The 124,981-nt window shown below is 40.8% G+C and overlaps 1 protein-coding gene and 2 long non-coding RNA genes across 8 annotated transcripts; 2 read left to right on the top strand and 1 right to left on the bottom strand.

Annotated features, from left to right (window-relative positions):
- Positions 1–8,915: 8,915 nt before the first annotated feature.
- LOC102164596 (uncharacterized) lies at positions 8,916–87,786 on the top strand. The gene is made up of 3 exons (XR_014815997.1): positions 8,916–9,388; positions 80,971–82,806; positions 86,427–87,786. It is a non-coding gene; the product is annotated as an uncharacterized LOC102164596 (long non-coding RNA).
- Positions 36,328–124,641, bottom strand: LOC100522455 (ATP-dependent translocase ABCB1). Of its 6 annotated transcripts, none has more exons than XR_014815968.1 (28): positions 124,333–124,572; positions 123,718–123,791; positions 119,086–119,134; positions 117,274–117,445; positions 112,190–112,241; positions 107,602–107,793; positions 107,026–107,197; positions 97,999–98,123; positions 84,363–84,534; positions 83,203–83,316; positions 82,959–83,069; positions 82,650–82,775; positions 82,349–82,552; positions 81,863–82,033; positions 79,391–79,552; positions 70,099–70,260; positions 69,064–69,210; positions 66,011–66,118; positions 62,451–62,528; positions 59,119–59,202; positions 54,122–54,325; positions 48,767–48,867; positions 47,054–47,194; positions 44,869–45,025; positions 43,970–44,167; positions 41,386–41,592; positions 37,745–38,233; positions 36,328–37,636 (listed from the first exon to the last, which is right to left on the bottom strand). XR_014815968.1 is itself a non-coding variant. In XM_013989592.3 (28 exons), the coding sequence occupies exons 2-28, from the start codon at positions 123,783–123,785 to the stop codon at positions 37,066–37,068; spliced, it is 3,846 nt and encodes a 1,281-aa protein (XP_013845046.2). In that variant the 5' UTR covers positions 123,786–123,791; positions 124,333–124,641; the 3' UTR covers positions 36,328–37,065. The 6 variants fall into 6 exon arrangements, 5 of the variants coding, with proteins under 5 accessions (XP_013845046.2, XP_084833362.1, XP_084833363.1 ...); XM_013989592.3 differs by having other exon boundaries at positions 36,328–37,287; positions 38,087–38,233; positions 124,333–124,641; XM_084977236.1 differs by having other exon boundaries at positions 36,328–37,287; positions 38,087–38,233; positions 123,718–123,902; positions 124,284–124,468.
- Positions 37,409–44,655, top strand: LOC146400042 (uncharacterized). Its single transcript, XR_014816004.1, has 2 exons — positions 37,409–40,666; positions 43,360–44,655. It is a non-coding gene; the product is annotated as an uncharacterized LOC146400042 (long non-coding RNA).
- Positions 124,642–124,981: the final 340 nt, after the last annotated feature.

Below are 124,981 nucleotides of genomic sequence, written 5' to 3'. Positions count from 1 at the left end.
AATTATCACAACATTGTAAATCAACTATACTTCAAAAAACTTTTTTAAAATGGCAAGATTGTTTTTTAAATGATCAAAATTTAAAGCAAACAAATAATATTGAGGAGAATTAAGAAAAGAATGTTCTGGAGTTCCCGTTGTGGCACAGTAGTTAATGAATCCGACTAGGAACCATGAGGTTGTGGGTGCGATCCCTGACCTTGTTCAGTGGGTTAAGGATCCGGCGTTGCCATGAGCTGTGGTGTAGGCTGCAGACATGGCTCAGATCCCACGTTGCTGTGGTTCTGGCTTAGGCACAGATCACAACACCCAGACCAGGGTTTGAACCTGGAATGCAGTAGTGAAAACACCAAGTCCTAACCACTAGACCACCAAGAACTCCTGAAACACATCTTTCTAGCCTACCTCAAGCAAAACTAATATGCAAAGGTCTAGCAAACAATCCAATCTCTTTTAAATTTTTTTTAGGAGTTCTCATTGTGGCTCATCAGAAACAAATCTGACTAGCATCCATGAGGATGCAGGTTTGATCCCTGGCCTTGCTCAGTGGGTTAAAGATCCAGCTTTGCTGTGAGCTGTGGTGCAGGTCGAGGAGGTGGCTCGGATCCTGTATTGCTGTGACTGTGACGAAGGCCAAGGCTACAGCTCCGATTAGACCCCTAGCCTGGCAACCTCCATATGCCTCGAATGCGGCCCTAAAAAGACAAAAATTTTGTTTTAATTTTATGTTGTTTAGAATATAGTTAATTTACAGTGTTGTGTCATTTTCAGCTGTACAGCATAGTGACCCAGTCATACATATATCTACATTCTTTTTCTCATATGATCTTCCATCATGGTCTATCCCAAGAGACTGAATACAGTTCCCTGTGTTTAACAGCAGGACCTCATTGCTCAACCATTCTAACGTAACAGTTTGCATCCACCAACCCCAAACTCCCCATCCATCCCACTTCCTCCCTCCTAATTTATATATGGCATGTGTATCTGTTCATCCCCACCCTCCCCTCCTCATCCTGTCCCTTCCTCTTCCATAACCATAAGTTTGTTTACTGTGTCTGTGAGTCTGTTTCTGTTTTGCAGATGGGTTCCCTTGTATCATATTTTAGATTCCATGTGTAAGTGATAGCCTATGATATTTGTCTTTCTCTGTCTGACTTCACATAGTATGATAATCTCTAAGACCGTCCATATTGCTGCACATGACATTATTTCATTCTAGTTTATGCCTAACAAGATATTTTTTAAAATATTACAAATACATAATGTTGATGACACTATTTCTACACCCTTGAGCTTCAAGTGAACATCTCTATCAAGGACAGAGGATAGAGGATAGTAATTTAAGGATCAGAATACCCAGAAAATATTAAATAAATCTATCTGTTTTTAATATAAGTAATATCTTTTAGTTTTATTGCCCTGCTAACATGAAAGTATAAATTTAATATACAATGGACCTAAAACAATGGCCAGTTCTAGCCACTCCCAAGGCAGTTCTTGACTTTAAAGACTTTGACTCCAGTCTCCTATTACTGCAGCACTGCTGGCCACTCCTGGTATTATCTAAAAGTGGAACTAGAATCTGCCTCTTTGAGCCGCCTTAACGTGCTTTGAAACCCCTTTGAAAGCAGCTGCTTTGCAAATCTTTACTCCCACACCTTTGTGGGAGCAGCTATCTTTCCCTTAATTTTTTAAGAGCCACAGGTGCAGCATACGGAATTTCCTGAGCTAGCAGTCGAATCGAAGCTGCAGCTGCCAGGCTACACCCCAGCCACAGCAATGCTCTATCCTTGAGCAAAGCCAGTGATCAAACCCAAATCCCCATGGGAGTTCATGCCATTGCGCAGCGGAAATGAATCCAATTAGGAACAATGAGGTTTCGGGTTCGATCCCTGGCCTCGCTCAGTGGGTTAAGGATCTGGCATTGCCATGAGCTGTCATGTAGATAGCAGATGCTGCTTGGATCTGGCGTGGCTGTGGCTGTGGCCCGCAGCTATAGCTCTGATTAGACCCCTAGCCTGGCAACCTCCATATGCTGTGAGTGCGTCTCTAAAAAAAAAAAGACGAAAAGACACGCCCCCAAAAAAAGGCCAAATCCTCATGGATACTAATTGGGTTCTTAAACCACAGAGCCATAATAGGAACTCTCTATCCTTACTTTTTGAAGTGTACTTCCCCCAAATTCTGTACCTTTCTCTTCCACCACTATGCAATCCTTTTTCCAACTTTTCTGTGCTCTCCCAACCCTCAAGATTTGCATCCCTGCCCCAGTCAATTCTGTACAAAGCCATGGAAATAATAATAATTAACACTGGCCATATACAGGAACTATTTCCAGTACTTGAAAGAGATGAATTTAATCCTCATGATTATCCTCTGAAGTGTGTACTATTATTGTTATGCCCATTTTAGAGTGGAAGAAACTGAAGTTGACATTTTTGCCCAAAGTCCCACAACTGGTAAGCAGCTGACCCAGGACTTGAAAGGCAGTCCAGCTTCCAGGTCTCATAACTACACTCTTAACCACCCGCCTGCACTGTGGTACATTGTAACAGTCCACTCTCCTCCACTGCCTTTCCAAGCCCTAGGAGATATTTTCACCTTATGACTCCACCTCAGAAAGCCTGCAGTGGCTCCCCTACCACCAACTCTAGCACACCTGAGAGTTTTCCACTGAGCTTTGAAGGAGTATAACATGCTGTCCCTCTCTGACCACCTTCATCCACCTCACTTCCTTCGCTCCCTCTCTGGCCCCAACACATACATGTGTGTTCAATCTATTTCCGCCCAACTCACCTCTCAGATAACGTGTTCTTTTTTTCACTCTGTGCCTTTCCATATGTAAACCTTTAATGTACAGCAGTTTCTTCTTTAGTACCTGACTCTACGAACAACTTGGACTTTGATTCAAGTACTATGTCTGCTGTTTTTGCTGTGTAAGTTTGAACAGGTTAGCTACCTTTTTTGGTCACTGAAAGGACTATTGCTCATTACAAGTTGCATTTTTGTTGTAACTAATAATTGAATTATTATAATACCTGAAATGATGTTAACACATAAAAAATGAGGTCATGTTGCTAATCCTAGTAGTGTAAAAAATTGCAAAACTTATCATTTATCCTATGACCTTTTGTTGAGACACTGATGAATACTGATTCTTACCTTTCAGTTGGTTTCCCTTGAGTTAGTCCTTCCCAGTGAGGAATTCTGTAGTCCTGCCAAATATTTGACTGTATCATCTCTGTTGCTTGCCATAGCTTTCCATGACCTTGTAGTTATTGTGTGCCTTCTATTTGCTGTCCTACTGCAGTGTTCTTTTCTTGGAACTGGAAATTTAGTTTGTGATTAATACTCTGCTACCACTTCTAGCTTTGTTCCTTTCATTTTATTGATTACTCTGTATTACAGCCAAAGCATGTTCATCCAAGCCAGGAATATTATCCTATTACCTTTTCATCTAATGGCAAAGCAAACCTTCTTGCTAGTCCAAAGTCAAGATTTCCTCGGTCTTCATCATCTTTGTTTCTGTTAAAAGCAATACATTTAAAGATCCCGCTGTGGGACTTGTCACCTGAGTGACACACTGAGCCCTGGACTTTTGATTCTGCCCCCAACTTGGCTTCACTCTCAGCATGCACCTCTGAGTACACAGCACCACTGCTTACTTTTTACCAGAAACCCAGGGTGGGGGGAGGGGAAGAGTCAGCCTTGGCACCCCTTCTCCCTTACTTTCTGTGTCAGATCTGAATCCATTCTCTTCTCAGCAGTGACAATAGCCTTGTCCAAACCATTATAACCACCATCCTCTCTTTCTTGGGCTACTCTCAGAGCTTCCTACCTAGTGTCTCCATATCCATTCTAGAACCCTTCTAATTCACTCTGCATGCACCAGCCAAAGGAATTTGTAAAAATGCACATATGACCATGTCACACCCCAGGTGAGACTTGAAGTGCTGTCAGGTTCAACTCATCTCTGTAGCTACAGGCTTCTTATCTTTTTGCTCCTCCATGATCCAGCTACACTGGCCTCTGTCAGCTCCTTGGAGGCTTGCTGTGCACCAGGCTCCTCCTGCCTACTCTCCTGGAGCTTTCTTTCTCTACCTTCTCCCACCATGAGACTGTGGTGTAGGCTGGCAGCTATAGCTCTGATTCAGCACCTAGCTTGAGAACCTCCATATGCCCCAGGTGTGGCCCTTAAATAGTAAAAATAAATAAATAAATAAATAAATAAATAAAAATACTGCAGCCTTGTGGCAGGGCCTTGGTTTCCCCTCAAGTGATACACATAACAATCCTTTGAGCTATTTTGTAGACCTAAGACCCTCAAAAAATGAAAGATTTAACTAATTGATGAGGCATTCTTCATTCCAGAAAGAAGGAGGACCACCAGAACCATCCCTAGGACCACTGAGTACCAGCTTAGAAGAATGCAAGCTTGTACCTACCCTGATCCTTATTTGCACCCCTATTTTTCATTCCCAAATGTAAGAACATCTCCTGTTCTCTCCCAATGGGGAACAGCATTAAAGGCATTAGCCTGCTGTGGCCTCCTTTGCCTGGTAAAGCAATAAAAGCTATTTTTTTCTGTTTCACCCAAAACTCTGTGACATTTCTATTTGGCATCTGGCCCCTTTTATAATATCTTTTTAATTGAGTTGTGTGATTCTCACTTCCCCTCTTCCCACTCTCTTTTGTGGCTTCCACTTTCACTATTCTGTGAAAACAGTGCTTACTAATCTTCAGGAGTACTGTGTATAAAAGGAAATTAGCTTTTTGCACATGATGTGAATTTCAAATATATTTTCTCAGTTTTTCATTTTGCCTTTGTGTTTATGGTGATACTTTCTTCATGGATTAAAAAAATGTCTCTTCAATTTTATCAATCTTTTCTGGATGACTACTGGGTTTGGGCATACATAGAAAGTCTTCTTTGAGAGTATAATAAATGATGGTTTAGTAATCTCTCTGGCCTGTAGCATTGTAGAGTTGAGGATATTTTGTAAGTTATGGTTGTAATTTTGTCTTTTTTGATGAGGAGAATAAGGAAGTTGGGAAAATGGTGAATGTGTATGATATGCCCATTCAGTTCTACAGAGTTCTTGTGGGTTAAGTTAGGCATGTAATGTTTTTGTTTTTGTCTTGCTTTTGCTTTTTTTTCGGGCCACACCTGAAGCATATGGAAGTTCCCAGGCCAGGGGTCAAAATGGAGGTACAGCTGCCACCCTACACCACAGCCACAGCAACATGGGTTCCTAGGCACATCTGAGACCTGCACAACAGTTCAGGGAAAAGTCCGATCCCTGACCCACTGAGCAAGGCCAGGGATCAAACCTGCATCCTCATGGATACAAGTCAGATTCATTTCCACTATGGCACAAAGGGAACTCCTGTTTTCATTATTTTTATTGTGTTTCTTACATCTCTGAATAATCTTTGTGCAAATGCTTGGATTAGATAAATAATTGAAATAGGTGCCAAAAGAATTTCAAAAAGTAGTGTGAAAATTTATTTGGCTCTACATTCTTGTAGTATTGTACTTTGTGTTAGAGCTTGGGGGAAAGAAAAACAGTTGACCAGAGCAGTGAGATCTCAAGCAAGATGTATTGACTAGCAGAGTGGCCGGGAGCAGTGAGCAAGAGGAACACAGAGCCTTGCCTTTTTAAGTTTTATAGGCAGGGGGTCATGTGCTGAGTTCTATAGGATGGCAATTGAGATCATGGTATGAAATTTAACTTTCTCCTTGGGGCTGTCTTTGTCCTTGGGAGGTCAGCGGCTTCCTGGGCTTTGTTGTTTCACTAGTGGAGGTCCGATAAAAGTAGAGACTGCAGGTCTGGGTCTGGGTGGGTCAATGAGTCATGCGGTCTTATTTTTTTTTTAGGCCTTCCTTTTAGTTTCCACCTAAGACTTTGTACTGGCTATAATTGATTCATTATCTGCGGATTAGTCACCTGAGGAAAGAATGAGACCCAGGACATACAGCTCAGGATAATTAAGAAAAAGCTTTACCAAATAATGCCCCCAGGTGGCAGTTTAATGACACTTTCTACATAGAGAAAATGGTTGAAGGAATAACCTTGCTCAGTAAGTACCAAAGTCAGCTGAATACCCAAAAGTAGCATTTGAAAAATAGCATTATTACCTAATTATCTATGATGGGTTATTAGTAATTTTTCTTTGATAAGTATAAATTTGTAGTACAAATACCATGATAATGTACTTGAATGGCTAGAAAGCCAGGTTTTTTGTTTGTTCGTTTTCGTCTTGTGTCTTTCCAGGGCCGCACCCACCGCATATGGAGGTTCCCAGGCTAGGGGTCAAATCCGAGCTGTAGCTGCTGGCCTACACCACAGCCACATCAACTCGGGATCTGAGCCATGTTTGTGAACTACACCACATCTCAGGGCAGTGCTGGATCCTTAACTCACTGAGTGGGGCCAGGGATCAAATCTGCATCCTCAAGGTTACTAGTTGGGTTTTTTAATGACCTGGCCACAATGGGAACTCCCCAATGCAGTTTCAAAAAAATTTTTAATTATAATTTTTTTCCAATGTTCTGTCAATTTCTACTGAAAAATATGAAATTTTTCATATTTTTCAAATTTCATGAATTTGCCTGTCATCCTTCTGCAGGGGCCACACTAATCTCTGTGTGTGTGTGTGTCTTTTTTAGGGCTACACCCAAGGCATACGGAAGTTCCCAGGCTAGGGGTTGAATTGGAGCTTCAGCTGCTGGCCTACCCCACAGCTACAGCATTGTGGGATCTGAGCCATGTCTGCAACCTACACCACAGCTCATGGCAACACTGGATCCTTAACCCACTGAGCAGGCCAGGGATCTAAAACTCATCCACACGGATACTAGTGGGGTTCATTTCTGCTGAACTACAACAGGAACTCCCCGAGCTAATCTCTGTACCACTCCAATTTTAGTATATGTACTGCCTAAGGGAGCACCCCCATGTAGTTTTACTATGGGTTTATATGACAATAACTTTGCTTTGAGTAGGGTAAACCTCCTTAAGAGCCTCTGTGCACCATAGAGCGGTTAAGAAATATTTGGCAATGAATGGCCTGTCCTGGAAAACCCTCCTGTTTTTATTTATAAGAAAGATAATGTTTAAAGTTTGTCTAAACTGTTTTCTTATAATTGCAATATGTGAATATTTATTGTAAATACAACAATTTTTTTTCTTACATATATTTTCATTCTATTGTGATAGACTAAGCAGATGAAGGGGCTTGGTCTTTGCCTGGATGATTTTATTTTTTTATTAAAAAAATTTTTTTTGCCTGACGACTTTATTTTATTATAATTATTTTCGGCTACACCAGAGGCATGTGGAAGTTCCCGGGCCAGGGATTGCTCTGAGGATTTTAAACAGATTTAAATTTTCTTGTACAACTTCAGAGATTAGTAATCTACTGCTTTATATACAAAACTGTTTTAAAAGCATAAAGTACCTCCTGTAGTACTTTTTTCGTTTTTGTCTTTTTAGGGCTGTACCTGCGGTGTATGGGTGTTCCCAGGCTAGGGGCCAAATCGGAGCTGCAGTTGCTGGCCTATACCACAGCCACAGCAATGCCAGATCTAAGCCCTCTGTGACCTAACACCGCACCTCAGGGCAACAGCAAATCCTTAACCCACTGAGCAGGGCCAGGGATCCAAACCTCTCCTCATGGATACTAGTTGGGTTCATTACCACCGAGCTGCAATGGGAATTCCCATACTATGTTTAATATACAAAGAGATTATCTACACTATATCCATATATCTGTTCTGTATCATTCTTTGATGGAAACCTCAAAACCAGAGGTGCAAGTTTAATGGATTTTGGAGCTACCAAAACTGTAAAATTCGAGTCAAATAATGCCAAATGTGACTTCAAGTTAAATTAAATGAACATTTATTGAGAACCTGTTCTATGCACAGCACCAAACTCCCTGCATAGGGATAGCTGTCAATAGGAATTCACTCTAAAATCTGGGCATATTGATGCACAAAGCGGTGAATGGTCGACCTAGATGAGCGCCAGAGAATGGGAGACTAAAGCCAGGACCTCCCTGCTGCTAAGGGTGGAGGAATGGAGAAGTTCTGTAGAGTGGGCACTATGTTCCAAACACGCACCACAGGGGCAGCACTCTTGGCCTCTGGCAGGGAGCAGCCCCGGCCCATCCAAGACCAAACTGTGCTTAAGAGTCATGGCATCCACCCCAATTCCGATTCAACTGTCTAGGAGGGGAGAAGGGCGCAAGGAGCAGAGTACACACTCCAATGGTGTTCACTCTTATGTGGGCGGCCAGTCCCAGCGAAAGCCGGTGCTGGGGGCGAGGACAGGAGAGACGTGGTGTGGAGGGTCAAAAACCCCACCACCAGAAGCCCCAAGAGGAATATTCTGCGGGCAGTTTCCCTCCTTGGGTTATTTGTAGGTGTCTGTTAGGCCCGGGTGGGGGGCGATAGGGTAAAGGGAACCCCATTCCTTCCCAGAGTCAGGCCCTGGGGCAGGCAGGGTGCCAGCGCTGCTGTTTCCTTGGCTTTGTAGCTTCGGATGCTCCTGGACTTGGGAGCCATTCTCTGGGAACATAATCAGCCATTAGAGCTAGAGAGCGCAGCCAATAGTCAGGCTCCGGGCAAGGGTCGCATCCTGCTTGGGCCACTCCTGAGCTCCGCATCCCACAATCCCCAGGCCAGCTGAGGCGCTGCTTCACCCCTTAGGGACTAACTGCAGCAAGTGGACCCTTAAGTCAGATAACGGGATAGCGGCCCACGCGCGGGGGCGGGGCTCTACCTCGGCTGGGAAGCTCCTTGCGTCAGGCCACGCCCCTCGCGCACTGCGATTGGTTTCAGCTGAGGGTATAGGCGATGGGCGGGCGGGGCTGCGCGCGCAAGACCCTGGGCCTCCGGGTCGAGGCTGGGACTGGGGCCCAAGGGGCTGCCAGGTGTGGCTGTTTGGGCTTGCGCGGCCGGGTTCTGGGTGCAGGCGCGTTCGAGGTCGCGCGGTCGTTGAGATCTCTGGGGAAGTAAGGGTGCTACCGCCACTATCTCGCTCGTGAGGGCGGGGGTGGTGCGTGTGTGTGTAGCTCTGGTGCGGGGCACCAGCTGCCAATTCCCTGCACAGTCTTCCTCATCCTCCCTCCAACCAAGCTCCTTCTGGACGTCCCTCCCACGCCCTAACGGTCGCCCGCGGAGGGAGAGCCCCGGGACGCAGGTTTGGGGGCGGGCGGGTCGCACCTGACAAGAAGAACACTGGGGTCAGCCCGCCATGGTCTCCCAGTACCTGGGGGGCCTGGGCGTGAGCCGCGGCGGAGGATTCAGTGGCACCGTCAAGAAGAGCTTGAGCGTCTGCAGCGCCGAGGTGGAGAGGGGGAACCTGATCACCGTGTGCAGGTACGACGCGGCCGCCGCTCGGGGAGAGGGGCGGGGGCGGCCGGCGCCCCGGGCTGAGGGCTGCGGGGAGCGCGAGTCGCTGTGGGTCCCGGAGACCACGGGTTGGAGCTCCAGCCGCTGCGGCGCCCGGCGGGTCCGCGGCCCAGAGCGTCCTGAGACCGGCCGGGCTGGGCGCCGCCAAGGCCCCGGACTTTCGGGGTGCTGGGGTGCTGCTGAGGGCAGGGCTGGGGCGGGGCTGGGGGAGGATGTGTTTTGAATGGGCTCTCGGGTGTGTGGGGAAGAGGAGGGCCGGGAAGAAGAGCTCTTTGATTCTGTGCGCCTGAAGCTGTCAGCCAGCTTTTAGTAAAGTGGTGGTTACTGTGATTGTTTACTGTGTTGCCTCAAAATCGGAGCGCCTTCTGTTTTGGCTTGCTTACATATGTGTGGTCATTTCGGGCCCCAAATGTCGAGTGCCAGCCAAGTGTGTATGTGTGCAGTGTCCTCTCCATTCTAAATTGCAGTGCTAGTGCTGTTTCTGCAGTTGCTGTCAAGAGTGGAAGTGTGGAGGAGACTTAGTGATTTATTTCAAAGTCTGCCTTTGCATAAATGTTTTCCGACTCTAATTGTAGTATTACTTTACAAGATACGGAAACATAAAAGGTATAATTACTTTCTGTCGTCCTAAATATTCAGAAATAACTGACTTTTAACGCGCTGACATTTTCTTTAAGTCTTATTTCTGGGTGTGAAAAAAATTTAAAGTCTTAAGCATCCCTTTCTTAGGAACTTCTTTGAACCATTAAGATGTAAAATTTGTTTCATGAGACTCCTTCATCAGCTACTCAAAATCCGCTGAGAGAATGATGAAACTTTTTTCTCATTTGCAATTGATATCTGTATTTTTTTCTTTTCCTTGTGTTAAAATGTGTCTAGCATTTTTTTTTTTGCTTTTTAGGGCCGCACCCTTGGCATTTGGGGGTTCTCAGGCTGGGGGCTGAGTTGGAGCTGCAGCCACAGACCTACACCACAGCCACAGCAATGCGAAATCTCAGCCTCTTATGTGACCTACACCACAGCTCAAGGGAACCCCAGATCCTTAATCCAATGAGTGAGGCCGGGGATCAAATGGCATCCTCATGGATTCTAGTCGGGTTCTCTAACTACTAAGCCAAGAAGGGAACTCCTATGTCTAGCATCTTAAGTGGAATATAGATATTTATAGCAGGACCCATATTTAATAACTTTGAGTGACTTTTTTTTTCAGCTCATACTATCAGAGATGTTTTCTCCTAGCAGGAATACCTGACTAGTTGACTATTATGGCACTTAGAGTTAGAGTAAAATATTAATACAGAAGCCCTTTAATTTGCCATTTGTGTTGTCTAGGATGCAGCCTTTTGAAGAAGGATAGATTTTTGGAAGTTTTTTTACATCCTGGCAAAGCTTTTTTTTACGATAGCTAAATAGAATAAGTAAGGCTGATTTTCTTCACTTTACATGTTTAAAAAGAGGATGTTCTCAAGTAGACTTCAACACATACAGTGCTTATCCAGGTCATGTATTTCATAAAACTCTGTTAAGTGTTAAATTTCTCAGGGCAATGATCTTGTCTGTTTTTTGCTCTTGTCTTTCTTTTTTAATTCTTATTTCCTACTATAACATCTGACATTCAGTAAATATTTATTACAGTTAATGGAGGGTACTGTACCTTTTTTTTTTTTTTTTTTTTTTTAAGGGCCACAACCCCAGGCATGTGGAAGTTTCTAGGGCAGGGATTGAATACAAGCTACAACTCTGAGCTATGCCACAGCTGCAGCAATGCCAGATCTTTTCTTTTTTTTTCTTTGTCTTTTCAGGGCCCACCCTCGGCATATGGACGTTTTCAGGCTAGGTGTTGAATCAGAGCTGCAGCTGCCAGCCTGTACCACAGCTCATGGCAAAGCGGGATCCTTAACCCACTGAGCAAGGCCAGGGATCCAACCTGCATCCTCATGGATGCTAGTTAGATTTGTTTCCACTGAGCCGGGAAGGGAACTCTGCTGGATCCTTTTAACCCATTGAGCCTGGCTGGGGATTGAACTGGAGCTTTGGATTCTTAACCCACTCTGCCACAAGGGAATTCCCTATTGCTTTTTCATCTCCACTTTGGCATCAGAGGCAGTTCAGTAGAAGAAAGGGACTTGTATCTCAATCTTATTTAAATTATATTTTAGGAGTTCCCGTCATGGCGCAGTGGTTAACGAATCCGACTAGGAACCATGAAATTGCAGGTTGGATCCCTGCCCTTGCTCAGTGGGTTGGGGATCCGGCGTGCCGTGGGCTGTGGTGTAGGTTGCAGACGCGGCTCAGATCCTGCATTGCTGTGGCTCTGGTTTAGGCCAGCGGCTACAGCTCCGATTCAACCCCTAGCCTGGGAACCTCCATATGCTGCGGGAGCGGCCCAAGAAAAGGCAAAAAGACAAAAAAATAAATAAATAAATAAATTATATTTTAAGGAGTTCTCATTGTGGCTCAGCAGTAATGAACCCAACTAGTATCCATGAGGACATGGGTTCAATCCCTGGCCTCGCTCAGTGGGTTAAAGGATCCGACATTGCTGTGGTGTAGGTCACAGATGCAGGCTCAGATCCTGTGTTGCTGTGGCTGTGGTGCACACCGGCAGCTGTTGCTCAGATTCGACCCCTAGCCTGTGATATAGCCAGCGGGCTTTGTTGAGCAAGCATGGAGGCAGGCATTCTGGCAGGAGGTTGTTCCAGCCTGGAGGTGCTGAAGCACCACCAGTGGTCTTGCAGGGCAGGGAAGGAGGCAGGGGGATCTCTCCAGGCAGGATCAATCAACTCAGGAAGGGAGCCCTTCTGATTCAAGGAAATTTCCCCTCAAACCAACACCACAGTGTAACAGCTCTGGCCTGGGCTCTGTTAATGAGCCATTCCGCGCTCCTGCTGGTTGCTTCCAGAGGTCACAATCAAGAGTCAGGTAGCAGTGTACAGCAAGCTTTATTCATGCCCGTAGAGTGCAGGCTGTCCTGGGTAGGGACTGGTGCTGGCTGCAGCTGGATCTCTCCTTATATTCCTATATCACAGACCTGTTTGGGGACCCCTATTCTCTTGCCCCATGCCCACTAATTTCCTGTCCCACCCCCACCACCACCTTGCTTGCTTAGGGGGTACATTTGGATCCTCTGGTTGGTTTCCATGAGGATGCCTTATTTGCACAGAAAAAAAGGTTATAGGTAGATGCTCTGAAAAGCATTCCTCTGGTATCTGTATGGGTCTTCATTGTTTGATTGCAGGTGTCCTGTTTTTGATAACAATAAATGGCCTGTTGGGAGTCACCTGGGTCAGAGTCCCTATCCTCTCCTACCTAACATTTGGATGTTTTTAATATCCCCACCTCACATTCAGCAAAACGAACAGATCAGTGGTTATGTATTTCTGTCCCTTTTCTCTTTTGCTGTTACTAAACCCTGGGTTTCTCACTCATGTTTCTTAATGAATTTATTTTTTAATTTTCATATGGCAGATCAAATGTGATTTGATATTTAAGTTGGGAAGAAACTGGCTTAGTGGAAATATAGTTGAGTTCTAAGTTTACTTTGTCATTAATTGAGTATCCTTTAAGAAGCCATCCAACCTTCCTGTTTTCCAGTTTGTAAAGTAATCTTGGACTAGATCATGGGTAACCTTCAATAGTAGTTCTAAAACTAGTTGTAGTCTTGAAGCAGATTGGGTTTGTATTTGGTTTTTAGTGTCTCCAAATATGAGTAGGGTAGTGGTAGATAGATGTTTAACGGTAGCTAGAGGAGGCATGTGCATTTTTCTCTGTGAACAAAACATTTTAAGCTGTGCCTTTCTGTAGTGTGATTCTCTACTGATACTCTGGAAAAAAAAATGGAACAATATAGAAAGCCAAACCAAATTAAACTCCTCACCCCCTAACTATTATTCTAATGTATCTGGGTTTTTAATTAAAAAATTCAGGTATAGTTGACTTACGCAATTGGATTATTTTAGGTGTACAGCAAAAGGAATCTGTTATACATGTAAATACATCCATTCTTTTTCAGATTCTTTTCCCATGTAAGTTCTTAAGGAGTATTTAGTAGATTTCCCTTTGGTATGTAGTAGGTCCTTGTTACTTATCTACTTTATATATGTAGTGTGATATGTTAATTGCAACTTCCTAATTTATCCCTCCCCCCTCATAGTTTCTCCTTTGATTTCAAATCTTGGAGGAGACTTTTTTTTTGGCCATGCCCTGAGCATGTGGAAGTTCCCAGACTAGGAACTGAACCAGAGCCACAGCAGTGAGAATGTTCTAGCCTTAACCTGCTGAGCCACCAGGGAACTCTTGGTTTGAAATATTTGAGTCTGTTTCTGTTTTATAAATCATATTTTATTAGATTCCACATATTAATGATCTCATATAATATTTGTGTTTGTCTTCACTTAGTATGATAATCTCTAGGTATATCCATGTAGCTGTAAATGACATAATCTTGTTCTTTTTAATGGCTGAGTGATATTCCATTGTATATATGTACATCTTCTTTATCCATTCCTCTGTTGATGGGCATTTGGGTTGCTTCCATGTCTTAGCTACTGTGCTAATATATCTATTAATACTTATACAGTAATATTTCTCAGTACCCCTTAAACAATTTAGCATACTTTCAGTGTAAGCTTAAAATCTTATTATATAACTACAGAATTCTTTAGGTTTAAAAACACCTTATACATGAGCAACATTGTTATAGTTGAACTTTGGAAGTGAGTTATTTGATTAGGTAGGGTAGTCAGGAATTGAATTTTGGTTCATTATTATTGTGTTTGCAATTTTTGTATCAGTTTAAGTGAATATTAGTATAATATAGAGTGAAAACACTTGGATGGTACTTATTTCAGCAAATGCAAACTGTTCTATCATATTTTTCACAAATCGTGACACAGAGAGTAGGTAATTTGAGGTCTCTAAATATTCCATACTCAACTCCAGGGTATTCATAGACTTTGATTTTTTTGTACAACTAGTATTCTCCCTTCATGTTCTCTACCATTTAGAAAAATTAAATAGTTAAAGTCCTTCAGGATTTTTTTTTTTTTTTTGTCTTTTTGTCTTCTTAGGCCACACCCGCAGGCTAGGGGTCTAATCAGAGCTGTTGCTGCCACGCTAAGCCAAAGCCACAGCAACGCCAGATCTGAGCCACATCTTCGACCTACGCTATAGCCCACGGCAACACCGGATCCCCAAACCAATGATTGAAGCCAGGGATGGAACCCACATCCTCATGGTTCCTAGTCAGATTTGTTTCTGCTGCACCATGAGGGAAACTCCCTTCAGGATTTTTCTAAACGTGCCTTTTCATACAAAATCAGGTCTTAGTAATTTTTGCTATCATTTCAGAGTTTTATAGCTTATTGAAAAGCTTACGTACTCCTTTGACTTTAGTTCTGTTGACAAGGAGAATTAAAATAGAAATCTTGTTTCCGTGGGTTAACATTAGTTTGTGAGAAAATAAATTAAAATGTAGTTTATATATATATATATATATATATGTATAAACATTTAAAGATAACATTTGTTAACCTTTTAAACTAATGCTTTAAGAGAAACTGGCCACACAAGGTCATAATTTTCCTGTCTTATGGATGGAGAGGACTAATGAAACCATATGCTGAGCTAACCACAGTGGAGACGAATGATGATTTTCAAAATTAAAGTACTTTTAATAGCGCTTACATATTTGTTCTTAGTTTTCTGTAGGTAAAGATTTTTTTTGTCATCTTTTTAGGGCCACAGTTGCGTCATATGAAAGTTCTCAGACTAGGGGTCAAATCTGAGCTGTAGCTGCTGGCCTACAACACAACCATAGCCACAACCATACCAAATCTGAGTGGCATCTGCGACCTACATTGCACCTTGTGACAACACCAGATCCTTAACAGACTGAGCAAGTCCAGAGATAGAATACCCATCCTCAAGGGTGCTAGTCAGATTCATTACCGTTAAGCCTCAACAGGAACTCCCAAGATAGTATTTTATAACTTGAATGTTATTTCAAATAACAATAGCACCTCAGTTTCTCAGTGTACTTGGGGAATGAAGTGCTCATATTTTTATGTAACTAATGTTTGAATCAAGCTTAAAATTCTACCAGCTGCAGTACTCTACTCAGCATTTATTGTGCAATGCAATCTTCTGTGTAACTGAAGCTAATAATGTAAGCATTCAAATTTAAACCATAATAGACAATGTTTTAAACATTTTGGATTAATTTTTTTAAAAGGACTATACATTTCCTATCTTATTTTAAAAGACTCTACATGGTATAATATAATCCTTATTGACGATTATACTCTTGATCTGTATCTATGACTGTGCTCTGGGTGGTGGCTGCCCTTGAGACTGTTTAGGTACCGAGAGCTGTTTGCTACAGGGCCCCAGATGATGGCAGTGTTTGGAGTTCTTGGTCTGCTTTTGCATTTGCTGTCTCTTCCTACCAAGGTAGCTGTTATTTCTTACAGCTCTGCCTATTTCTATCAGCTCTTTTCTTTGTACTTCCCATTGTGACTTGCTCATTTTAATGGGTGTGAACTAGGAAAGCAGATAAGTAAATTTATCATGTGTTAAAAAAAAAAAAAAAAGAAAACCAGGATGTCTTACTGTGGCACTGTGGGTTAAGGATCCAGCATTGCTGCAGGTATGGTGTAGGTTGCAGCTTTGGCTCGGATTCCATCCCTGGCCTAGGAATTTCCATATGCTGTGGCTGTGGCCAAAAAAAAAAAAAAAAAAGATGTCACTGAGAGGCCTGAGTTAAGTGAGTGAGCTGTAGCATTCTGAACTTTGAGACATTCTGGTTGCTGGATAATCAGGAAAAAAAAAATCTATTCCTATGCTTGAATGTACATAAAATGTTACTAAATATTATTGGTGATATAATCCTCTAATAAATTTAAATTCAGTAACTTGTTACTTTTTGCTTGAGAATGAATGCATTTTAAGACTGTTCCTATCTTGCCTATCATGATTATATTTTTGATCAAAGCTCTTTTAGTCATGCTGTATAGAGTAGAACTTTGGTTGGGACTTTGATCAACAATACTTACACTGTACTGCTTTGGAGAGGGTTCAGGATCATTTCTAAAGATTCTTAGAATTAATAATAGTAGATTTTCACAGTGGAGGTGGGATGATTATCTTTTCAGTTACTATTCAGAGGTAGGCTCCTCAGCACTCAAAAAAGATCATTAATCTCCAAAATTTATAAACAACTTCTGCAGCTCCATACCAAAAAAAACAAACAACCCCATCAAAAAATGGGCAGATCTAAACAGATAGTTCTCCAAAGAAGACATACAGATGGCCAAGAAACACATGACAAGATGTTCAACATCACTCATTATTAGAGAAATGCAAATCAAAACCACTCTGAGGTACCACCTTATACCAGTCAGAATGGCCATCATCTAAAAGTCTACAAACAATAAATGCTGGAGAGGGTGTGGAGAAAAAGGAACCATAGTACACTGTTGGTGGGATTGTAAATTGGTGCAACCACTGTGGAAAGCAGTATGGAGATTCCTCAGAAAACTAAACATAGAACTACCATTTGATCCAGCAATCCCACTCCTGGGCATCTACCCAGAGAAAACCATGATTCGCAAAGACATATGTACTCCGATGTTCATTGCAGCACTATTTACAATAGCCAAGACATGGAAACAACCTAAATGTCCATCGACAGGGGAGTGGATCCAGAAGATGTGGTACATATACACAATGGAATATTAGTCAGCCATTAAAAAGAATGAAATACCAGCATTTTTAGCAACATGGATGGACCTAGAAACTATCATGCTAAGTGCAGTCAGCCATACAATGAGACACCAGCATCAAATGCTTTCACTGACATGTGGAATCTGAAAAAAGGACAGACGGAACTTCTTTGCAGAACAGATGCTGACTCACAGATGTTGAAAAACTTATGGTCTCCGGAGGAGACAGTTTTGGGGGGTGGGGAGATGTGCTTGGGCTGTGGAATGGAAATCCTGTGAAATCAGATTGTTATGATCATTATACAACTATAGATGTGATAAATTCATCTGAGTAACAAAAATAAATAAATAAATAAATAAAAAGGAAAGAAATATCTAAGCTGGGTTCACTTCAGCTTACAACAGAGGATAGCTACTCCCTGAGCATTTACTAAAGGGTGTTACCTGAACTTCACTGCTGATTGATGAATATCAGAACTCAGTTGGGAAATAGGATATTCAAGGGGGAATATGTAAAGCTTATCTACTATTGTATTCAGTCTTACAGATTTATAAAATGTATCTCTGGATCAGTCCAGATCATCCCAGAGCAGCTGGATGTGTGACTGCGTTGCTTCACACTCTCCTATCCCCAGTTTTTTTTCCCCTGTTGTGCGTTGATAAGATCCCATCAGCCTACATTGAGGTGCAGCACAAGGAGCAGTCACAGAGGATCATCTTGGCTCTTGACGTTTTTGCCAGGAACATTGTTCATTATATCCAAGAGTGTCTTCTCTCTGGGAAGATTTTTTTTTTTTCTTTTTAGGGCTGTGCCTGAGGCATATGGAAGTTCCCAGGCTAGGAGGTGAATTGGAGCTGCAGCTGTTGGTATACTGTATTTAGTGAAAAAAAAAAAATCTGCGTATATGTGGACCTGTGCAGTTCAAATCTATGTTGCTCAGGGGTCAATTGTATAAGAATTCTAGTTGCTCCATATCCTCACCAACCAATGGAAATTTTTCTGTCTTCATTTTCTCTCTTCTAATGTGTTTGATGGGGTGTCACATGGTAGATCGAGTTAATTTGTATTTTCCAGATGTCTATTGATGGTAAGCACTTTTCCATACATTTGTTGGCCATTTTGAGGTGTTTTGTGAATTGCCAATTCAAGTCATTTGTCATCAGGGATGTCTGACTGTTTGATGAGTAGGTTTCTGTACATTGTATACAGAATATATGTAATGCAAATATCTTTTCCCATTTGGTGACTTGATTTTTCATTCTCTTTGTAGTATATTTTGATGATTAGAAGTTCATAATTGAAAACTAGTTGATAAATGTTCTTCATAGTTAGTGTTTATTATGACTTGCTTAGGAAATTGGCTTTCTCCAAAGTCATGAAAATATTCTTCTGTTTTCTTCTTCTCCTCTGCACCCACAGCATGTGGAAATACCCAGGCTAGAGGTTTAATAATAGCCACAGCAATGCCAGATCCAAGCTGCATCTGCAACCTACACTGCAGCTCATGGCAGTGTGATCCTTAACCCACTGAGGAGGGGGGGCCAGGAATTGCACCTGCATCCTCATAGAGACAGCTTCAGGTTCTTAATCCTTTGAGCCACAATAAGGATTCACCCAGAAAGCTTTTATAACCCTCAGGGCACTCCCAGGAGAAGTGATGGCACTTATTTTTCCAAGTTTCCCAAGAAGTCTTGCATCATGGCACCTACACACATTACTAAACTTATCTCCTGTCTTCTTAGACTATGAGCTCCTTGTCTTATCATTGTATTCCTAGTATCTAGTCTGTAGGCACTTAGGGAAATTGTTATGAGGAAAAAGAATACAAAATAGAACTTGCTTGTCATGTGAGAGAATTGGTGGGCCTTGAAAAGCCAGAAACATAGGAATTGAAGGCAAGCAACATTTTTTTTTTTTTTGCTATATTCTGTCAGTTGACTATTGTCCGTAATACCTTATTACAACATTTAGTGGTCAAGTAATCTAGTGAGGTGGCTACTGAAATCCCTTAACTTTGAACAAGGAGATAAGGGCTTAGAGAAAATAAGTAACTTGCCCAAAGACTCATTTGTATAACAGACAGGCAGCCAGAACAGAAACTTAGGTTTTCTGACAGGGGAATCTTGGGACTTCGTGCAACAAGTAACAGACAGTGAGAGGGAAAACTGTAGCTGCCTAGTGGAGAAAACAAGAATGTTCAGTTTCCAGTTCAAAGGTCACTTTTCCTTGTGACCAAAACTGACTCTTTTGAAAGAGTCCAAGTGAAAGTATTTCATCACGTACCTTTGCTTCTTGCACATATCTGTAAGCATGTTTTTGCTATTCTGATTTCCCCAACTCCAAAGGCAGAGGTCTTTTCACCTTGCTATTAGCAGTTCCACCTGGGACAAAAGACTACTGTTAAAGAAGGTGCTCCTGAAAATCTTTTGTTTTATCTTTCTTTAAGGGCAACAGATCTTTTGCTTTTTCATTTAACAAATATTTTGATTGATGACTTTCATGGTATTTTGTTTTGTTTTGTTTTGTTTTGTTTAGGGCCGCACGTGCAGCATATGTAAGTTCCCAGGCTGAGCTACAACTGCCAGCCTATACCACAGCAACAGCAATGCCAGACCCAAGCAGCATCTGTGACCTACACCACAACTCACAGCAATGCCGGATCCTTAACCCAGCAAGTGGGGTCAGGGATTGAACCCTCATCCTCATGGATACTAATTGGGTTCTTAACCCATTGAGCCACAATGGAAACTCCCTTTACTGAGGACTTTCAATCTGTAAAGTATGGATAGACATGTTGGACTACAAAGGAGAATGAGGAGCTCACCAGGATATTACAAGCCTGTGAGATACTAGTGAAGATCAAGAGTTATGGGAAGTGAAAGTCCTTTGTAGGCTCTGCAACTAGAATTACTACTCATTCAAGTTATCAGTTGTTTGAAAATAATGGTTTCTATGATGATCCCTTACAGTTCTATAGATTGACTGGGTTCAGTTGGGTGGTTCTTACTGCATGAGGGGCTGCAGTCATCTGAAGGTCTTACTGGGCTGGAAGTCTAAGATTCCCACACACTCACTGGTACTTGATACTGGCTGTGGGCAGGGGGGCTCTGCTGGGTCAAGTCATGTGGCCTCCCCATGTACCTTGAGCTACTGCTTATGGCATGGTGGCTGAGTTCTGAGAGGGAGGGGTAATCATAGTTGAGGATCTGGTTCTCAGCATAGAGCACCCCCAAGCTCCATTTTGTCAGGCAGGGCTCCCAGAGAAAGCGGGGGGGCACAGCCCCATGCCACTCTCTGCCTTGCTCAGCCAGCTCCAACCACAACATCCTTCTCTCTATGCTTCAACATGCTTTTGAACAGGGAGTTTCCTCTACCTGAAATGCTGTCCCTTCATCCCTACGGCAGGTCTTCCCCACTCACACTACTTCCTGGGTAATTCCTCATTTTTCAGACTCTAGCCCAAATAATTACCACTTCAAGGGCAGTAAATAATTTAAGTTTCACCATCAGATTCTCCTATTTCTTTTTTAGCTTTTTTTTTTGTTAAATTACAGACTCAACAGAAGTTGCAAAATATAGAGTCTTCTGTACCCTTTATCCACTTCCCTGAATGGCAGCAGGTAGCAACTGTAATATAAATTCAAACCCAAATGTTAACACTGATACAATACTACTACCAGACTACTCTAATTTATTTTTTCCCCAATTTTATACATTTCCATATTTATTTTTCTTTATTTTTTATTAAAGTATAGTTGATTTAGCAATAAAATTCTTAAAAACTTTCTTTTTTAACTTTTTATATAGTGATTTTTTAAAAATTATGCCTAGTTTATAGTGTTCTGTCAATTTTCTGCTGTATAGCATGGGGATCCAGTTACACATACAAGTATATATTCTTTTTTATCACATTATCATGCCCCAACATAAGAGACTAGATACAGTTCCCAGTGATACACAGCAGGATCTCATTGCTTATCCATTCCAAAGACAATAGTCTGCATCCATTAACCCCAAGTTCCCCATCCATCCCACTCCGTCATCCTCCCCCTTGGCAACCACAAGTCTATTCTCCAAGTCCTGATTTTCTTTTCTGTGGAAAGGTTCATTTGTGCCATATATTAGATTCCAGGTATAAGTGAGATCTCTTTATGACTTACTTCACTCAGTATGAGAGTCTCTAGTTGCATCCACATTGCTGCAAATGCCATTATTTCATTCTTTTTTATGGCTGAGTATTCCATGGTGTATATATACCACATCGTCCTAAGCCAGTTGTCTGTCGATGGACATTTGGGTTGTTTTCATGTCTCAGCTATTGTGAATAGAGCTATAATGAACATGAGGGTGCAGGTGTCTTTTTTAAGGAAAGTTTTGTCCAGATTTGTGCCCAAGAGTGGGACTGCTGGGTCATATGGTAGTTCTATGTATAGATTTCTAAGGTATCTCCATACTGATCTCCATAGTGGTTGTACCAGCTTACGTTCCCACCAATAGTGCAGTAGGGTTCCCTTTTCTCCATACCCCTCCAGCATTTGTTATTTGTGGACTTATTAATGATGGCCATTCTGACTGCTGTGAGGTGGTATCTCATGGTAGTTTTGATTTGCATTTCTCCACTAACCAGTTGAGCATTTTTTCATGTGCTTGTTGGCCATCTGTATATCTTCCTTGGAGAACAGTCTATTCAGGTCTTTTGCCCATTTTTCCATTGGGTGATTGGCTTTTTTGCTGTTGAATTGTGTAAATTGCTTGTATATCCTAGAGATTAAGCCCTTGTCCATTGCATCATTTGAAACTATTTTCCCCCATCCTGTAAGTTGTCTTTTTGTTTTCTTTTTGGTTTCCTTTGCTGTGCAAAAGCTTGTCATTTGATTCAGTCCCATTGGTTTATTTTTGCTTTTATTTCTGTGTCTTTGGGAGACTGACCTGAGAAAACATTTGTAAGGCTGTTGTCAGAGTGTTTTGCCTATGTTCTCTTCCAGGAGTTGATGGTGTCTTATCTTACGTTTAAGCATTTAAGCCATTTTGAGTTTATTTTCGTGCATGTTGTGAGGGTGTGTTCTAGTTTCATTGATTTGCATGCCGCTGTCCAGATTTATCAGCAATACTTGCTGAAAAGACTGCCTTTTTCCCATTTTATGTTCTTGCCTCCTTTGTTGAAGATTAATTGACTGTAGGTGGCTGGGTTTATTTCTGGGTTCTCTGTTCTGTTCCATTGGTCTGTATGTCTGTTTTGGTGCCAGTACCACACTGTCTTGTGATGACTGTGGCTTTGTAATATTGCCTAAAGTATGGGAGAGCTATGCCTACTACTTGGTTTTTGTTCCTCAGGATTGCTTTGGGAATTCTGGGTCTTTTGTGGTTCCATATAAATTTTTGGATTGTTTGTTCTAGTTCTGTGAAAAATGACATGGGTAAATTAATATGGATTGTATTGACTCTCTAGATTGCTTTGGGTAGTATGGCCATTTTTACAATATTAATTTTTCCAACAGGAGCATGAAGTATCTTTCCATTTCTTTACATCTTCTTTAATTTCCTTGATTAATGTTTTATAGTTCTTAGTATATAAGTCTTTCACCTCCTTGGTCAGGTTTATTCCCAGGTATTAGATTTTTGGGGGTGCAGTTTTAAAGGTATTGTATTTTTGTGTTCCTTTTCTAATATTTCATTATTAGTATCCAGAAATGTGACTAACTTATGAATGTTAATCTTATATCCTGCTACTTTGCTGAATTTGTTGATCAGTTCAAGTAGTTTTTGGGTTGAGTCCTTAGGGTTTTCTGTATATGATATCATGTCATCTGCATACAGTGACAGTTTTATCTCTTCTCTTCCAATTTGGATGCCTTTTATTTCTTTTGTCTCTCTGATTGCTATGGCTAGGACTTCCAATATGATATTGAATAACAGTGGTGAGAGTGGGCATCCTTGTCTTGTTCCAGATTTTAGTGGGAAGGCTTTCAGCTTTTCTCCATTGAGTATTATATTGGCTGTGGGTTTGTCATAAGTGGCTTTGATTATGTTAAGGTATGTTCCCTCTATACCCACTTTGGTAGGAGTTTTGATCATGAATGGATGTTGGACTTTGTCAAATGCTTTCTCTGCATCTATTGAGATGATCATGTGGTTTTTGACTTTCCTTTTGTTAATTTGGTGTATGACGTTGATTGATTTGCATATGTTGAACCATCCTTGTGAACCTGGGATGAATCCCACCTGGTCGTGGTGTATGATCTTTTTTATATGTTGTTGGATTTGGTTGGCTAAAATGTTGAGAATTTTTGTGTCTATATTCATCAAAGATAATGGCCTATAGTTTTCTTTTTTGGTGGTATCTTGTCTGGTTTTGGAATTAGGGTGATGGTGGCATCAGAGAATGTCTTTGGGAGTGTTCCTTCTTTAACCTTTTGAAAAAGTTTAAGGAGGATGAGTATAAGTTTCTCTTTGTATGTTTGGTAGAATTCACCTATGAAGCCATCTGGTCCTGTACTTTTATTTGTAGGGAGTGTCTTTATGACATATTCAATTTCATTTCTAGTGATTGGTCTGTTCAGTTGGTCTGTTTCTTCTTGATTCAGTTTTGGCAGGCTGTAAGTCTCTAGAAAGTTGTCCATTTCTTCTAGGTTGTCATATTTGTTGGCATATAGTCGTTCATAGTATTCTCTTGGGTTTTTTGTATTTCTGTAGTATCTGTTGTGATTTCTCCTTTTTCATTTCTGATTTTGTTTATTTGGGTTCTTTCTTCTTCTTCTTGGTGAGTCTAGCCAGAGGTTTGTCAATTTTGTTTACCTTTTCAAAGAACCAGTTCTTGGTTTTATTGATTTTTTTCTACTTTTTGAATCTCTATTTTATTGATTTCCTCTTTGATCTGCATAATTTCCTTCCTTCTGCTGACTTTAGGACTTTTTTGTTCTTGTTTCTAATTTGTTTAGGTGGAGGGTTAAGTTGTCAATTTGAGATCTTTCTTTTTTGAGGAAGGCCTGTATTGCTATGAGTTTCCCTCTGAGCACTGCTTTTGCAGCATCCCATAGATTTTGAGTGGTTCTGTCTTCCTTATCACTTGACTCAAGGTATTTTCTTAATTTCTTTCTTTATTTCCTCATTGACCCATTGGTTTTTTAGTAGCATGTTGTCTGGTCTCCATGAAGTCAGTTTTTTTCTCATTTCTTTTCCTATTGTTGATTTCTAGTTTCATGCTGTTGTGGTCAGAGAAGATACTTGAAATAATTTTTATACTCTTAAATTTGTTGAGGTTAACTTTGTGCCCCAGTATATGGTTGATCCTTGAGAATGTTCCATGTGCACTTGAGAAGAATATATATTCTGATTTTTTTCATGTAATATCCTGAGAAATGTCAATTAAGTCTAACTTTTCTGTTGTGTCCTTTAGGATCTCTGTTGCGTTATTGGTTTTCTGTCTAGATGATCTGTACATTGATGTGAGTGGGGTATTAAAGTCTCTTACTATGATTGTATTCCTGTCAATTTCTCCTTTTATGTCTATTAGGATTTGTTGTAGGTATCTTGGTGCACCTATATTAGGCGCATGTATATTGATGATTGTAATATCCTCTTTTTGAATGGATCCTTTTATCATTAAATATTGACCTTCTTTGTATTTCTTTATGGCCTTCATTTTAAAGTCTATTTTGTCTGATATGAGTATTGCAACTCCTGCTTTCCTGTCTTGGCCATTGGCATGAAATATCTTTTCCCATCCCCTCACTTTCAATCTATATGTGTCCTTTGCCCTAAGGCAAGTTTCTTGTAGACAGCAGATTGAAGGTTTTTGCTTTTTTATCTAATCTGCCACTCTTTGTCTTTTGATTGGAGCATGCAGTCCATTGGCATTTAAGGTGATTATTGATAGATGTGTGTTTATTACCATTTTAAACCTTGTTTTCCAGTTGATTCTGTGTTTCTCTTTTCTTCTGCTATTTCTTGGGCCGCTCCCGTGGCATATGGAGGTTCCCAGGCTAGGGGTCCAATCGGAGCTGTAGCCACCAGCCCACGCCAGAGCCACAGCAACGCGGGATCCGAGCCGCGCTGCAACCTACACCACAGCTCACGGCAACACCAGATCGTTAACCCACTGAGCAAGGGCAGGGACCGAACCCGCAACCTCACGGTTCCTAGTTGGATTTGTTAACCACTGCGCCACAACGGGAACTCCTTCTTTTCTTTTTTTTGATTGATATCCATTTATTTTATGCTTGAGTACTTTTGTTTTCAGTTTTTGTGAATGTAATGTTCAGCTTTGATTTGTGGTTGCCCTGTTTTTTAAGTATGTTAACCCATTCCTATATATGCTTGCTTTAGCCTGATAGTCATATAGGCTCAAACACATCATTAAAATAATAAAAGAATCTGTTTTTTATGACTTTCCTTCCCCACATTGTATGATTTTGATGTCTCTCTCTCTCTCTCTCTCTTTTTTTTTTTTTTTTTTTTTTTTTTACATCTTCACGTTTAGATCTGGTATGCTGGCTTATTTAAGTGACTGCTTTCCAAGTGTGGTTTCCTCCATCCTAATTCTTCTTTTTTTTAATTTACAGAAGCCCTTTCAGTATTTCTTTTAGAAAGGTTTAGTATTGCTGTACTCTTTTAGCTTTTGTTTATTGGAGAAATTCTTTATTTCTCTTTCTATTTTAAATGATATTCTTGCTGAATAGAGTATTCTGGGTTGCACATTTTTTCCTTTCAGCACTTTAAATATGTCTTGCCAATCTCTTCTGGCGTGTAGTGTTTCTGTAGAGAAATCAGCTGATAGCCTTATAGTGGTTCCCTTATAATTAATGCTTTGCTTTTCTCTTGCTGCCTTTAAAATCCTATCTTTAACTTTTTCCATTTTTATTATAATATGTCTTGGTGTGGGCCTCTTTGAGTTCAACTAGTTTGGGGCCCTCTGTGCTTCCTGTATCTTGATATCAGTATCCTTTAGATTTGGAAAGTTTTCAGTCATAATTTCTTCAAAGGTATTTTCAATCCCCTTTTTCTTCTCCTTCTGGAATTATTATGCATAGACTGGCCCACTTTATATTATACAAAGTCTCTTATATTGCTTTCATGTGTTTTCATTTGGTTTTGTGTCTGCTGTCCTGATTGGGCGATTTCCATTATTCTATCCTCCACATCACTAATTCATTCCTCTGCATTATTCATTCTGGTCTTTATTGCCTTTAGCTCAGTTTGTATCTGTGCAAATGAATTTTCTAGTTTTTCTTGGCTCCTCCTTATATTTTTTAGTTCCTTTCCTTTTTTTTTTTTTTTTTTTTTTTTTGACTTTGCCTTTTCTAGGGCTGCTTCTGCGGCATATGGAGGTTCCCAGTCTAGGGGTCGAATCAAAGCTGTAGCTGCCAGTCTACGCCAGAGTACAGCAATGTGGGAACTGAGCCGCATCTGCAACCTACACCACAGCTCACGGCAACGCCGGATTCTTAACCCACTGAGCAAGGCCAGGGATCGAACCCGCAACCTCATGGTTCCTAGTTGGATTCGTTAACCACTGTGCCACGATGGGAACTCCCTCTAGTTCCTTTCTAAAGTAATCTGCATTACTGTTTATATCCTCTCTTAATTCCTTCAGTATTTTCACTGTCTCCTTTTTGAACTCAAAGTCTGTTAGACTGCGGAGGTCTGTTTCATTGTTGACTACTTTAGGTGAAGTCTTCCATTGCTTTAACTGGGAATAGTTTCTGAGCTTCTTCATCTTGCTTGTGTTTTTCTTTTTCTGTGAGTTTGGGGAAGCCAAACTGTAGTCTTCTAAGGCTACTTCTATGCAAGAATACCCCTTTGTATTTTTTGGGGGGTTACTATTTATTTTTGATGTGGAAGTTTGAATATTTGCTGTCTCTTTCTTCCGTGTGAACAGGCTCCGTTATCCCCAGGATACTCAGTGTGTTTTCAGGGAGAAGGAGGCAATGGATAAGGCCAGCAGTCAGTGCCTGGTCATTGGGCTCTCAACAGCAGCAAGGACCTTCAGGAAGGCAGCACAGGCTACTCCTAGTTGCAGGGCCCTGGGAAGTGGTAATGAGCTCTAGGCAGATCTACAATGTGACCAGAGCATTTGCAAGTAGCAGCAGCAGGGTGCGTGAGTTCCCAGGGGAGTGAGAGCAACAACAGCTTATGTTTGATTACAGTGCCCTCCTCTGAGGTGGTTGGAACTGCAGGTGGTGCCTGTTCAGGGACCTCTAGTGAGAGTGGGCCATGGCTGTCTCTACAGTCAGTGATAACTGCAGTGGTTTGCCCCCATCAACTGTAGACCATGCATGAAGCAACCCATCTCACTTAGCCCACATAGGAGGTGGTGTACAGGCTACTCCTAGTTGCAGGTTCCTGGGAAGTGACAGAGATCAGGTGTGTGGGTATTGCCTGGAATGTTTGGCAGTGGTGGCAGCAGGATGGGTGTGTTCCCAGGGGTACAAGAGCACCAACAGGTGGTGTTCTGTCGCAATGCCCTCCTCTGTGGTTGCCCTTGAGATGAATGGGGCTGCAAGTGGTGTCTGTTCATGGACCCAAGTGGTGGCGAGCCGTTCCCACCTCTGGAGCCAGAGATAACTGCGATGGTTTGTTCCCACCTCCCATAGACCATGCCAGAAGCACCTCGTCTTGCTTAGCCCCTGCAGGAGATATTGCACAAGCTGCTCCTAGTTGCAGGTTCCTGGGAAGGGACAGTGATCTGGCGTCTGGGCACTGCCCAGAGTGTTTGGCAGTGGCAGCAGCAGAGTGGGTGTTATCCCAACAGGTGGTGTTCTGTCGCATTGTTCTTTTCTGTGGTGCCCTCTGAGGTGGTTGGGGCTGCAAGTGATTTTTGTTCAGGTAGCCCCAGTGGCGGTGGGCCATGCCCACCTCTGGAATCAGGGGTAACTGCGGCAGTTTGCCCCCACTGCCTGCAGACCACACAAGAAGCACCCTATCCGACTTAGCCCATGCAGGAGGTGCTGCACTAGCTGCTCCTAGTTGTAGGGGCTTGGGAAGAGACAGTGACCAAGTGTCTGTGTGCTGCCCAGAGTGTTTGGCAGTGGTAACTGCAGGGCAGGTGTGATCCCAGGGGAATGAGAGCAACAGTGTATGGTGCTTGGTTGCAGTGCCCTCTCTTTTTCTTTTTTGCCAACCCCTGAGGTGACTGGGGTTTCAGGTGGAGCCCACTCACAGGCCCCCAGTGGTGGCAAGCCACGCCTCCCTCTGGCCTCTGAGATGACTGCCACAGTCTATCCCTGCCACCTGTAGATCATGCAAGAGGCACCCTTAGCCCACACAATAGGTGCCTGGCCCCACCGGTAGCCTGCACAAAAAGCACCTAGTCTCCCCTAAATGAGCAAGAGGCTTCTTGCTGCCAGTAGCCTATGCCAGAGCCGCCCCACCCTCTGAGAGCCCACGGGCATGTGGAGCCTCTGGTGCAGAGAGTTTCCTATGGCAGTCCCTCCTCCTTCTCTTGTCCTCCCCAACAATGGCACCTTGCCTCTCCTGTGGGTCCAGACCTTCTCCCGGGTTCCCTCTGCCATGGTGTTCCTCCCCTCAGAAGGTGGTGTACTGCTCCCCTGCCCCTTAGCCCCTCAGGCTGTCCCCACACAGCCAGCCATTCCCAGTCCTCTCCCTGGTACTGACCTCTGGAGCCTAAGTCTCAGCACCCAGCCTCCACCTGAGCATCTCAGGCCATGGTATCCAGGCCAGTGGTTCAGATGATCTGTGTGGCTCTCACTCTGCTTTGCTGTTCTCAGTCCAGCTTTTCTTGGCAACTTTGAGGTCCCTCTGATTTGGCTGGTCTTTCCGTCAATTAGGTGGCTTCCCAGGATGTGAGTTCTTTTCTCCTTCACAGCTCCCTCTTGGGAATGCTAGTCCCATCCTGATTCCCTTTCTCTCTATTTTTTTTTCTTTTGTTCTACCCAGTTATGTGAAGAGTTTCTTGCCCTTTTTTGGAGGTTTAAGTTCTTCTGACAGCATTCAGTTGATGTTCTATGTGAGTCATTTTACATGTAAATGTGTTTTCTTGATGTGTTGGTGGGAGATGGAGAGCATGACCTCTTATTCCTCTGCCATCTTGCTCTGTCTCTCTAGGATGTTTTATATATGGATATGATTATGGCATCTGCAAAGACAGTTTTTCTTTCCTTCTGATTTAGATGCCTTTTTACTTCATTTTTTGCTTGATTGCTGTGGTGAGAATGCCCAGTATTATGTTGACTAGTGTAGGGAGTGGGGACTCTTAATCTTGTTCTTGATCTTAGAGGAAAAGCTTTCAACCTTTCAACAATGAGTGTGATGTTAGCTGTAGGCTTACAATATGTGGCCTTTATTGTGTTAAGATTTGTTCCCTCTTTAATTTGTTGAGAGTTTTTATCTTGAAAGGATGTTCTATACTGTCAAATTCTTGTCTGCATCTATTTAGATGATTTAATTTTTTCATTTTATTAATTTTATTTAACAAAATTTATTAATAGATTGATTGCATATGTTGAACTACCCTGGTATCCCAGGGATAAAACCCCCTTGATCATGCTGTATGATCCCTGTAATGTGCTATTTAATTCACACTGGTAGTATTTTGTTGAGAATTTTTGTATCTATATTTGCCACAGATATTGGTCTGTTGTTTTCTTGTAATGTTCTTATACAGTTTATTAATCAGGACAGTGTTGGCCTCATAAAATGAAAGTATTCCATCCTCTTCATTTTTTTTTGGAAGAGTCTGAGGATTGGTGTCACTTCTTTAAATGCTTGGTAGAATTCACAGTGAAGTCATTTGGTCCTGGGCTTTTCTTTGTTGGGAGATTCTAGATTACCGATTTAATCTTCTTACTCATTACTGGTTTATTCAGACTTTTTTTTGTTCATGATTCAGTCTTACTATAGTGTGTTTCTGGGAATTTGTCAGTTTATTGCAGATTATCCAATTTGTTGGTGTATAACTATTTATAGTGTAGTCTCTTATAAACCTTTCTATTTCTGTGACATCAGTTGTAATTTCTCCTCTTTGATTTCTTTCTTTTTTCTTTCTTTTTTTTTTTTTTTTTTTTTTTTTTGACTTTTTAGGGCTTTACCCTTAACATATGGATGTTCCCAGGCTAGGGGTCAGACTGGAGCTGTAGCTGCCAGCCTACGCCACAGCTGCTGCAGTGTAGGATCCAAGTCACGTCTGTGATCTGCACCACAGCTCACGGCAATGAACCTGTGTCTTCATGGATACTAGTCGGATTCATTTCTGCTCAGCCACAATGGGAACTCCACTTCAGTCTTTTTAAATTTACTAATACTTGTTTTGTGACTTGTAATATGATCTATCCTGGAGAATTTTACATGTGTACTGAAGAAGACTGTATATTCTGCTGTTACTGGATGGAATGTTCTCTACATGTCTGATAATCCATTTGGTCTAAAGTATAGTTCAAATCTAACATTTCTTTGTTGACTTACTGTCTGGCTGATTTATTGATTGTTGAAGGACCCTTACTGTTACAGTATTATTGTTTATTTCTCATTTTAGATCTCTTAGTATATGCTTAATATATTTAGGTGCTCCAGTGTTGGGTGCACATATATTCACAACTGTGATATCTTCTTGGTGAATTGATCCCCTTATCATTATATAATGACCTTCTTTGTCTCTTGTTATCACTTTTGGCTTAAAGTCTATTTTGTCTGATAGAAGTGTAGCTGATACCAAAATCTCTGATCTCTTTTGGTTTCTACTTGTATGAATATCTTTTTCTATCGCTTCCCATTGGGCCTATGTTTGTCCTTAAAGTGAGTGTCTTGTAGATAGCATATAGTTGGGTCTTGCTTTGTTAATTATCCACCTACTCAGCACCACTCTCCCCACCCCCTGCTTTTTTGTTTTTTTAGGGCTGCAACTGCAGCATATTAGAAGTTCTCAGGCTAAGGATGGAATCAGAGCTACAGCTGCCAGCCTATGCCACAGGCACAGCAATGAAGGATCTGAGCCGCATCTACAACCTACGCCACAGCTCAAGTGAAGCCAGGGATTGAACCCGCATCCTCATGGATGCTATTTGGATTCTTTTCTGCTGTGCCATGATGGGAACTCCATCAGTGCCTTTTAATTGGTGATTTTATCAAAATCTTATACTTATAGTAATTATGGATAGGTAAGGACTTAATACTGCTATCTTAGTCATTGTTTTCTAGCTGTTTTGTAATTCCTTGTTTCTTTCTTCCTTTCTTGCTGCTTTTCTTTATTGATTATTTTCCTTAGTGGTATGCTTTGATTCCTCTCTCTTTATCTTTTGTGAATCTACTGTAGGTTTTTGCATTGTGGTTACCATGATGCTTACATAAAACATCTTCCAGATCTAATATTTTATTTTATACTCATAACAGCTTTGCATACAAAAACTCTAACCTTTTACTCCCCCTTTTATGTTTTTGATGTCATAATTTTTATTTTGTATTGTCTATTAATACATTGTAGCTATAGTTATTAATACTCTTGTCCTTTAATCTTTATATTGCTTGATAACATTTAATTTATATTTATTTATCTATTTATTTTAGGGATGCACCTGTGGCATATGGAAGTTCCCAGGCTAGGGGTCTAATTGAAGCTGTAGTCCCAGTCTTCACCACAGCCACAGCAATGCCAGATCCAAGCTGAGTCTGCAGCTTACACCATAGGTAATGGCAACACCATATCCTTAACCCACTGAATGAAGCTAGGGATCAAACCCACATCTTCATGGGTACTAGTCAGGTTCCTTACTGCTGAGCTGCAATGGGACTCCCTGCCCTGTAACATTTAATACAGCACGATACTACGGTATCAGAGTATACTTATTTTGACTATACATTTAGCTTTAGCATTATGCTGTATATTTTCATATGTTGTCATGTTACTAATCAGCATCCTTTCATTTTAGCTTGAGGAACTCCTTTCAGCATTTCTTGTAAGACAAGTCTAGTGGTGATGAATTCTGTGAGCTTTTATTTGTCTGGGAAAGTCTTTCTCCCTCCTTCATTTCTGACAAAAAACTTTGCTGGACAGAGTAGTCTTAATTGGGAGTATTTTTTTTTTTCTTCCCACACTTCTGGCCTATAAGGTTTCTGCTGAGAAATCCATTTACCATTATGGGGGTTCTCTCAAAAGTTTTTCTCTTTTTTGATGCTTTTAAGGCTCTGTGTTTTAAAATTTGACAGTTTTATATAATGCATCTTAGAGAGAATCTAAGTTGATTTTTTTGGGTGACCTGCAAGCTTCATGAACTTGGAGATCTAATCTCTCCCCACATTTTGCAAATTCTCAGCCACTATTTCTTTAAATAAGCTTTCTGTCCTATCTTCTTCCAGAATGCCAATAATATACAAATTTGTTCTTTGGACAGTATTCCATAAATCACATGGGCTTTCTTCACTTTCCATTCTCTCTTCTTTGTTCCATTACCTTGACTGGGTAATTTCATTTAAAAAAAAATTTTTTTTTTAATTTAGCTTTTTAGGGCTGCACCCATGGCATACGGAGATTCTCAGGCTAGGGGTTGAATCAGAGCTATAGCTGCCAGCCTACGCCACCGCCACAGCAGATCCGAGCCGAGTCTGCAACCTACACCACAGCTCGTGGCAATGCCAGGTCCTTAACCTACTGAGCAAGGCCAGGGATTGAACCCACAACCTCATGGTTCCTAGTTGGATTTGTTTCTGCTGCGCCATGATGGGAACACTTTTTTATTTAAATTTTTTATTTTTTCCATCATCCATTCAAGTGTTTAGTCAATTTGACAGGGTAATTTCAAAGTTCTTGCCTTTGTCTTCTGATTGACCTGTTCTGTTACTGAGCTTCTTTATTATAGTTTTCACTTCATTCAGTGTATTCTTCAGCTTCAGAATTTGGTTCCTTTTAATATTTTCTATCCCTGTTAAATTTCTCATTTAGTTTTGCATAGTTTATCTGATTTTGTTGAATTGTATTTCTGTGTTTGCTTGTAATAACTCATTGAGTTTTTTAAAAAACAATATTTTTTATCTCTTTTTCAGGTAAATCACAGATCTTCATGTCTTGGGTTGGTTATTGGAAGATTGTGACCCTTTGGTGGTGTCATGTTATCTTGATTTTTTTCAGGTTCCTTGAAGTTTTGCATTGCTGTCTTCCCTTCTGAAGTCACCCCTTCCCATCTTTATTAAACTGGCTTCAGGACAGAAGTATCTGCCATCAGCTCTGCTAGTGATTCCAAGGCTTTCTCAGACCTTCTCTGGATACAGGTGATCCACACCTCCTGCTCCCTCTTGTGGTAGAATTCTTAAGCTTATATGCCTTCTCTTGATCCTGCAATGAACCAGGCCATGTATTGGCTGCCTTCCTTTTGTTTTGTCAAAGGTGGTGCTAAAAGTCAAGCTCATGTTCCCTCCCTGACCCACAGATTCAGACCAGCCTTCTGTATGTGCTCACTAGCCATCTTCTAGATCTTGCTCTTGCCACTGCTACTGGGAGTACACACAGAGGGCTGGCGACAGGGGCAGGGGATGTGTGGGAATGAGGCATACTGAGCATTGGGAATGCCCATAGGCCAGCTGGAGGGATCTGCAGGTGAGGCATTCCCAAAAGCTTAAGGGCAAGCTTCTTGAATGTCGTTAGAAGGATCTGTATCTCTTTAGAGAGCTCTTTGCCATTTGCTCTCTCTTCCTGCCTAGCAATCATGCAACGTGGATGAGGAGAGAGAAATTAGCTTCTTTGGCAGCCTCCCACACAGATAGGGAAGCTATGTGTCACTCACAAGCTCTCACTTCCCCAGGATGAGATCTCTCTTGGCCCTAAGCTGTGTCACCTTGGGGGAGGGGTGGTGTATCTCAGGTGAAGCTGTTCTTCTCACCCTCTCAATGTATCCAAACTTGTAGCTTTTTTCTCTAAAGATGTCCTAGAACTTTTCTTCTGGAAACCTGGACTTATACAAAGGCTTTCTTGTCTGTAGGCGATTTTTCTGAGATACTGTTTTCCAGGGGCTTCTGGACCAAGGCCAAGAGAGCAGGGGGCGGGTGGAGCCAATTCACAGTCTGCTACAGGGTCTACCTACAGACAGGTCCAAGTTCTGTATCCCTATTAGTGAGCCGAATCACAGGGAAGCAGGACTCTTCTCAGATCCCTTGGCATGTGGTGCTGGGTCCCCCAGCTCCCTAAAAGGTTCCTTTGTCTATGGTTGCAACCACACTATGGTTGTTGAGGCAAAACAAGGGATGTCTCATTATGCCATGAGAATGAGGGTTAAGGATCCTCAAGGGTTTGTTGCTTTTAATCTGCTTTTTTTTTTTTTTTTTTTTTTTTTTTGAGTGTGTGTTTTCCTCCTTATGTGTTTCTTCTTTGGGCATTACTGGACCATGTCCTTTGTCTCTTTTTCCTTAGAGATCATGATATTTTTTCTTTTTAGATTTATATATTAAGGATACCAACTGTTTATACTAAATATGACAAATACTATTCCCAGTTTGTAACTTTCAGTAATGTTTATAGTGCTTTTTGTAGTCACAAGAGTATTATTTTTTGGTGCTATTTTCCTTTTTCATCATGTTTTCCTGATGATGTATTTAAACTTATGGCACATTTTAAACATCTGCCACGAGAGGGACCAACTTTGTAAGACACCACATTCTGGGGAAAGTGATTCATTATCACAACAGAAAAATAATTACTGTATTTTTAAAAGTGCAAAAAAAATTAAAATCCTGTAAGAGCCCCTTGTAGGAGCAATGCAAAATAGTCAATATACATTAGAGTATATGCTTCATAAATGTCCATCCTCTGTCTCACCTCTGCTCCTATAATCTTGTATTGATCTGTATAGTTGGTTTGATAGCTAGCAAAATGTGAAATGGAAGAATGAGCAGGATCTAGTCCAAGAAGAATGAAACCAGATGGTTCTGTAGGACCCAATATGAAAAGACATGTATCATAGGGATTATTATACTGTTTAAGCACTCCCACAAAAATTAACAGGTGTTTAGAGTTCCCATTATGGCTCGGCCATAACGTACCTGACTGGTATCCATGAGGACACTGGTTCAATCCCTGGCCTGGCTCAGCAGGTTAAGGATCCAGCATTGCCGTAAGCTATGGTATAGATTGCAGACACAGCTGGGATCTGGAATTGCTGTGGCTTTGTATGTGTAGGCTGGCAGGTGCAGCTCCAATTTGACGCCTAGCCTGGAACTTTCATATGCTGGGGGTGCAGCTCTAAAAAGACAAAAATAAAATATTAGTGGTTTTTATTTTTTTATATAATTTTTTTCATTATAGCTGGTTTACAGTGTTCTGTCAATTTTCTGCTATAGAGCAGGGTGACCCAGTTACACATACAAGTATACATTCTTTTTTTTCACATTGTCATGCCCCATCATGGGTGACTAGACATAGTTCCCAGTACTACACAGGAGGATCTCATTGCTAATCCATTCCAAATGCAATAGTCTGCATCTGTTAACCCCAAGTTCCCAATCCATCCCACTCCCTCCCCCTCCCCCTTGGCAACCACGAGTCTATTCTCCAAGTCCATGATTTTCTTTTCTGTGCAAAGGTTCATTTGTGCTGTATATTAGATTCCAGATAAAAGTGATATCATATGGTATTTGTCTCTTTCTGACTTACATCACTTAGTATGAGAGTTTCTAGTTCCATCCATGTTGCTTCAAATGGCATTAGTTTGTTCTTTTTTATGGCTGAGTAGTATTCCATTGTGTATATATACTACATCTTCCTAATCCAATCATCTTTCGATGGACATTCAGGTTGTTTCCATGTTTTGGCTATTGTGAATAGTGCTGCAATGAACTTGTGGATACATGTGTCTTTCTCAAGGAAGGTTTTGTCCAGATACATGCCCAAGAATGGGATAATAGGGGTTTTTAAAGAAGGCTTTTTTTGTTTGTTTGTTTGTTTTTTTAGGGCCACACCCATGGCATATGGAAGTTCCCAGGCTAAGAGGTCAGACTGGAGCACTAGCTACCCGCCTATACCACAGCAACAGCCACATCTGCAACCTCCACTGCCCACAGCTCATGTCAATGCCAGATCCTTAACCCACTGAGCGAGGCCAGGGACTGAACTCATGTCCTCATAGATACTAGTCGGGTTCCTTACTGCTTAGCCACAATGGAAACTACTTAAGTCTTTTAATTGCAGAAATGATCTTGAGTAATCCAACTGGGAGAAGATAAATTATAGGCATTTTAGACAAGATGACTTGAGTTATATAAATCTTTAGTTTTATTATGGGCACTTCATGCAAACATTCAGTACTTTTTGCTATTTCTACAATCTTTTAGCAAGGTAATCAGTTACAGTCTGAAAAAAGAAAATATAAATAAAAATTTACACTTAACAAAATCAACTTTGAATTCTATAAATTTTATAGTGCAATTAAAGCCTTTATTCCATTTAATTTTTTTTGTTTGTTTCTTTAATTCAAACTGTCTCTTCAGAAAACTTGGTGGAATGATCTTCAGTGAATGAAATTCAGTTTAATTTGATCTTTAGTAAATGAAACTCAGTTTAATTTCAACTCTCTCTTCATTCTGAACTTGGTGGAATGATCTTCAGTGGTAGCAAGAAATGTTAAACAAGTTATTGTACATGGATTTTCCCGTAAGTGTTGACTTTTCAAATTTTGATTAAATGCCATATTTTTAAAGAATTTGATTATTATTTTTTTAGGGCCACACCTGTGGCATATGGAAGTTCCCAGGCTAGGGATCCAACCAGAACTGCAGCTGCAGGCCTACACCACAGCAATGCCAAGATGTGAAATGAGTCTGCAACCTACACGTCAGCTCACCACAACACTGGATCCTTAACCCACTGAGTGAGGCCAAGGATTGAACCCCCATCCTCATGGATACTAGTCTGGTTCGTTACTGCTGAGCCACAAAGGAAACTCCTAAATGCCATATTTTAACACAAATATTAAACAATATATAACAGCTCATATCATCACAGTTGATAAGTGCTTTGTTCCAGCCTGGACGCTGACCATGGAGAAATAGATGCCTTTCTGTGCCAGTAGCTGCTGGTGTGTGCCATGCTCCCGGACTTTGCCTTTCTGAATCACCACGATCGAGTCTGCGTTCTGGATGGTGGACAGGCGGTGAGCGATCACGATGCAGGTGCGGCCTTCTCTGGCTTTGTCCAGGGCTTCTTGGACAACCTGTTCAGTTATCACATAAATTGACTCCAATCATAATAATACTCTCCCTTTGATTCCTCCTCCATCACAATCCTCACAATTCATTTCTGCAACAGTAAGTGCTTCTTGAACAGTAGTGTCAGTGGATATGGATAGATTCTACAAAGCAAGGGTTCTGTCATTTCAGAATACCGAATTCTCGTTTGGATTAGTTCTCCAGCAGGAGTTATTTCTTCTCAAAGTTATGACAGTAAATACAGCCCATCCAGTCATTTAAAAGCTTCTAGCAGTATGCTGACCATGCAGCCTCCTTCAGGTCTATCCCTACAGTAAATCCAAGAGGCCTGAGCATAGGCCAAACACAGTTTCCCTGAATTTTGATATTTTGAAGATAAAAAAAAAAATTCAGAATGAGTTTGTCTTTCAGATACCTGAATACTCAACTTTTTCTCAAAAATTAGAGATTGCTAATATTTACCTTAAGGTAGAGTCAGCTTATAACACTGCACTGGCTTCTACTTCTTTATATAGTGACTCAGGAGATGCTACCAGTGGAAATGAGACTGTGCCTCCTGAATGCAGCTTCTTAGGTCACTACAAAGTGACCCAGGGCTGTCTTTTGGAGCCCAAGTGCCATTAGACTAATCTGCCTTGCTTCGTCACCATTCTCTTGAAGGATGGCCACAGAAAGTGTTGAGCTTCCCCCCAAAGCAACAGTCAACATATCTGGCTGAGTTCTCTTCTCTACTGTGGAAGACAGAAGCATACAGTTTTAAGGACAACTAATTCAATTGTGAATGTGTCCAGTTTAAATGCTTACCTTTTCACTTTGTGTATCCAGAGCCGATGTAGCTTCATCCAGAAGCAAAATGAGAGGCTGTCTGACAAGGGCACGAGCTATTGCAATGCGCTGTTTCTGGCCCCCAGAGAGCTGCGTTCCTTTGTCTCCCACTCTGGTGTTATATTTCTGTAAAGAGGGTTTGGTTAGGAAAAGTAGAACTGATGAAGTTCTAACCACTTCCATATACACAAAAAAGTATAGACTCAAAAGCTAAGAATGGGTCCATAGACAGTTAAACAATAACAACAAAGCTCTAAATGGCAGAATTGATCTCTCTTCTTGAACATAGACATTTGGGCATTAAAAGTTACATTTTAGTGTAAACAAGGCAACATTTTCTATGAGGAGGACACTGTTGCAATGCTAGTAGTCTCTTCCAACCTTCAGGTTTTGTTACATTTGGGAAAAGGATTGGTAGGATGAAGGAAATTTGATTTTAACATAGTAAAATAATGGAAGATCATTTTATTTATAATGTACAGGTAATGGTCTTTGCCTTATTTTAAAGTGAGGAAGGGAAGAAATTCTTGGGATGCTAACTTTTTGTTGTTTTTATAAAACTATTTCCAAATTTTGAACAACCTTAATGGATTCTAAGGAATTCTATTTTGATATCTAACTTGAAAAGCTAGCATGTCCAGATGTATTTTTTTAGAGTTCTCCCAATCTATTTTTACATAGTATTTCCCAGAGTGGATCGGGGTTACTAAGTAATCAACATACTGATGAAGACAGGAGTTAAAGGGGTATGTAGGAGAAAGCAGAAATGGGCTGTGTAACCTAGAAAATAATACTATCTATTTATGTTAAGGTCCTTGTCAGGCCGAAATTTTAAAAACTGTGGGCTCTGATTCTGACATCCAGAGTTTGACTTTATGATTTTTTTTTCTTTTGTCTTTTTAGGGCCACACCTGTGGTGTATGGAAGTTCCCAGGCTAGAGGATGAATCGGAGTTGTAGCTGCTATCTACACCACAGCCACAGGAGTGTCAGATCCAAGCCAAGTCTGTGATCTATGCTGCAGCTCATGGCAATGCCAGGTTCCTTAACCCAGGGGTCATGGATACTATGCTGGGTTTTTCACTCACTGCGTCACAATGGGAATTCCCAGAGTTTGACTTTAGAATTCATGTTCTATGTAGGGTTGTCTATTGTTGCTTGCTATTTCTTTTTTTTTTTTGCGGGGGGTGGGGGGAAACACACCCACGGCATATGGAGTTCCCAGGCCAGAGAACAGAACAGAGCCAAAGCTGTGACCTACACTGGAGGTGTGGCATTAGTTGATCCTTAGCCAGTGTGCAGGGCTGCAGCTTGATCCCAGACGTCTGTAGAGATAAGCCACTGAGCCACAGAAGGAACTCCAGTTTACCTGGTGCTTGTGGCAACCCTAGTTCTATAGAACTCAGCACAGAGGTCTCCACCTGCAGATGGAAGGAAGGAGCCCCAGGGGAGGTGCCGGCAGAAGCCTGGGATAGGCCTGCCCCAGCACTGCAGCTGCCAGGGAGCACCAAAGCATGTCCCATGCACGTGCAGGGGCTGCCAGGCTGCACTGCTACCATATGGATCCTCGTGAGGCAGGTAAAGGCAGGGCTGTAACCCTGAGAGGAGGCAACTAGACCAGCCCCTGCAGCGGGATGTAAATCCTAGTACAAACCACTCCAGGGAATAAATGGGCCCTGAGACAGAAAATAGGACTTCAAGGATTTTGCCTTCCCTTTCCATGCCTAGACACTGAGGAAATGAATCACGGTGTCTACAGTGGTGCTGTGTGACAGAGCCCAGAGAGTTGGGGTCCTGTGGTAGACTAACACAAGGTGTATATCTAAGCTAGATAACACTTACTCTCTATTTATCTGTGTTAACCCCTAGCCCAGTGGTTCTCAGACTTCACTTGCATCAGCATCAGCCAGGCTACTAAAACACAGATTGCTAAGAGTTCCCTGGTAGCTGAATGCATTAAGGATCCAACATGGTCACTGCTATGGCTTGGATCACTGCTGTGGCACAGGTTCAGTCCCTGGCCCAGGAAATTGTGCATGCCATGGGCACAGCCAAATAATAAATAAATAAAACACTGATTGCTAGACCCCTACCTTCAAGTTTCTGATCAGCAGGTGTGGGATAGGGCCTGGAAATCTGCATTCTCACAGGTTCCCAGGTGATGCCGGATGTGCTGATCAGCACCCAGACTTTGGGAACACTGACTTCGTCATTAGTAAAGGGGATTAAAGTTATACACTTTAAATGTCCCATCTTGGGAAGGGCCAGTTATTCACAGTCAGACTAGACAGTTAAAGGAGGGGAGGTGACAAAGCCTCTTCTTGGGGCCTGTGATGGGGTGACATCAGTTATCCAAACAAGAGCCTCTAGAAAAGCACATCTTGGGAGAAGGATGTGGCCATAAGGCACTGCCATCCTTCACTTCTCTGCTGGTTTGAGGCTACTGAGTTTTAGTTTTTAGAGGGCTCTTCCTTAGAGTAGAGAACATAACTAGTGATACTGGGGGCAGGGTGGATAAGTGAGGGCTACGTGCACTTCAGAAACGCAGTTTCTATGAGGAGTTTCCTGGGGGCCCAGCAGGTTAAGGATCTGGCGTGGTCTCTGCTGTGCTGCAGGTTTGATCCCTGGCCCAGGAACTTCCACATGCCATAGGCATGGGGGAAAAAAAATTGGACCTGTAGGACTCGTGAGAGTGGGAAAGTTCCCATTTATCTAATTTCCAAGGAGGAATTCAGAGGGCATCTGTGGGACCAAAGCCCAGGGAAGGTTTCACTGATCCACCCCAAAAGCAGAGCTTGGGGCCCACGAAATGCGCAAGAGGGCAAGAGATGACACAACACCACGGTCACTCCAATGGCTCAGCCGTACTCAGAGAGCCTTCCTTCTGGCATGGGTCCTATTCCCTGGCCTGATCCACAGAGGGAGGCTGAGGCTGGGGGGAGCTGCAAGGAGGCAGAGGGAAGGAAGGAAGGTTGGCAGAGCGATGGGGAGGGAGGGCCACGCCTGCTTCTGTGGGCCCCACACTCAGCCTGGGAGGGAAAGGCCTCCCACACGTATGGACTGACATGGGTCAGGCTGCTCCCAGGGAGAATCATTCGGTGAGCAGGTACATCGAGTGACATCGAGTGGGGGCAGGAAGTGTGGCCAGATGCCCATGTACAGCTGGGTGTGGGTTCTGGTTGCCCATTTCTCTTCACCATTGGGAACCAGCCCATGAGAGTCAGCCCAGTGGCGAGGCTGCCCCAGGCTCCTAAGCACCTCATTTGCAGAGAGACTTACATCAGGCAGTGTCTCGATGAAGGGGTGGATGTTGGCCTCCTTGGCCGCCTGCACGATCTCCTCCTGAGACACGACCCGGCTGTTGTCCCCATAGGCGATGTTCTCAGCAATGCTGCAGTCAAACAGGATGGGCTCCTGGGACACGATGCCCATGTGTGCTCGGAGCCACTGGACATTTAGTTCTTTAATCTCCTTGCCGTCAATTAGCTGAAATCAAGGTTCACAGAGCCACTTCAGGACCAGCACATTCAGAGTTCAGCAAAATTAATATTACTATTCCATACATTAAAATTGCCAAGTGAGGAGCTCCCTTTGTGGCTCAGTGGGTTAAGGACCCAAGGTGGTCTCTGAGGATGCGGGATTGATGCCTGGCCTCGCTTAGTGGGTTAAGGATCCAGAGTTGCCACATGCTGCAGGGTAGGTCATAGAGCTCGAATCAAGTGTTGCCGTGGCTGTGGCATAGGCCAGAAGCTGTAGCTCCAATTTGACCTATGGCCTGAGAACTTTCATGTGTTGCAGGTGTGGCAATAAAAAAAGAAAATTGCCAAGCAATTTTGAGACATTTCCTTGTTGTTTTTAGTTTGGATTGTCAAGGTTACTTGAATATGGTCATTATTATAGGCCTTTGGGAACCATCGTGTTTCTTCTGTTTTGGGGGTTTTTTGTGTTTTTTATTTGTTTGTTTGTTTGTTTTGGCTGTTCCTGCAACATGCAGAAGTTCTGGGTCAGGGATTGAACCTGCACCTCTTTAGTGAAAATGAGCCATATCAGTAACAATGTCAGATCCTAAACCTCAGGGAATTCCCATGTTTCTTCTGTTTTAACTCTGGTTTCTTTTTTTTTTTTTTTTTTTTTTAAACCTGGTTTCTGACACAGGCCTGTGGTAGGTGTAATAATGATCCACCTCACCTCAGATATCCATGTTCTAACCCATGAAACCTGTGAATGTTGTTTACGTAGCATGAGAGAATTAAGGTCTATGGTTACTCAGCAGCTCACTTCAAAATAAGGATCCAGGTGGACTCAATATAACCATAAGGGCCCTTAACTCCACAAGAGGGGGGCAGAAGTGTGTATATGGCAGTGGTACAATATGAAAAAGAGTCATGAACATTGCTGATGGAGGGAGGTGCCACATGCCATGAGAAGTGAGTTCAAATTCTCCCTTAGAGCCTCTGGAAGGAACATAGCCCTGCTGACACCTTTTTTTTTTTTTTTTGGTCTTTTTTAGTGCCACACCCTCGGCATATGAAAGTCCCCAGGCTAGGGTTTGAATTGGAGCTTGGCCACAGCCACAGCAACTATGGATCTGAGCTGAGTCTGTAACCTACACCACAGCTCACGGGAATGCCAGATCCTTAACCCACTGAGCGAGGCCAGGGATTGAACCCACATCCTCATGAATACTAGTCAGGTTTGTTAACCACTAAGGCACGATGGGAACTCCAAGTGTTTGAATATTTTGAATATCACCTCTGAGTAAACCCATAACTCAGTGCCAACATAATGAAAATATTTTGCTGTAAATTCTATTCCTTCCCAACTTGATTTTCTTCCTAGATTCCATTACAGTCCTTTAAAATTTTACTACCTCAAGACTCCTATCTCATTCCTAATAGATAAGCAAGCCCCTGAAAGGCATTCACTGAAGCTTTATTGAATGCTGCAAGAATAAATTTGACCCTCCACCTATTCTTTTAGTTCAGGAAACAAAAGAGAATAACTCTATGTTCTTTATCTGTTCTGAAATGTGTGGACGTCGCTTTTTTTTTTCCTTAGAAAGTGTTTCAGTGTCACCTTTCCATCAATGGTTTTATTGCATCCTCAGCCTTAAAAATGTATGCGATTCCCCATCTGTAACATTTTCCTTGGGCTCTGCCTTCTCATTCTTATTTTACTCTGATTTTTTTTTATTTATTTATTTATTTTTTTTTTTTTTTTTTTTTTTTTTGCCACAGTTGTGGCATGTGGAAGTTCCTGGGCCAGAAACCGAACCAGCTTGAGTCACTTCAGTGACAATGCTGGATCCTTAACCTGCTGCACCACCAGGGAACTCCTCCTTTGATTTTCTCATTTAGTCTCTATTTCCCCTGCTAACCACACCTCTGCCACTCTCAATGGTTTTCTACCACCACCACTTCACTGAGAAAACCTGAAGAGGTCAGAAAGCAGCCCATTAACTGCCAACTCCTTTTCAGCATCTCTCTCCATGGCACTTGCCATTGCTGACCATGTTTTTGCTGAAACCCTTCCCATCCCTGGCTGCCATCCTGTTTGTCTCTCTCCACACCTCTCCTCTATCTTTCTAGTGACTGATTTTTCCTGGATCTTCTCATGGCAACTGAGACCTAATCAAGGGAAGGGGGTTAGGTGGTAAAATGGCTGCTTGCAGAGCAGGGGAGAGGAGCAGGGTTGAGAAAAAGGCAGGAGAAATTGGCTGGGGCAGTGGACACAACACAGAGACCAAAGCTAGGATATCAACCATTGTTGAAAGGTTGGTAAAACCAGGGCTTATCCATGAGAATTAAATACATCCAGGCCTATAGACAAAAAACTTGAAAAGAGCTAAAAAAGGTGTTCTCACCACTTTTCCAGCCAGGGGGTCATAGAACCGCTCCAGGAGCTGGACCACCGTGCTCTTCCCACAGCCACTGCTGCCCACCAAGGCCAGGGTCTGGCCCTTCTTCACCTCCAGGCTCAGCCCCTGAAGCACTGGGATGTCTGGTCGAGTGGGGTAGTTGAACATGACTTCATTAAATGTCAGATTTCCTTCCATGGTATTCTAAAATCAGAATAGCAGTAATTTGGATTGTTCCAATCCTAAAAGCTCATTTTATAGCCAACCCTCTATACCACCAGATGTCAGAAACCAGTGATTTTGTATTAAAATCAGGTTTCGTTTGTAACTGCTAGAATGTATGTAATACATAAGCTCTAAAAGTGTAGGTGTTTCTTTTTATTAAAGTTTAGTTGATTTATAATGTGTTAATTTCTGCCCTACAGCAGAGTGATTGAGTTATACACATATAGTCTTTTTCACATTCTTTTCCATTGTGGTTTATTACAGGAGACTGGATGTAGTTCCCTGTGATATACAATAGGACCTTGCTGTTTATCCATTCTATGTATAGTTGCCTCTGCCAATCAAAGGGTTGGTGTTTTGATAGCATGTCTTGTTAACACAATACAAATGTGATCACTTAAATGTGTTCCCCCAAAATAGAGTAACTTACATATAATAAAACCTGACCGGGATTTGCGTATAAAGTGGGCAGTGTTTCCATATTTTTTGTGGCTTCATTTTACAAAACTACTAGATGTTACCATGTATTTTCAGCATTTATTAAAATGAACACATGATCTAGAAAGTTTCATTTTATTACCAGCAAATTAAAAAAAAAAAGCATAGATGGTATTAAACTTCCTCTTGAAATACTTTCATTCATCAGTTAGGAGCAAATCACATAACAACATCAGACTGACCGGCTTTAGGCCTGTGGTGCTGTAGCTGTCAACCAGAGGGGTCTTCTCAATGATCATGATGATGTGGGCTGCAGACACTTTGGCTTCAGCGTAGTCAGGAGCAAATGAACTTACGTGCCCCATGGCCATGGCACCATAGACAATAGCTGAGAAGACTCTGCATACAACAAAGTGAAAATGTGCCAAGAGTCATGGCTGCAGTGCTACAAAGTTGACACTTCTGCAGCCAGTGACATCAGTCAAAAAAAGACAACACAAAATAAAACTTTCCTTTTTTTAATCAGTGTGATAGATTGGAAAATGACTCAGTGTTTCATCTCTGTGTCCTCACCTTCTTGTAATGTGACTTTGTAGCTCCTCCATTTAAGTGGAAATTTTTTTATTACCCTTTGAATCTGTGGCCTTGGCACTTGCTATGGCCATTAGGATGTGGTGGAAGTGACTGTTGCCACTTCCAAGCCTATGACTCGGGGGACCTTACATGCTTCTCTCTCTCTTCTCTCTCCCTCTCGCCCACCCTCATCTCTGCCACTAACTAGCTTGCTCAAGGACAAGGCACAGACAGAATAGTGCTGTGTGGCCCCTGCCAACTAGCTTCTGGCTCCATGCATGCAGCCAAGCTGAGATTCACTGTGCTCAACCCAGAGCAGCAGAACTGCCTGGCTGCCCCACAGACTTAAAGGCATAAATAAATGTTTACTATCGTATGTCAGTGGGCATTAGTGGCTGGTGGTTGTGCAGCAGTATTTGCCAACCAATAATGTATATGGGTGGTTTTGCAGGAAATACATCCATTTATTAGAAAACCTGTGAGTTGTACAGCAAATGGAGCTCTTTAAAGAGCCCAATTCTGTGCTGCTCTAAAGATACATCAATTAAGATCTATGACACAGGAATCCTGGCATCCCTAAGTTGGGAAGGACCTCACAGGACATCAAATCTGTCTCTCACTGTTGGAGTCATGGCACTTCCCCTAAGTTGTCTTCCATGCTTTGTTTTAGGAAATATGACTGAGGAAGTCTGTTGTTAAAAAGTTCATTTCCAAATTGAAGGAAAATGTACATCCTTTTGGATCGATCCCCCCCGGGAACCTCCATATGCCTCAGGATGGCCAAAAATGAACATATGTAATAATACTGATTAATAATAAAATGGACTGCTCTTCAGACAGGTCTCCCCTATCATTCACTTGGAAGACTGATTTTTCTGAGTCTAAATGCTCAAGAGTCAGCCACATCCATCAACGGAATACTTAAGCTGAAAGTTGAGCGATAGATGAAATAATTATCTAATCAGATTACCAATGACCCCCGCTTCTCGTCTTTTGGTAACAATTGTAATAGCATCTGAATATCATTTGTCAGGAAGATGCTGAGAGGAAATTTTAAATCTTCTGTTGGGGTCATCCTGAAAAACTATAATGCATATGCAAGTCGATGTCTAAGCAGGATGGAAACATTATACTAACACATTATATTTCTAGGCTTAGATGACTCTGGTTTAAACATAAAACTGTACTACCACTAATTGTGGTACACCACCAAAGAGCAGCTCAGCCTTCACCAAGTCTGGACACAGAAAAATTCTACACGCTTTCACTACCGAACCACATATCTGATTATTTCAGAAGTATAAATAAGTCCAAGCCTGTCTTCTCCTGAGCAAGGTGCTGCATTCACAGTGATGCAGCAGATCTCCTGTTCAGCTTTCCTTTATCACATCTGAATTTCGCCAGCTCTTACCTTCTAAGTGCTTTAGAGTAAAGCAGTATCAAGGAAATCAAATTTATCCTGGAATCTTCCATGGCTTTCAGAACTCAGCCCTCCACACCTGTTATTTATTTAGCTGCCCTGTTCAGAGTCCTTTATGAGTAGCCAGGTACTTTGTTCCAGATTAGGCTTCTTCCCAAATGCCAAGACCTTCTAGAAACCCCTCATTGAATCACCATCCCACCTCACCATTGATTTGGGAAAGTCAAATGTGTGAGTCAGCACTGGGGAGAAGGGAAGACACCGATTCCCCAAATGAAATAAGGTGCTTCAGTGATAACACGTGGAGACTCAGGCGGAAAATACCATCTTCTGAATCACCAAAATCTTCATGAAGCTCCAAAGTGGAGTTTTTTTTTTATACTCACCTTGGTCTGAATCTAGAGCTGAAATATAAACATGAAGCCCATACTTACAAGAGAACATCCTGAAACTCCATGTAGCCATGTTGTACCAAGTAGGCGCCAAACCGGAAACAGATAGCATAAGAAAAATTCATCATTGCCTGGGTGATGGCAAAAGTGATTCCGAAGATGTGTGCCTTCCTCAAAGAGTTACTGAAAAGAAGACATTGTGAAGTTTACTTGATGTTGATCCTCAGTCCTTGAGACATCACCTTTGAGAGGTCAGCAAGTGGGTATGGAGGTATGACAGACAAAAATGAGTCGAGTTTCCAAAACACTAAGTTTGGTCTTCCTGTCACCACTTGTGAGAATTTAGGAAACTACCTCGTCTCTAAGCCTCAGTGTCTTCATCTTTAATGAAGAATTAACTACATCTTCAAGTGTGAGGTCAAGTCAAAATAAGCCCAGGACAGTAAGAAGAGTCTGTTAGGGATTAATAAATTCCATTCCTTCCCCTCTCCACTCTTGGGCATATAACATGCATGTACTGAATAGCGAATATTCATTCAACACACGTTGACCCAAGGCCCACGAGCTGTAGGGACCATACTGGCTGGAACATAGAACCAGGCATGTGCTTGCCCTTAGGGACCCAGAAGTGAACATGGATTATTTTTTATGCATGGAAGTACCTTCTGAATAACATGTTAGAGGGAGAAAGGAGGAAGCACTAACTCCCTGGAGGAGTTAGAAAGGGCTTCACAAAGGCTTCGTGTGTGGATTTTTTTTGCCACAGTGTACTGGGCGATGTGGAGATGAGAACAGACTGGTGAGTGGGCCTCCTGTTCCTGCTTCAACCATATCTATTTTCTTTTATCTGTTTCATATACTGGTATTTCAAATGAATTTTTTTTCCCATAAAAAGACTCTATTGGAGATCCTGTCATGGCTCAGCAGTAATGAACCCTACTAGTATACATGATGATGTGGGTACAATCCCTGGCCTCGATCAGCGGGTTGAGGATTGGGTGTTGTCATGAGCTCTGGTGTAGGTTGCAGATGTGGCTTGGATCTGGTGTGGCTGTGGTTGTGGTGTAGGCCAGCAGATGCAGCTCCGATTTGACCCCTAGCCATGGAACTTCATGTGACGCGGATGCGGCCTAAAAAGAAAAAAAAGAAAAGAAAAAAAGAAAAAAAAAAAAAAAGGCTTTATTGTCATTTAAAAAAAAAAAAAGCTTGAAAACCTATCAGTAAGGTTCAGGTTCAGCCCTCTCCCTTCACCATGGAAGAAACAAGATTCAGAGAGGGTGGCCTTGCCTATGTTGACATCACTTTTTAGAGCCCTCGCCTTGAGCTCATTAAAGGGAGAACAGAAGGTGTCCACTGGAGAAGCTTAAAGAGAAGAAGGGAAGGAAAACTCAAGAAGCATCACATCCTCAGAACCCACAGATACCTCAAATTTCATGTCCCATAAAGAACTCATTCCCAAGGGGAACATGTAATAGGATCTCAGGCCAACTCAGTATCAGAGTCATTCTCAGTATGCCCTCCCTCTTCCCATCCCATCAGTTACCTGCTCTTACAGCTTCTATCTCAGAGATGTCCCTGCCTTAGGTCAGAGTCTGAGATTTCCCTCTTGGATGATTGTAAGTGCATCCCAATTGGTTTCCTCCTAGGAGTTTCTCCACTTGTCCCCTCCCTTCCAGCAAAAGTAATCTTGCAGAAAACAAATGTGATGACTGAAAAACTCCCCACACTCCCCTCCCACTCTTCAGGGGTTATTACCTGTATGGTATCTGTAAGCTCTGGTCATACATAGATTCAAACTTCTCCTCCCGAGTCAAAGAAACAACAGTTCGGAAGTTTTCTATTGCTTCAGTGGCAATCTGTGTGAGAGAGGGCCCAGTCACTACAGGCACAAAGGCCAATGGTGACAATGAGTCTGAACTCCATCAAAGAGATTAAGACAATTAATTTTATTATTAAATGTTTTTTAATATCGCATATTAAATAATACTTAGTATGACCCATGAGCTTCGATGCTATGGAAAGGGATACTAAGTAATCTGTCACAAATGGAGTTTTAGATCTGGAAGGAAGATGGACTAATTCAAACTCCAGTTTACAGAAGGAGAAGCTGAAGGTTAAACAGATGAAGGCACTGACTAAAGCCACGTCACTTTACAGGAGCAAAATTAACCTGAGAACTCAGTATTTTACCTCTACTGCAGTGCTCTTTCTCTCTACTGCAGTGCTCTGTGTTTTATTATGATCACATTTTAAGTTTATAGTTATTACATACATGTATTTAAGGTAACGTATGTATGTTTTGTACAGATGTCGTTTGAGACAACTAAAGAATATTTGGAAAAGATTGCAAAGGTAGAGAAGGTAATGAAAAGTTACATATGTTTTACGTAATGGTGTACATGTAGTTTTTTCCCTAAAGATACCTGTTTAACAAAATTGGGCTCAAGTTCTGAATTTGGCCATATAGCCTTCTCTTTTACCTTAACAAATATCAAGCACATTTCCAAGGTCAATAAATATACATTAGCAATGGAATATTTAAAAGGCCACTTAATATCCCAGCCGGCTAAGCATTCCTTTAAGGTTTTCAGTTCTTATTAAAAGTAATTCTGTGTAAACATCCTTGTACATAAATGTTTGCCCATATTGTTTAAATTCTTCTGTTTTATTTTAAACATTTTTTGGCTACATGGGTGGCCTGTGGAAGGTCCTGGTCTAGGGAATAAACGTGAGCCACAACAGAGACAACACCAGATCCTTACCTGCTGGGCCACCCCATTCAGTTGTGTTGTATTTTAATTGAATGTAATTCCCAATAAGGCTATTTGATTAGGACAAATACACCCTTTACTACCTTCTGGAGACTGAGTAAAGGGCTGTGGAAAAGACAAAAACACCAGTGCACAAAAGGAGATTTCAGCTTGCATCAGCACAGGACCTTGAAACACCTCTCTGCCCATTTGCCTCATCTATAAAATGAGGGTGGACAAGAGGGTCTCAGAAGTCCCTTTGAACTCTAAATCTAAGAGATTAATTTGTGGAATTATAAGTCTAAATTATAAATCAGTGAGAGACATTTTATTACAGTGTTCTTTTTTTCTTTGGTTTCTACACTGGCCATATTTGATACAAATAAAGACACTTTCAATTACATTAGAATAATTTACAGTTTAAAAATCACAAACCCCAAATCTCACTTATTCTTTACTGCTACTAGCAAATATGACATTAAGTCAGTTTAAAGGCTCATGCAAAAAGCTATTAGAAAAACAATCAATACAATAGTCTTAGAAAAAAATATTTAAAAAATAATGTAAAAATATTATACTCTGGCCCCGTAGGCCAATGTGTTTACCATAAGCTACTAATATAGGAAGATGCCCAGATTCAATTTGTGTCAAAATATTTTATAAAATTCTTTTTATGTTATAAAAAATTATATATACTCATTTTAGAAAATGCTAAAAGTACAGAAAGTAAAAAGTTAGAGGAAAAAAAGGCATCCACTCAAATCCTCAAAGACAATCTTTCTTCAGACCCATGGCAGAAATATTTTTGATTATAAGGCATCTAACAAAAAGAGGTTTCTTACATGAGTTGGAAAATCCCGCAAACTATAACACTGTCTGGTGGAAAACAGATTTTACTGTAAATTTTCTAAGCCAGGTGTGTTTTGTTTGTGACTGCTTTGTGACTGGTTGTGTCATTACTTTTTAGAAAGTGTGAACAGCACAATAAAAGCAAGAGATTATGAGTTACAGACCTTGAATGGCAAGTAAAACAATATAATCACTGGACAATCACCTTCAATTAGGAAAGGGCTAATTGCTTCCTAAGCAGTTAGGAAAGGGCTTAATCCAGTACTCTGCATCCTCACAGCTTCATTTACTCCAGAGTTTTCCATAAAGACTCAGTACCTACTATGGGGAGAGAGAACTTTCTTTTTTTAATTACTGTTCTAAACAGGCTTCATATATTTAGTAATTTTGTCTTCACACTTAACCTATGAAAGAAATGCAGTTATTATCCCCACTTTGTGCATTTTTTAAAGTTTTTATTAAAGTATAGTTGACTTTCTTTTTTGTTTTAGGGCCTCACCCACAACATATGGAAGTTCCCAGGCTAGGGGATGAATCAGAGCTGTCCTGCCAGCCTATACCAACAGCCACAGCAACACCAGATCTGAGCCTCATCTGTGACCTATACCACAGCTCAGGGCAACACTGGATCCTTTTAACCCACTGAGCCAGGCCAAGGATGGAACTCAAGTCCTCCTGGGTACTAGTTGGGTTGGTTACTGCTGAGTGATGATGGGAACTCCTATAGCTGACTTTCTAATTTGAGAAGAGGAAGTAGCACTGAGTTTCCCTCAGAAACCATCATTTTGAAGAAAGCAAAAAATATGTTTCTAGAAAGAAAAACCCTCACAATTCTCTTCTTACCTTCAAATAAAGTATAATTACAGCTTTTATGTATGAAAGGAAGAATCTAATCTATAAAAATATTCATTCATCAATAATAATGTGACAGGAGTTCTTGCTGTTGCACAGTGGGTTAAGGATCTGACATTGCTGCAGCTGCTGTGGCTTAGATTCAGCCCCTAGCCAGGAACTTCCATGTGCTCCTTGGGTGACCAAAAACGAAAAAAGTAATAATAAACTGTAAATAATAATGTTACAGAAATGGATGGAGCACAAATCAGGGGCAGGGTGGAGGATGTGAGCCAGCCCTGACATCACCCCACAATCATGCTCTGGAATCCTGGGCCCGATGTTACCCTCTGAAGGGAAAACAACAGGTATGGTCCCAATTTCCATTTTTGTAGGGAAGCTAGATCATTAATCAACAAAGAAATATGAAAGAACTATCAAGTGCTAAGAAGTATCAGGAATTAATTCAAGTGCCAGGATTAGTACCTCTGAAAAGGTACTAATTCTGAGGTATGAAGACCAGAGGGAATCAGCTTGGGGAGTTTTAGGAACTGAAAGAAGGTCCATAAGGCCAGAGCAGGGTGTGCAACAGAGAAAGCATGACAAGCCTGGGTCAGGAGCTGGGATATGCAGAGTGTTATAATCCATGGTAAAATGTTGATTTTATTCCCAGTGTGATCAGAAGCTGCTGGAGGGTTTAGACGTTAGCATGATCTTGTTTGTGTTTGTAAGAGATGAGTGTGGCTTCTGTGCAAGGACTAGAGAAAGTGGACAGACAGATCAGTTAGACTGATGCTGTGTGACTTTGGGCAAGTTCTTGACTTCTCTGAACCTTGGCTTTTATTACCTAACAGAGATAATTCAAGAGTTACGAAGAAGGTCAAATGAGGTGAGGCATACAGAGCTCTTTGAATGATGCTTGGTACATAATTAATGCTCAGTAAGCTAAGAATGAGGGTCAGATGGGAGTGGATGTTTTATCATGTCCTGAACTGGCTGGTGCAATACTTTCCCCACATGCTTCTGACCCTCTCGTGAACCACCACTGAGTGCATCAGAGTGTCTACCTCACCCTCTACCTTCACCCAGGAAACCTGCCATATTCACACATATCTCTCTCCATCTGCATCCCTTCCCTTGCCCCTTGTGACAGAATTCCCAGACTCTTAAGCTGATGAACCACCTCAAAGGTGCTAAGCCGTGGTTAAGATCTACACTAGCTTAAGACTGATCTTCCTATAAACAACCTAAGACTCCCTTCTGGGACCTTTTGAAACCTCAGGAAATGATGACACTATTAAATGGTAATGCATTTTCTTCTTATACACATTTTTTCCTCGGTTTTTCCATCTGCTCATTAGATGAAGAGTCCACACCAATGGGAGAAAATCAATAAAGTATAGGATTAAATGAAGCAACCAGTCACAGAATGGATTTCCTAGCAGAGGCCAGTGTTTCCTGGGCCTGACCACAGCCAGATGCCTGGGGCTGGCACCATCCTGCTGAACCTCAGGACTGGCCGGCTTCTGAAGGGAAACCTCACTTGAGGTCGTTCCCCCATCGACCATGGCTGAGAAGCACTAAGGCTGGCCCAGAGGAATTTCCTGAAGGAATCCCAGGGACCCCGGGTAAAAAGGTCTGAGGAGGGGATAGCAGGGGGGTTCAGGACAAAGTGTTGGGGAGAAGACCAGCCTCTAGGACCCCTTTGTCATCCTAAGGGATGGGGAGCCGGGCCCAGAGACAAAGTACCTCAGACACCGAGGCCACTCGATCTGCCTGAGTCCCTGCCCTGACACTTGGGCACCTTTGAGGGTCCACTGATGGGCGTAGCCCTTTCCTGGATGGGAGGGTCAGTCGGGGGGTCAGCCCTGTTCTGGCCACTCATTTCTGCCATGAGCCAGATCATGTGATAGCAGGTTATGTTCAGCCATCAGCAGACCTCTTCATTTCTTAACAGCGGCACAACTTGGGAGCATGACTGCTGGGTTTGGACCCTGGCTCTGAGACTAATTGGCTCTAAGGCACCGGGGACATTACCTGATTGTGCCCCAGTCTCACTGGAAAAAGGAGCTAATAACAGACCCTCCTCCTAGGGTCACCCTGACGAGTAAAGCAATTGTTCTGGAAACGCAGCAAATGCCATATAGGAATCGGTTTAAAACAGCAACAACCACCAGACAAGTATGTAGCCAAAAAAAACCCCCCAAAATTTAGAGTAAGGGTACACAGAATTAAGATGAAGGGAGATGGCATGATAAAAAGAATGAGAATAATTTAAGCCAGATGGAATAAAGACCTTTCAGCCTTTTCCATTTTTTAATCTGCCCCTTCACATATTATTAAATGGACCTACTCTCCTCAATAAAGCAATGGATTTCTGCTGGTTTGAGAGAAAGAGGGAGAGAAAAAGAGATGCTGGGGGAAGAGGGGAGGGAAGGGTGTGAAGACAACCATCTGAAACTAGAAACCCTGATACAGGTGTTGTAGGTCTGGGCATCTGAGCATGTGTTTTGCTACTTTTCTTCAGCTTCCAGTCTGCTGAGCAAATGTCCAGCAGGATTGCATTGGGGAATGGTTATAACGGCATCCTCAGAATAGCAAGTGGTCGTGAGTAACAGAAGAACACTGATGAGAGTATTTTACTCTCCTTAGGTCAGCAATGATATTTCATCTAACTCACCTTCCCCGCACCTTCTAGCTCTTCCTTATCTGTCATTGCTTGTCCAGATAACATTTTCATTTCAACAACTCCTGCTATTGCAATGACGGGTACAATCACCAAGAGTAAAAGTGTTAGTTGCCAGCCGAAGATGAAGGACATAACAATCCCTGTCCCAAGATTTGCTATATTCTGGGTAATGACAGCAAGCCTGGCACCAATAGCCTGCAAAAGAAAGAAAAGACTCTAAGAGACATTTTGATAATATCTTTAAAATCAGTGCTGATATATTTTCTTAAAGATTATGATAATTCAGCTTCAGGAAAATCTCATCTCCAGTTAGGAAATAAAAAGTAAAGGTTTACTGGTAAGTTTGTTTAGTTTCTAAAATAAGGATTGCCATTATTTCAGAATAAATATTTAAAGGAGAGGATCAATAATTTGCACTTCAATTACACATTTCTGTCTCATCTGATTTTGTATGTGTTTGTGCCGGGGGTCTTTTTAGGGCTGTACAAGGCATATGGAAGCTTCCAGGCCAGGGGTCAAACCAGAACAGTAGCTGCACAGCCACTGCAACACCACATCCCAGGCCTGTCTTCGACCTACACTGAAGCTTAAGGCAGGGCCAGATCCTTAACCCATTGAGCAAGGCTAGGGATCAAAACTGCATCCTCAGTAATACTAGTCAGGTTCTTTTCCGCTAGGCCACAATAGGAACTCCTTCATGGGGTTCTTAATGCCAAGAAAATGTTCATTAATCAATGATACCATGATAACTAACGCAAGCTCTGCAAATAAGCAAGATAAAATAGACTCACAATTATATTATATTGGGACTGCTGGAAATTTCCAACGTGAGGTGCAGCACTACTCATGATTTAAGGCTCTTATTTGTCATTGAGGGTATGCAAATATATCTCAGCCTATTTGAGATGCTTATTTTCTTTAGAAAAAAATATACAGAGATGAAAGTTACAGAATTTAATTTAGGATATTATGCAGGCACCAGAACCTTCAGCTTATGTGCCTGAGGCAGGATTTTCAGAAGCATGCAGTTATTTCTAGCTGAAAAGCCAGAAGTCAAAATACAAAGTCAGTTCACCCTGCACCTTTATCCAGAAGCACTCCATTGCCCTCAAGTTTTTCCAAATTCTTGCTCTGGTGCACAGATCTACTTTTTCTGGAAATAGCCTGTATTTTTTCCACTCCCCAGATTTCCTCCATCTGAGTGTGTCTGGTCTCAGGGAAAGATTATGATGGAGCACAGTCTAGAATGGTCACTGCCACCTCTGCGACCTTGGACCAATTTTTCCCAACCCCAAACAAGCAGGTATATTGATTGATAACCAAAGCTACTATCAGCTCTGAAATTTAAGACAGAATTCTTGGAGTTCCCAAAGTGGCGCAGCGGAAACAAACCTGACTAGAACCATGAAGTTGCAGGTTCGACCCCTGGCCTTACTCAGTGGGTTAAGGATCTGGCGTTGCTGTGGCTCTGGCACAGGCCTGAAGCTACAGCTCCGATGAGACCCCTAGCCTGGGAACCTCCATATGCCGCGGGTGCGGTCCTCAAAAGACAAGACAAAAAAAAAAAAAAAGGAATTCTTTACAACCTTGCAGCTTCTTGGTGTCATTAAAAAACAGTTCCATTTTTTAAGCTGTGCAGGTACCAAAGTTCTGGAGTCATCTTCAAATTCCCTTTCTCTTGTATCTCACTCAAGAGACAGCCAACTCTGTTGGCTGTACCTTCAAACTATGTCAAGAATCTGATTCCTGATAACACTTTCTCTCTGACTCTCCTAGTCTGAAACTGTCTTCTCTCCCACTGGACGATTGCAACAGACTTTCTGCATCTCCCCTTGCCTCTTCAACCAATTCCCATAGCAGCCTTTAGCATTTTCAGATCATGTCCCTCCTGTGTTCAAAACCCTACAGTGATTCCTCATAGAATTTCAGATATGATGTTCATCTCAGTTCTTAAACGACTCTTCCTTTCACTCATTTTACTCCAGCCACACTATCCTCCTTGCTCCTTTGGGAACAGTTGTGGAAATAAATGCTCCAGGCTCAGGGCCTTTGCATTTGTGGATCCTTCTGTTCAGAACATGCCACTCTAGATATCTATGGACTGGTGCCTTTCCTTCCTTCAGGCCTCTTGCGTATGTCATCCTATCATTGAGGCTGAGGCCTTCCTTCCCTGATGACCAGCAGGCTCCTACCATTTTTTCCCACAGCACTTAGGACATTCTGACACCCCACAAGGACTCTGTAAGGGCATGAGTGTGGTCTGATTTATGAAATTCAAAGTTATTTCAAGCAGTGTACATTCTGTTCTGTTAGATTCTGTACAACTTGATCTAAATCTCAAATTTTATTCATTTGTTGGCTTTAAACAAAGAGTTGTGTAGAAAAACAACATTGCCAGAGTTCCCCTCATGGCTCAGCAATAACGAAGCCAACAAGCATCCATGAGGACATAGGTTCAATCCCTGGCCTTGCTCAGTGGGTTAGGGATCTGGTGTTTCCAGAAACTGTGGTGTAGGCCAGCATCTAGAGCTCCGATTCGACTCCAGCCTGGGAACTTCCATATGCCATTGGTGCAGCCCTAAAAATACAAAACCATTGCCTGAGATATATATTACAACTTTATAATTGTATGTGCTTCCACCTGCATAGCCTAATTCATTTTTACAGAAACCCCATATTAGAAGAAATGTTATTATAGTAGTATCTTAAAGATTAAAAGATGAAGATTGAGAAGGTTCAAAGGAGGGAAAGACATGGAAGAAATCACATGCTTTTTTTTTTTTCCAAATCCATACTAGTGGAGTGTTTTTTTTTTTTTTTTCTGAGCCTGCAGCATGTGGAAGTTTCCAGGCCAGGTATCAAACCTATGCCACATTATAACCAGAACAACAGCAGTGACACCACCAGATCCTTAACCTGCTAAGCCACAAGGGATCTGCAACTTGTGGATTTTTGTCATTAGCAGTTGTAGTTAAAGAAGAAATTGTCACTGATCCACCATTCAGAACTTGCTGGTTCAACATTTCCATCCCAAACACCCAGCCCATCCCTCCCCCCTAACCTGCCTCCTTTGGTAACCATAAGTTTTTCAAAGTCTGTGAGTCGGTTTCTGTTCTGCAAATAAGGTCAATGTATCCTTTTTTAGATTCTACATATAAGTGATAGAATGTGATGTTTGTGTCTCACTGTCTGACTAACTACACTTAAGCATGATAATTTCTAGGTCCATCCATGTTGTTGCAAATGCCATTATTTCATTCCCTTTTATGATTGAATAATATTCCATTGTGTATAGGTATCACATCTTCATTATTCACTTCTCTGTCAATGGACATTTAGGTTGCTTCCATGTCTGGGCTATTGTATATAGTGATAAAATGAACATTGGGGTACACGTATCTTTTTGAGTCATGGTTGTCTCTGGATAGATGCCCAGAAGTGGAATTTCTGGATCAAATGGTAATTCTATTTTTTAGTTCTTTGAGGAATCTCCATACTGTTTTCCACAGTGGTTGCACCAGTTTACATCCCACCAACAGTGTGAGAGCATTCCCTTTTCTCTACATCCTCTTCATGATTTATTGTTTGTCAACTTTTTGATGATGGCCATGCTGGCAGGTGTAAAGTGGTACCTCATAGCAATTCTGATTAGCATTTCTCTAATAATTAGTGATGATGAACATCTTTTCATGTGTTTTTTGGCATGTGTACGTCTTCTTTGGAGAATTCTCTATTTATATCTTCTGCAAACACCCCCCCCCCGTTTTTAGGGCTGCACACATGGCATATGGAAGTTCCCAGGCTAGGGATCAAATCAGAGCTATAGCTACTGGCCTAGGCCACAGCCACAGCCACAGCCACGTCAGATCTGAGCCACATCTGTGATCCATACCACAGCTCACAGCAATGCCAGATCCTTAACCCATTAAATGCTTAATGGGGATTGAACCCACATACTCCGGGATACTAGTTGGGTTCATTACCACTGAGCCACAACAGAAACTCCAAAAAAACTTTTAAGTTTAAATAGGTCTCATTTTTTGTATTTTTATTGTCATCACTCCAGGCAGTGGATCTGAGAAGATATTGCTGTGATTTATGTCAGAAAGTGTTCGGCCTATGTTTTCCTCTAAGAGTTGTATAATATCTGGTTGTATATTTAGGTCTTTAATCCATTTTGAGTTTATTTTTGTGTACAGCGTTAGGGAGTATTCTAATTTCATTCTTTTATATGCAGCTGTGCAGCTGTCCAGTTTTCCAAGCACCACTTATGGAAGGGACTGTTTTTCTCCATTGTATATTCTTGCCTTCTTTGTCATAGATTAGTCCAGTGTAAGTAAATGGGTTTAAATCTGGGCTTTCTATCCTGTTCGACTGATCTATATTTCTGTGGTTCAACTATCAATATGATAAAATTCATTGAGTTAAAACTTTGTAGGTTCAGTAACTTCTAGTTCTATCAGTAAGAGATTCATGGAGTAGCAGAACTGTGAAAGTTGTTCTTTCTATCCTTGCCTTTTAATTTTTTCACACTCTTTACTTTCTTTCAAACGTTTTAAGATATTCTTCCCTCCCCTCTGAACTTTATTGCCCCTAAACTTCCTTACAGCATCTACACACTTTATAGCAATTACAAGTTTCTATGGATTTGCAAAGCATCATTAAAACAGACTAGACCTTCATGATATGCTGATAAATACTTCCTTTTCTAAATAATTATCCTTACACACATACTTTGTTAATAGCATGTATAAGATGGCAAATAACAAAACAAAGATGCTAAGTTATCTACACACGATATAGTATATGATACTTAAATCATGAATGTTTTTGCCATGGGGCACACGATATACTGTGTAAGTTAAAAGTTTAACATTTTCTTAGTGAGGATGAGAACTAACACATGCTGAAATTTAAAAAATAAATTTCATGCTGAAATTCAAAATGGTGCATTAAGACAGTCGCAAAAGCAGGGAGGCAGTCAGTACCCCTTTAACTCGAGCAGCATCATTGGCAAGCCTGGTCGTCAATGCTCCCGTGGTGTTTTTAGGGTCATCGAACCAGCTCACATCCTGTGGCACAGAAAATGATTTCATTATCTTACAGACCTATTCATGAGACAGAGGGCAGGGACAGGTTTATCTACCACTTCTCTCTCCAACATATAGCACCCAGGACCTGACACTGAATAGACAAGAAAGGCACTTCATAGACAAACGCATAAATAGGTCATTTTATTTGTCAAAAAATTTTTTTTGAGTGCCTGCTTTGTTCCAACATAATTTCTATGTGTCAGATCTATTCAACAGTGACCAAAAAACAGATCTGCTTCTAGTGATAGATGCCACTAATTTATACATGTCAGGTGGGAGAAAATAGAGCAAGGTAAGAGGGAAAAAAAAGTGAGGGAAGGCATTATTTCATAGACTGAGGAGGAGAGAGAGGTCTCTCTCTGGAGTCCCCTTTGTGGCTCAGCAGAAATGAACCCGATTACTATACATGAGGACACAGCTTCTTTTTGTTTTGGTTTGGTTTTTGTCTTGTTAGGGCCGCACCCATGGCATATGGAGGTTCCCAGGCTAGTGGTTGAATCAGAGCTGCAGCTGCCAGTCTACACCACAGTCACAGCAACTCCAGATCCAAGCCGTGGCTGTAGCCTACACCACAGCTCATAGCAATCTCGGATCTTTAAACCACTGAGCGAGGCCAAGGGATCAGACCTGCGTCTTCATGGATACTAGTCAGATTTGTTTCCACTGAGCCATGACGGGAACTCTCAGGACACAGGTTCCATCCATGGCCCTGTTCAGTGAGTTAAGAACTTAGCATTGCCATGTATGCAGCTTGGATCTGAAGTTTCTGTGGCTGTGGTACAGGCCAGCAGCTGTAGCTCTGATTGGACCCCTAGCCTGGGAACTTCCATATGCTGCAGCTACAGCCCTAAAAAGAAAAGAAGAAGAAGCTCTTTCTCAGGTGACATTTGAGCAGAGACCTGATGGATAAGAGTATCAGAGACAAGGAAGAAATAGCAAGTGCATATGCCCTGAAGCCAAGGCATACCTGATCAGTTCATGTATCATCAAGAAAGCCATAAGTCCTGCCACCAGCCTTAGAAGCATCTTTGTGTGAATGTGTAAAAGCTGCCTCTTCCTCTGGACAGACTTCCATTCTCATTGGGCCCTCCCCTACCACCTTATGCATATTCAGTGAAGCTAATGGGTACACAGTAGACTATATGGGAAAGGGGTGAAGGAGATGAGATCTCAGAGGTAGTGGGGACCACATTGTGAGAGACGTTATAGGTAACTGATAAGATTCCAGATTTTATCCTGAGGATTAGGAGGTGGCTTTTAGCAGGGTTGGGGCAAAGGATGTGATCTCACTTTTAGACGAATGATTCTGGCTTTTGTGCAATGACCCCAGTGGACTGGGATAAGGAGAGCAGCAGTGAGAGACCAGCTAGGAGGCTGCTGTAATATTAAACAAAGAAGAGGAGTCAAAGATGACTCCAAGGTCTTCAGCCTGAACAACTGGTAGAATGGAGGTGCCATTACTGACATGGGGGAGGACCAGGGAAGGAGTAAGCCCTGGGGGAGGAGAGATTCAAGAGGTCAATTTTGGAAATACTGGGTATGAAATGCTTATTAGACATCCAGATAGAGAAGTCAAATAAGCAGATAACTGCTGCTTGGGGCAGAATAAGTGATTTGGGTTTTAAAAAATCAACAAAAGAAATCTAGAACAAAATCTACATTCAATGTAAAATAGAATTTTCTCTATAAATCCACTTAACATTAAAAAAACACACATATGATGGAGGATAATGTGAAAAAAATATATGTTTGAGCAGGTTACTTTGCTGTACAGCAGAAATTGACAGAATATTGTAAATCAACTATAATAAAAAATTTTAAAAGAAAAATTTAAAAATACACAAATACCAAAAAGATTGCAAGTTAAAAGTATCAGATTACATCTGTTACAAAAATAACTGTGGTCCCAAGAAGTTACCTCAAATGGTGATTTGAAATTAAGGCAGTATCTTGTCATTTTCCCCCTAATGTATTTAAGAAAAAAAAAAAAGCATTATCATTTATTATGTATCAATTTGTTTTCTGTAATTGTTAAGTGCTTAAGTGCCTCCCATACTGGAATGTAACTTCCTTGCAGAAAGGGACCCAGATCTGAAGGCCTTACAATACTTAGTATTATGCTTTATAAGCAGAAGGCACTCAGTGCACATTGGCCAGACATAATAATTTATGGAGAGGGCATTACAAAAAATCAACGGCTGAGCTTCCAAAGTATAATGGACCTAGGAGTTGGCCTGGGGGCTGGTGGGGTAATGGGGCACTTGGCCCTGGACCAAAGCCTTGAGTCTCACTTGAATCTCAGTTATAAATGTGGTTTGACTGAATATCATAAGACAGGACCCTCAACTGAAGAGTGCTCTCTCACTCACTTGGTTCAGGCCTAGCTCTGTCCTTCACAGGCTGGCAATCCCCATAAATATGTCTTCTTTTTAAGTGGCAGTGGGAGGGGTGGGAAGGGAAATGTGCATGTCATTCTGAAATCCCAACACAGCCAACCAGTGCTTCTCAGCCAGGGCTCAGGTAACCCCTGCACGTCCAGGACATCCTTCTGGAGCACCAGTGTAGTAGAGATTTTAAAACATGAACTCATGATGTCACAGATAACACTTGCATGATTGTTAAGGAAACTTTCCCCTTGGAACTTGGCTGCTTTGGGTGGCAGGACCAGACCCCCTCCTCCTCTCCCCAGGAAAACATTCCCATCTGTCTGTTGTCAGGGTTTTGAAGGTGTAAAATGTGAGAGGCATTCCGTGAAGTCCTTATCAGCTAGTCACACTGCAGCTTGAATTAGTGTATCGGTTTAACCCCAGCAAAGATAGTGGCAGGAAAGGGGCTGACTTGTCATCTACGGAAAGAAGGGGTGCAGAGGCCTTGTCTGGGTGGGGAGAAACAAGGGTCCTGGGTCTCCCAGGGGAAAGAAGGAAAGAAAGGGGGGAAAGGGCTGAGGGGTCTTGAGGATCACTGCCACCTGCTCTGCCTACAGCTGCTGAGGTGGAGGCTGCAGGGGAATCTGCCCTGGAGACTGTTTGTCTCGCTGGGATCCTGGTCCCTGTGCCCACGCACAGCAGACCACCCAGGGCAGGTCTCTGAGCCTGACCAGATGGGCGGCTTGGCCGCAGCTCTGAGGTGAGACTGAGCGCAGATCAGGGCAGGAGCTCAGAGTAACCTGACAGCGCTCCCGCCAGCTCCCCACGGGCACATCCCGGCCCAATTCTCAACACACATACCTGTCTCAGCATGGACCTGAAAACCATGTACCGCAGCCTCTTGGTGAGGATCTCTCCGGCTTTGCCAAACGTGAAGCCCTGTGAAGAATAACAGGCCACATGGGAAAGACTTGTCAGGAACCCAGCCGCTGATGACACAAAAGGAGGGGGACGTGGTGTCATTGCTAAAGCAGGACACCAGACAAAGTCAGAAAGCGCGATTTCAAGGCTTGGCCATGTTTTGGTGACTGAGCACTATGGTGTGTAGCTGCACCTCAGGCAGAGTTGGAACAGCCCAGTTTTGAACTCGACATTATGCTCCCCAGCCACCTGGCAGGCCAATCAGGGATTTATTGGCAAGTGGTTTTGTTTGCTTGTTTGTTTTTGTTTTTTGTCTTTTTGCTATTTCTCGGGCTGCTCCCGCAGCATATGGATGTTCCCAGGCTAGGGGTCGAATCGGAGCTACATCTGCTGGCCTACACCACAGCCACAGCAACACGGGATCCGAGCCATATCTGTACCCTACACCACTGCTCACGGCCTCGCCAGATCCTTAACCCACTGAGCAAGGCCAGGGATCGTACCGGCAACCTCATGGTTCCTAGTCGGATTCGTTAACCACTGAGCCACGACGGGAACTCTAGGAAGTGGATTCTTTGCCCCGTCCCTGACCCTGCTCCTTTCTCTCTGTGAGCCAGTGTCTGTCCCTCAGGAAGCTGGGGAGTTATTCCCAAGGCAGGGGGCCCTCTAAACCAAGGGTCTAAATTATGTATCATCCAAAGCAGAACATTTTTGTGCTACTGAAAAGGATGCTGTTCATGATTACACCAGGACCTGAGCTGTACTCTCGGGGAAGAAGAATATATAGCCACCCAGCCATAAAGGATGCAGAGATCAAAGATCTGAAATATATCGCTTTAATCAAAACAAAACAAAACAAAACAAAACAAAAAAGGCTAGGAGGGACCTGGGTTGGGGAGGAAGGATTACCAAGAAAGAATTTTCTGCATTGCCCTGTCCCGATCCCCCAAAGCTATAACCTGTGTCTGGAAGGAGTGAAGAGAGTTTGGGGAAAGAAGAGAATAAGATGTGATTGTGCGGCCATGCTGGGCCGCATCTGGGAAGGAAGGAGGACAGACCTCATCCCAGAGAGTTTGGGGATCTGGGCCCGATGGAAGCACTGCTCTCGTTTCTCTCTGGAGCTCTGGGGAGCGGCAGGCTGCGGATGAGGGCTGCCACACAGTGGCCTGGGGAAAACAGAGTGGAAAGGGCTGGATGGTGTATGACAAGAGGAGAAGCCCCAACAAGAGGCCCAAGTCTCCAGCAGAATCAGAGAAGCAAAGGAGGACAACCAGAGTGTCCCAAGTAGCATGCTGGACAGTACTGAGAGCAAGGCAAGAAACACGTGCAAAGAGCACAGTGAGATAGAGCCAAATCTTCCAAGGGGTCCTGATAAAGAATTCAGCAGTTGGACCATATAACTGAGGGCCCCAGGCCCCTGGAGTCACCAGCATGAAGCTGGGGTGGAATGGGATGTCCAGAGACCAGCGCCCTCCACCCAGGGCTGTAATGGCTGCACAGCCCCACCTATAACACAGATACCCACCCAGGGAGAAGTGGGAGATGGAGAAAGGATGGGTTAACTGAGTTGAAGCCTGAAGTTACCGAAATGATTCACTTTCCTTGGAAATGCCCAGATTAAGATTTCCACTATTAGACTGAATGAAATCTGGACGATCCTACCCACTTCATGAATATTCCTGCTGTTATTTTTGTTGAGAACCGGCCATTGTTAAGTACTTCACAAACATTATCCCCGGAAGTCCTCATGACAAACCTACAATCACCGTTTTATAGAAAAAAATGGAAGTTTAGAGGGATTGCTATGTTGCCAGAGGCCACAGTTCTAAGGTGGCAGAGCTGGAATCTGAATCTGCGTCTAAGAGAATCTTACCCAGAATGGGAACCCAGAGCCTGGGACTTAATCCCCCAGTGAGCTCCTTCCTTCATTTCTAAATGAGGAGGTAGCATTCGTTTGAACATTATTATTAGGTACTGTGCCTTCTCTACACTTCTAAGGTCCTGTGATTCAGGGCATCTCATCTCACCTTGTTTGCCAGTCAAGCCAGGTTCCAGCCTCTCCAAGCAGAGTCATGTTACAAAGGTACCACTTTGACTACCTCTGTTTCACCAACCCACATCTCCAGTCCAAAGCCCAGCTCCTTCCACATTCCTTAGCCACCCGCACCCTCAGCAAATGCATAGCTCCAAAACTCCTATGGCCTCAATGGTTGGTATGGCATCTCATATACAATTAGTGTCACATGTATTCTAGGACAATAAAATTCCCCAAAGAAAGCCAGTAACAAAGGCTTCAGTCTGTTTTCTTTAGGACCACCTATCATATGTAGAAAAGTATTGTTTTTTCAAAATTCAAACACTTGCTTACACCATGTAAAATAAACAGACCTGTTGAGAGTTCCATTTTTAAAAATTACAGGTGATTAATCAATCATTCATTTAATAAGTATGTTTAGAACTGCCTCCCATAGGTCTAGACACTTAGTCTTGTCATCTCTTTCAATCATCAAGAGTCAGCTACCATTATCCCTATTTTACAGATGAGGAAACTGAGGCTTAGGCAGTTTAAGTTACTTACCTGCCCAAAGACACAAAATTAGGAACTGGTGCAACAAGTCCTTGAGCCTGTGTCCAATACCAAAGCTCATACTGCCTTACCTTACTGAGCCTTCAGGTCTCTTAGTTCCTTGCAGTTTACTTTTAGCCAAATCCTTTGCAAGCCATAAAATCTGACTCTTTACAAATGTTTCCTACAGCTTTTGTTTCAGGACTAACATTCTTCCATTATTTCAAGGGTTCTTTGTCCTTTAGCAAAAGTTGAATAATAAGCTCTTCATATTTTTTTAAAATCAGCATGACTTGCTGGGGTTTGGGTTTCATTGTTGCTTTGGAACACTGGAAGGCATTTCTTTGAGTAATGAAGCGGACTGACACTGGCAGTACTTATATCCAAACCTATGTCCAGGGCTCCCCTAAATCCCATTTTTAGACCCCAGTTCTCTTTCCAATCATCCTATTAGATCAAAATTCTGTTCCCTCTGACCTCATTAGTATTTCCAGTTAGGGGAGGCGATGGTGTGGAGAGGGAAGGAAGGGAGCCAGAGGAAGCAAACCATCTTAAACACATCAAAGAAACTTGGCTGCCAATAGCCACTTGGCTTAACTCCACTGCCAAAGGAGGCCCAGTGAATGAATAGACAAGCAATTCTACTAAAATGCAAAAATGAACTATTTTTTGGCCGCTCCAGAGTGTATGGAGTTCCCAGGCCAGGGATCAGATCCAAGCAGCAAAAGCTGCAGCTCTGGCAATGTGGAATCCTTAACCCACTGTGCCAGGCTGGGGATCAAACCTGTGTCCCAGCACTCCCAAGATGGCACCGATCCCACTTGTTCCACAGCAAGAGCTCCAAACGCAAATTACACAGATGTTTAGTAAATTCACCCAGTTGAGTAATGATAACTTTCTCAAAATGGACAAAAGTGAAAATATAGACATTTACCTGAAGGAAGAATGTAATAAAAGAAATAATTCCAAGCATTAGAAACAAGAGTGAAAACATGTTACTATGCTGTCGTTTGGTTTCACGATCATCATTTCTTGTAAAAACCTGTTAAGAAAATATTTAAAGGGTTTTTAGTTTAATCACTGAAGCAATCATTCAAAGTCTGACCCATTTCCGGAACTAGCATGGGCATTCGGGGTCAAGAGAGCCTTAGTATATGGAGGTCAGGCTGGCTCCTTCAGGGCAGACCTAAAAGGGGACATCTTGTGCTTCCCTAGGAGCCAAGAGTGGGCCTGTCATTCATTCACAAATGGACCAAGCCCCCCCCCCTTTATTTAAAGGCCCACACCCATGCCATATGGAAGTTCCCAGGCTGAGGGTCAAATTGGAGCTGTAGCTAACAGCCACAGCTGCCATAACAAAGCCAAATCTGAGCCACATCTGTGATCTACACCACAAATGAAAGCAATGCTGGATCCTTCACCCACTGAGCAAGGCTAAGGATTGAACCCGAGTCCTCTTGGATACTAGTCAGGTTCGATACCACGGAGCACAATGGGAACTCCCAGTCTGTTCTTCCTTTGATGGGAAACTGCATCAAATGGCAATTGGTTGTTTTACAATCTGGACATTTCAACTTGTCTGAAGTTGAACTGTGTCTGCTGATGTGGTTTTGGTGAACCAGAGGTGCTCATTCATTGAGCCCAGGCCCTTTGGAAGAAAGGAGGTTCTCAAACCAGCCTTCTTTGTAGGATGGGGGTTAGACAGTTAGGGGCGGACCATGGCTGGCTGACCTAGAACCACCCTTTGGAGACCTTGGTTAGAAGACCTAATGGGAGGCCCTGGGCTTGAGGCACACAGACAACAACACTCCACAGGGGAAGAAAACACATCTCCCTTCACACTGGGCCCAAATCAGTCTTGGAAGAGCCTCATTCCTAACCCAACCCAGACATGTTTATCTCTTAAAAAGGGAAAAAAGCTTTGGAGTGCCTGTCGTGGTTCAGTGGAAATGAATCTGACTAATATCCATGAGGACTCAGTTTCGATTCCTGGCCTGGCTCAGTGAGTTAAAGATCTGTCGTTGCTGTGGCCCGTGACATAGGTTTTAGATGCGGCTCAGATCTGTCGTTGCTGTGGCTCTTGCATAGGCCAGCGGCTACAGCTCTGATTTGACCCCTAGCCTGGGAATCTCCATATGTCATGAGTGCTGCCCTAAAAAGACTTAAAAAGAAAAGAAGAAGAAGAAGGAAAAAAGTTTGGGGGAAGAAATCAATTTTTCTTGATTAGTCATTCCAATGAAAATATTAGCTGTCCATCAGTGAGCTCCCACTCTGTGCCAGGCATTATTCTAAGCAAATTTATGTATACTATCCTTGATCCTCACAACCCCCTCTTGAGGGTTGTTGTTTTTTTTTTTTCTTTCTTTCTCTTTTTCTTTTTAAGGCCGCACCTGTGACACATGGAAGTTCCCAGGCTAGGGACTGAATCAGAGCTACCACTGTCGATCTACACCACAACCACGGCAATGCCAGATGTGGTTCACCTCAGCAACCTATGCTGCAGATTGCAGCAATGCTGGATCCTTAATTTGTTGAGCAAGCCCAGGGATTGAACCCCCTTCCTCATGGATCCTAGTTGCGTTCTTAACCCACTGAGCCACAACAGGAACTCCAAGGTTTGTTTTATTATCATCACCATTTTAACAGAGGGAACCTGAAGCATAGAGAAGTTAGTTAATTGCTCAGGATAACACAGCCAGCAAGCGATGACTCAAGGATGTACCCCTGACTGCTGTAACTCAGAGCCCACAACCCTAAACTCTGGGTTATACAACTTCAAGGAGGCAGAGAGCTTGTTGCCTACCCAATATCTAGGATCTAGAGAGTCAGCCCTGGACCACGTGTTTCTAGGCCTATCATTACATGAGGAATGAGGAAAACAGAAGGTCCGCAATTTAAGTTTTTTGTATATATAGCCAAACCCATTCCTAACTGCTTCATTGCTTTTTTTTTTTTTTCCTTCTGATGATGCCATTGTCTGCCTGCAAGACACATGTGAGAACAGGGACTAGCCCCAATGTATAGTGGCTATGAGACACCCACCAAATGCTTATATAAAGTTCTAACAGAACACAGTCATGTTCATTTGTTTCTGAAGGGTTACTTCTGCACTATAGTAGCAAGGTTGAATATGTGTAACAGAGACCATATGGCCTGCACAGCCTAAATATTTACTCTATTACCCTTTATAGACAAAGTCTTCTCTCCCCTGGCCTGGAACATGTGCTCCATGTAATCACACAGTTTCTCTTCTTCCTACTCTTTCAGCACCTAGAACAATACCTGGCACAAAGCAAACACTGAGAACACGTGTCCTGAATGTCACTGAAATAAGTTAGCCAGCTCTGGGTGCCCTTGAATATTTATACATCTTTCTGTATAATCAGAAGTTAGTGTTTGGGCTGCATTTTGTGGAGTGATCCACCTTTTTCTCCAGTGTTTCCAACGTTCCAGCAAAGGCACCTGAGCTTGATGTTGGAACGTCTGCCACTAAACAGAAAGGACTCCTGCCTAGCTTGGAACGTAAAATGCCCTCATGGAAAGCAGGTGCAAACAGGCTCTGTCAACCTCAGTCTTTCGGAAGCCATCACGTTTGGTTGCAGCTTAACATGCGCATGGCCTGACACATCCTGACAAGCACCTGTCAGGGTGCAGCCATGTGACAGATGTGTGAGGAACTCTATATGACAGTCCTGAGGCTTACTTAGAGTCCAGTGATGGCAGGTAGGGGACAGTCACTTAGCTTCATGGACTATTTTTCAGGGATCTCGTTCCTGGGGCTCTAGGACAGAAAGTGACTGCCACGACAAAGGAAGCTTCAAAAAAGTACCTGTTTTATCACAAACCAGACATCCATTCCTACATCCTCAAGCTGATTAGTGTCATACGAAAGTGCTTGGGGTTTTTTTGTAGCTTTTGTATACAGTTACAAATATGAACAGTTCATTTTTTACACAAGCAACCCCCCCAATGGACAGAAACACTTACCCCTATCATCCTTGAAAATATTATTGAAAATGCTGGTTGCAGACCTCCGTTTATAATGGCACAAAATATGCCAACCACAAAATAAGGCCATTCAGTTATATTCAGCTTCAGAATCCTCCAAAAGGAAACTGGAGGTACGTGTTCATCCTGGAGAACACAACACATTACAACAGACTAGTAAGGAAAAGAACTGAGAGTGGAGTGTGCTGGGGGTTTGGGATGAAAATGCTATAAAATTGGGTTGTGATGATTGTTGTACAACCATAAATGCAATAAAATAAAAAGAAAAGAATTGACACCTAATTGATTTAAGTGATGTAACGTTCTTCTGTATATATGGAAATTTAAAAATGAATAGATCTTATTCCTACTTCCATATCAATTGATGGCTATCTAACTTTGAAACGAGTGCTGACAGATTCTATTATATTCCTCCTTTATTTTTAAGAAGTAGATGATGATTTCATAAACTTTTTTTTTTAGGATCCTGCATGCAGAGGCTTCATGTGGGATCTCAGTTCCCAAACCAGGGATCAAACATGGGCTGTGTTGCAAAATACCAAATCCCAACCGCTAGACCACCAGGGAAGTCCTCTGATTCCATAAACTTTTAAGTCTGACTTGACATTTTAAACGTGACAAAAAATTTTATAAGTAGGGATGAAGGAATAGATATGTTTATATATGATGACCTATTATAATGTCTCTACATTATAAATTCTATTTCTAAAATTCTTGTCCTATAAATTGTCGTTCTTTTGTTTTGTTTTGTTTTTTTTGGCCATTACCTGGGCATGCAAATGTTCCCAGGCCAGGGATTGAACCCATGCTATAGCCGTAAAAATGCCAGGTCCTTAACCTGGAAGCCACCAGGGAACTCCCACAAATTCCACCTTGTGTCTAAAATGTTGAGATTTGGGTTTGTGGAACATGTGAGGGAAGAGGACAGGAGGCTTCTGGATAACCCCTTCTTGTTCCCACTCCTGTCCCAGCCTTGGCCCACTATTAAAGACAACTCTACAGGTTTTTCCGTACCAAGCCTTCTTTTGTACTAAGCTTTCTGTCTTGGCCTTGTGGTCCCTTGATACTCTTGCGAGTTGATCTTCTTAGTAGACTGGATCCGAAATCTTTTGGAGACATGTCCAAGGCATCAGCTTCATCCACTGCATTTTCTAATTCTATTTCATTGCCTTTTGTCTAAAAAAGAAATATGCATAAGCTGGTTAGGTTAAGTTAATCAATGAAAACTAATCATTGAATATATGGTATCAAAGTAAATGGCAATTTAAGTCCTTACAAGAAAGGATCAAGCTAAACTGCTATTTTCTGGTGTGGTTACATTTGAAAGTTAAAGCCACTAATAAGGAATCACATTAAATATGCTGAAACAAGATGACATCCATTATGTGTATCTTATATAGCCATTTCCTTTTCCCAGTTTTTTGGGGGGTTTTTTGTTTGTTTTTTGCTTTTTAGGGCCATAACCATGGCATATGAAGTTCCCGGTTTAGGGGTCAAATTGTAGCTGCAACTGCCAACCCAAGCCACAGCCACAGCAATGTGGGATCCAAGCTCTGCTGCCACCTACACCACCGCTCACAGCAACGCCAGGTCCTTAACCCACTGAGCAAAGCCAGGGATCTAATCCACATCCTCATGGATATTAGTTGTATTGTTTCCACTGCACCCCAACAGGAACTCCTTGAGGTTTTTTTGGCTCAAATATACTTGCTGTGGACTAGTATCCTTAATAGAAATATGTTGCAAATATGTGAACCAACCACATTTGTCATTGTGAATTTTTTAAGAAGTCACATTTAAAAAGAGAGGGAGGATGAAGGCATGATGGCAGAAGAATAGGGGGATATCCTCACCCTCTCCCAGAAACACAACCAAAAAAAACACATCTACAGATTAAACGACTCCCACAGAATAGCAATTAATCGCTGGCAGAAGAACCTAAACTCCAATAATGGCAAGAACCTCGTGACATAACTGGGTAAAACAAGAGAAAAGGGGAGAGTGAGAGAAGGGGAATCTGGGCTGGACGGGTGCTCCCAAAAGGGAACTGTGGAGGAGAAAGGGATCCCCCACCCTGGAAAGTCACCTACTTGACGGAAAGATCAACTGAATTGGTGGGATCTCCAGATGCAGAGAAGAGCGCAGCAGTAAGACTGAGATCTGAAAATCAGAGTGAGAACCAAACAGATCATCTCAACTATTGGCACAGTCACCAAAAACCGAGACACTTGGGTGGGGGCTGGGCACAGAGACCTCGGCTCCGGAGGTTAGTCCCTGGGAGCAGGCTGGGTTAGGTGGTGCGGAGACTGCTTGGGGGACTAGGAAACAGTCTGTAGGGTTGGCAGGGCAGAGACTGCCTAGGAGACTAGAAAGCTGAGTGTTGTGGGTGGAGGGAGCAATACACTAAGGGCTGGGGAGTGGAAAGCCACATCAGGAAACCCGGGAGAAGAGCTGGATCTGCAGGAGAGACAAGGTGCCAGTGAGGGGAGAGGAGGAGGGGTGAGCTGCCATAGAATACTCCCCATGCCACAGCAAGCTCACTTGCCCACCAGCTATCAAAAAGCTGTGCTTCCCAGTGCATCCCCCCTTCCTCTACCCCATGCATGCTGGACCTGAGGCTGCCTGCCATCCTGGAGGGCTGACCTCACCATTTGCAGGAAGCCGACCACCACAGGGGCTTTCCCTGCCCTGGCCTGCCTGCCCTCTGGAGGGGCTACACCCCACAGAGCAGCACCCAGCACCGCCAGCCCCCTGGAAAAGGCCCACAGCCCAGAAAGCTAGAACAAGTTTGGCCTGGCTGTGCAAAATCTGCCTCCATTTTGGGGCAGTCCTGCCAATTCTGGCTGCCCTAGGGAAGAGCGCCTTGGATTCTCAGTGGCCCAGCTAGCCTATCCCGCCCTTAGGGGGTGCTGCACTCCCATGGAATAGCTGCCCAGCATTGCCAGCCCCCTGGAAGAGCCCCACAGCCCAGAAACACCAGATCAAGCTCTGCCTGGCCGCATGAAATCTGCTTCCATTGTGGTGCAGACCTCCCAGTCCTGTCTGCCCTAAGGAAGTCCTCCTTTGTTTCAGAGAGACCCTGTCAGCCCTGCCCACCCTCAGGAAAAGCCATGCTGCCTCAGAGAAGACCGACCAACAATGCCAGCCCTTGGGAAAGATTCTACAGCAGTGCCAAGGCAAACCCTGCCCGGCCATGGGGAATACAACTCCACCAAGAAAAAGAAAACAAGCAGCAAGATGAAGAAGCTGAGAAACCACCCCAAGTTAAACCAACAGGAGAACTCACCTAAAGCAGTCAACAATGAAACAGACCTCTACAGTCTGACAGACTTGGAGTTCAAAAGGGGGATAGTGAAAATACTGAAGAAATTAAGAGAAGATATGAACAGTAATGCAGACACCCTCAGAAAGGAACTAGAAAATATAAGGAGGAGCCAAGAAAAACTAGAAAATTCATTTGCAGAGATATAAACTGAACTCAGGGCAGTAAAAACCAGAATGAATAATGCAGAAGAACCAATTAGTGATGTGGAAGATAGAATAATGGAAATCACCCAATCAGGACAGCAGACAGAAAACCAAATGAAAAAACACGAAAGCAATATAAGAGACCTATGGGATAATATAAAGCTGGCCAATATACGCATAATAGGAATTCCAGAAGGAGAAGAAAAAGATAAGGGGATGGAAAATATATTTGAAGAAATTATCGCTGGAAACTTCCCAAATCTAAAGGATACTGATTTTAAGATACAGGAAGCACAGAGGACCCCAAACAAGTTGAACCCAAATAGACCCACACCAAGATGCATTATCACAAAAATGGCAAAAGTTAATGATAAAGAGAGGATCCTAAAGGCAGCAAGAGAAAAGCAAAATGTTACCTATAAGGGAACCCCTATAAGGTTATCAACTGATTTTTCGACAGAAACTCTACAGGCCAGGAGAGAATGGCAAGAGATATTTAAAGTCCTAAAAGGAAAAAATATGCAACCTAGAATACTCTATCCAGCAAGAATATCATTTAAAATAGAAGGGGAAATAAAAAATTTTTCCAACAAACAAAAGCTAAAAGAATACAGCAATACAAAACCCAGGCTAAAAGAAATATTGAAAGGGCTTCTCTAAACCAAAAAGGAAGGAAAGAAAGGGGAAAAAATGAGGAAAAACTAGGATTGAGGAAACCCACAGGGAGCAGTCACTCAAATAAGCCAGCATACAGATTAATCATGAACATGTTTAAAACAAAATAAAATTAAAAAGAAAAAAAGAGTCATCAAAATCATAAAATGTGGGTAAGGGAAGTAAGGAAATAAATAGACTGTTTTTAAAATTTTTTTTTCTTTTCTCTCTCTCTCTCTCTCTCTCACTTTTTTTTCCTCTTCTTAATTTTAGTATAGTAATGAAGTATTTGAACCTACAGGACCATCAGGCTAAAACACACAATTATAGGAAGGGGTTAGCATACTTAAAAAACAGGGGAACCACAAATCAAAACCAAACACTGCATTCACAAAAAATGAAAAGAAAAACACTCAAGCAGAAAATAATTGGAGACCATCCAACCAAAAAAAGAAAGGAAGAATGGAGAATCATAGAATCAACTGGAACACGAGGTTTAAAATGGCAATAAATAATCATCTATCAATTATCACCTTAAATGTCAATGGACTGAATGCTCTAATCAAAAGACACAGAGTGGCTGAGTGGATAAAAAAGCAAAAACCTTCAATCTTCTGCCTACAAGAAACTCACCTTAGCACAAAGGACACACATAGATTGAAAGCAAAGGGGTGGGAAAAAATATTTCATGCCAGTAGACATGACAGGAAAGCAGGAGTTGCAATACTCAGACAAAATAGACTTTAAAACAAAAGACATAAAGAAGGACACTATTTAATGATTAAGGGATCAATTCAAGAAGAGGATATTACTGTCATCAACATATTTGCCCCAAACACAGGAGCACTCAGATACATACAACAAATATTAACAGACATAAAGGGAGAAATTGATGGGAATACAATCATAGTAGGAGACTTTAATACCCCACTCACATCAATGGACAGATCCTCTAGACAGAAAACCACTAAAGCAACAGAGATCCTAAAGCAAACAATAGAAAAGTTAGACTTAATTGACATCTTCAGGACACTACATCCAAAACAATCAGAATACACATTCTTCTCAAGTGTGCATGGAACATTCTCAAGAATCAACCACATACTGGGACACAAAGCTAACCTCAACAAATTTAGGAGCATAGAAATTATTTCAAGTATCTTCTCTGACCACAGTGTCATGAAACTAGAAATCAACCACAGGAAAAGAAATGAGAACAAACCTACTACATGGAGACTAAACAGCATACTACTAAAAAACCAATGGGTCAATGAGGAAATCAAGAAGGAAATTAAAAAATACCTTAAGACAAACGATAATGAAGACACAACCTCTCAAAATCTATGGGACACCACAAAAGCAGTGCTCAGAGGGAAATTCATAGCAATACAGGCCTTCCTCAAAAAAGAAAGATCTCAAATTGACAACTTAACCCTCCACCTAAACAAATTAGAAACAAGAACAAAAAAGTCCTAAAGTCAGCAGAAGGAAGGAAATTATGCAGATCAAAGAGGAAATCGATAAAATAGAGATTCAAAAAGCAATAGAGAAAATTAATAAAACCAAGAGCTGGTTCTTTGAAAAGGTAAACAAAATTGACAAGCCCCTGGCTAGACTCACTAAGAAGAGGAGAGAAAGAACCCAAATAAACAAAATTAGAAATGAAAAGGGAGAAATCACAACAGATACGTACTGCAGAAATTTGTACTGTAGAAATACACAATACCATAACAGAATACTATGAAAAACTATATGCCAATGAATTGACAATCTGGAAGAAATGGACAATTTTCTAGAATCTTACAGCCTGCCAAAACTGAATCAAGAAACAGACCAACTGAACAGACCAATCACTAGAAATGAAATTGAAGAGGTCATAAAATCACTCCCTACAAATAAAAGTCCAGGACCAGATGGCTTCACAGGTGAATTCTATCAAACATATAAAGAGGAATTGGTGCCCATCCTCCTTAAACTTTTTCTTTTCTTTTTTTTTTTTTTTTTTTTTTTTTTTGTCTTTTTGAAATTTCTTGGGCCGCTCCTGTGGCATATGGAGGTTCCCAGGCTAGGGGTTGAATCGGAGCTGCAGCCACCGGCCTACGCCGGAGCCACAGCAACGCGGGATCCGAGCCACGTCTGCAACCTACACCACAGCTCACGGCAACGCCGGATCGTTAACCCACTGAGCAAGGGCAGGGACCAAACCCGCAACCTCATGGTTCCTATTCGGATTCGTTAACCCCTGCGCCACAACGGGAACTCCCTTAAACTTTTTCAAAAGGTTGAAGAAGAAGGAACACTCCCAAAGACATTCTCTGATGCCACCATCACCCTAATTCCAAAACCAGACAAAGATATGACCAAAAAAGAAAACTATAGACCAGTATCTTTGATGAACATAGACACAAAAATTCTCAACAAAATTTTAGCCAACCGAATCCAACAACATATCAAAAAGATCATACACCATGATCAGGTAGGGTTCATCCCAGGTGCACAAGGATGGTTCAACATATGCAAATCAATCAATGTCATACACAACATTAACAAAAGAAAAGTCAAAAACCATATGATCATCTCAAAAAATGCAGAAAAAGCACTTGACAAAGTCCAACATCCATTCATGATCAAAACTCTCGCCAGGGACTTCCTGTCACAGCGCAGTGGTTAACGAATCCAACTAGGAACCATGAGGTTGCGGGTTTGGTCCCTGGCCTTGCTCAGTGGGTTAAGGATCCGGCGTTACCATGAGCTGTGGTGTAGGTTGCAGACGTGGCTCGGATACCGAGTTGCTGTGGCTCTGGCATAGGCCAGTGGCTGCAGCTCTGATTCGACCACCAGCCTGGGAACCTCCATATACCATGACAGCGGCCCAAGAAATGGGAAAAAGACAAAAAAAAAAAAAAACCTCTTGCCAAAGTGGGTATAGAAGGAACATTCCTGAGCATAATCAAAGCCATTTATGACAAACCCACAGCAAATATAATACTCAATGGGGAAAAACTGAAAGCCTTCTCACTCAAATCTGGAACAAGACAAGGATGCCCACTCTTACCACTGCTATTCAACATAGTTTTGGAAGTCCTAGCCATAGCAGTTAGACAGACAAAAGAAATAAAAGGCATACAAATAGGAAGAGAAGAGATAAAACTGTCACTGTATGCAGACATGATACTATACATAGAAAACCCTAAGGACTCCACACAAAAACTACTTGAACTTATCAACAAATTCAGCAAAGAATGAAGGATATAAGGTTAACATTCAGAAATCAGTTGCATTTCTGTATACCAACAATGAAATATTAGAAAAGGAATACAAAAATACAATACCTTTTAAAATTGCACCTCAAAAAAATCAAATACCTTGGAATACACCTGACCAAGGAGGTAAAGGACTTATATGCCAAGAACTATAAAACATTAATCAAGGAAATTAAAGAAGATGTAAAGAAATGGAAAGATATTCCATGCTCCTGTTGGAAACATTAATATTGTAAAAATGACCATACTTCCCAAAGCAATCTACAGATTCAATGCAATCCCTATCAAATTACCCATGACATTTTTCACAGAACTAGAACAAACAATCCAAAAATTTATATGGAACAACAAAAGACCCAGAATTGCCAAAGCAATCCTGAGAAATAAAAACCAAGCAGGGTGCATAAATCTCCCAGACTTCAAGCAATATTACAAAGCCACAGTCATCAAGACAGTGTGGTACTGGTATCAAAACAGACAGACAGACCAATGGAACAGAATATAGAACCCAAAAATAAACCCTGACACCTATGGTCAATTAATCTTTGACAAGGGAGGCAAGAACATAAAATTGGAAAAAGAAAGTCTTTTCAGCAAGTACTGCTGGGAAACCTGGATAGCTGCATGCAGAGCAATGAAACTAGAACATGCCCTCATACCATGCACCAAAATAAACTCAAAATGGCTGAAAGACTTAAATATATGACAGGACACCATCAAACTCCTTGAAGAGAACATAGGCAAAACACTCTCTGACATAAACCTCATGAACATTTTCTCAGGTCAGTCTCCCAAAGCAACAGAAATAAGAGCAAAAATAAACCCATGGGACCTAATCAAACTGAAAAGCTTTTGCACAGCAAAGGAAACCAAAAAGAAAACAAAAAGACAACTTACAGAATGGGAGAAAATAGTTTCAAATGATGCAACGGACAAGGGCTTAATCTCTAGAATATATAAGCAACTTACACAACTCAACAGCAAAAAAGCCAATCACCCAATGGAAAAATGGGCAAAAGACCTGAATAGACTGTTCTCCAAGGAAGATATACAGATGGCCAACAAGCATATGAAAAAATGCTCAACATCGCTGATTATAAGAGAAATGCAAATCAAAACTACCATGAGATATCACCTCACACCAGTCAGAATGGCCATCATTAAGAAGTCCACAAATAACAAGCACTGGAGGGGTTTTGGAGAAAAGGGAACCCTCCTGCACTGCTGGTGGGAATGTAAACTGGTACAGCCACTATGGAGAACAGTTTGGAGATACCTTGGGTATCTATACATAGAACTACCATATGACCCCACAATCCCACTCTTGGGCATACATCCAGACAAATGTTTCCTTGAAAAAGACACACGCACCCGCATATTCATTGCAGCAGTATTCACAATAGCCAAGACATGGAAACAACGCAAATGTCCATTGACAGATGATTGGATTAGGACAATGTGGTATATATACACAATGGAATACTACTCAGCCATAAAAAAGAATGACATCATGCCATTTACAGAAACATGGATGGAACTAGAGACTCTCATACTGAGTAAAATAAGTCAGAAAGACAAAGACAAATACCATATGATATCACTTTTATCTGGAATCTAATTTACAGCACAAATGAACATTTCCACAGAAAAGAAAATCATAGACTTGGAGAATAGACTTGTGGCTGCTTAGGGGGAGAGGGAGGGAGTAGGAGAGATCGGGAGCTTGGGGTTATCGGATACAACTTGGAATGAATTTACAATGAGATCCTGCTGAGTAGCATTGAGATCTATGTCTAGATACGTATATTGCAACGAAACAAAGGGTGGGAAAAAATGTATACATGTAAGTGTAACTTGGTCCCCATACTGTACAGCAGGAAAAAAAAATTTTTTTAATTTTAAAAAATCTAATTAAAAATAAAAAATAAATAAATAAAAAGAGAGGGAAAAACCAATCTTAACTATATTTTTTATTTAACTTAATGTAGCCGAGATTTTTATTTGTATGTGTCAATTTAAGGCTGCACCTGAGGCATATGTAAGTTCCCAGCCTAGGGGTCCAATCAAGCTGTAGATGCTGGCCTGCATCACAGCCACAGCAATGCAGAATCAAAGCTGCATCACAGCTCACAGCAATGCCAGATACTTTACCCACTAAGTGAAACCAGGGATTGAACCTGCATCCTCATGGATACTAGACAGATTTGCTACCTTTGGGCCACAATGGGAACTCCATAATATATCTAGGACATTAAATCAATGCAAAGATTTTGAGATATTTTGCATTCTTTTTTTATAAAGGCTTTGGACTCCAGTATGTCTTTTCTATTTAATAAGTACTTCAATTCAAGATTAACCACTGCTGAAGTGCTTAATAGCCAAATATGGCCAGTGGCTACCGGAGTGGAGAGCTCACTTTTAAACCTCTCTTAATGTTCATTTTCTGTAATTATCTCTCTTTATTTCTCCTTTTTTTTTTTTTTTGTCTTTTTAGGGCTGCACCTGTAGCATATGCACTTTCCCAGGCTAGGGGTCGATTCAGAGCTTTAGCTGCTAGCCTGTGCCATAGCCACAGCAACACAGCATCTGAGCCGTGTCTGCAACCTACACCACAGCTCATGGCAACACTGGATCCTTAACCCACTGAGCGAGGTCAGGGATCGAACCTGCGTCCTCATGGATACCAGTCAGTTTCATTAACCACTGAGCCACTACGGGAACTCCTATTTCCTCTCTTTTACAGAAAAAGAAAAAGAAAAAATATTGAAAACACTGGTCTGATCCTGATCCCTCCCCACCACTTATTTTTTTTCCCTCTTCTCAAGATAATCAAGTCAAGTAACATTGATTTATAGCACCAAACACAACAAAATCAACTTAAACCTGAGATTCTCTAGGAAAACGCTAGACTTAGTCTATACCTGCACTGTAACAAGTTTGAAGTAAATGCCTTTCTCCTTCATGAGTTCATCATGACTGCCTTTCTCCACAATGACTCCATCATCAAAACCAGCAATGACATCGGCATTGCGAACTGTGGACAAACGATGGGCTATCACAATGGTGGTCCGGCCTTCTCTGGCCTACAGAGAGAAGAAATTTGGTTGTTGAACACATGAACAATTATATGGAAAAATTCATTCCTTCAGTTTATATGTACTGACCCCCAATGCTTTGGACACTGCAAAACTGCGTTAGCTATAAAAGGTAGTCTCTGGTTTCAGTAAATGTATAGTTACTGGTTTAAAAGGGTGTCTTTTGGTGGGAATATAAATTGATACAACCACTATGTTATAAACAGTATGGAGGTTCCTCAGAAAACTAAATGTAAAACTGCTATATGATCCAGCAACCCATTCTTGAGTATATATCCAGAAAAAACTATAATTCAAAAAGATACATACACTCCTGTATTCATAACAGCACCATTCACAATAGCCAGGACATGGCAACAACTTAAATGTCCATCGGCAGATGAACGGATTAAGAAGATGTGGTACATATACACAATGGAATACTACTCAGCCATGAAAAACAATGAAATATTGCCATTTGCAGCAACAGAGATGCAACTAGAGATTCTCATACTAAGTGAAGTAAGTCAGAAAGAGAAAGATAAATACCATATGATATCACTTACCTGTGGAATATGAAATATGGCACAAATGAGGAGTTCTCATCGTGGCTCAGCAGTTAACAAATCTGACTAGCATCCATGAGGACACAGGTTCGATTCCTGGCCTTGTTTAGTGGGTTAAGGATCCCATGTTACTGTGGCTGTGGTGTAGGCCAGGAACTACAGCTCTGATTCAGTCCCTAGCCTGGGAACCTCCATATGCTGCAGGTGTGTGTGGCCTTAAAAGGCAAAAAAAATAGTTTAAATTAAATAAAATATGGTACAAATGAACCTATGTACAAACAGAAAGACACTCAGACATAGAGAACAGACTTGTGCTTGCCAAGGGGGTTGGGGGAGGAAGTGGGATGGATTGGGAACTTGGTTATTAGATGCAAACTATTACATTTAGAATAGATAAGCAATGAGGTCCTGCTGTATAGTACAGGGAACTAGATCCAATCTGTTGGGATAGACCCTGATGGAAGATAATACAAGAAAGAAAATGTAGATAGACGTATGAATAGGTCATTTGGCTATATGGCAGAATTTGGTGCAATATTGTAAATCAACTATGATAAATGGTGTTTTATTATAATAAATAGAAACACAAATATGAGTTGCATATTAATATTATGTAAGCCTCTAAGTATTTAATTCACAATCCCATCTGTCCCTCTTTTGGTTCACAAAATGTTGAGCAACTTGCTTTTTCCTCTCTCAACTATCTATTATGCACACTTAAAACACGATGTTTAAAGAAACAGTGCTGTTTCATTATTCAAGAGGGGGAGTTGGAGCCAAGATGAGTTTGAATTCTTTGTGACACCTGACCTCAGAGGACTTATGGGTTAATAAAACCTTTCCACATTCTTGTCCTCACAGAGCTATAGCCTGTTTACCACCATGTGACAGAGACCAAGCCCACAGTGCCTGAAACAGCATGAACACTCAAGTCCAATTTGATGAATGAGTCACGCAGACTCAAGAAGTGCATGACTGTCAAACACTATTGATGGCCAACGTCATTTCATGGTCAGGTAATTTCCAACATCATCGGCTCTCTGCCACTCTCCTGGGGATAAGAGGTTTCTCATTTCCCGCACAGTCTTCACTGGGCATTTAGTATCTTGGGAACTAAATGTGAACTTTCCTTTTTTAACAACAGTCATATTCTCTTCTTGTTGACAATGGTAGAGACTCACAAAACCTAAACAACAGGGTTATCTCTAAGGCTAAGTTTTCAAGATCACAATGAATACAAATTTTCCGTTGAGTCTAAATTTCTCATTGATTAACTTTTAAAGTTTGCAAATATCTATCAATGAAAGTATATTCATCTCTACCTAAAAAAATGGCAGAGAAATAAATCGAAGTTAAAAAGATCCAACGAGGCTTAATGATTTTAGGGGCATAAAGAATCAGTTTAGAAGTGGCTGGATTGGGGGTTTAGGATTGGCATATGCCTCCGATGGAATTGCTGACCAACAAAGATTTGCTATACAGCACTAGGAACGCTACCCAATATTCTAGGATAACCTACATGGAAAAATAATGTAAAAAAGAATGGATGTATATATATGTATAACTGAATGACTTTGATGTACAATAGAATTATCACAACACTGTAAATCAACTATACTTCAAAAAACTTTTTAAAAATAAAAAAATGTAAATCATAAAATAAATTTAAAGCAAACAAATAATATTGGGGGAATCAAGAATGGAATGGTCTTATTCCTGTAAACCAGCTATGTTTGAACTGAGGTTCACACACCTTATCCAGGGCCACCTGAACCACTGCTTCACTCTCCGAGTCCAGCGCTGACGTGGCCTCATCCAGCAGGAGGATCTTCGGGTTACGAACCAGGGCCCGAGCGATGGCGATTCTCTGCTTCTGTCCACCACTCAGCTGGGCCCCTCTCTCTCCAACCAGGGTGTCAAATTTCTACATCACAGAAAACACAGGAGGAGTAAGCAACAGAAGAAGCTCTGTCAGCTCAGATTTTAGGGTGGGACGTCATCACATAAACAACACAAGCCTCACAGGAGACATGGTCCAATTTCTTAAAGCAGAGTGATAAGCAACCCTAATGAAAGGCATACATCTACTCCCAGTTGCTGCTGCTAGAGCTTTAACATCTGAATAACCTCCATTTCCCTAAGTAGGAGGTTCCTCCAGTTTAGAGTCCTTTCCTAACGTCCTATACATCAGGCCAGACCCCGTGACCCTCTCACGTGACAAAGATCGAGAAAGACATACGTTAGGCAGTTTCATGATAAAGTCATAGGCGTTGGCTTCCTTCACAGCTTTCTCAATCTCTTCCATGGTGACATTTTCCCGGCCATAGCGAATGTTCTCAGCTATCGTGGTGGCAAAGAGCACGGGCTCCTGGCTCACCACGCCGATAATTTCCCGCAGATACCTTACGTTGATCGTCCTGATGTCCTGTCCGTCAATACTGACCTGAAGGAAAAAATAGGTGTGATCTCACCCGCTGCTGATTGTGATGTGTGATCTGCAGAGGTCACCGCAGTAGCTAGTTCAGCAAGGGGCATCTCACCACGCCCTCCGTGGGGTCATAGAGCCTCTGCATCAGCTGGACCGTCGTGCTTTTCCCACAGCCGCTGTTGCCGACCAGGGCCACCGTCTGCCCGCTCTCTACCTTCAAGTTGAGCCCCTTCAAGATCTACCAGGATGAATGAAGAATAAGCTTACAGGTAATACATAGATATTGAGTGATGAACCAACAGTTTGATTCAAAACTGGTTTAAATACACCCTTTTATTTTTTTACAATCTCTAAAGGAAGATATCAGAAACTCAACATCCAATATACTGTTGGATCACTAATCAGTCATTTCTCATTGTACCTTAACTTCATTTCGAGATGGGTAACTGAAGTGAACGTTTCTGAATTCCAGATTTCCCTTGATATTATCTGGTTTGTGTCCATTCTTCGAATAGCTGTCAATGCTTGGCTTCTAAACAGAATAAAATTGCAGAAGATGACTAGATTACAATAACTACTTTTAATGACATTTATTGAGAGTCAGATGAAGTGATAAAGAAATCAACTTTTTTAGACAGATACAGAAACAGCCAGCCCAGACTTACGCTATCAATGATTTTGAATATTTCATAAGCTGCTCCTCTTGCATTTGCAAATGCCTCAATGCTTGGAGAGGCCTGTCCAATACTAAAAGCCCCAATTAACACAGAAAAGAAGACCTGAGGAATGTGAAAGAAAACCATCAGTTTACTTAAGGTTTAGTACAATTGTTTTTATACTTCTTCTAGGATAGCTAATTAAATGTTTAAATGGAAAGGCAATAGACAAATACTGGGTGTTAAAAATATTTTTTAAATGAAAGTACTTTTCAGTTTAGAATGCAAAATTAGTCTTACTGGCTGAATGGAACAGTAAATTCTATATTACTAGAATGTTTTTATCTTTCAGTGGCAAAGAATTTTGGTTTAGATCACTAGCATGGTATAGTGGAAACAAACCCTAAGAGAATCAGAAACCTATGGTCTGAATGCTGAATTAAATACTAACTGGATGTACGTCTTCAGGTGACTGATTCCCTAAAGTCTCTGGGCTTCAATTTTTTAATTTGCAAAAATAAGCAAGATTCTATCCTTTTTCCCTGCCTGGCAATCTTAGTGTTGTTGTACCAAACAATATATATGAAAATATTTTGTAAATTATAAAGCACACATTCTTTATCAGATTAATTCTTTTTTCTCTCCACCAGATTGTGTTTTCTTAGAGGTCTGATGAACAAGCTCTAATTTTTTTTTCAGTTTGCCCCAGTTTCCTATCAATAGACTTGACATCAGTTCTCTTTAATCCCTGAAGAGAAACAATGTCATTATTGATTTCTTTCTAACTCACAGTAGTTACATATTATCCAACAATGCACATAGAAGGAATTGTGCTAAGTGAGGCTATAACCATTTTCTTGATTAGTCCTTACAGCAACACTAATGTTATAGCACCTTGTTCCTGTCATTTCCCTTTGGCAGAAGAGGTAACAGAGTCTTGAAAAGTCTAGGTGACTGAACTAAATCATACAGCTAATAAGTGGCACAGGTGGTATGTGAACCAACTTGGCCTGATACCAAATCCCACGCTTTTGTTCACTGTTCTTTGTATTATTCAATAATTCTTTAAAAACATATTGTCTAGCAGTCAAGCCAACACCACTAAATTTCACAGGCATAGTGAAATGAATCATTAACAGTGATTTATTTCCTAATATAACATCACTTACAGTGATTACTTGTCCAATAGTATATTCATTTGAGAGGACCAAGGTGGTCCCATACCAGAATGCCAGGGCATAGGATGCATAAATCAACAGGAAAGTGGCACCATTAGAAATGTTGGCTGTAACAGCTTTCTTTATTCCAATCCTTTTGGCTTCTTCCAAATTTTTGTTATACCTGGGAGAGGTAACAAACACTGTCACACATCTTTATGAATCTTACAGAAAGGGTCACTAGAGTATCATAGTTATTAAGTAATAAGGCTGTGCCCAGCCCTGTGGTAGGTTTTTTTACATATGTTGTCTCCTTTTGTCTACATTGACCCTAGGATATTAGTACATTTTAATCCCTTCTTATAGAAGTAGAAACTGAGGCCTTATGGAGACAAAGTTAATTTGTGGAGCCTTAGAAATAGTGAAGTAAATGAAGTTCTATTTAGTAAACTTCCAGAACCTGCATTGTTTCATACACGAGACAAAAGACAAGCTGTGAAAACACTCGTGTTTTCTCTTTAAAATCTGCATGTGTTTTAAGTGTATTAATCAAATGAAGATATAATACTAGAAACTGCTCAATACAGCTAGGTCATTTAACTCTCTGAACATCAAGGAAGCACTGAGGACACTTTCCTCTCTGCTTTGCCTCCTTGTGGGGCTGCTGGTAAGATACATTGGTGAGAACATTTCGAGAGCTCTGAATTGCCGTGTAAGACTTTTTACATGTAAATAAACTGCCCAGAATATCTTACTGCCGTAGACATTTATTTTTAAAATTACTGTCCTGAAGAAATTATTTGGCTTAAAAGTATATAAAATCCATCATTATGAACCAGTGCCCTCTTCCTCAGCCTCTCCTCCCATTCCCTCTGCCAGTGCTTTTGATAGGGGTCCTGCCATGGCTGCTTCTTGCTGAGGAAGGGGCTCTCGCCTGATGTCTTGGGCCACCCAAGGCTTCTGCCTCAAGGACAGAGCAAATTAGGTTTGCAGCACATCTCTAACACTGTACCCTGTTCATAGCACCAAGGTGTGCACTCCATTAGCCAAACCTAGAGGACACCATTAATACATCTTACAGTCAATATAGGGAAATTCTACAAAAGAGGGCAAAAGCAAGGAAGCAAACAAAAAACAAAAATAATGTTAGAGACCTCTAAAAGGTATTTCTCTCCCTTGTTCTAATCACTTAACACTTACTCTCAAATGACAATTCAAGGACCTTTTAAACTGGGAAAGTGGCTAATTTTTGATGTTCAAGGTACAGGAGATGGCCTCTAACTTTACCTTCATTTGAAAGGAACATAGCAGACTGTTCTGCTTAAGAAGAAATGGGAAGATAAGCCAATGGGGCCCAGACATAAAGAAAAAGAAGCATCTTTGTAAATATAGAATCAAGGTGAAATTATTAGAGAAATAGGAGAGATTATAATTGCATCTTAAATCTGTCTTTATCCTCTTATTTCATTTTTTATTTTATAATGTTTTTTATTTTTTTCATTATAGCTCTTGAGAACTCACTGCAGAACAGAAAACATTTCTTTGCAGAAAGAAGTGCTCACAAATGTTGAAATGAAAGAATTTATTTCCATATAGAATTTGTATTTTGAAGTCATTGATCCATAAACACATGGCTGTGTAAATATTACATAGGATTATATTAATTTTTTGGAGAATTGTCTCATTAATTAGAAGCCAAGCCCTGCTCAGTTATGAGCATGCGATCATGACTTTTTAAAACTACTTCACCAACTACCAGTTACCAAATCATGGCCAAATTAAATTTATATGACTACTGCATGCACTAGAGAGAAAACTGAAATGGAATTTCATAGTGATAAAATGGTAACATATTATTCAAGTGTCTCTCCAATAACGTAAATCCTCAACTTGCCAGTTATAATCTTTGACAAAAAGTTATTTTTGAGAAATGTGTTTCAATGGTTGATATATATCTCTCCCACTTTTTAAGTGGATTGGATGTGAAAGAATCACTAGGCATAAATTATGCATGATTACATTTAAGGAACTTTAATGCTTGTGACTCATACCTTGTTATTATTTCCTTTATTTCAGTAGTGCTTATCAAGACAAATGCAGAAATTATTTCACTGATTTGCTGGGTCCCAAGCAGCCAGAGGAAACATTTGCAAAGGAAGAAGCAACAAGGAAGAAAATCATTTAGACGCCAGAAAAGATAAATGATATAAATGATAAAAGAAGGGCAGAAGGAGCAAGGAGACACAAACAATATTTGTTTTACATGGACTTTTTGATTAGCTTTTCAACAAAAATGTCACATATACAAGACCAGATACTAAAATCATCAGTTCATTAAAAGCTTTAGTATGAAAATGGTAAAAGTGTGAGTTCTTAAAAGGGGCTAAAGTTACATAACAAAAACACTGACTTTTAGAAAAAAATTACTCTTCTTAAATAATATGGACATATTTAACAATGATGCAAATAACCACTTACCAGAGCAAGGAACAATTCTGATTAAGCCAAGAGAAAGCATACTAATAGGACAACATAAGGGAATTATAAACAAGAGAGAAAACAAATCATTTTTAAATTAAGGAGAAGTGCAGCTCCAGCTCTGACGCAACTGCTCGGGAGTGCTGGGAAATAGGTTCAAGCCCCAGCTTGGCACAGTGGGCTAAGGATCCTAAGTGTGGCTTAGGGTGCAGTTGTGACTTGGATCTGATACCAGTCCCAGGAGCTCTATATTCCAAGGGGAGGCCAAACATTAAAAAAAAAAATTAAGGAGAATAAAAGTATTCTTTACTGAATTGAATTCCCTTTAAATTCTGAGAGAATTTACAAGAGCTAGCTTCCTACTACACCTACTAATTTTAAGAGAAAATCAGGCTAAGACCTTAATTACTTGTCTGTGTGGAATAAGAGAAGGGAAGTGTATGAACTAAAAAGAGGAGTTCCATGGTGACTCAGTGGGTTAAGAACCCAAATAGTATCCATGAAGATGGGAGTTTAATCCCTGAACTTGCTCGGTGGTTTAATGATCTGGATGTGGCTAGGATCTGGCATTGCTGTGGTTGTGGTTTAGGGCTCATGTCTATGGCTCTGACTTTATCCATAGCCCTGGAACTTTCATAGGCTGCAGGTGTGGCTCTAAAAAAAAACCAGACAGACAGAAAGAAAATAATTAGAAAACTGAAGGATTATATTTGGCCTAAGAATAGTTTTGGAAGTCCTAGCCACGGCAATCAAAGAAGAAAAAGAAATAAAAGGAATCTAATTTGGAAAGGAAGAAGTAAAATTATCACTGTTTAAAGATGACATGATACTATACCTAGAAAATCCTAAAGATGCTACCAGAAAACTGTGAGAGTTCGTCAATGAATTTGGTAAAATTGCAGGATACAAAATTAATACACAGAAATCGACTGCATTTCTATATACTAACAATGAAAAATCAGAAAGAGAAATAAAGGAAACAATCCCATTTACCATCACATCAAAAAGAATAAAATACCTAGGAATAAAGCTACCTAAAGAGACAAAAGACCTGTACTCTGAAAACTGTAAGACACTGATGAAAAAAATCAAAGATGACAGAAACAGATGGAAAGATATACCATATTATTGGAATGGAGGAATCAATAGTGTCAAAATGGCTATACTACCAAAGCCAATCCACAGATTCAATGCAATCCCTATCAAATTACCAGGGTCATTTTGCACAGAGCTAGAACAAAATATTTTAAAGTGTGTTGGGAAGGACTAAAGACCCAGAATAGCCAAATCCATTCTGAGAAAGAAAAACGGAGCTGGAGGAATCAAGCTCCCTGACTTCAGACTATAGTACAAAGCTGTAGTCATCAATACAGTATGGCACTGGCACAAAAACAGAAATATAGATCAGTGGAGTGGGACAGAAAGCCCAGAATTAAACCCACACACCTAAGGTCAACAATCTATAACAAAGGAGGCAGGAATATACAATGGATAAAAGACAGTCCCTTCCATGTGTGGTGCTGGGAAAACTGGACAGCTGCATATAAAATAATTAAATTAAAATACTCCCTAATATCATAAACAAAAATAAACTCAAAATGGATTAAAGACCTAAATATAAGACCAGGTACTGTAAAACTCTTAGAGGAAAACATAGGCCAAACACTAACATAAACCAGAGCAATATCTTCTCAGATCCACCTCCTAGACTAATGACAATAAAAGCAAAAATAAACCAATGGGACCTAATTAAACTTAAAATCTTTTACACAGCAAAGGAAGCCCTAAATAAAACAAAAAGACAACCCACAGAATGGGAGAAAATATGTGCAAATGATGTGACTGACAATGATTATCTCCAAAATATATTAAACACCTCCTACAGCTCCATACCAAAAAAACAACCCCATCAAAAAATGGGCAGAAGATCTAAACAGACAAGTCTCCAAAGACATACACAAGCCAAAAAACACATGAAAAGATGTTCAACTTGACTAATTATTAGAGAAATGCAAATCAAGACTACTATCAAGTACCACTGTATACCAGCCAGAATGGCCATCACCAAAAATTCTATAAACAATAAATGCTCAAGAGGGTGTGGAGAAAAGGGAACCCTCTTACACTGTTGGTGGGAAAGTAAACTGGTGCAACCACTATGGAAAACAGTATGGAGATTCCTCAAAAAACTACAAATAGAACTACTATATGATCCAGCAAGCCAACTCCTGGGCATCTATCCAGAGAAAACCATGACTTGAAAAGATACATGTACCCCAATGTTCATTGTAGCACTATATACAATAACCAAGATATGGAAGCAGCCTAAATGTCCATTGACAGAGGAGTGGATAAAGAATATTGGTGCATATAAACAATGGCATATTACTCAGCCATACAAAGGAATGAAATAATATTATTTACAGAAACATGGATGGACCTAGAAATTATCATGATAGGTGAAATTAGATAGTGAGACACTAGTGTCAGATGTGATCACCAATATGTGGAATCTAAAAAAGGGCACAGTGAACTAATTTGCAGAACAGAAACTGACTCATAAGACGTTGAAAAACTTTTGATTACCAAAGGAGACAGGTTGTGTGGGGAGGCATGGGCTGGGGGGTTGGGATGGAAATGTTCTAAAGTTATTTGTGATGATGGTTGTACAACTATAAATATAACACAATTCATTGAGTTAAAAAAAAAAAAAAAAGGATTGACCAAGATGGAAAGAACCTTAGGCCCTCAGGATTTTTCTTTGTCTGTCTGTTCTTTCTTTCTTTCTTTCTTTCTTTCTTTCTTTCTTTCTTTCTTTCTTTCTTTCTTTCTTTCTTTCTTTCTTTTCTTTCTCTTTCTCTCTCTCTCTCTCTCTCTCTCTCTCTCTCTCTCTCTCTCTCTCTCTCTCTCTCTCTGTCTTTCTTTGTCTTATTACTATTATCATTACTAGTATTATTATGGGTTCTAGTCAGAGGTACAGCTGCTGGCCTACACCACAGCCACAGTAACGCTGGATCTAAGCCGTGTCTGTGACCTACACCACAGCTCACTGAAACTCAGGAGCCTTAAATAACTGAATGTGGCCAGGGATTGAACCCATGTCCTCACAGTGTTTCCACTGAACCACAACAGGAATTCCCTAGGCCCTCAGGTTTTACTTTTGAGTCTACTATTTATCTCCAAGCAAAACAAATTTCCAATTCTCTATGGGAATTAATCTTCCAAATATACATTCCAGTAATTAATATCTTCTGAAGAAATGATGCTACATACAAAATAAACCTTTGAATATAGTTGTGAAAGCCAGTTATCTTATTCTCATAATAAAAAGTCAATCACCCTCTTATCTTTTAAAAAAAATCTATACCTAATTACTCAATAAATTCGGGAGAAGGATCAAGATAGTGGAAGAGTAGGATGTGGCTTGCACCTTCTTCTACAAATACATAAAAAAAAAACCCATCAACATTTAGAATGATTCCTACAGAATATCTACTGAATGTTGGCAGAAGACTTTAAACCTCCTAAAAGGGTAAGAAACCCTCCACATGACTCATAGAAGAAAAGGAAATAAAAAAAAGAGAGAAAGAAAACAAATCAGGACAAGAATAGCACTCCTGAGAGAGAGCTGTGAAAGAGGAAAGGAGCCCACCCTTGGAAGCCAGCTGAGTTGGAGCGACCTTAAAGTCATGGAGAAAAGTACAGCAACTGCACTGAGGAGGGCCAATCAGAGTGAGAGCCGCATAGGCCATCTGTACTACCACCCCCAGATGCCATGCTTGGGAAGGGGCTAGGCACTGAAACTCAGACTCCAGAGGTCAGTTCCAGGGAGAGGACTAGGTTGGCTGATTGGAGACAGCCTGAGAGGCTAGGGAGTGGTGCACCATGGGCCGGTGTGCAGAGTGACACAGCCGAAGATCCCGGAAGGAGTTCTGCGACTAAAGGAGAAGCAAGGTTCCATTGCTAGGAAGGGAGAGAGGAGGATGGTGGACTACCATAGGAATATTTATCCCTGCACATGCAGGACTCTCAGAGGGTGAGGTACCACTTGTGCAGGCTACAGGTGGCAGGGCACCTCTTGTGTGGGCTAAGGGCAGTGGGAGGCTAAGCATGATGCAACACCTCTTAAGTGATATACAGGCAGTGAGGGCAAACCACAGAAGAAATCTCAGACATCAGAGGTGGGCATCGCACGCCACCACTGGGGGTCTGTGAAAAGGTACCAGCTGTAGCCCCAGTCACCTCAGAGGTCCGCAAAGAAGAGGGCACTGGAACTGAGCACCACCCATCATGGCTTTCACTCACCTAGGAATGTACCCACCCTGCTGCTGCCACAGCCAAACATTCCAGGTGCTGCCTACCCCTGACTGATGATTACTGTCACTTCCCAGCACCCTGCAACTAGGAGCAGCCTGTGCCACCTTCCCCTGGGTCTTTGCCACTGTCGAGGGCCCAGCATCCTGGCACTGGCTACTAGCCCTGCCCATTGCCTGGGTCAGCCTGGAAGAGCACAACACCCTAAAAATAAATAGTAAGCCTTCACAAAATACCCAGGGGTGCTTGTGCATATAAATAGCCCTCTAGGACTACAGTAGTTGTTTTCCCTAACTCAAAGAATAACAAAAATATAGGCAAAATGAAAAAGCTCAAGAACTATTCCCAGTTGAAAAAACAGGAGAATTCACCTGAAGGAGCAAACAATGAAATGTATCTCTGTAGTCAAATAGACACTGAGTTCAAAAAGTAGAAACTAAAAATACTGAAGGAATTAAAAGTGAATATGAAGTAATTAAGAGTGGATATGAACAGTAATGCAGATTACTTTCGAAAGGAACTAGAAAATATAAGGAAGGGCCCAGAAAAATTAGAAAATTCATTTGCAGAGATGTACACTGAGTTAAAGGTACTGAAAAGCAGAATTAATAATGCAGAGGAAGGAATTAGTGACTTAGAAGACAAAATAATGGAAAAATCACCCAACTGGGACAGTAGACAGAAAAACCAAATGAAAAAACATGAAAGAAATACAAGGGATCTATGGGATAATATAACTCGGGGCAATCTACACATAATAGGGACTCCAGAAGGAGAAAAAAGAAAATGGAATTGAAAATATATTTGGAGAAATTATGGCTGAAAACTTTCCAAATCTAAAGTAAACAGAAATTAAGTTACAAGAAGCACAGAGGACCCCCCAAAAATTGAACCCAAACATAACCACACCAAGACATATTTTAATAAAAATGGCAAAAGTTGAAGAGAAGATTCAAAAGGCAGCAAGAGGAAAACAAAGAGTTAATTATAAGGGAACCCCTATGAGGCTATAAGCTCATTTCTCTGTAGAAACACTACAGGCCAGGAGAGAGTGGCAAGATATACTCAAAGTTCTAAAAGGGAAAAATATGCAGCCTAGAATACTCTTCCCAGCAAGAATATCATCTAAAATAGAAGAATAAATTAAGAATTTCTCTAACAAACAAAAACTAAAAGACTGCAGCAATACTAAAACCATTCTATAAGAAATACTGAAAGGGCTCCTCTGAATGAAAAAGAAGTAAGAACAAATAGTTTGGAGGAAATCACAAATGGAAAGCAATCACTTAAATAAGCTAGCATATAGATCTAAAAGGGAAAAAAACCTATTGTAAAAGTGATGATAAACAAAAGGAACAGCAAAAGGACAAACATGAAACTGTTAAAAAAAGGACTTCAAAATCATAAAATGTGGGGAAGGAAAGTAAGAAAATCTAGGCTCTTTTTTTTTAAGAATGTGTTTGAGCCTCTATCACTATCAGGCTAAAGCAAGCAGATATAGGAAGGGGTTAACATACTTGAAAAATAGGGCAACCACAAATCAAAATCAAATATTACATTCACAAATACTAAAATGAAGAGGACATAAGCATAAAATAAAAGAAAATCATCCAACCAAAAAGAAAAACAAAGAAAAGAAAGCAACAAGGGAGAAACAGAAAAACAAGGTTTAAAATGGCAATAAATACATATTTATCAATAATTCCCTTAAATGTCAATGGACTGAATGATCCAATCAAAAGACACAGAGTGGTAGATTGGATAAAAAACTAAGAGCCCACAATACACTGTCTCCAAGAGACTCACCTTAGGGCAAAGACACACATAAATTGAAAGTGAAGAGATGGAAAAAGATATTTCATGCAAATGGAAAAGACAGGAAAGCAGGAGTTGAAATACTCTTATCAGACAAAATAGACTTTAAAATGAAGGCCATAAAGACAGACAAAGAAGGACACTACTTAATGATAAAAAGGATCCATTCAGGAATAGGTTATTACAATTGTCAATATATATGCCCCTAATTTAGAAGCACCCAGATACATACAAAAAATACTAACAGAAATAAAAGGAGAAATGGATGGTAATACAGTAATAGTAGGAGACTTTTAACACCCCACTGACATCGATGGACACATTCTCTAGACAGAAAATCAATAAGGTAACAGGGATCCTAAATGACACAATATAAAAGTTAGACTTTTATTTGATAGCTTATATTTTTATCGATTGTTGCTTTTCAGGGCTGCATAAGTGGCATATGGATGTTCCCAGGCCAGGGGTGGAATCAGAGCTACACCTGTCAGCCTACACCACAGCTCATGGCAACACCTTGTCTCCAACCCACTGAGTTAGGCCTGCACCCTGATGGATACTAGTCAAATTTGTTTCTGCTGCTCCACAACCGGCACTCTGAAAAGTTAGACCTAATTGACTTGTTCAGGACATTACATCCAAAAAAATCAGAACATACAGTTTTTTCAAGTGCACATGGAACATTCTCAAGGACTGGCCACAAACTGAGGCACAAAAATAACCTCAACAAATTTAAGAGTATAGAAATTATTTCAGGTATCTTCTCTGACCACTATGGCATGAAACTAGAAATCAGCCACAGGAAAAGCAATGAGAAAAAACTTACTACATGGAAATTAAACAACATGCTACTGAAAAACCAATGGGTCAATGTGAAAATCAAATGGGAAATTAAAAAATAACTCAAGACAAATGATAATGATAACACAACCATTCAAAATCTATGGGATGCCACAAAAGCAGTGCTTAGAGGGAAGTTCCTCAGAAAAGAAGAAAAATCTCAAATCAACAAATTAACCCAATACCTAAACAATTAGAAAAAGAAGAACAAACAAAACCTAAAGTCAGCAAAAGGAAGGACATCTTAAAGATCAGAGAGGAAATAAAAAAAAAAATAGAGATCCAAAAAACAATAGAAAAAAATCAATAAAACCAGGAGCTGGTTCTTTGAAAGAGGTAAACAAAATTGACAAATGTCTGGCTAGGCTAACCAAAAAGAGATAAATAACTCAAATAAATAAAATAAGAAATGAAAAAGGAGAAATCCCAATGGATACTGCAGAAATACAAAAAAATAAATAAGAAAATACTATGAACAAATTTGACAACCTACAAGAAACAGACAACTTTCTAGAGATATACAGCCCACCAAAACTAAATCAAGAATAGATCAATTCAACAGATTTATCACTAGGAGTGAAGTGGAATATGCAATAAAAACACTCCCTACAAACAAAAGTCCAGGACCAGACAGCTTCACAGCTGAATTCTACCAAACATACAAAAAGAACTTATACCTATCCTTCTTAAACTTTTCCAAAGAGCTGAAGAAGGAACACTCCCAAAGACATTCTATGAAGCCACCATCACCCCAAGACCAAAACCATACAGAGATACTACCCAAAGAGAAAATTATAGGCCAATGTCTTTGATGAATATAGATATCACTGGGCTTACAGTCTTTTGTTTGTTTGTGTTCTTTTTAGGGCCACACTCACGGCATATGGAAGTTCCCAAGTGAGGGGTCGAATCACAGCTGCAGCTGCCTGCACCACTGCCATGCCAGATCTGTGCTACATCTGTGACCTACACCACAGCTCACGGAAATGCAGGGTCCTTAACTGACTGAGCAAGGCCAGCGATGGAACCTGCATCCTCATGGATACTACTTGGGTTCCTTATCACTGAGCCACAGTGAGAACCCCCAGATGCTTTTTTTTTAAATGGAAGTATATGTGATTGCGATATTATATGTTACAGTTGTACAATGATCTTCACAGGCAAATTTTACAACATACAACTATACAACTGTAAATATAATAAAATTCACTGAGTTAAAAACATTATATGTTACAGGTCTACAGTATAGTGATTCATAATTTTTAAAGGTTATACTCATGTATAGTTATTATAAAATATTAGCTATGGTTCCTGTTATACAATATAATCTTGTACCTTATTTTATACATAATAGCTTGTAACTCTGAATCCCCTACTTCTATATTGCCCCTCTTCTCCTCCCACTCCTCACTTTAGTTTGTTCTATCTATGAGTCTGCTTCTTTTTGGTTGTATTCACTAGTTTGTTGCATTTTTTAGATTTCACATATTAAGTGATATAGTATTTGTTTTTATGTGTCTGACTGACTTTGATTAGTATAACCTTTAAGTCCATCCATGTTACTGCAAATGGTAAAATTTCATTCCCTTTTATGGCTGAGTATTATTTGACTATATACACATACCACATATTCTTTGCTCATTCATCTATTGATAAACACTTAGTTGCTCCCATACCTCAGCAACTGTAAATAATGCTTCTGAGAACACTGGGGTGCATGTAAAGTGAAATCCTCAGCTCAGGGGAGAGATAGTTCCCTAGTCCACAGAGTATTATAAATTCAGATCCTCACAGCACAGAGAATGAGGCCTGAGACCTTGATTTCTGTGGAGATATGCTCTCCCTCAGCTCACAAACTAAGCAGAAGTAGGTAGGCTTTATCTGTCTCCCTATGACAACAAACATATTCTTTTGATGGTCCACTTTTCCATTGAGGAAAACTGGAAAAGAATCCTAAGTTCAAAACTTCATTCTGTATCTACCTAAACATTAACTATTCGGAAAGGATTTTGCTGGATAACCTCTCTAAATAGTACCCCCTATGACTTTAAGAGTATTTTATTTGCTCAAATGATATACACCCCAACTGGTTTAATAGATATTTTTTTATTTGCAGTTGTTTGTACCCATCCTCTCCCCTAACTAGAATTTAAGCTGCAAGAGAGGAGGGGTTTCATTTGATTAGATGTTTCTGAGGTAATTAAGCAAGAGTTTGCATTTCATTAGTCAGACATATTTTAAGGCAAGAGCAAAAACTATAGCAAGAAAAGGGATATAATACAGGTATTACTTTCTTTTAAACTAGAGTAGTTAGCCATCAAAAATTACTCACCTTAAGACATTTTTGTGGGTGCAAAATATATGAACAAAGTGTACCAGAAACATATATGTTCACTTTAAAGAATATATCCAGAAAAGACAAAAGCTCTAATTTGAAACTATACATGTACCACAATGTTCACAGCAGTACTATTTACAATAGCCAAGACTGGCAGCAACCTAAGTGTCCATTGACAGATGAATGGATAAAGAATATGTGGTATATATACAATGGAATATTACTTGGCCATAAAAAAGTACAAAATAATTTCATCTGCAGCAACATGGATGGACCTAGAGATTATCACATTAGATAAAGTAAGTCAGACAAAGACAGATATCATAGGATATCACTTACATGTGGAATCCCCAAAAATGACACAAAGGAACTTATTTACAAACCAGAAATAGACTCACAGACATAGAAAACAAACTTACAGTTACCAAAGAGGAAGTAGGGAGGGATAAATTTTGAGTACAGGATTAACAGATGCCCAGTACTATATATAAAATAGATAAACAATCAGGATTTACTGTATGCACAAGGAACTATATTCAATATCTTGTAATAAACTATAATGGAAAAGAAATGAAAAGAGTATACAGATATATACATATCTAAGTATATGTATAACAGAATCACTTTGTTGTACAGCTGAAATGAACACAATATTGCACATCAATTACACTTAAATAAAAATAAACAAACATACATATGATCATATAACTTTTTAAAAAATATATAGTGAACACCCATGTAAACACAGCTGAGGTCAAAAAACAGAAGACTATAAGAACCACAGAAGCCCCTGCCATGTGTCCCATTCTTATCACAACCCCTCATCTCCCCCAGAGGAAACCATTATTCTGACTTATGGAAATTCTCTTGTTTTTCTGTACACATTTACCAAACAAAGTATAACCTACCAAACAATGTAGTTTAGTTTTTACTATTTACAAATAGTTTATATATATATATATATATATATATATATATTCATAACATTTAAGTGCTATAAGATCAGAATATTGACATTTTGAATTTTAAATAAAACCTGTCACTGGCTACAACTCAATACATCTGATGAATATTATAAATTAGAGTTAATTACCATCTACGTTCTCAGGAACCTAACAAAAGTGGATAGTTGCAAGGAAAATACTAAACAATATATAATAAAAATTTTTTGAAATTTGGTACAAACACACTATTAATTATATTTTATCTTCCAAATCACAGAGCTTCACCCAACCAATTAGGGGCTTGAAAGAGACCACAGGTTAAAATGACTCCATAGATCTTACACAAAATACTTATTTGGTCTCAGAGAATCAAGAACACACATGCTGGGGAGTTGCCCTGTGGTGCAGTGGAAACGAATCTGACTAGGAACCATGAGGTTGTAGGTCGATCCCTGGCCTCACTCAGTGAGTTAAGGATCTGGTGTTGCCCTGACCTGTGGTGTAGGTCACAGACACGGCTCAGATCTGGCATTACTGTGGCTGTGGTGTAGGCCAGCAGCTATAGCTCTAACTGGACCCCTATCCTGGGAACCTCAAAAAAACAAAAACAAAAACAAACAAACAAAAAAGAATACATTTGCTGGGGAAAAAAATTATCACCAGAGATTTTAAATTTGTCATCCTTAAGAAACCATTTTATGTCACTACCCACCTGGGAAACTCTAGAAAATGCATTGAATTAACAGATACAAGAAGAGTACATTTAGAATTACAGCTTTTCCAGATTATTAACTATGCAGACATTTAAGGAAACACATGTATCAGCTAAGACCCTTATAATCATCACCATCAACCTGAAGGGCACATAAGATGACACAGAACTTAACATCTCTACCAGCTTTAGAAAAGAGACTCAAACCTTTCAAGTTCTTTCTTTTGTCCTCCAAATGCAATCACAGTTCTAATGGCGGCTAACACCTCTTCAGCTACTGCTCCAGCTTTTGCATAGGCCAAGAGTTCTTTATCAGTAAATGAAGACAGTATCTGTTTAAAAATGCAATTTCAGGTAATTTAAAAAAATTTTTAGAAGTTTTTATTTTTCGTAAAGAAAAATTAAATATATACACTAATGCTATTGGTATGTTACTGTATATGTGTTTTTCTTTTACTCATCTTTGGTCATAATGTCCTATTTTTTAGTGTATATGTAAGCCACTCTGTAAGCCACTTCCAATTCATTTTGGACTAAAATGGTCTGTGATAAATTAAAAGTTTTATTTTCTCACTATACTCCTTACTCCTCATATAAATAAATAAACCTGAAACTTTGGGGAGATTTTAACTTTCAGAAAAGGAGGTATATACTATAAATATAAATATAGAAAAAAGGGTTGTACATCAAGGAAATAGGGTGTGTACTCAACATAATTACTGCTAATACTACTCTGGTTCAAAAATGTCAACATAGGAGTCAGAAGAATGCAGGGAACCAAGCAGTGTGTGCTGACAGGACTGCGAGGTGTCGCATGTTGGAAAAACAGAGTTCCCCCCTTTAAATTTTTTTTAATTGAACTTTATTTTTTAATTGAAGCGTAGTTGATTTACAATATCATGTTTGTTTCAAGTGTACAGCACAGCAAGGCAGAGTTCCTTTTGCTGGGGTTCCTGAGCAGCACATTCAGCCACCAGGGAGGTCTTTGTTTTATGGATGTTCTTTGATCCCTTGGCTTGGTCCCTGAGCCTTTGTTCTATAGAAGGTACAGTAATGGGTCACATTTATTCCTCTCCATTGCACAGTGAGGTAGGTATTATTTTCCCCACTCTATACATGAGAAAACGGAGGGATGAAGAGGTCAAGTCACTTCCCAGTCAGTGAAACATCCGAGATTCAAGCTGAGTCCATTTGGCTCCAAAGCATGAATTCACAGCCATCGGAGTCAATCTCTCTCTAATACCAGCTACTGACATATGGACTCCTCTGGCATCCCGCAGGGCCTTGTGATAAAAATCAGATCAACTGGCATGGGGAAAGGACTAAGCTTAACTATTTTTACCTGGAATGCGTGACTAGTCAACTATCTAACTCAATATTACAGATGAGCAATTCAAATGAAATTCTGAGTAAACAGTGTAACACTCTTCCAATAAATAATTTACAGTATTTGTGGACTCGTCTTTTAAGAAAAATAGTCTGTTCCTTCTTGTCATAAACAGCTCAAAATTGTTTTGATTTGCATGGCATATATTTTCCTTTGCTAAGCGTGAAAGTAAAAGGCGCTATGATAGACGTAAGAGTGGGTGGGGGAAGGCAAATGCCCATTTATTGACTATGTTCCATGTGCAGATGTTGTGCTGTATGTACCTTCCTCTTTGGTACCCAAAACAATACTCCAGTGATGCACCAGACCTTTCTGAGCTCTCAAAGTGACCTTCCTAGGGCTGCCTTGCCACACTTGCCAGAATCGCTCATAGCACTGGGTCTGAGTCAGGGCGGTCCTTGCCATCCCTGAATCAACAGGCCTGCATCATGTAAGAAGTTCGTACAACATATTGTAGCTATCTCTCTCTACTCCTCTGGAAGCCTCACCCCACAACCATTAACCACACTGGAGGCAGCCAACCAGAAGATTACAAGAAATATTTTTGAATTAGGAGTTTCAAAATGTGTTTTGTTTGTTTGTTTGTTTTTTACAGCCACACCTGTGGCATATGGAAGTTCCCTGGGCTGGGGTCAGCACACACAACAGCCATGGCAACACCAGATCCTCAACCTTCTGGGCGAGGCCAGGGATCCAATCTGCATCCTCATGGACACTACATCAGGTTCTTAACCTGCTGAGCCACAGTGGGAACTCCAAAACATGCTATTTTAATTTATTATTAAAATATCAAGAGTTCCCATTGTGTCTCAGTGGTAACGAACCCCCGTATCCATGAAGATGCTGGTTTGATCCATGGCCCCACTTAGTGGGTAAACGATCCAGTGTTGCTGTGAGCTGTGGCGTAGGCTAGCAGCTGCAGCTTCAATTTGACCCCTAGTCTGGAAACTTCCATATGCTGCACATGTGGCCCTAAAAAACAAAATAAATAAATATCAAGTACCACTCCAATTGATTTAATAAACCTGGCTCCTCTATGATCTTCTGTAATCATAGGCACACGCTTAGGCAAGACTATGTTAGAATCTTCATTAAGTGTTTTGCATCGTTTTTTAGCACATTATGTTTGTTGAAAGACAAAAACCTCCAAAATATTCTCAGAGATATGAAAAGCCAACTTCACTGCTCCTCTAATAGAAATAGGCTGATGATAGTTGCATTACTACAATTATCCACATAAACTATGTAAAATTTCACTAACTCATTCTCTTCTTTCAAAGGCTGATAATTTCTTAACCAAGGCTAATTGTGTTAGTGCAAGACACACGAAATTGTTATTCCTGTAAGTTAAAAGTTAATATAGGAGTTCCTGTTGTGGCTCAGTTGTACCTAACCAGTATCAATGAGGATGAGAGTTTTATCCCTGGCCTCACACAGTGGGATAAGGATCTGGTGTTGCCCTGAGCTCTGGTGTAGGTAGCCAATGCGGCTTGGATCTGGTGTTGCTGTGGCTATGGTGTAGGCCAACAGCTACAGCTCCGTTTTGACCCCTAGTCTGGGAACTTCCATACGCTGGGGGTGTGGCCCTAAAAAGACAAATAAAAGAAAAAGTTAATATATACAACTTTATATTGTTCAAGCTAATATATATTCAGAAGCAATATTTTTAACCACTAAAGATGATTTGAGCTTCATTTTTGTCCCTTTTTCCCAATTCTCAGTGTAAGATTTTATTTTCTTTTGAGATTATTTATATATGTTTTATTTTTTAAAGCATCATTTGGAGATAATTGTAGATTCATATACAGATGTAGGAAACAATACAGTGAGATCCCATATTCCCTTCATCTAGTGTTCTCCAAATAATAACATCTTCAAAACTTTGGAACAGTATCTTAACCAGAAATTTAACATTAACCCATCAATGTTATTCAAATTTGTGAGTGGACCCATTTTCATAATATTTATTTTATTTTTTATATAGTTTTTAAATTTTTGGCCGCCTTGCAGCATATGGAGTTCCCAGGCCAGAAATTAGATCTTCGCTGCAGTTGTGACCTAAGTCACAGCTGCGGCAATGCTGGATCCTTTACCCACTGTGCCAGGTCAGGCACAGTGCTCCCAAGACACCACTGATCCCACTGTGTCACAGTGGGAACTCCTTATCTTTTTAAGGTCTGTGGGATTTGTAGTAATATCCTCTCTTTTTCTTATTTTTCTTGGCCATGGCCAGGGCATGCAGAAGTTCCTGGGACAGGATTTGAACCCACACCACTGCAGGACCCAGTGCCAAAACATTTGGATCCTTAACTCTCTGAGCCATCAGAAAACTTTTATTTTGTTCTTGATACTGTGATTTGTGTCTTTTTATTTTTGTAGTCTTGTTAATTTTATTGATTTTTTTTGAAGAAACAACTTTCTGCTTCATTGATATTCTCTATTATTTTCCTAAGTTCAAGTTCACTTATTTCTCTTCTCATCCTTATTTCCTTATTCTGCTCACATTGGATATATTTTGCTCTTCTTTTTTCTAGCTTCTTGAGGTAGGAACTTATTTTGATTTGAGATCCTTTCTCATTTCTAATGAAGAAATTTAATGTTATACATTTCTCTCCATGCTTCTTTTGCTGCATCCCAAATATTTTGATATTTTGTGCTTTGTTTTCATTTAGCTACATGTATTTTTTTTCCTTTGAAACAACTTTTATAATCCATGGATTATTTTTTAATGTTGTTTCGGAGTTCCTTGATCTGGCATTGTCACCGCTGGCATTGTCACCGCTGTGGCTCAGGTTGGATCCCTGCCCACGGAACTTCCACTTGTCTCAGGCGTGGCCAAAAAAAAAATGTAATATTTAAGAATTCCCAGATGTTTAGAGATTTTTTCTATTGTTTGTTTCTAGTGGGATTCCACTGTTGTCAGAGAAAGCACACTTTATATTTTCAATACTTTTAAATTTGTTGAGGTTTATTTTATAGCCTAGGATATGATCTAAACTGGTGGATGTTTAATATACATACTGATGCTGTTGAGTACAATGTTTTGTGAATGTCAGTTACATCCTATTAGTTGACCATGTTGTTCAGATCTTCTAGAGTCTAGCTGATTTTCTGGCTAGTAATTCTATCAGTGCTGAGAGAGGATAATAAAATAATTGTAGTTTTTCTATTTCTCCCATAATCTCTCTTGGTTTTTAGTTCATGTATTTTAAGGCTTTGTTATTTGATGCATACATATTTACGATCATTATGTCTTCCTGGTGGAATGATCCCTTTTATCATTATGCAATCTTCCTCTTTTGTTGTAATTTTCTTTCTTCTGAAGTAAATATTCAGGAATCAATACAGCCATTCCTTAAAAAAAATTTCATGGTGTGTGTTTTTCCAACCTCTTCCTTCCACCCTACCTATGCTGTTTAATTTGAAGTTTCTTGCAAGCAGCAGAGAGTTGCTGAGTCATGGGTTTTTTTTAACCCACTCTGCGGCATCTGTAGAATGTGAAAGTTCCTGGGCTAGAATGAAACTGGAGCTGCAACTGAGGGCTACCTCACAACCATGGCAACACAGATTTGAGCTGCATCTGTGACCTGTGCCTCAGCTTGCACCAACACAGAATCCTTAACCCACTGTGTAAGGTCAGGGATTGAACACACAGCCTCACGGAGACTATGTCAGGCCCTTAACCCACTGAGCTACAATGGGAAGTCTTGACAAATTTCTTTTGACTAGTATTTTTTAACTATTCACATTTAAGTTAACTAATATATTAACAATTAAGTCTACCTATTTATTTATTTGTCTTTTTAGAGCTGCATATACAGCATATGGAAGTTCCCAGGTTAGGGGTCGAACTGGAGACATCTACGTAGCTACATAGCTACCAGCCTACACCACAGCTATAGCAATGCTGGATCCTTAACCCACTGACCGAGGCAGGGATCTAACCCACATCCTCATTGATACTAGTTGGATTCATTAACACCAAGCCATGATGGGAACTCCAAGTCTATGATTTTATTACTGGCTCTCTATTTATTTCCTATCTTTCTCATTCCTCTGCTTCTCTTTCCTTGCCTTTCTGAGTGTTACTTGATTTTTAGGATTCCATCCTGATTTATTTATAATGTCTTTGAATATATCTTTTTGTTTCATAATGGTTGTTCTGGATACTATTCATAGGTGACATAAAAATCTACTGCTATCAACATTTTACCACTTATAGTTTTTGGTTCAATCATTAAATATGACTTAAAAATCTCCTGGGAAAAAGAAAAAGGAAAACCCACATTTCTGCATTCTGTTGTTCTTTTTCCCTTCCAATAATCCTTTTATTATTTTCCTTCTGTCTGAAGAATTTCATTCAGTTACTATGGTTGCAGAAAATTTCTTTAGTTTCCTATGATCTGAGAATATTTTTGTTTCCCAATCACTACTGGAAAATAGTTTTACCACAGATAGTATACAGTTCTTTTCTTTAAGCAGTTGAAAAATACTTAGCCATTTCCTTCTGACCTTTATGATTTGAGATGAGAAATACACTGTCATTCAAATTGGTCCTCCCTACAGGCAGTCTGCCATCTGCTCTCAGCTGATTTGGAGATTTTTTTTCTTTGACTTCAGTTTGCATGTGTGTGTGTGTGTGTGTGTGTGTGTGTGTGTGTGTTTACGGCCACACCCAAGGCATTAAGGAGGTTCCCAGACTAGGTGTCAAATTGGAGCTGTAGCCACTGGCCTACACCAGAGCCACAGTAACACGGGATCTGAGCCACATCTGCAACCTACACCAGAGCTCACACTAGTGCAGATCCTTAACCCAATGAACAATGCCAAGGATTGAACCTGCGGCCTCATGGATGCTAGTCAGATTCATTTCTGCTGAGCCATGACAGGAACTCTGACCTCAGGTTTTAATAGGTCAATTATGATGTGCTTTATCATAGGCTCTTATTTGAGTGTATCCTGCTTAGGGTTATCTCAGCATCTTTTGTCTAAAGGTTTATCTTCCACAAACCTTGGAAATTTTCAGCCATGATTTCTTGAAATACTCTTTCAGCCTCACTTTTCTCCTTTCTTCTGGGACTCTGATGGTAACAAATGTTCTATCTTTTGTTATTGTCCCATAGGTCTCTGAGGCTCTTTTCATTTTCTTTGATTCATGATGGATGAATTCTGTTGTTCCATCTCCAGGTCTACTGATTCTCTCCTGTCATCTCTACTCAACAAAATGAAGCCCATTCATCATGACTTTCGTTTCTGTTGTATCTTCCAGTTCCAATTTCATTTCATCCTTTCTTCATAACTTTATTTTTACTGTATTTTACACATTTGCAATGTTTTTTATTTTTTTGGTCTTTTTAGGCCCGCACCCGCAGCGTATGGAGGGTCCCAGGCTAGGGGCTGAATCGGAGCTATAGCCACCAGCCTACACAACAGCCACAGCAATGCAGGATCCAAGCCATGTCTGAGACCTATACCATAGCTCACTGCAATGCCAGATCCTTAATCCACTGAGTGAGGCCAGGGATTGAATCTGCATCCTCACAGATACTAGTCAGATTCATTTCCACTGAGCAATGATGGGAACTCCCACACATTTAGTTTTGATGCATAAAACAAGTTGAATATATTTCATCATCATTCCAAGGTATGCATTACTCTTTGCATCACTTTCATCACCTCTTGCAAAATAATACTGCTATTTAATTTGGGAATTTCCTTTTTTAAAATAAATTTTATTGGACTATAGTGGACTTAGAAAGTTGTGTTTCAGGTGTACATCAAAGTAAACCAGTTATACATACACCCATTCTTTTTCAGATTCTTTTTCCACATAGGTTATTATACAGCATTGAGTAGATTACACTGTGCTATACAGTAGGTCCTTGTTACCTATCTTATGTATAGTAGTGTGTATATGCCAATCCTAAACTCCTAATTTATCCCTCCCACCGCACATTTCCCCATTGGTAACCATGAATTTGATTTCAAAATCTTGAGTCTATTTCCATTTTGTAAGTACTTTCATATACTTTTTGTTAGATTCCACATATTAGTGATCTCATATGACATTTGTCTTTCTCTGTCTGACTTAATTCACTTAGTATGATAATTTCTAGGTCCGTCCATGTTGCTACAAATGGCATGATTTCATTCTTTTTTATGGCTGAGTAATATTCCATTGTATATATGTACCATATCTTTGTTATCCAGTCCTCTGTTGATAGACATTAAGGTTTCTTTCACGTCTTGGCTATTACACATAGTGCTGCAATGAACACTGTTGTGCATGTCTTTTCAAATTATGGTCTTCTCTGGATATAGGCCCAGGAGTTGGATTGCTAAATAATATGATAGTTCTGTATTTAGTTTTTTAGCGAACCTCTATACTGTTCAAATTGGTATACTGTTGCACCAATTTGCATTCCCACCAACAGTGTAGGAAGGTTCCCTTTTCTCTATGCCCTCTCCAGCATTTATTGTTTGTAAATTTTTATTTATTTATTTGCTTTTTAATTTGATCCAAGTTGCAACTGTAAATGACACCATAGTTCATAGCAATGCCAGATCCTAAATCCACTGTGCAAGGCAAGGACAAACCCACATCCTCATGGATACTAGTCAGGTTTGTTACCACTAAGCCACAACATGAACTCCTATTGTTTGTAGATTTTTTTTAATGATGGCCATTCTGACTGCTGTGGGTTGATACCTCATTGCATTTTTGAATTCCTATAATAATTAGCAATGTTGAATATCTTTGCATGAATTTTCTTTGGCCATATGTATATCTTTGGTAAAATATCTATTTAATCAGAGCTGCAGCTGTCAGCTTGCACCACAGCCACAGCGATTCAGAATCCAAGCTTCGTATACCACGTATGCCAAAGCTCAGGGAAACACCAGATACCTAACCCACTGAGCGAAGCCAGGGATTGAACCTGTGTCCTCATGGATACTAGTCAGATTTCTTTCCACTGAGGAAGGATGGGAACACCTGAAATATGCCCATTTTTTTTTTTGACTGGGTTTTTTTTTTGATATTGACCTGCCATAACTTCTTTTTCATTGCTGATATTTTCTATTTTCTTTTGTATCGGGAGAATTTGTAGTTGATTAATTAATCATTTTTGTGATTATGGTTCTAATATCCATGCCAAGTAATTCTAACATATAAGCTTTCTCAGCATTTGGTAATTAATTGTTTTCTTTTTTTCCTCATTCAAGTTGTGATTTTCTTGGTTCTTGGTAAGACATATGTATTGTTCATTGAACTTGAAACTCTACTACGGAATATGGAATTATCTCCAAGGGAAAACAGCTCTATAGTGCAGAGTATGCTTTTTATATGAAAGTAGGCAATGAGATGAGAGCTATTCCTTTGGGTTTTTTTGCCTTTTTGTTTTCTGGGGTTTTTTTGTTTTTGTTTTTTTGGGGGGGTTTTTTGGCTGCCTGGTGGCATATGGAATTCCTGGAACAGGGAGCAGAATCACATCTGAGCCATACTTGCACCCTCAGCCGGATCCCTAACCCACTGTGCCAGGGATTGAACCCGTGTTCCAAAGATACCACAATCCAGATGTGACACAGTGGGAACTCCAAGAGCTACTCCTCTCTTTCTCATCCCTTCCCCAAATAACTGCAGAGCCCAGCACAGCACAGAGTCTCGGTAGGTAGAGGAGTCAGTGAAATTGCATCTCATTCCCACTGATGCTGAACAGAAGATTCAAAACCAAGTATCAAGTCTAGAGTCAGGGTCATCATTGACAAAAACAGCCTTGCACTGCAGGGAGAGGTGAGGGGTATGTTTCAAGATGTGGAAATAGTCTGCATTCACAGGCTTCACCTACCTTTGCCCAGACAGCAACTGACAGACCAAGAATAGGACTGACGGTCATAACCACAAGAGCCAGCTTCCAACCACGTGAAAATGCTGATATAAAACCGATGATGAACGTTGCTAGTAACTGAAAGAACACTCCAATTTTGTCACCAATTCCATTATTAATTTTGGAGATGTCACTAAAAGAACAGACAATGTTAGAAATAAACATCAGGATTTTCAACACAGAACTTTTTTTCCTGAATCTAGTTAGGTTTTCTGTTTGTTTCAATGTGGAGTAAACACGTTTACATTTAGGATCCTGCTCAGAAATTTGCTCAGGAAGTATCATGTTGCTGCTTTGATGCCCACTCCCAGAGGATGCCTTGAGTCTGGCAAATCCAACCCCAAATTCAGTGCCCTCATGCCCTGCCAGGGTTCTGGGTACAAAAACATGCATAAGACATGGTGGCAGCTCAGAAGCAATCTGGTTTCATAACTGCTTCTGAGTGATACACTGACAGCTCCTAGCAGATGAGATGACATCACCTTCATTCTAATAAGATGAAGCACATCTGAGGTCAACAGAAACCCAGGTACTTACTCTGTGAGCCGGGTGTTAAGCTCCCCAACATCATGCATATCAAACCAGCCTATCTCCTGCTGCATGATAGCATGAAAAAACTGTTTTCTGATTTTGTATATCTGTCTTCCGGCTGCCATGCACCAGAACGAAACCTGGATGTAAGCGGCAACAAGCACACCAGCACCAATGGCACTGTAATAATAGGCGTACCTGAAAAACAATTAAGAACACTGCACAGGTTCTGCTTTCTCATCGATGCCCTCTTTTCCCCACCAGACCACTAGTCCTGGCTTTTTCAGTTATCTGGCTGTTGTGCCTTCCTTAACAGTATCCACCTGTGGCTGCCCTGATATAGTGCTTTTTCAGTTATCTGGCTATTGTGCCTTCCTTAACAGAGTTGATGGTCAGTATCCACCTGTGGCTGCCCTGATATAGTGCAACACTGAAGAGTATGGTTTCAGGAGTTCCTGCTATGGTGCAGTGGGTTAAGAATCCAACTGGGGAAGTGCAGGTCACTACAGAGGCATGGGTTCAATCCCTGGCCCCAGGGCAGTGGCTTACTGGATCCCATGTTGCCACAGCTGTGGCTCTGGATCAGTCCCTGGCCCAGGAACTTCCAATATGCCGCAGATGCGGTCATTTTAAAAAAAAAAAAAAAAAAAAAGAATATGGTTTCTGTCTTAGGCAAATCCTAGCTCTTCATTTAAGTGTGTGTAACCTTGGGCAAGCTGCTTAACCTTTCTAAGCCTCAGTTTTCTAATTGGTAAATGGAGCTAAGAACTGTAACACAGTCATGTGTGAATATATTTCAGCCCACACACTTTGCATTCAGAGAATGTTGGTTATTGTGAAAGACTTGTGTGGTGAGTTACCTCCATATAAGCTGATGAACACTTGGGGTTGTTGTTCCTGCACATAAAGGAATGAAAAGAAGTGACAGAGTTTGCCAGAAAGTGGGACCAAGAGATGGAAATTGAGAGTGAGAGGATGGAAGAAGATACCCCATGCAAACAGAAATCAAAAGAAAGCTAGTGTAGCAATACTCATAGTAGACAAAATAGACCTTAAAATAAAGAATGTTATATAAGCAGCAAAGAAGGACATTACATGATGATCAATCCAAGAAGAAGATCTAACAATTGTAAACATACATGCATCCAACATAGGATCACCTCAATATATAAGGCAACTGCTAACCTTCTTAAAAGCAGAAATCAACAATAACACAATAATAACAGGGGATTTTTAACATCCCACTTGTGGCAAATCATCCAGATAGAAAATCAACAAGGAAACACAGGCTTTAAACGATGCATCAGACCAGATGGACTTAATAGATATTTATAGAATATTCCATCCAAAAGCAGCAGAATATACATTCTTCTCAAGTGCACATGGAACGTACTCTAGGAAAGATAGCATTCTGGGCCACAAATCAAGCCTTGGCAAATTTCATAAAACTGAAATCATATCAAGCATCTTTTCCAACCACAATGCCATAAGACTAGAAATCAACAATAAGAAGAGTTTTCATTGTGGCTCAGTGAAAAAAAACCTGACCAGTATCCATGAATATGCAGGTTTGATCCCTGGCCCTGCTCAGTGAGTTAAGGATCCAGCATTGCCCTGAGCTGTGGTTTAAGGCACAAACACAGCTTGGATCCTGTGCTTCTGCGGCTATAGTGTAGGCCAGCAGCTGTAGCTCTAATTTCACCCCTAGCCTGAGAACTTCCATATGCCAAAGATGTGGTCCTAAAAAAGAAAACAAACAAACAAACAAACAAAAACCTAAAAAAACATGCAGAGACTAAACAATATGCTACTAAACAATGAATGGATTTCTGAGGAAATCCAAGAGGAAATTAAAACATACCCAGAAGTAAATGACAACAAATACACAGCAATCCAAAACCTATTGGAGGCAGCAAAAGCAGTTCTAAGAAGGAAGTTTATACCAATAGAAGCCTACCTCGGGAAACAAGAGAAATCTCAAATAAACACTCTAACTTTACACCTACATCAACTAGAGAATGAAGGAACAAAACCCAGAGTTAGCAGAGGAAAGAAATCAAAGATTAGAGCAGAAATAAATGACATAGAAATGAAGAAAACCTCCTGCTGAATAGCATTGAGAACTATGTCTAGATACTCATGTCGCAACAGAAGAAAGGGTGGGGGAAAAACTGTAACTGCAATGTATACATCTAAGGATAACCTGACCCCCTTGCTGTACAGTGGGAAAAAAAAAAAAAAAAAGAAATGAAGAAAACCATAGAAAAGATCAATGAATCTAAAAGCTGGTTCTTTGAAAGAAAAGATCAACAAAATTGATAAATCCTTAGCCAGACTCATTCAGAAAAAAAAGCAGACTCAAATCAATAAAATTAGCAATGAAAAAGGAGAAGTTATGAAATATAAAGGATCACATGAGACTACTGTGAACAACTATATGCCAATAAAATGGACAGCCTAGAACAAATGAACAAATTCTTAGAAAGATACAATTTTCTAAGACTAAACCAGGAAGAAAGGAAAAGATAAATGAACGAATCAAAAGTATTGAAATTGAAACTGTGATTAAAAAACTTCCAACAGGAACTTCTGTTATGGCTCAGTGGGAACAACAACTAGTATCCATGAGGATACTGGTTCAATCCCTAGCCTTGCCCAGTGGGTTAAGGATCCGGCATTGCCATGAGCTATGGCACAGGTCACAGATGAGGCTCTGATCCTGCATTGCTCTGGCTGTAGTGTAGGCCAGAAACTGCAGCTCAGATTTGACCCCTAGCCTGGGAATCTCCATATGCCACAGGTGGGGCCCTAAGAGGACCAAAAACAACAACAACAACCACAAACAAACAAACAAACAAACTCTGCAAACAATAAATGCTGGAGAGGGTGTAGACAAAGGAGAACCCTTTTACACTCTAGGTGGGAATGTACATTGGTGCAACAACTATGGAAAACAGTATGGAGATTCCCAAAAAAAAACTAAAAATAGAATTACCATTCGATCCAGTAATCCCACTCCTGGGCATCTATCCAGAGAAAACTATGACCCGAAAAGACACATGTACCCCAGTGTTCATCGCAGCACTATATACAATAGCCAAGACATGGAAGCAACCTAAATGTCCATCAACAGAGGAGTCTGTAATGAAGACGTTGTACATACACACAATGGAGTATTACTCATCCATCAAAAGCGATGAAATAATGGCATTTACAGCAACATGGATGGACCTAGAAACTATCATGCTAAGTGAAGTTAGACCGTGAGACACAAACATCATATGCATTCATTTATATGTGGAATCTAAAAAAAGGGTACAGTGATCTTATTTGCTGAATAGAAACAGACTCACAGACTTTGAAAAACTTATGGTTACCAAAGGAGACAGGTCAGAAGGGGTGGGGGAGGGATGCACCAGGGATTTGGGATGAAAATGTTCTAAAATTAGGTTGAGACGGTGGTAATACAAATATAAATATAGTAAAATTCATTGAATTTAAAAAAAACTTTTCTGAGAGCCAACTTCAAGATAACTAAATCATTAATGACAGTTTCCCAAGGTGAGCTAAGGTTAGAAGGACCATATTTATCCTGGGATGTTTTATTTTATTGTTTTGAATTACATGATATATTTAAAAAAAATAAATCTTGGTAATTCCTGTTATGGTACAGTGGAAACTAATCCTACTGCTTTCCATGAGGATATGGGTTTGATCTCTGGCCTCGCTCAGTGTGTTGGGAATTCAGTGTTGCTGTGAGCAATGTTGTAGGTCACAGACAAGGCTCAGATCCCCTGTTGCTGTGGCTGTGGTGTAAGCCAGTAGCTACAGCTCAGATCCCACCCCTGGCCTAGGAACTTCCATATGCAACGGGTTTGGCCCTAAAAGGCAAAAAATAAAATTAAAAAATCTTGTTGACTGATCGCATCATATGGGAAGCAAACTAATAATTACAAAGCCATTGTAAATAATGTGATTCTTAATTTAACTGGATTTTATTTATTTATTTATTTTTTATTTTTAAAACTTTTTTTTTTCTTTCTGCTTTTGGGGCCACAGGTGGAGCATATGGAAACTCCCATGATAGGGTTGAATTGGAGCTACAGCTGCAGCCCTATGCCACAGCCACAGCAATGCAGGATCGGAGCCACATCAGTGATCTACACCACAGCTCAAGACAATGCCATATCCTTAACCCACCGAGCAAGGCCATGGATCATAACCGAATCTTCATGGTTACTAGTGGGATTCATTCCTGCTGTGCCACAATGGGAACTCCCTTTAATTGCATTTTAAAAGGCCACCTTGAATTCTTCTAATTTCCCTGTAGATGATATTCTGTATTCACCAATGCATATATCAGCCTAATCTAGGCTTAAACTTAACTTTAGCACATTTTATGCAGAATAGGTTCTTTAAAAAAAAAATTCTACCAAAAAATAAAAAATTCTACATACTGTCCTCTTAGAAAATTGACAGTGAATTTGATCTATTCAAAAATTTTGAATCTTTACTATAATGCAATAATTTAAACACTGATGCAATTGGATTGAAACAGAAAAACATACCAACCATAAGAAAAATGTCTACTTACTTGGTCACTTTTTCCTCCAGTGTGCAGCCAAAATGTGTATGATTCTTAAGACCTAGATCAACCACAAACATACACCATTATATCTCTTTGTTCTGCATTAAAAACAAGCACATGAAAATGAACCAAACTTGTGTCACTTAACAATTTACACAAAAATAGGTCAAACTGACTTGATTTTAATTATGTATAAGCATCATGGCATGCATTTAAATCCTTCATTGTTGGCCATGTGCAACCACACGCACACTAAATTCAATGAAGCTTATATACAAGAGAAACCTACATGGACTAAGAAGTCTGTCAGCAGAAATACTCATGTCCTCGATTTTATGAAATATTACCCTGAGATGAAATAGAGAAAAATCTTTTCCCGGGCCTTTGTCCTGATTATCATCAGTGCAGACTTGACACTAGAGCACTTAGTATTTCCAAACTAACACTGCATTTCTCCAGTTTTTATTTTTATCTTAAAAATATGAAATAGAGGACTTCCAGTTGTGGCTGAGCAGTAATGAACCCAACTAGTATCCATAAGCACACAGGTTCGATCCCTGGCATTGCTCAGTGGGTTAAGGATCCAGCATTGCTGTTAGTTGTGGTTTAGGTCACAGACACGATTCAGATCCCACAATGTTGTGGCTGTGGTATAGGCCAGCAGCTGCAGCTATGATTCGACCCCTAACCCCAACCTGGGAACTTCCATGTGCCACAGGTGTGGCCCTAAAAAGAAAAAAAAATACACACACACACACACATATGTGTGTATATATATATATATAATAGAAAGAATAATGGAATAAATACCAGTGAGCTCATCAAGCAATATTAGCAAATGCAAACATTTTGGGACAAAGTACATTAAATTTTAACACACCCTCTAAACACACACACAGACACACACGCACACAAAATAGCCACTGTTCAATATTTTGGTGTGAATTATTTCAGATTTTCATTTCTGTATGCATGTATACACATACACAGTTATTTTAAAAGATAGAATCGTAACCCACATCCAATTTTCCATATCAGTATTTGTGTGTATATGTGTCTCTCCAATTTTTCAAAGTTGCATTTCTTTCACTTGCTTCCAACCGAAAGTTTCAATGCTGCATTGAACATACCTGTATGCATATATTACATACAAATATATAGTGAGTATTTTTCAGGATAAATTATCATAATCAAGATGGCTAGATAACATGGAGGCGCATTTTAAATCTTTCAGTCATTTCAAGAGTTACGGTATTAGTAGTTCAGATAAGTGTGACTTTGACAGGTTTTCTGTCAAAGGGAACAATATGGACAAAATCTCACTTCATGTTTGAAGAATGAGTAAGCCAGTTTTGCAGGGGTGTGGGGTGTGCCGTGCAGATGGACGGAGGGGGTATGTGGCTGGAAAGATGATCCAGGTTCTACAGATGTGGTGTGTAAAAACTAGCAGGCATTCAGTGGTTTTGAGCAGAAAAGGATAAAATTAGAAGTTTGGTCTAAGGTAACTAAGCAGCAAGCAATATATAAGATGAACAGGAACAGGGGCAGACAGAGTGATGGAGCTAGTGAAACTATGTAAGGAAAGGGTCATTCATAATGAGAATAGGAAAGAAGGAAAGTGCCCATAAAATTTAGAGAGTGAGGATCTCCTGGTGTGGCTCAGTGGTAACAAACCCAACTAATATCCATGAGGACATGGGTTCAATCCCTTGCCTTGCTCAGTTGGTTAGATCCACTGTTGCTGTAAGCTGTGGCTTAGGCCAGCAGCTGCAGCGGATTTAACCCCTAGCCTTGGAATCTCCATATGCCATAGGTATGGCCCTAAAGAGCAAAAATAAAAATAAATTAGAGAGTGTAAAGTTAGAGGCCCTAGCAACTGATGAATATAGAGAGAGTAACAATAAAAACAATCAGACCTCCAGTTTAAGCATGTGGAGAATGGTGATGTCATGGTGGAAAATAAGAGGTCAGCAAAAAGAGGAGATCTGGTCAGATCTGAGAAGACTATTAGCTCAGTTCTGAAGATCTTTATGCCTGGAACATTCAACTGAAGATGTTCAATAAGTATGGCAGCCATCCGGTTCTGGAGAGAGTTAGGTCTAAAGATGTAAGCATCATACATCTTAGGGGGCATGAAAAAAACCATCTCTTCTCACCTGTGCGGACAGGTAGCAGGTAAGGAGGAAAGCACAACCAAGCAGAGAATCCAGAGAAGAGTAGGTTTAGGAGTAACAGAGAAAGCAGGAAGTCAGAAAGAGATATGTAGGGATGCTGCAAAATGTGAGGCAGAGAAAGCTTCCACCTTATGTCAAGTGGAATGATAAGTGTCCACATTAATTTTCATTGGTTATGAGACTGCTTCTGCTTCATACGTTCAAAAATAGAACAGGATATTAAATTACTGGGTGAGGATTTTTCTCAAAATCAGTCTTGGAAGATCACTCATTACAGATATTCCATCTTAACTATCTAACCAGGAGATGCTTCTAAATGGTATATTCACTAGTATGTATCAAGATCAAACAAAGACAGATTTTCAAGGAGTTCTCTTGTGGAACAGCAGGTTAAGGATCCAGTGGTTGTCACTGAAGTGGTTCAGGTCACTACTGTGGCACGGGCTGGAACTATGGCCCAGGAACTTCCACACACAACCAATTCAACCAAAAAAAAAAAAAAAAAAAAAAAAGGACAATTTTTCAGGTCTAAATCAAGTCTAAATATATTTTCTACTTATTCCTACTACTAGTTTTCTCAAATCTAGGGATAAGGGATAAGAGGGTTTAAACAAATATTCTTTGGCATCAGTGCTTCTAGGTACAATAATTTAAAAAATTTTTATTGAAGTATAGTTAATATACAAAGTTATATTAGTTTAAGGTGTACAGCAAAGAAATTGAGTTATATAGGTATGTGTGAATATAGACATATTCTTTTAAAAATTCTTTTTCATTAAAGATTATTATTATTATTATCATTATTATTATTATTATTACCATGCTTTTTAGGGCAGGACCTGCAGCATATGGAAATTTCCAGGCGAGTGGTTGAATCGGAGCTACAGCTGCGAGTCTACACCACAGTAAACCCAGATCTGAGCCACGTCTGTGACCTACACCACAGCTCATGGTAATGCCAGTTCCTTAACCCACTGAGTGAGGCCAGGAATCGAACCCACGTCCTCATGGATCCTATTTGGGTTCACTACCGATGAACCACAACTGGAACTACCTTCATTATAAACTATTAAAAGATTCTAAGTATTGTTCCCTGGACTATACAGTACATCACTGTTGGTATGTGTTTACATAATAGTAGTGTGTATATTTTAATCCAAACTCCTAATTAATCCCTCCCTCTAACTTTACAATCATTTGTATACAGTTCAAAAAGTAAAAAATTATGTTCAAGGTCAAAACTGACTCTTTAATTTGTACAACTATGCTCTCTCCCTCCCTCTCTCATTGTATATAATTTTAGTTATCAGAAACCACTTCTTGCACCAAGTACTCTTTATTTGTCCCTCAGTGGTATTAGAGTGGTCTTTTTACTCCAATCCAGTCTTTATATTGCTCCCAGATTTTATCTTTGGCAGCAAAACTATAATTCTACTGCTTCTCTTAAGAACCTACAATGACAGTCCACTCCACAAAGGTTAGGTCCAAGATCCATAACATGTCCTATTAGTCCCTTTGCAATCTTCCCACACTCAGTCACCCCATGACTTTCCGAATGTTTTCTTTACCCCCACACCCTTCTCCCCATCTCAGCAGTAAAGGGCACTGTGCAGTCGCTTTCTGGAGGGAGAGAAGACAGTGTCCAAGTCTCTGATTGACCGTCATGCTCCTGAAGCCTCTAACCGTGGGGTTTGGAGGGGACACTGAGCACAATAAGATAGTTTGCTTAAGTTTCATGAGCCTAAGCTCCACCCTTTGAGCCATGAAACTACTTTCCACATACTGAGAAGAGATGCAGTAGAGAAGTGATGAGAGCTTTCTTCCTCCAAGCCCTGATTCATTCTCCTCGCTCTCAAAGCTGCCTTTTACTACAGTTTTTCTCCTGGAAAAGACTCTTCCTTTGTGAACGAGCTCACTAGGACCTCCACTCAAGCGGCTTAGCGATAGCAGAGTAACCCACACAACTCCAGAGAAAATTCTGCACAATTCAATGTGAGAATAGACTGTGATGGTTTACACCCATCTCCTCCTCCAGGGTTTGATCCTTGCCTGGGAATTTCTACATGCTGTGGATGCAGCCAAAACAAAAGCATAAACAAAACAAGCTGCTATTTCTCTAATCCTAAAGCACACACACACACATACACACACAAACACTCCTGTCCTCATGTCTCCATTTTCATGTTTCCAAAAAGCCCAACCTATGACAATGTCCAAAATTAAATTTGTGGTATTTACCACCAAACCTAGTTTCCTTCCACCTTCCTCAACTCAACTGATAGTAACCACATCCAATTTATCCAGCTTCTAGGACTAAAAACGTGTAAATCATGTTGGAGAACTCTCTCTTACAGCCGAGAATCTCTTAATTGATTCCCATTTATCATTCAAAGTCCAAATCCAGTTCTTATATCTTTTCCTGAACTCTCTGGGCTATTTCTGACTTCACAGAGCTCTCTCTTTTTCTACATCTCTCACCAGAATTTCCACTGTATATGCTTTTTTTTGGTCTTTTTAGGGCCACACCTGGGCATATGGAGGTTCCCAGGCTAGGGGTCTAATTGGAGCTGTAGCCACCGGCCTACACCAGAGCCATTGCAACGCCAGATCCGAGCCATGTCTGCAACCTACACCACAGCTCACGGCAATGCCAGATCCTTAACCCACTGAGCGAGGCCACAACCTCATGGTTACTAGTCGCTGCGCCACAATGGGAACTCCCCACTGTACAATCTAATGTTTGTGTGTATTATCTTCTCAAATCCATTACAAATATGAACTATAGCTCAGACCCCTCCACCTCCTACAGCACTGAATACACTAGTGCATATTTAGTAAGAGCTCCACAAACTTCATTCATAGTGACTGATATTTCTTCACACTTCCAATAAAACCAGTACCAGGAACAATACTCACTTCCACTAGTTACATTGGGAATTTTTATGTGTGCCAAATTTCCTACACTTGCGAAGCTATCTATCATTTCTCCAAAAACCAGCATCATGAGGGGCAGTCCAGTTCCGTGCACGATGGCAGCCGTAGTCCCCAGCAACATATACAACACATCAAGCCAGTTCGAATAGCGAAACTAAAAAAGAGAAAATACAGAGAATAAGAACAATTAGCACAGTTTCGAGATGGTTTGCTCTACTTTCCAAATATATCCAAAATGTAAACAGTGCTCAGACTACTACTGCGACCACCCTGGTCAGAGCCAAACTATTGCAATAACCCTTTTAGAGCTAGGAATTCCTGTTGTGGCTCAGTGGGTTAAGAACCCATCTGGTATCCATGAGGATGTGGGTTCCACCCCTGGCCTCACTCAGTGGGTCAAGGATCCAACATTGCTGCAAGCTGTGGTATAGGGGAGGAAGTAATGGAGATGAAGTAATGGAGAAAGCATACTGACTGTCCTTGTGATGATCGTGGGGCAAATAGAAGAATAACATACTTCCGAGAGGGGATGCAATGTCAAGGAAGAACTAGTTAATGTAACTAGTTAACTACACATGCTGGTAGGTAAATCAGTCAAAGACCGGTGGTGAAAATACAGGAAAGATCTAAAGAATAAGAGAAACACCAGTGGGTACAATAACTATTAGGAGAAGCATCACATTCCCATGATGCCTCAACACCCCTCATAGTTGCAAGGGGGCAGAGACCCCTCTACCACAGAGGGAGGACCCAGTCTATCCTCACCCTCACCAAGTGATCAAACTTAGTACCAAAAAAAGTACAACACCTTAACATGTGATGGTTCCTGATGTGATGGTTCATGAAGTACACAGCATCCCCCATGTACATTCCTTACCAAAAATATTTTAACATGAATGTTGTAAAACCTTTAGACTCAACTTCCAGGCTTTAAGAAATGCAGTGGGCATGGGAGTTCCCATTGTGGCTTAGCGGGTTACGAACCTGACAGGTATCCATGAGGATGTGGGTTTAATACCTGGCCTCTTTCAGTGGGTAAAGGACCTGGCATTGCCATGACCTATGATATAGGTCATAGACACAGGCTCAGATCCCATGTTGCTATAGCCGTGGTATGGGCTGGGAGCTGCAGCTCTGACTGACCCTGAGCTTGGGAACTTCCATATGCCACAGCTATGGCCCTGAAAAGAAAAAAAAAAAAAAATTCCCCAAAACAAACAAAAAAACCACATGGCTACCTATTTTCTCTTCAGAGAATACAAAAATAAAAATACAAAACAAAAACCAGAAAACGAGATAAAGAATTAATCATATTAAAGTTTTCATATTCCAGCATAGAAGAACAATGACATGTACCAAGTCATAGTAATAAATAATTCATTGTTAACTTCTATTATATGAGTGCCTGGGACTTTGACCTCAAACCTGCCAGGATTAGAGCCACTGATGACAGGGTACCCTGTGTTTCCCTGAACAGACCTCCATGTGGCTGACGTCCTCTATCCACATGGCTGAGACCATCGCTGGCAGAAGTGCCTGCCCAGGTAACAGATCACCTTACTCATTCAGAGAATACTGAAATCTAGGCCAAGAAGGGTGGCTGTGGGGCCCCAAAGCACATGGCAAGTTATGATGGGCATTCCCCTGAAAGCAAGCTAAAGTAAACAAATTCATTTTACCTCTCCATTAACATACTCCCCAAGAATATGTGGTACCAGGTGAAGTACCTCTTTTCTAGATCAGGAGAAGCCAAATTTCCAAAACACTGTGAAGAGGGAATACATTCAAACTCACCATGGCCAAAACACTGACAGCTGGTTTCTTTTCTTTCTTATCATTTTTACTGAAAAACAGCAAGAGAATTACACAAAACTTTAAAAACTATATAAATCTTTAAATTGTTCAATTAACAGAGTTCATAGTTAATAACAAATAAGACAAAGAAACATGCCTACGAGGTATTATTCATTTGGAAAAGCAGGCTAGGAGTTCCTTGGTGGCTCAGTTCCTTAAAGTTTCCAGCACTATCACCGCTGTGGTGCAGGTTCGATCCCTGGCCCAGGAACTTCTGCATGCTCTGGGAGTGGCCAAAAAAATAATAAAACAAAGTAAAAATAAAATTAAAAACAGGTTAATACTACCCATTTATGAAGTTTAAGTATGTTTACATGTTTCTTAGACATCTATATATGTGGTTATCAGTGTGTCCTGAGTTTTCTATTAAAATATCTTCTTCCTTGTGCCTTTGGTATTTCCTAATTTTCTATGATGAGTACACACAGAGACACAACTTTTGCCATTAGAAAAATATTACTAAATAAAGAGAGCTTCCGGTTTTATTCCAATTAGAAAATCATTCATGTCTCTGGAATTAACCCCCTTAATTATCATCTGAGTAATTCTAACAGTATATATTCTACCTACTACCTACATATTGTCCTCAATCATACCCTTTACTAATGGAGGGTAGTGGCGATCACATGCAGGGCATAAATTACCCTAAAAAAGAAAGGTAATTACTTCACTTCCAATAAGCAAATCTAATTGTGAAAAGATGTCTGGAGCCCTAAAGGGACCACTACAGCAATAAATGCCACCTAGAAAAACTACAGTGAGAAAAGATGGTTTGTCAACAGCAAAAAAGCTGTCCTCAGGCATTGGAAGGTCAACCATTTTGAGCCAAAATTCAAATTAACCCAACTCTGTAACTAGTTTTCCACCCTGTGTAACTGCCACCCAGCATATGAAAGCAAACCAACCATGATCAGCCTCTGCATCTATAGTTTCATGTACACACACACACACATATATATATACACACTATTTCAGAGAAGAATCATATGATTTTCACACATTTTCCACTTTCAAAAGTAAATTCATTGTTGTCATTGTTCTTTATGCTCCATGAGGTAAAAGAGTTGAAGCAACTTCTAAAGAAAAAAAATCCAGACTTTATCCCCTATTTGGCTTTGGAGTGATGTTAGAAGGACATAACATACAAAATACACAAACCTAACTCTTCAGATTTGGTCCCACCCTATTCCTAGTAAAGGAATGATTTCAATATCCCTGGAATCAGGAGGAGAGGAGAAAAAACAGCCATACAAAATTGAGGGGTTTAGCTCTAAGCATTTTATTTACATTTACATTTTCTAAAACTCTAGCTACTGAGAATTTATGCTGTTTCAGACACTAAGTAAACACTTCCCATGCAGGACCTCATTTAACCTTATCTTAATCTCTGTGAGGCAGGCACACTGTTGACCTTTCTTGAGAGACGAGAGAACTGCAGGTGAGAAGAGTTCACTAACCTGTCCCAGCACACACAGCCAGCCAAAGCCAAGATAAAAGCTGAGAAATCTAAGCCCTAAACACCAGGCTACCATATGCAACCTCCGACTTCTGAGACACTGCATTGCACAGAAACACACTTCCACACTGACTCTCACCCCCAACAGCTGACAAAAGGCAAGGTGCTTATCAAATCACATTTTAATAAAGGATCTTTACAAATACAAATATGCCAAATGGTACTATGATCCGAACATTACACCTGTTAACCAAGCCAGATGATTCTAATTCCAAATTAGAATGTAGACTTTTTATATTTTATTCTTTTTAAAAAAATTTATTTTTGCTTTTTAGGGCAGCACCCACATCATATGGATGTTCCCAGGCTAGGGGTTGAATCTGAGCTGCAGCTGCCAGTCTCCACCACAGCCACTGCAACGGCAGATCAGAGCCGTGTTTGTGACCTACACCACAGCTCTGGACAACACTGGATCCTTAACACACTGAGCAAGTCCAGGGATCGAATCTACATCCTCCTGGATAATATTCAGGTTTGTTAACCCTGAGCTACAACAGGAACTCCCGCAAATGTTATTTCTTTTCCTGTGAGTTTGTTTTTATACTATAGGAGTTCCTATTGCAGCTCATGGGTAATGAACCTGAGCAGTATCCATGAGGATGTGGGTACAAGGATCCAGCATTGCCATGAGCTGCGGTGTAGATCACGGATGGGGCTCAAATCTGATGTTGCTGTGGCGTGGTGTAGGCCAGCAGGCGAAGCCCCCATTTCACCCTTAGCCTGGGAACTTCCATGAACTGTGGGTTAGGCCCTAAAAAGCAAAGAAATAACATTTGTGGTTATTAGAGGCGGGAGGAGGCAATGGGAAAAAAGTACAAATTTCCAGTTATCAGATAAAGAGGTGCTAGAGATGTAAATTTCAATGTGACTGACAGTTACCACTGCTGTATGTACATAGGAAAATTATCAATAGATCCAAGAGTTCCCATCACAAGAAAAAAGTTTCCTTTTGCTTTTTCTCCTACATATATATGATGATGGATATTGGCTAAACTTATGGTAATATTTCACAATATTTATAAGTCAAACCATTATGCTGTACACTTTACACTTAAACAGTGTTATATGTCAGTTGTATCTCAATAAAACTGGAAAAATATATAGTTTTATTAAGAACAGATGAAAATCAGTAATGGTGAGCACAGTTTAACAAGAGCTACTTTAAAAAAAAAAAAAAATTCCAGTTTGGAAAAAAACTCCATAGGCCATGATAAAAATCAACAATTAAACAAAGGTATGTGCAGGCTGAAATTTTTGTTCTTGTTTTTTGTTTTTGTTTTTTTAATATGGACTATTATTTGGGAGTTCCCGTTGTGGCTCAGCAGTAACACACCCAACGAGTATCTATGAGGATGTGAGTTCAATCCCTGGCCTTGCTCAGTGGGTTATGGGATCCAATGTTGCCATGAGCTGTGGTGTAGATCGAAGACGAGGCGCATTGCTGTGGCTGTAGTGTAGGCCAGCAGCTGCAGCTCTGAATTGAATTACAGATTCATGGATTGTACTTTATTCAGTATTTCACAACCAAGCACAGTCATTACTCTTTCCAATGTCCAAATTTGGTCATTGGAAGCCTCTTCAAGCCAGTTTCTGTGTCCATTTTGATAATTCCACTGAACCCCACTTCCTGTTTTCAGGTACCACAAGATACTCCAGGCTCAATTACTATTAGCTCTTTTTCTATGTGGTGCAGATTCCTTTTTGTAAGGTTTTGTGAGAAACCAGTATCTGACACTAAGTGTGCTCACTGCTGCTATCCCTTTTAATGGAGAGAAATGGAACTATTTTTCAAAAATCATGAAATTACACTGAAATTTCTAATTCAAATTCAACATTGTTTTTTAAAAACTTAATGTTCACACTTGTATTTCTTTTCTCTTACACTGAAAAGCTTGGTTTCTAATAGTGTTAATACATTCACTAATTCATTTTATTTTATAATTTGCTAAGAGCTTATTGAGCAAAGTTTGAAATTTTCTATACAGACACTGCACTGCAATCAGAATATAATTATTTTCCCTAAGGGGATAATTTCAATCAAGATCATTTCAAATCATTCTAGCAATTTCTTTGGTACTAGACTCTCCAAATAACTTCTTCTCCAGGGGTCAGATAGTCATTGCCTTTAAAAAAAAAAAAAAAAAGAATGCATAGGGAGTCCCCCTCCTGGCACAGCAGTAATGAATCTGACTAGTAACGATGAGGTTGCAGGTTCAATCCCTGTTCTCTCTCAGTGGGTTAAGGATTTGGCTTTGTGGAGAGCTGTGGTGTAGGTTACAGACTCAGCTTGGATCCTGCATTGCTCTGGTTGTGGCATAGGCCAATTCCACCCCTAGCATGGGAACCTCCATATGCCTCTGGTACCGTTCTAAAAAGGAGGAAAAAAAAAAAAAAAAAGCCTAAATGTAGCTGTGGCCTTCTGTCCCATCTGCTATGACACAAACACAAAATTGTTTATGTGACTGTTTTACCCAGAAGCAACAGATTGGACAGCAAAGCACAAGCACAGCACAAAGTTCAGGCTCGTGGCCAACTGACATCACTTATAAAGAAGGTTTTAAAACATGAAGAAGAAGGAGTTTCCAAATGGTTAACCAATATGACTAGCATCCATGAGGACACAGGTTCTATCCCTGAACTTGCTCAGTGGGTTAAGGATCCTTCGTTGCTGTGGCTGTGACAGAGGCAAGTAGCTGTAGCATCAGCTCCAATTGGACCCCTGGCCTGGGAGTCTCCCTATCCCGAAAGTGCGGCCCTAGAAAAGAGAAACACACACACTCACAGAGAGAGAGAGAGAGAGAGAGAGAGAGAGAGAGAGAGAGAGAGAGAGAAGAATGTGACCATCAGTGGGGGCCAGAAAGCTGAGGAAGAAGCTCACCACGAAACGCAGCCAGCAAACTTCTGAAGCCTCTAGAATTTAAGATTAAAATCAACGTCTTCATCAGCACCATCATCATCATCACCAACCCTTCATTTATTTCAGAGCTGGAGGCTAGAAACAGATCTCCCAAATCTCTCAAGCTATATAAAATCTGAAAGTGAAACAAACTGGCTACCTTTTTTGGTCCCTTTTTAAGAAGTTCTTCTTCCCCGTTCCTTTGTTTCGGCCTTCTTCAAGATCCATCGCGACCTGAGGAAAAACCACAGCGGAGTAGCCAAATGCAAGAACCCTGGAAGGCAGAGGTGAGACAGAGCCTGACTTCTGCGGGGAGCGGTAAGGCAGAGCGCTCGCCCTGATGCTCTAGCCGCCAGAAGTCGCGGTGGCTGCCTCAGGGACCTGCCTCGGTGCCTGGCATCCAGCCGCCGCAGGTGAGCAGAGGGGCAGGGCGCCAGCGCGTCCTGGACTGTGCCCGCTGCCACTGCGGTTCTGCCTCCTGGTTCGCCTCGCCGTCCACAGGTTCCCAGAGCCCGGCTTCAGGTACCAAACCGGCTCTATGGGCTCAGGGAGAGACACTCCAGGACGAGCGGCCAGTGTCCAAAACTAGATGCCCCAGGAGCTCCCCAACTGAGAATAACTCCAACTCCACCCGGTCTCTTTGGACTTGTCAATTGGAATCCACCCCTCCTCCTCTCCGAAGCCCTTCTCCCACCCGGCCCAAACTCGGAAAACTGGAGCGCCCACCCTTCCCGCGAACCGTCTCCATCTAGTGCCCAGATTCGCGCGCTCTTACCTCGGGCTTTCCTTCGGAACGTCCACCACGACGTGGATTTGGGAAGAAGAGATGCAAACTCTAACAGGAAGCCTCCGGTGGATGCGCACAGCGACCTAAACCACTTTGAACCTTGGAGGAGCCGCTGCTCAAATATGTCCTGGCTTCCTGGGGCAAAGGCGCAGGGGGCCTGCAGCCCACACCCAAAAGCTCTGCAGCCCTGCCAATCAGCCGGACCGCTCAGAAGTACTCCCCGCCCTCTCGATTGAAGCTGATTGCACTATGAGTTAGGAAACAGGTTGGAATTGCAGGAGGAATGTCCTTGCTTCTGTTGCCCCTCAGCAAAAGGGCAAGTAGAGGAATGCTTATCAGCTGAATCATTAGGGACATTTACAATTATAGAGTCATGTCTGTGCAAGTCCTCAGAAATCTTCATATCCACAGAAGTATGTATAGATAGATATGGATGTGGATATACAATCCACTCCTTGTGTCGCGAGTAGAAAAAGGAAATTTTCTTTGGTAGCTCATCCAATATATTTAATAAAACCACCTCCGACCTTGTGCCCATACAGTAGTTAAAATGATTTAGACTTCCCTTCCTAGCAGTGCCTTTAAAAAGGCCAGGTGAAAATTTTCTACAAGTCTTTCTTCAGTATGTTTGACAGTT

The sequence above is a fragment of the Sus scrofa genome, chromosome 9 (assembly GCF_054392235.1).
Source record: "Sus scrofa isolate SSC_HxYL_T2T_F1_AM1 chromosome 9, Sscrofa_HxYL_maternal_Yorkshire_Landrace_v2.0, whole genome shotgun sequence".
NCBI classification, from domain to species: Eukaryota; Metazoa; Chordata; class Mammalia; order Artiodactyla; family Suidae; genus Sus; species Sus scrofa.
The sequence above is the reverse complement of the archived record's forward strand: the minus strand, read 5'-3'. Positions and strand labels throughout refer to the sequence as shown.

Excerpts from the sequence above, each read along its gene's own strand:
- LOC100522455 (XM_013989592.3), bottom strand. The coding sequence starts at position 123,785 with ATGGATCTTGAAGAAGGCCGAAACAAAGGAACGGGGAAGAAGAACTTC. Across the intron at positions 107,794-112,189 it reads CTGGAGGAAAAAGTGACCAA|GTACGCCTATTATTACAGTG; the intron begins GTAAGTAGACAT and ends ATTGTTTTTCAG. Across the intron at positions 45,026-47,053 it reads GAGTTTCAGGATGTTCTCTT|AGTCTTCTCAGCTATTGTCT; the intron begins GTAAGTATGGGC and ends TGTTGTATGCAG.